Consider the following 121896-nt stretch of genomic DNA (forward strand, 5'->3'; position numbering starts at 1 on the left):
TGCACTCCCACAAATCCTCCTACCTCATCAAGATACAGGATAATTTCATTATCGGGATGTTCCCCTGCCCCCCACCCCCCCACCCTGTGCCCTTTCTCAGCCAATCTCCTCCCGCCCCGGCAACACTTTTTATTTCTCTCCCCATTGGTTAACTTTGCCTTAAAATTCCATATAAATGGACTCATGTAAGAGACACTCTTGTGCCTGGCTGCTTTCCCTCAGCATTGTATTTCTGAGACCCATCCATGTGTTGGTAGGTTCTCATCAGTGAGTCCTATTCAGTTTTATGAATGTACCAACTGTTCATTCTTTCTCCTGTTGTTGGACACATGGGCTGTTTCCACTTGTTAACTTTTATGAATTAAGCTGCTATTTACATTCTTGTGTAAAGCTTTTGTAACATATATATATATATATATATATATATATATATATATTTTTTTTTTTTTTTTAATTTGTCTTTATTGTTAAAAGTATTACAGATGTCTCCCTTTTTTCCCCATTGACCCCCCCACCCCATACCCATCCCCCAAAGAACTTATATGCATATATGCATAACTCATGGACATAGAGAGTAGTTCAGTGAAGGCCTGGGGGTCGGGTATAGCATATATTTTGATTTCTCTTGGGTAAATTCTTAGGATTGAAATTGCTAGGTCATAGGATAACTATATAACTAAGTTATAACTATAACTCAGTATAGTTATATGTGTAAAACTATATATAGTTTTATCTATATGTTACATATATATAACTTTTTCAGAAACTGCCCGTTTGTAAAGAGGCTGGACCATTTCACACTCTCCCTAGCACTGCAAAACGGTCTGCTCGCTCCATCTCGTCACCAGTACAAGCGCCTTTTCCATCTCAGCCGTGTGGGGGTGGAGTGGGTGGGGCAGCTTCACACTGTGATTTAATTTGCATTTCCCTCATGACTACAGGCGGTCCTGGACTCACGATGGCCCGAAGTACAGTGGTTCAACTTACGGTTTTTCAACTTTACCATGGTGCAAAAGTGATACAAATTCAGTAGAAACTGTATTTCAAATTTTAAATTTTGAGTTTCCAAAGCTAGCGATTAGCATTATGATGCTCCTTTGGGATGCAGGGCAATGACAGTGAGCCTCAGCTCCCACTCAGCCATGGGATCACGGGGGTCAACAACTAATACTCTAGAGTGTACTGTGCTGTCAGTGTCTTTTGGATATTTTGTCTTATGTTTTTGCATCCTGTAATGTCCACAAAATGCCCATCTGTGTCTCCTGCTTCTTGTGGGATGAAACTCAAGATAATTCACTGTAGGCTAACATGAATGTCCTGAGCACTGTCAAGGTAGGCTAGGCTAAGCTGTGATGTTTGGTCGGTTAGGTGTAGCAAATGCATTTTAGACTTGCAATATTTACAATCTACCATGGGCCTAGCAGGATGTAACCCCATTGCAAGTCAAGGAACATCTATAATGATAATGACCTTGTTTTAATTTGCTAATTGGCCATAGTATATTCCTCTATAATTTTCTAAGATTGTTTATCTTTTACTTTTTTTATTATTGAATACAAGTCTTTTGTCGGTTATATGCATTATGAATATTTTCTTCAAGTCTGTGGTTTGTTCATTTTCTTCATGGTGTCTTTGGTAAGAAAGTTTTAAATATTGAGGACATCTGATTTATCAGTTTTTCCTTTCATAGTTAAGTGCTCTCTGTGTCCCATGTAGGAAATATTTGCTCACCCACAGGTCACAGAGATATCCTACTTTCTTTATAGTGTTAACTTTAGATCCTTAGTTTTTATACTTATGACTGTGATCCATCTCAAAATAGTTTTCGAGTATAGTGTGAAATGGGGATTGAGGTTTATTTTTCAAGGCAGATGTGCAGTGTTCCAGCACCATTTGCTGAGATACTTTTCTTCTCCCCTTGACTTGTTAAACGCCCTGCCTCAGAGCTCACTTAGGCATGTTCTTCGCCTTAAAGAGTTTTAGTTTGCAGAAAAACTGTTGTACAGGAATTTATTGCTGACTTTTCACAAAAAATTAGCCCATTTAATCCTACTACTAAGATGCATGGAAAACATTACCCTTTTAGAAAAACGATAAGGCAAAGTCCACTTGGCCCTCACCAAGAATAGCCAAGTAAAATAAATTAATTAATGCAAATAACTGTGACTGTGGTTGGTATGTTGCTTTGAAGGAATGCAGTACAAGTAACACTTTAACTTTGGAGGGTTCTTGTACCTTTGTCCCCAGAAGAAAAAACACTCGATGAATATGTTCAGCACTTAGATTGCTGTTATTCAGGTTTTAAAAGTTGTACCTTTGACCTCAGATATTTCAAAGCTGGAATAAATACATACTTTGTTCTTCAGGGATTTAAAATTTTTTTCCTGGTTTATATAACTTTTAGATATAACAAGATGGATTAATTTTTAAAAGAATGTTGTTTCATTGTTAACACATTTTATAACAGTTTCAAAGCATGAATGAAACTGCTAACGTTATAGCTCTTTGATCTTTCCCCCATAGACGTTTGTGCTCCAGGTATCGCTTTGACATTTGCTATTTGTAAATAACAGGACTTATAACTGCCACCTGCGGCTCCAGCTGCTTTTAGGCGATGAGGGAATGAGTTACCCTAGAAGGAGTATTAGATTAGGAGGCTTCAACATGTGGGACTCAGGACTACTTACAAAGTCAAGAAAGTGATCTCTTTGTGCTTTCCTGTCCTTTGGTGTGAAATTGGAAAAATCACACTGGCTCCCCGAGGTCAACGTAGGACAAAAACGTGGTGGTAGAAAATGAGAACTTTAAGATCAGGATAGGTAGGTTCAAATCCTGACGGCATCCAGCTGGCAGACCCCTGAACCTCCCGGAGCACTGGGTTTCTCTTCTTTAAAGTGAGGATGATGCTAATATCACCCATCCATCCTGTGGTCAGGATTGAGGTAGACAGATCCCTTAGCATGCATGGCACTGTTGGGAGACAATTTTCCGTGGTCTCTCACATCTCTGCGTGTTTTCTGAGCAGAGGCAGGCACTGCCTTTTGTCCTGAACTGTCTTTTCATGGATGTCTGTGTAGAGAGCCGCTTGCTTTGGAAGGGAGAGGTATGTCTCCCTCCAGAGCAAAGAGCAGCATGCTTACTGCCCAGTTAATAAAGATAATGTCTCTCTCCAGAGCTGTGAGTAATGAACTGTCCTTCATCCCTGACCAGGTGTCTTGTGTCTTCTGCCAACATCTATGAAATCGGTGAACTGGGATGAGTTGGTCACCTTAGAGTAGGATAAAACTCAGTCCTTTTACAATTCTTGACAAGTGCAGTCTTTGCAACATAGGAGGCAATTGATAACTGTAAACTTGTATTGTTATTATCTTATAAAGAAAAAATCTGGAAGAACAAGTGTTTTGAAAGCATAAAGTATTCTGCACATATTAGTTATTATATGACAGAATGAATTTGATATCTGTTGGCAGACTGAGTAGAATTCAAATTAATATCAGGGAACTGGTCATAGATTCACAGGACTAAATGTAAGAGGAAGAAGCCTAAGGTACTTCACCAGGGAAGAAAAGGAATCTCTAAGATAGAAGATTAAAAAACACCCCAGTAAACTTTCACCGATACTGGCAGAAGAATATGAACAAGTCATGAAGTGCTGTTATAATAAAAGAGGCATAAATTGAAATCTAGAATTTATGATGAACAGTTAAATCTTCCACCATGATTGGAATTTTTAAAAATTGCAAATCTGTCTTTTCTCCTTAGGAGTCATTGTATAATCTACTCCATTCATAAGAAGCCATAACCAGAAATCTTTCTGAGGTAAATCCTTTCAACCTTGGGCTTTATGGGAGGCTGCTATGGGCCATCACCCGTAAGATCACTACAGAGACTTTTGTCTGACTACAGGCTCTGAAGCACCATCTGAGATCCTTCTGAGATCTTAGCAAATGCTTTTACAGTCTTGCCCATTCTGGATATGATTGTCATTCTGAAGCTCTTTCTTAATTTGAGAATTTTGGAGAGGCTCAGAGTAAAAAATAGTTTTATTATTTTTTTAATTTTTCAATTACAGTTTACATTCAAGATTATTTTATATTGGTTTCAGGTGTACAGCATAGTGGTTAGACAATCATATACTTTACAAAGTGGTCCCCCCAATATCTCAAGTACCCACCTGGCACTATATAGTTATTACAATATTATTAACTGTATTCTCTAGGCTGTTCTTTACATCTTCATGACAATTCTGTAACTACCAATTTGTACTTTTTTTTTTTTTAAACATATCTTTATTGATTTCAGACAAAGGAAAGGAGGGGAAGAGAGAGAGATAGAAACATCAATGATGAGAGTCATTGATTGGCTTCCTAGCCCGCAACCCGGGCATGTGCCCTGACAGGGAATCGAACCCCGATCTCCTGGATCCTAGGTCGATGCTCAACCGCTGAGCCACGCCTGGCTGGGCCAATTTGTACTTCTTAATCCCTTCACTTTTATCACCCAGTTCCCCAGCCCCACCTCTTCTCTGGCAACCATCAGTCTGATCTCTGTATATATGAGTCTGTTTCTGTTTTGTTTGTTTATTTTGCTCTTTAGATTCCACTTATAAGTGAAATCATATGGTATTTGTTTTTCTCTGTCTGGCTTATTTCACTTAGCATAATACCCTCTAGATCTGTCCATGCTGTTGCAAATATTAGGTAGCATTATTTTTTATGGCCAAGTAATATTCCATCGTGTGTGTGTGTGTGTGTGTGTGTGTGTACACACTCCACAGCTTTTTTATCTACTGGTCTATTGATAGGCACTTGTGTTGCTTTATCTCGGCTATTGTAAATAATGATGCAATGAACACAGAGGTGCATATATTCTTTTCTTTTTTTTTAAAGTTTTTAATTTTTGTTCAAAATATTACAGATGTCCCTTTTTCTCCCCAATTACCTATTCCACCCCGTCCCACCCCCCTCCCCAGTCCCTCTCCACACCATTGTTCATGTCCTTAGGTTGTGCATATACGCATATAAGTTCTTTGGTTAATCTCTCCCCCTCCACCCATCCCTCTGAGATTTGTCAGTCTGATCCATGCTTCCATGTCATTGAACCATTTCTGTTTAATCAGTGTTTTGGGTTTCTTCAGATATATACCCAGAAGTGGAACCGCTGGGTCATAAGGCAGTTCCATTTTTAATTTTTTGAGGAAACTCCATACTGAAACAGTTTTATTATTGAACCCAACACGTTTTGTTTCTTTATATTTATATTAGCTTTTTCACATAGAAAAATATTCTATATTTATATTTCATATTTTCCTTTAGGTGATATCTTTTCTTTACATCTTATTATGAGCAGCAAGAAGACACCAGGCAGCAGTTCAACAGTCTGTGTGGAAACATCCTTAGCTAGAACATTTATTTATTGAATATGTTTTCTACTTTCCATATTAACCACAGGTGACAGCGTTGCTAAACTTTCTGCCACTCCATAACAAGGGTCCCTTTTCCTCTCGTTTCCAGTAGCCTTTTCCTCACTTTCCTTTAAGCTCACTCTGACAGCCTCCTGGAAGGCCAAAACATTTCAGCTAATAACTCTGAGAGCAGAGGCAGATCCTGAAGGCACTTGCAACTAGAGGCTGTCAGCCAACTGTGTTCCTGGCTGCTGATTGTCTCTTGAAGGGAGATTTGGACACTGCACTTCCATGGCTACCACATATGACAGTTATGCCAAGCCATGTTCTAACCTCTACCAATCTTCCAGTCTTATCTCCTGACATTGCCTGCATCTCACCCAGTGCTTTTGCTACATAGAAGTTGTACTACCTCAATATACCTTCAGATCACCCACACCATGACCTAGTGCAGGCTGAGTTAGGTGCCTCTCGGCACCCTTTAATACTTATAATATAGGATCTTTCACAGCACCCTAGGAATATCTCTATCATGGTGTTTATGGCATTCTGTGCTACTAGGATTCAAATCTTGGCTCTGACATAGTTAGCTATGTGACCTTGGTCAAATTATTTGATTTCTCTGTGTTTTAGCTTCTTCATCTTTCAAAGGGGGATAATAATACTCTCCTCCTCATAGGGTTGTTGGGATTAAGTGAGATAATACTGGTAAGTACTTAGAACAAAGGACAGAGTAGGTGCTCAATGACTGTTAGCTACGACCATTAATGATCTGGACTGACAGGATTTGTTCATTCTGGTGGCTGGATTGCAGGGCAAAACTGATAGAGGTGACTTGATTTCATCCCTCATAGTACTTCTGTTTTTAGGGAGACAGTGCAGACACCTGCTTCTCCAAAAGGCTGTGATGTAAACTGAAGCCATCAGAATAACCTTTATCAGCCTTTTCCTCCCTCTGGTTTAGGTCTGCAGGACAACCCGTGGTTCTGCGACTGTCACATTTCCAAAATGATCGAGGTGTCCAAAGTTGCTGACCCTGCCATAGTACTTCTTGATCCACTGATGGTCTGCAGTGAGCCTGAGCGCCTGACGGGGATTTCATTTCAGCGGGCTGAGTTGGATCAGTGTCTGAGGCCATCGGTGATGACCTCGGCCACCCAAATCACGTCTGCTCTGGGGAGTAATGTCCTGCTGCGGTGTGATGCCACTGGCTACCCCACCCCACAACTCACATGGACCAGATCTGACAGCTCACCGGTTAATTATACAGGTATTTTCCTAATTCAGGCCTATGTTGAGACAAAGAATTTTCAAAGATCTGTATTTAATCTCATGTTTTGGGAAGATTTGCAATTGGCTGGTTAATTCTAATAAAATATGCCAAGATTATTAGGTAAAAGGGATTTGAAAGGTTCATTTTATTGGTTAATGTTTTCCTCAGTTTATCTGACTAGCTACATAGATGAAATTAGAGCATCTGATTTTTTTCTTAGAAAACAACATGATCCAGTGCATGAATGACTGTAGAGAAGGCCTTTGTCTTGTTGTGTCCTCCTGGATACTGCTCACTTTAAAATACATAACCAGCCCTAGCTGGTTTGGTCAATGGTTAGAACATTGGCCAAAAAACTGAAGGGTCCCGGGTTTGATTCTGGCCAAGGGTATGTATGTCAGTTGCAGGCTTGATCCCCTGGCCCCAGTCGGGGCCTGTGCCAGAGGCAACCACTCCATGTGTCTCTTTCACATCAATGTATCTCTCTGTCTCTTGCTCTACCCTCTACTCTTTCTGAAAAAGAATGGAAAAATATCCTCAGGTGAGAATTAAAAAAAAGTAAAAGAAATAAAAACAAAAATAAAAATGTATAACCATTACAATTTCCTCAGAAGGGATTTTCATACCAGTTTCTCATTTTTAATGATTTTTAATTTTTAAAAAAATATATCTTTATTGATTTCAGAGAGAGGAAAGGAGAGGGAGAGAGAGAGATAGAAATATCAATGATGAGAGAGTCATTGATCAAGCCCACAACCTGGGCATGTGCCCTGACCAGGAATTGAACCCCCATTGCCTGGATCCTAGGTCAATGCTCAACTGCTGAGCTACACCCAGCCGGGCTTAATGATTTTTTAAATAATTACATGCTAACATTATTATGAATCAAAAGGCATAATTTTAGAAATATTGGTTTCATAGACTTTTCAGATCCTATTATGACCAAGTCAGTGCTTTGGCCTTAGTTTCAATAGTGGTATTCTGATAATTAAAGCAATATATCCTTAAAACTTTTAAAAATTAAATTAAATCAAGGTTCAAATAATGAAACCTGATGAAATAATAAAAAAAATCAAACCTAATATCTCTACAACTAGATGGTAAATGGACCATACCTTGAGGTAGTGAGTTAAATTTGGGGCTCCTCGAATACTACTTAGTTTATGATTAGTCTTCAGAAAGCTTCAGAAGTGAAGACAGAATGGAAATATGTTATATTTAAGTGTTTAGGAAAGTAAAATTCCAATTTTTAAAAAACTATATATTATTCTGCAAGTAAAAGAATCCATGGTTTATTAGTTTATATAAACTAAATATAAAATGAAAGCTTGAGAACTGAAAATATGACCCCTCCATGCCAGAAAATGATCTGCTGTACCCTCTGTAGATAGATAGCATTTCATTAAAATGAATAAGTACTTGGGGAAATATTTAATTAAAGTCTTATGATAAACATTTTATAAAACTTCAGTGAATTAAAATTGGAAGGGATCTTTGGGATCACTTTCTTATCCCCTAATATTTTTCTTTTTAAACATTGGCTGTAGCTGTGTTCCAACAGAATTTTATTTTGAACACTGAAATTTGAATTTCATATCATTTTCTTCTTCTTAAATTTATCTTTCTTGTTAAAAGTATTACAGATGTCCCCTTTTCCCCTCATTGACCCTCTCTACCCTGCTTTTGCCCCCCCCCCCCCAGTTAGAAGTACAGAAACTGAGGCCTAAAGACACGAATTGACTTGTCTGAAATTAAATATTACTTAGTGGACAAAAGTTTACTAAAATCAAGTCTCCCAATTCACAGTACCGTGTCTTTTAAAAATACAACTCCCCATATACTCAGGGCACCTGGCATGACCTAGACCTTCATGTAGGCATTTTACGGAACCATCACCCGCCATCAGGGACTTGCTGTGTGCCCTTTCCCTCTTGGCTTATGGGAAAGGGGTGCATGTAGAACCAAATAGTTGCTTCTTTCTCAGTTGGCACGTTGCTTTTTTCCTTTATCCCCCCCTCACAGAGTTATATACTTTTTTATTCCAGTAATTCAGGAATCTCCAAGGGAAGGAGTCAGATGGTCCATAATAAGCCTGACAGGCATTTCGTACAAGGATGCTGGGGATTACAAATGTAAGGCCAAAAATTTGGCTGGGATGTCAGAAGCCGTGGTTACTGTGACAGTGGTTGGTGTTGTCACAACCACGGTAGCATCAGACACCTCTGAAAGAAGAGCCAGAGATCACCCTGAGCGAGCGGTCCAGCCAGGATCTAGAAGGTCGCCATCCATACGCGGGTCATTGTCACCTCCCTGGCTTCCCTCCTCCTCTTCTTTCTCTGCCTCTTCTTCCACTTTTCTTTCTATTTCTGCTTCCTCTCCTCCTTCTGCTGTTTCCTTCTCCTCACATCCTTTCTTCTTCTCCACTGTTTCTTCAACCACAGCTCTAAGCCCTAAAATTTCAACAAGCACCACCACGGCCAGCCGGCAGCCACTCCAGCTCCATCCAGATGGGAAAAGAAATTTAAAGGAGGTGGAGATGGGGGGAAGTAAGCTTCCCCCAGCTGGTGCAAGTAAAAAAGAGGAGCTGGCACTATTGGATCGAACAGCGCCTATGGAGACGAACACCACAATAGAAAATCTCAGGGCGGTCAGTGAGACCAAAGAGAGTGTGACCTTGAGGTGGAACACCGTCAACCCCTCGCATGACTCTGAGGTGACCGTGTTGTATTCCAAGCACGGCGAAAAGGACCTGCTGCTGCTGAACGCGGACTCCAGCAAGAACCAAGTAACCATAGATGGCTTGGAGCCTGGGAGGCAATACATAGCATGTGTCTGTCCCAAAGGAGTGCCTCCCCAGGAAGACCAGTGCGTCACCTTTTCTACCGACAGAGCTGAAGAAGGTCCTTCTCAAGAGCCCTTGCTGATTGCGGTGAGCGGCACTGCCTGTGTTGTTTCCTTGCCACTGATTTTTTTCCTGTTGTACAAAGTTTGCAAGCTGCAATGGAAGTCAGAATCCTTCTGGGAAGGTGATTTGGCAGAAGAGACTTATATCCAATTTGAAACCCTGTCCCCAAGGTCTCAAAGTATAGGGGACCTTTGGACCGGAAGGCACAGTGATGATTCAGAAAAATTGCTGCTTTGTTCTGGGTCACGTGTGGAGTCTCAGGTGACTTTTAGAAGTGAGGGCTCTGGACCAGAGTATTATAGCTAAGGTTTTATAGCTCAGGCACACAAGAGCCCACACAATTTCTTCCAAAAAATGAAGAATCTGAGGGTGTATTTGATTCTTTGTTTGGGTGACTTTTAGACAGACTTTCGCATCCTCCATAAAAATCACAAATGGAGTGATTTTAATTGTGTTTAATAAAACTACCATCAGGCCTCTGAACTGGACAGATAATCTTGACTTTTGTTGTGTGGAAGATGTACATAGAAATAAATGTTAAAGCAGTGCTTTGCAAATTAGAAGTATATTTTAGGGTAATGTTTTAGTTCTTAAAAATAAATTCATGTGAAAAATAGTTGTAAAAAAGTAAAGTCTGAATTTTTAAAAGCTAGATTTGGGGCAGGGAAGAAAGATTAGTATAACCAGCTAAGCCTTGATGTTCATTCATGTCTGAAGTGCTTTATGGCATTTGCTGTGGATATTTGCTGCCATTGCCTAGTGGGCGAGAGTGGAATAGTACAGAATTTTGCATTGACTAAGGTTAAATCCAACCCAGTGGAGACAGAGGGCTCTAGCCTCTTGGTACTATTATGCATTATTATATTATATAGTTGTATCCATACTGCAAGTAAGTAAAATTTTCTTGTCTTTAGAAATGTGGATATTAACAAAAATAAGTTTAAAAAGAGGACATGATAAATAGTAAGTCCATTTAAAAAATATTAATTGTTTCATTCTAATACATTTGCTAACAGACTGTGTAGGCCCTTCGAAGTGCTCATTTAAAAACCATTTCTTTAATATTTTGATATTTATTCTTCTTTCTTCCCTCCCTCTTTTCTTCTCTCTGCTCATTCCTTCTTTCCCCCCTTTTGCTTTGTCAGAAGACACTCAGATAGTCAAAGGACCACATCTAAACTGTTTATATTCTGACATGTTATATTTTGACTTTCTGGATAAAGAAAAGAACATTGAAAGTCTTTTTTTAGATTCAATAAAGGATATGTGAGGATTCTGAAAGAGCAGCTTCGGTGGATTCATTTGGTGAAATTTTCTAGGTTAAAAACAGCAGGGAAATTGAATTGGAGTGAGTCACATGACTAGAAAGGAAAGGGGCTTTAAAAGTAAAATTTAGTGGCTTTTTAAAAAAAAGTGTTCACCACCTTTACTAAAGATTATATTCCTTTGAAAGCTTTTGGAGTATAGAACAGATTTATGAAGGTGTGTCAGGAGTCCTTAAATATTCAAAAGCAAGGTCTAGGCAAAAACTATATTTTGTGTAAGAAACAGATTGGCTTTAATGTAACACATTATGGAAATTATAAAACAAGCAGCTGGAGAATGAAAAAATATTGTTCATTTAAAATGACTCCTCATTAAAAAGAAAAAAAGAATTATAGTTTAGCCATAATCTGCATACAGATGGGTGGCCTGCTTGGAACTCCTAAATTTCTACTTTTTGTATAATCTCCTCCCCTCCCCTCCCCTCCCCTCCCCTCCCCTCCCCTCCCCTCCCCTCCCCTCCCCTCCCCTCCCCTCCCCTCCCCTCCCCTCCCCTCCCCTCCCCTCCCCTCCCCTCCCCTCCCCTCCCCTCCCCTCCCCTCCCTTTCCCTTCCTTTCCTGCCTGTTTGTCCTTGGTGCTTTCATTACTGAGTGCATTGTTTAATAATCAAATAGTTTTAAATTCATATTTATTCTTAGGATTTCTTAGAAAAATACCTTGTGCAGACAATTTTTTATTTAGCTTCAACTTATGCTCAATCAACTTATTTTAAATTAAAGATTGCAAAAACTTGCATTTCTTTATTCTAAAGGCATCATGAAATCTCACTGCCACATTTAAAAGGCTCATATAAAGAGCCTGCCAAAATATTAGCACATTAGAAATAATATATATGACTTTGGGAGAATGTTATAGACTACTGAGCCAAACGCACCCGAATTCTACAAAGGCCGGTTGTTTGAAGAGAAAGACAACTTGGACCATCCTGAGGAGATAAATTACCGACTGCCCTCATAATCATAATCAAGTAAGGCTTGACTTAGTTTTTTTTGACCAACGAGGAAAAATTAGTTGGTAGTATGGAAGGGAGAAAACACCTTGGTCATCTTCAACTTGGTCTTGGCACAAGAGGTGAGTTTCAAGCAATTTGTTACTAACAGTAAAAGAAGTAAAATTGTAAATCATCTACTTCTAAAAATACATACATTTGAGTGGAGTCAAGGTAATCCTGATATCACCGCTGTTATGCTCTTAGAAGAAGCGGCATGAAATTCTACATAATCAGCAGTTTGTTTATCAATGTCACCATATCATTGTGAAGAGCAATCGTTACTGACATGTAGCCAATATAGGTGACAAGATATTCTTGAGGTTTGTAAAACTTGGGGTACATGTGAGAGTGTGTCACATGGGAGACCATCATCAGTGAAGTGCTGTGATGTAAAAAATTGTTGAGAACCCCAAGCTAATAGTTTAGGATGGCCAGAGGAGCGAACCCCGGGCTTTAGAGTCAGACAAGTGCCTTCGACTTTGGGAAACTTTTATAAAAACTTCAAAGAAAAAAATTCTTGACCCATGGACTTGAGTTTCAAAAAGGGATCATGGCTAACAAAGGGAGGTTAAAAAACAACATCAACAAAACTTCTAGTTGAATAATTGAGAAATAATTCAAATAAAATGGGAGACAGCTCAGGAAAGCTGAATGGCTGTCTAGTAATCTAAAATTTCAAATGTGTGTACAGAAGATAGAAAGAAGGGAGCGTGACCAAGGACGAATGTAGAAACCTAGCAAATGTATTGTAAAAGTGTCCTAAATTAAGTCTCCCAATAAAGTGAGGATTAAAAAAAAGGTAAAGCTGATGAAGGAACTGTAAGGCATTTTTTTTTTTTTTTAGTCAAAAAGAAGAGGAAATAATAAGTGTACTGCTTAGAGATGGTAACAGAAAGCATATTAGAGAAGTAGCAGAATCATTCAACTCCTGTTTTTCCCCCTTCTCTTTTCTAAAAGTGTTTTTAAAGTGAATATAGAGGAAAAAAACTATAAAAAGTGGAAATTTTCAGCCCCAAATAAATGAGAGATTAGTAAACTAACACCGAGAGGTTTAAGATGAGACCAAATGGATTAGGCACCACGGTGGTAACAGAGAAGAGCTATTGTTTGGTAGTCCTTGAAAAGTCATGGCAGATGGGAGGGAAACCACAAGACCAGAGTTGGGTAACTTTTATCTTTAGTTTTGAAGAGGATTCCAGAAATTACAGACACCTTGATTCAGGTTTTCAGGTTTGACAATACATTGTTAAGAGGCTGGTTTTTGAACATGCAGGAATGAATGTTATGGTCATTAGCCGCCAACAAATGACAACTAAGGAGAAGGTTTGATAAACTAATCTGCCTTATTTTTTTATGAGGTTACTAGGCAGATAGATTAAAGGATTGCTTGAAACTCAAACAGCAGCTAGCAATTGTTATTTGTCTTGACTTGATGGAATAATATAGATTGCCTCCTCTCAATAACCTCTTGTAATGGCTTTAAATAACATGAGAAAGTGTCTAGTAGGATGCCGTTACCCTGTTCTTTTTATCAATTTTGTAAATGACTGGGTGAACATATACTTCTCAACTCTGAGGGTGACATAAAAATGGACAGGGCATCTCATATCTGCTTCTCACACTTTCCCCCAGAGTATTCCTAATGGAAGGGGAAAGTAAATGTGTACATCTGGAGAAACCAGGGCAACTGTCCTAAGTGGCTGCCAGAAGAGAGACATATCTCTGAATTACTTTCTCTTAATTAAAAACCATATGAATTCATTCAACACCATAATTTTTTAAAATATAAAATAAACCTCTCTCTAATCAATCTCATTTCTTTATGTAAAATTGACATTTCTGTACCTTTGACTATCTTGGCAAACATTCTCCCAAGGGTGTTCTATTTATCTTCACCCAAATCAATTATAAAAACCTCAAGTAGAATAAAGGACAGAGACCTGTGGCTCTCGACCAGAGGCTATTTCATGCTACATAAAACCAACAATAGACACATTTATATGATAGGTGAAGAAACCAAATTTTGAAAATTATCTTAATAAGATAGCATATTAACAGAATTGAATCTAACAGGGATAACTATAAATTTTGGTTTTGGATTAGCACAAATATGGATGTTCAAGTGAAAAAAAATCTGTGACTTTACAATCACTTTATGAATTAACAAAGTCAGGTAATTGCTAAAAATGCTAGCATTAAGTTACTTTAACATAGATAGTAGTTAGATCAAGAAAGGTATGGGTCCCTCTATGCTCTGCATTAATAAATCATTTCTATAGGGACAGGTTTAATTTTGGATGCCAAATTTAAATAAGGATCTTGATTAACTGCAGAGTATCCATATGAAGCAACTAAGATTAGCTAGCTTCTAGAAACTTGATCATGCAAGAAAGGGTTAAGAAGCTCAAGCACAGGCTCTGGAGGAGCCAGACTAGCTCTGTGCAGTGATTGCATGGCACTAGCTGTTGCCCTCAAACACTGTGCTTAGGAACATCCGCTTTGGTTGTTAAAGACTTCTGGGTTCTACAGGTAGAAATTTGGATTCCGCAGCCTGGGGCCTTTGAAACTGCGTTTTGACACTCAACCTGGGAGAATGATGCAGGTGAAGTAAAGACTTTGAGAAACACTGTTTTATGTAATGTATGTAAAAGCAATATTGGTGTTACAAAGAAGCAGAATGGCTCCACATTTTAAAAAATTGACAACTTTTTTGGGTAACAAGCAGAGTTAGAAAATAGTGGAGTAATCCAAGTTGTAATACTATTACTCAGGATATGTAGACTAAAACTTCTCTTGGGTATCATTGGATTATAGAAGGAAGAAAGGAAAATTAATAAAAGTATATGAATTGATTTCAGTGGAAAGAGAATACTAATATTTGTATTGGTAAATAGCCTCTTTTTGTTTAATTTATAATAAAATTGGTTTTGTATACAAACACTTGACTTTTAAAAAAATTTATCTTTATTGTTGAAAGTATTACAGGTGTCCCCTTTTTTCTCTATTAACCCCTTCCACCCTGCACCCACTCCCCACCCCAGGCCTTCACCACACTATTGTCTGTGTCCATGGCTTATGCATATATGCATATAAATTCTTTGGTTAATCTCTCCCCACTCACTCACCCACCCCCACCTTCCCTCTGAGATTCATCAGTCTGTTCCATGCTTCTGTGTCACTGAATCTATTATGTTCATCAGTTTATTACATTCTTTAGATTTTACATATAAGTGAGATTATGTGATATTTGTCTTTCTTTGCCTGGCTTATTTCACTTAGCATAATGTTCTCCAGGTCCATCCATGCTGTCTCAAAGGGTAAGAGAACCTTCTTTTTTATAGCTGCATAGTATTCCACTAAGAATCCTGAAACACTAATCAGAAAGAATATATGTTCATAGCAGCACAATTTACAATAACTAAGATCTGGAAACAGCCCAAGTGCCCATCAGTAGATGAATGGATAAAAAGCTGTGGGGCATTTACATCATGGAATAACACTGGACTCTTCATTTGTTTAAATAGCCAAAAATTTAAGCTATGCTAATAAATATGTTTGTGTTATTCTCTAATTTTAAAAAGAATTTTTATTTTTCAATTACATTTGATATTAGTTTAGATGTAATTACATTAATTTCAGGTGATTAGACATATATATAACTTACGAAGTGATCACCTGATAAATCTAGTCATCTGACACTATGCATAGTTATTACAATATTATTGACTATATTCTCTATGCTGTACTTTACGTCCACATGACTGTTTTTATAACTGGCAATTTGCACATCTTAATCCCTTCCTCTTTTTCACCCATAACTCTAACTTCCCTCCCATCTGGCAAACATCAAAATATTCTCTGTATCTATGAGTTTGTATCAGTTTTGTTTGTTTGTTTATTCTGTTTTTTAGATTCCACATATAAGTGAAATCATGTGGCATTTGTCTTTCTCTGTGTGACCTATTTCACTCAGCACATCTTCTAGGTCCTTCCATGTTGTTGCAGATGGCAAGATTTCATTCTTTTTTATTATGGCTGAGTTGTATTTTATCATATAGATGCACCACTTCTTTATCCATTCATCTAGTGATAGACACATAGGTTGTTTCCATATCTTGGCTATTGTAAATAATGCTGCAATAGACATATGGATACATATATCTTTTCATATTATTGTTTTGGGTTTCTTTACGTAAATACTGAGAAATGGAATTGCTGGGTTCTTCTTTGTCTCTAAGCTTTTGTTTTAAAGTCTGTTTTTGTCTGGTATAAATATTGCTACCTTAGCTTTTTTTTTTCCTCCATTTTCATTTTCATGAAATATCTTTTTCCAACCCTTTACTTTCAGTCTGTGTGTGTCTTTCAATTTGAAGTGAGTTTCTTTTAGGCAGCATATGTAAGGGTCTTGTTTTCTTATCCATTCAGCCACCTTATGTCTTTTAATTGGAGCATTTAATCCATTTACATTTAAAGTAATTGTTTATAGGTATGTAGTTATTGCCATTTTTTATTTATAATCTTGATCTTTCTTCTTCTTCTTCTTAAAGAAGACCCTTTAACATTTCTTGTAGTATTGGTTTGGTGGCAATGAACTCCTTTAGCTTTTTCTTGTCTGGGGAGATCTTTATCTGTCCTTTGATTCTAAATGATAGCTTTGCTGGGAAGAGTAATTTTGGTCATAGGTCCTTGCTTTTCACCATTTTGAATATTTTGTGCCAACCACTCTGGCCTGCAAAGTTTCTGTTGAGAAATCAACTGACAGTCTCATGGGAGCTCCCTTGTAGGTAACTAAATGCTTTTCTCTTGCTGCTTTTAAGATCGTCTCTTTGTCTTTAACTTTTGGCATTTTAATTATGATATGTCTTGGTGTGGGCCTCTTTGGGTTCTTTGGTTTGGAACTCTTTATGCTTCCTGGGCTTGTAAGTCTATTTTCTTCTCCAAGTTATGGAAATTTTCTGTCATTATTTCTTCAAATAGGTTTTTAATTTTACTCTTCTCCTTCTGGTACCTCTATGATGCAAATGTTGGTACTTTTGATGTTGGTACTTTTGTTGTTATTCTGATTGGTTGTTTTCTGCTTCTCTATCTTCCAAATTGCCAATTCTGTCCTCTGCTTCATCTAATTTACTTTTGATTTCCTTTAACATATTCTTCATTTTAGTTATTGCATTTTTATTTTTTACACATAAAAGTTCTTAGTTTATTAATCCTCTCATGAAAATTCTGCACAATCACCACAGATAAAGTCACTGAGTTTCTTTACTCCTTCTGTTGTTCAATCTCCAGCTCACTTTTTGCCAGCACCAATGTTGGCCTTTGTAGTCCTTGACTTTCTTCATTCTGTTTTTGTTTTCCTTTCACTGTTTTCTTGAAGTCTTTTTCTTCTCATAAAGGCCATGTCCTGCAAGTTCACTTTTGGGTTCATTTTTCTTTGCATAATACAAAGAATCATGAATCATGCCATAGCCAGTTGCCACCACCAAAATGGGTTCTGAATCCAAATATAAAGATGACATCTGGTGTGGTCTAATATATTTTGGCTAGTTTTCCCCAAATTTCTGTCTTAGGTGCTGTTGTCTTCCCAGGGTGAAGGACATAAATGATCATTTGTTTCTACTGAAAAAAATGTTAGTCATGAAATTCCTGGTCGGAATAGTTACTGTGTCATTCATGATGGTGGCTGATCGTCAAGCAACCAGGGAAGAAAATAGTATATTCTTCATTTCTGACAGGCTCTTTTTTATGTTTTCTGTCTCCATTTTTATGTTTCCTATTGCTTTGTTGAAGTTCTCACTGAGATCATTGAGCACCCTTATAATTAGTGTTTTGAACTCTGCATCTGCTAGATTGCCTGTTTTGTTTAGTCATTTTTCTGGAGTTTTGTTTGTTCTTTCATTTGGGACATGCTTCTTTGTCTCCTCATTTTGGCTGCCTTCCTGTGTTTGTTTCTATGTATTAGGTAGAGCTGCTGTATCTCCTGGTCTTTGTAGAGTGGCCTTATGTAGTAGGTGTCTTGTGGGGTCCAGTGGCACAGTCTTCCTGGTCACCTGAGCTGGGTGCTCCAGGTGTGTCCCTCCTGGGTGTTGTGTGTGCCCTTCTGCCATAGTTGGGCCTTGATTGCTGTTGGCATGTCAATGGGAAGGATTGCCCCTCTGGCTGATTGCTTGTGAGGATTGGCTGAGACCACAGTGGAGGAGCTGTAGTGCAGGGACTGACCCTATAAAGAAGGATTTGCTTTACTGTGGCTCTGGTGCCTGCTGAATCTGCCTTTTGAGGGTATGTTTGTGGAATAAATGATGCAGAAAGGAGAGTTGACTTTGGGTGATGAACAATACAATATACAGATGATGTATTATAGAATTGCACACCTGAAACCTGTATAATTTTATTAACCAATATCACGCCAACAAATTTAACAAAAAATATAAAAAAATATAAGTATGACATTAAAGATAAAGGATGAAGAATTATTACAGATTAAAGAAGACTAAAGACTAAATTATGGCTAATGCAATGTTATCCTTGACTGGATCCTGGACACTTTGAAGAGAGAAAAAGTATAAATGACATTATTGAGATAATTGATAAAATTGGCATAAGGATGATTGATTAGGTAAAAGTATTATATCAATATTTAATTTCTTGAGTTGAATAACTGTACTGAGTTTATGTTAGAAAATAAATTTAATATTTGTGTTCTTAGGAGTTGTACATGTAATACTGAGGAGTGAAAGAATGTGATGTATGCAACTTATACTTCAATATATATTTGAAGAGAACAGGAAACTATAATGAAAATGTGGCAAAATGTTAGCAACTGGTAAGCTGGATAAAGGATATTTTGGAGTTTACTTGCAACTTTTTTGTGGGTTTGAAATTGTTTCCAAGTAAAAAAAAACCAGGCAAGTTAATAGATCAAAAATTAGGATGAAGGCATGAAATAGAAACCCTGTAAAAGCCTAATCTATGATTTATAGCTAGAAATCTGTAATGAAACTATTTTTGTTCTGGTTGGCAGAGCTTATAATAATTTTTCATATGTTCAACATGCAGTGGAAGAAACACCAGAACTTTAATGAACATAAGTGATGAGACCAGGTTCCTCAGCTTCTGAAAATTAAAAAATTAAAATTTGACTTTGATGTTAATGCAATTAAGGTGTATCTTTAGAAAAATTCAATGGTGCATATGTATTATTAGAATATGACTGCTTTAGGCAGGTCTTTTTGGTATTCGTTTAAACATGATTTATGTTGTATGTCCAAACACACCACATATGTATATATATGTATATGTGTATATATGCACATATATATGTATGTGTGTGTGTGTGTGTGTGTGTGTGTGTGTGTGTGTATGGCCAATACCCAAACACTGCAGCTGATTCTCTTTCTTCGGGACAAATAGAGTAGTTTCCTTAGCTCAAGGAAATACTTACAAACTGAACATTCAGTACATTCTCTTTCCTTAGGACTCCATCTCCACCCCCTACCCCACCCCTGCCACCTCCCTGCACATTCGTACTGATCCTGATATCCTTTTACCTTTAGCAGAATCTTTTTCCACTTAAGCAATTTGCACATTTGTAAAATTGGACGCCTAGGGTTTTAATTTTCAAAGCATTAGCATTACTTGAGGGGTGTGTCCTAGTTTCTTGGCTTCTTGAAATATGCACGTGCATCTGTGTGTGTGTATTTATGGGCACGCACAGCAGTCTGCTCCTTGATAAACGGGTCCTCTAGTACTCTCTTGGAATTCCAATAGAGTTCTTAATGTATGGCTACAAGTTCATCGGCTGTGGTCATGTTTTAGAGACCAAACTCTCAGAAGAAAGGGACCGTGTCTGTCAATTTGCCAGATGTCACATATGGTGATTTAATAAGTGCTATCATGATGACCAAGGAAATTCTTTTGGAGAATAGTTTTATGGCTCCAATATTCACTAATATAATTAACAAGCCTGAGCTAAATTATTAACTTTTTACTTGATGGCAGAAAACAAAATTATTACAAAGGATAATAAAAGATTAAAATGGAGATGCACGTATAATACTGAGGAGTATAGAGATATGATGTATTATGATGTATGCAACCTAGTCTTATATATTTGGAAAGAGTAAGAGATTGATGATGCAAATGTGGCAAAATATTAACAGCTGGTAAATTGGGGCCATGGATATTTTGGAGTTATTTTTCCACCAAGAGAGTCAAGTCCTCCTTATGGTCTCATAAGTGGCCAAATGTTTCTTTACTACTTCAGTTTTCTTCTTGCTAAGACTGAACCTCTGCCTACATATTTTTGTTGGTTGTGCTTCTTTTGTGAATAGCTTAGCTTTGGATTTTTCCCATTGTGTTGGTGGTCTTTGTCTTTTTCATTTGTAAGAATATTTAAATATGAAGTATAGTAACTGTATATCTGCTATATATACTGCAAACATTCCTTCCTTGCTTTTTATAGGTCTCTTAGCTTTATTTATGGTCTTGTGCAAGGAAAACTTTTACAGTTTAACCATATTGTTGTGTAGTTAAATCAGTTCACATTCACACTTACAGTTTCTGGCCTTATTACTGTACTTACGAGGGCCTCCCATCCCAAAATCGCATATATATTCTCCAAATATTCTGTGCTTTTTATCACTGTATTTTACTTTGAAGTTTTTAATTTACATGCAATTTTAATTTATGTACGATTTAGAGAGCAGATGTAGTACAAATTTCAGTGAATTAAAATTAACTTAGTAATGTAAAGTTAAAAATATTTCTTGCAACTTTACAATGGAAGGTCCAGACTATGTTTGAAAACTAACACATTTATAATAAAATTAGGAAAACATAATATCATTGGAAATCAAAAAGCACACTTTGTCTCTGGTTATCTCTAATCTATGTTGTGGGACAAGGGTATGATGGATGTTTGGCCTTGAGGTGAAGGGCATTTTATACATGCTAAGCATTATTGGGGGTGGGAGTGCAATTTTTTTCCCTTGAGTAAGGTTTCCAACTTGAATGTACATTTGAATCACCTGCTTTTAAAAATGTTGATGCCAGCCCGGCTGAGCATGGCTTAGCAGTTGAGCGTTGACCTAGGATCCAGGCGATCGGGGTTCGATTCCCGGTCAGGGCACATGCCCGGGTTGAGGGCTCGATCAATGACTCTCTCATCATTGATGTTTCTGTCTGTCTGTCTCTCTCCTTTCCTCTCTGTGAAATCAATAAAGATATTTAAAAAAAATAATAATAAAATAAAATAAAATAAAATAAAATAAAATAAAAAAATAAAAATGTTGATGCCAGACCTCAAGGGTTCTGATTACATTGATCTGGGCCTAACTGTCTAGGGTTGTCAAAGCTCCCCAGGTGATTATATAATACACAGCTGAGATAGAGGCCACTGCCTTAGGGCTTCTTAATAATGCCTAACTGATATTTGCTAAAAGCTTAGCCATGATTCAAGTAAAGGCATGTCTCTAAATTTTAGGTCTAAAGCCCTCCATCTCTGATCTATAACCAATTAAGAGTAAAATCAATTAAGATTATAACCCAGACAAACTGCTATGACTTTGTCATTGGGTTGGATATAACCTTCACCTCCTTCTAGGTGCACTGTGTAGACAATGGATTTGATTTGAAGACTGGTCCCTGGCAGTAGCCTCACAAACCTGAACTCTCCCCCTACTACCTTCCAGCCCCCACTGTTGCCTCCTGGATTGGTTGGGACCAGGTGTCTTCTGTGGTGTATGGTCTTGTGTGATGCACAAGCAAACTGGGACAGGGGATAAGCTTACTTGTCTGCGCTGTGGGTGCCTGGGAGGCTGCTCAGACAGCTTGTGGTCCTTCCTATGCTTAGTCTCTTTGTTGACTCCTTTTTGTCCTGGTGGCTTCGAAGGCTTAAGCCTCATTTCGGCCTGATTCCAAACCATATTTGCTAATCCACCCTCACCAGGGTGTGTGTCCTGTGTGCTGAGATTTACTGCACCTCCAGTAATAGGCTGTGCCTGTGATATCCATGTAGGTACCATGGTTTGTGTTTATGTGCTGTTGGAGCAAAATCTGGAAGGGGAATAGAACATGGAGCAGAGAAGGAGTCAGTTGTTGGCTTACCCCCACCTCATACGTTCTCCTAGAAGTACTGCATGTGGTGACATCCTGCAAACATTTATGGGGTGTCTACATGTGTAAAACACTTTGCAGTGGACGAAGTGCTCAAAGAGTTCACAATCTAAAGTGTGTGTGAGTGCCTGTGGGGGTGAGCATGTGTGCGTGTCTGTGCATGTGTGTTGTTTAAATCTGCACCCAACTAATTGCAAGGCAATGTGGTAAGTGCTGGAAGGGATATTAGCAAAGAGCAAGGAGAGCAGAGAGAAGGGAGCACTTGACCCCTCTACTCTTTGGCTGATCGTCAGACTTCCATTTTCAGCAGGAGATCTGACAGCTGTGCTTTGGAGCATGTTATAGCACAGAAAAAGTACCCAACAACAGGTCAAGAGATTTGGGTCTCAACCTGTTCTGCCACTAACTAGCAGGGACACCTTTTCTTTTTCTGTGGGCCTCATGTCCCTTTGTTCCGTAACAGAGGGTGTTGAAATCAGCTCTCGTGGTTCCATATGAAATGCTGTGATTTCTTCCCTCCAGTAGATGGGTGATAAACTGTAACTGGCAGTCCCTTGTGTTACCAATCACAGCACATACTATATTTAAGCCAAAAGACATCTTAGAAGTCATCTGGTGCAACCCTTTTAATTTACAGAGAAGGAAACCAGCATCCAGAAGGATAACTGTCTTATCCAAGGTCAGGGCCATTATTGGCACCTAGGTTTCCACACTTTTATGCAGGTGAAGTACTTGAAGCCAGGTGTTGGACCAGGAGGACAGAATTTGGTTCAGAGTTGCTGGGTTAAATGCCCAATAGAATTTGACTCAACATAATCAGCATAAAACAAATGCTGGCAATCCAAGGGGATCTCAGGTGAGATATATTCCCTTGGGCAATCAACTGGACATTCTTGGCGCCAGGTTGGAAATGTGATTGGGGAAATAGCTGTGAATACCATTCTTTCTGAGCTCCAGAAATGTCACCTTTCTCAGGAATGCAATTAACCAGGTGTTCAGAAACATTTAAAATGACATGAAATAGACTGCTAAAATGTTCCTTTATTTATTTCAGAATAAAGAGCTTGTTTACAGCATGCTATTATTACTATTTGAGCTTGATGTTCTCTAACTCTTGACTGGTTTCTTGATTTTATCAGTAACTTGCAGGTGAAAGTTAAGCACAGGGTAAGTGTGAATTGTTCCAAGCCATGTGGCATGCTGGAAAAAACAGCAGAGCCATCCAATGAAGTTCTAATTTAAATGGATTGATTCTAGCAAAGAACAATCTGTTCAAATATTAAGCGAGTCCAGGCACCAAATTCACTCTTGTGCCCTCCGACTTTGTTCTCAGTTGGCCTCCTCCTTGGCCCCATCCGAGAACAGCATGGACAGCTGGTAGTAAACAGGGTGTGACTCTGGCTATGGGGCTCAGATGCCACGCACTGGATTCCCTCTCTCATCATGGCATTTGAGGTTGAGATTCACATGTTGGCTTTGCTCCTGGGCAGCTGGGAGGTTGTGTGGGGTCACAGGGCTTCTTGAATGGGTGCCTTGCTGCTCCTTCCCAGTGGTCTCATTTCCTTTTAGAGTAGAAGTGATGCATCTCCCTCCCCCCGGGGATTTCTTAGAATTTTCCAAATGACCAGGTGGGGTTTTCCCTTGGATTGATGCTGCATTTTAGGGATGATTCCTATGAGGGAAAGTCCATCAGCTTCATGGAAGATTCTTCTGTTATTGGGTTTTTGGAAACTCTTTGCCTGTGGGTAGATTTTGGAGTCTCTATATTTGTGTATGTCTAAACACACACACACACACACACACACACACACACACACACACACGTGCGCACACTCTCTCTCTCTCGCTTTCTCTTTCTCTGCAAGATGGTTTCCTCTGTTTCTTTTTACTTTTAACCTGCTAGTCACTCATTTCTTCATTTCACAAAGATGCTTAGTGCCTGCTCTGTGACAGGCACTATCTCTGTATTGACAAGATGTGTGGTTGGTCATGTGACTTAGGAATCTGGTAGCAGCACCTTGGAGTAGCTCCCTCTGAGATAATTAACTTTAAATAAAAATAATCCAGTAATCAGCAGTCCTAATTTTAGAGAGTCATGAAAGGAGATGAGAAATTTATAATATCCAGGTACTATTCCTAGCACAAGCTTTCTTAGTTATGTGATCATGAGTTAATTAATGTGGTTGAGCTTTTCCTCAGAGGAGAGGAATTCCTTGATTTAAGAAGAACCTGATTCCTGTAGTGCTGCAAGAACAATTCCAACTACACCAATCCCTTCAGATAAATGCCAGACTTGTTATGAATATTTTTCAAATCCAGAAGATCCTATAACTTTTATTTATTTTATTTTTTTAAGATTTTTTTATTGATTTTTAGAGAGAGAGAAAGGGAGAGAGAGAAAGAGAGAGAGAGAAAGAGAGAGAAAAATTGATGTGAGAGCAAAACGTTGATCGGCTGCCTCCTGCACGCCCCCTGCCAGGAACCAGGGATGAAACCCGCAACCCAGGCACGCGCCCCTGACCAGGAACCAAACCAGCAGCCTTTCTGGTGCACTGCGGATGCTCAGCCAACTGACCCACACTGGCCAGGGCAGAGGATCCTATAATTTTTATACATGAATGATCATAGATAGATTAAAAAATAATTTGATTCTATGCTTTTGGTACTCCTCCCAGTAAACGTGGGAGATAAAAAATTACGTTTTCCCACATAGATGCAAAAGTCTTCCATTTGCGGCCCAAAGCCCTGCCTTTGTCTTTCAATGCCTAGGCCAGCACAGTCCCGATTCGATTACCCTCCTGGAAGCTGTGTTTTCTACTCTAGGTTCTCACTTCTCCCCCAAAGAATGGTGGCTCACGAGACCCGCTCTTCTCCGGGAAGGTTCAGACGTGGATCAGGACTATCACATGTCGAATGCTTGCTATACACGAAACACGGCACATGGAAATTTATTTTAAAAAGTCATGATCACATTACATGATTAGTTTAACACTTACTTGAAGAAAAGAGAAACATTTAATACTATTAAACAGACAAGCTTGATAGAAAGGCCTTCTTGAAGAGACACAGTGGTGGGCCAACTCCAAATAGTCTCCAAAGGAGTTCTGAAGAAAATGCCGTGGTACATCTGTACATACACACCAAAAATAGACGGAAGGGGAACCAGTTAAGTAAGGTATAAATATAAAATTACATAAAACCGAACTGGTTAAACACGTTTTCACTCTCACGTGCCTATTATTAATAATTATGCCCAGTAAACATCTACTTTCTTAGTAACTGTCAGAAAAATAAACTGCCCTTTTGAGACTGTGCTTCTCTTCTTATGCTGGAAATATGTAATATGTTGCATGGAAATTAATTTACTAACAATGGGCAAGACAGAGATTTGAAATTTTAAACCAGAAGACTTTGGAAAATGATTTCCTCTCAATATTATTTATTTATTTATTTATTTATTTATTTATTTATTTATTTATTTAATTTATTTATCCTCACCTGAGGATATTTTTTCCATTGGTTCTTAGAGAGAATGGAAGGGAGAAAGGAGGGGAGAGAGAGAAAAAGAGAAAAACATTGATATGAGAGACACATTGGTTGGTTAGCTCCCGCCCACTGGTGGCACCAGGATCAAACCTGCAACCAAGGTACCCACCCTTGACCAGAACTCGAACCTACGACCCTTTGGTGTGTGGGCTGATGCTCCAAACACTGAGCCACACCAGCCAGGGCTTGTCTCAATTTTTAAACCGAGTGTTCTTGACATGAACTACTGAGACTAGGATATAGAACCCTTACCTATGAGGTCTTGAATTTCAAGTGGAATTTTGAATAATTTAAGTGTGGCTCTGCTGAAGGCAGGGAAACATTCTAAAGGAATTACATTCTAAAAGTAATTTTTCTTTAATGGAGGAAGCAATCAGAAGGAGAATGCTATCAGAGGCAGCAGACAGGAGAGCAGGGTTTTTAGCTTATAAGAGAATCGAACATAATGCTCTTCATCTGAAGGTCAGTGGATATCTTACTAAGTCTTCTATAATATTACAACTTTAAAAAACAAAATTTTAAATTGAAAAGGAAGTAAAACCCATAATCTCACTGCCTATTCAAATAAACTATTTTCAATGTTCTGGGTTCATCTGTTACACAAAATAATAAATATAATCATAGGATAGATAAGAGTTTGTATTTTTTCATTAATGCTGTGATAAACACTTCCTTTTTAATGATTATATTATAGTCTCATAATTTCTTAACTATTCCTGTTACTGGAAATGAAAACTGTTTCTAATTTTTGCCACCATGAATAACATTACAATACCTATTCGTATGATCGTAGATTCTTTTTTTAGTGGAGAGATTATTCCTTTAGGGAGAAATTGCCAGGAGTGAGATTAAATGGTCAACGCCTATGGATATTTTTATGGCTCTGATATGTGTTGCCAAATTGCTTGCTAAAAGGGTTGTACCAAATAGAACTTGGCTCTTAATTAAAGGTCAGATTTATTTTGATACAAGATCAACATACGTGTTACATTAACCCAACCACTTATCAACTGGTGAGAAATAAAACCTGTCATTTCTTAACATATAAAATAAGAATATAACCCAGGAATCATGCCCAAGTCTGTCATACTGTGAATGGACCTGCCAGTCACAAATCTCACTTCTGTTTATTTTGGTCATAATTGCAAAGTAGCTCCCTTCTTCTGGAAGTTACACTTTGGACAAGCTGTGGCCTAAGACCCAGATATGAAAATTTCAATTATTTTTGTCCCAGTACACATGGAAGGATTGAGGCCATATATATATATTTGGTATATACACATAGTGAGCTTGATTTTATTTTGTAATATCTTTTGTTTGAGGGGATTAAGGATGAAGTTTACAGCTGGTTTCCAAACTCCCTGGAAACAATGTAATTTTCCTTTTGATAAATAAGGCAGTTAGATTTTGATGTACGGTTTTAAAATACTGCACACAAGGGGTTTCTTCTGCAAAATGCCAGAGTTACATAATTTTGTTATTCTTGGTTTAGCAGATTCATTTCATGAAAGGGCTAAAGTGAATCCATGAAAGCACCCAGGGAAATTGGAGCCGCAGGTGACCTATGAGAGAATGGATCCTTTCCGTGACATAGATTTAATTCAGCTGAGCTATCACAGGATCTGAGATTCGATGTTTTAAAAATTGCTCCAGGATGTCTTGGTCTCAGCAAAAGGGACTAATCTCTTCCTCTCTTCTTTCTCCAATATACTTAAAGTCTTTGTGTAGAATTTGGAATAACACCATTTATTAGTTATTCCACAAACAAAACACTCATTTGCATTCATTCTTGGGGTTGTTTTCTTATACTAGACTTCCCTGTTTTGAGTACTGATTTAAACTTCCTTGAAGATCAGGACGTCTATTTTTCTAATGTAATGGCTGTCTCTTTTTCTTATAATCCCCAGGCACATCTTTATGGATCATTAAAAAAGATTACTTCATGCCCTGGTTGGTGTGGGTCACTGGTTAGAGTGTTGGCCCGCGCACCGAAGGGTCTCGGGTTTGATTCCCAATCAAGGGCACATATTCTGGGCATGTGCTGGAGGCAACCAGTTGCTATGTCTCCCTCACATCGATGTTTCTCTCTCTCTCTCTCCCCTTTCTTCCACTCTCTCTAAAAAAAAAAAAAAATCAATGGAAACAACAACAAAAAAGCTTACTTCATTTTTCAAATGACACAAACTATGGCATTCACCAGTAACCACAGAGGCCTTATCAGGTGGAATTTTAAATGCTGAGGAGATACCAAAGAAGTTGGCAAAAGAGAACAGGAGGATGGTGGTAATCTATATTTTCCTAGTTAATGCCTACTTTATTTATTTGTTATTATTTTTTAAATTCTCATCCAAGGATAATTTTTCCATTGCTTTTCAGAGTGAAAGGGAGAGAGAGAGAAATACTGATGCAAGAGAGACACAGCGATTGGCTGCTCCCTGCACGGTCGGAGATTACATAAGAGGCCCATGCCCTTGACCAGAATCAAGGCCCAAACCCTTCCGTCCGAGGGCCAACGCTCTAACCACTGAGCCAAACCAGCTAGGGCATTAACACCTACTTTTCATAGGAACTGGATGAAAGCTTTTCTTTTCATCTTTCTCCTGGTGGTGGCTCCTGACTGGTGGCAAACAAAGGTAGCTGATGTTTGAGAGAAAAGATGACTTTGTATTATCTTTCCATTTTGCCTCTAGTACTGTGGACTCAATGAAAATAACTCCCTATATAATGTAATATTTAGCAAGTTTGCAGTATACAAATTCCAAAGAGAAAACTCAATTTTATTTCTATAAAAGAGCAACGAACAACTAGAAAATAAAATTGAAGAACTATTCATTTATAAGAGCATTTAAAAATCAAAATATAAATAAATGTAACAAAAGATGTGTAAAGCTCTAACTGGAAAGTTAAAAACATTGTTGAGATAAATTAAAGAAGACCTACATATATGGAAAAATATATGTTCATAGATTGAGAGACTTGTTATTGTGAAGATGTCAGTTTTTCCCAAATTGAACTATAGGTTTAGTGAATATATATGTGCAGAAAAATAAACTTCAACTTCAATCTCACATAATATACAAACATTAATAGAGATGAATCACAAGCCCCAACATAAAAGCTGAAACTCTAAAAGTGCCTAAAAAACTGGAGAATATATTGAGAGATTGGAGTTGGCAACAATTTATTAGAGAGAACACAAAACGTAACCGTAAAGGAAAAAAACAGAGAAGTTGGATTTCATCAAAATTATAATCTGCTCATTAAAAGACACTCAACAAAATAAATAGATAAGCCATGGACAGGGAGGAAATATTTGTAATAAATAGACCTGACATACATATTTACATATTTGTGATATATAGATCTAGATTTGTATCTGGAATATATATAAGGAACCTCTACAAATCAATAAAAAAATAAGAAATCCAGTAAAGAAACAGGCAAAAGATTTGAACAGACGTCTTACAAAAGAAGATAAGTGAATGATCAATTAACACATGAAGGATGGTCGAGCACCATTATTCATCAGGGGAAGGCAAATTAAAACTGCAATGTGATATTAGGACACACCTACTAAAATTTTTTAAATTAAAAAGACTGACAATACCAAATGTGGGTGAAGGTGTGAAACAACTGGAACTCACATGCCCTGCTGGTGAGTATTAAAACACAGCAAACACTTTGGAAAAATGTTTTGAGCTTTTTATGAAGTTAAACATATACCTACCCAATGAACCAGCAGTTAGGCATTAACTGGAGAGAACTGAAAACATTCAGGGAACCAAACCTTGAAACAATCCAAATGCCCATCAACAGACGAATGGATAAACAAATTGTGACATATTCACACAAAAGAATACTGCCCAATAATAAAAAGAATGACGTACTGATACAGACAACAATATGGATAACTATCGAAAACATTATGTCGAACAAAAGTCAGACACAAAAATGAATCTACTGTATGATTGCATTTATATAAAGTTTAAGAACACACAAAGCTTAGTGAATGATGATAGAAATCAAAACAATGGTTGCCCGTGGATGTAGAGGGATTGGCTGGAGGGAGCACCAGGGAAATTTCAGTGGTAATGGAAATATTTTATATCTTGGTTGAGATATTGGCTTAATGTGAATATACATTTACCCAAACTCATCAGATTTTATACTTAAGATCTGTTCACGTTATAAAAATTTTACTTTAATAGATATAAATGAATGCATCTGAGTTTGAAGTCAGGCTGGGAAAACTAAATGAAAGCAACTTAATTTATTTTATTTCTCTGGTATTTGAAATTTAAAAAACACATAATTGACTCAAAAAAAAATTTTTTTTTTTTAATCTTCACCTGAGGATCTTTTTTCTATTGACTTTTAAAAAAGAGAGTGGAAAGGAAAGAGGGAGAGAGAGAGAAAGAAACATCGATGTGAGAGAGACACACTGATTGGCTGCCTCCCACACTCACCCTGACCGGCGCCTGGGATGGGACCTGCGCCCCAGGTACGTGCCCTTGACCAGCAGTAGAACCTGGGACCCTTCGCTGCGCAGGCTGACGCTCTAACCACTGAGGAGCTCTGGCAAATATTTCCTCTCCACCATCTACATTGTACCTCTTTGCCGTTTCAAGTGGTAGACCATGATTATTTTTACTCAAATAATTTCAGTCCTTGAGGTTTAGAAAAGGGAAAGAAGATACTATTTCACAGTTCTATAAATATAAGAAGAGCAAAAGAAGAGCAGCAGACTACGGTTTGCGTTTTCACTAATTTCCAGAAGGTAGTTTTAATCACACGAAGCTTATAGCATCTCTAGTACTCTTGTCAGGCCTTCAAATGCTCTATACTTAATGGAACTGTGCTTCTTATAGACTTGGCAGAACTGAAGGACAGGGGAAAGGTTGTATTGCGGGTGAGAGAAAAGCAAGAGTTCTTTCCCTAAACCTTGACATTTTTAGAAGTTAAAATATCTGAGTGGACGATGAATGAGGAACTTTTAGGGGACCACCAGTTGACCTGTGAGCTGGACCCCTGCAATCAGAGGCTCTTCGCCCTCTCCCCGTCCTTGAAATGTACATTCCACCCACCATTTCCACACTAAGGGCTGTTGTGAGGACACAGCCTTGAGGAAGAATGTGTTGTTGGGACCATCTGAACAGTAAAAGTGACTGAACCCCATTAAGGCCTCTATACAAACTTTTAACATTCTGGCTGGTGAGTGCCGAGACCAACTCCTCTTGCAACGCCCAAGCTTTCTATGTAAGTTCCCTTGATTATTAAGCCTGCCACCTACCTCGCTTTTCCTAAAATGTTTGTAGAAAGCAGGTATTCTATGATAAAACTGTTGTGTACTGCATGCTTTACGTGGAATTCAGAGGCCAGCCCACATTTAGTGATTAACAATGCCCCAAAATGCAAGTAACCAGCCATTGTTCAAATCAGAGGAGTGATTTTCCTCTTTTGTAGCTTTTTAGGCTTCTGTTGTCCTAAAATTTCATTGTATTGAGAACCCATTTTCTACCTGGTCTTTCTTGACAGGATTTTTTTCCCTACTTTACACAGTTTCTAAATAAAATTCTGTATTTCATGAGTGAAAAACAAAAACAAAACTGCCACCTGCCATTCTGGGCTGGTCTGCCTCTTTCTTTGGTCTCTCCCTGGCCGTGGAGGACAAGAGATGGGGGCAGTTTCAGATTTCACCTAGTGGGAACTCCCAAGGTTGCAAACCAACAGGCATGCTGAGATGATGTAAATAAATGCAATGTAGTCTAAAATGAGCTTTAAAAAAAAAGATTTAGATTTTGTTGCTGCTTCATAGAAAAGTAGAAATTATATATTATAAATTATGCCTTCTTTTTTATATATCCAGTTTCTGAAGGCTTGTGTTTTCTTCTTGGTCAGAGAAAACTTTCTAGGTACTGGGGATAGGCTGAGCTGAAAAATGGAGCAGGGCTGATTCTTCTTTTATGTCTTGTTTATCAAGTGCTTTTTTTTTTAAAAAAAAAATATCCTTATTGATTTCAGAAAGAGGAAAGGAGAGGGAGAGAGAGAGATAGAAACATCAATGATGAGAGTCATTGATCGAGCCCGCAACCCGGGCATGTGCCCTGGCCGGGAATCGAACCCCGATCGCCTGGACCCTAGGTGGACGCTCAACTGCTGAGCCACGCCCGGCCGGGCTATCAAATGCTTTTAAAAATGTGATTTCATTTGGTAGAAGTGTGGCATTATTTAGTCTGTGCATTACTTAAATTAGATAGTAACTCTCCTTTTAAAAAAGTAACAAACTATTTCTTGTAAAAGCAGTTTTAGGTTTACAGGAAAATTTTGTAGAAAGTACAAAGTCCCCAACTACTGCCTCCCCTACTCCCCCCAGCCTTCCCTGCTATCAATACCTTGCATTAGTGTAGTACATTTGCTACAATTGATGAGGCAATATTGATGCATTATTATAAAAGTCCGTATTTACATTAGGATTCACTCGTACATTCTGTGGGTTTGATAAATTTAAAATGGAGTGTATCACACAGGATAGTTCCATTAAAAAGTCCTTTGTGCTCTGCCTGTTCATCTCTCCCCCACCCCAACTCCTGACAACCACTGACCTTTTTACTGTCTCCACAGTTTTGTCTTTTTCAGAATGTCAATAGTTGGAATCATACAGTAAGTGGCCTTTCAAATTGGCTTCTTTTCCTTAACAATATGCATTTATGAGTCTCTCACGTCCTTAGTGTCTTGGTGGTTCATTAAATTTTATTCCTGAATGATATGCCATTGTATAGATGTACCACCATTTGTTTACGCATTCATCTAGTGAAAGACATCTTGGTTGCTTCCAGTTTTTGCAATTATGGATAAAGCTGCTATAAATATTCTTGTGTAGGTTCTTTGTAGGCATAAGTTTTCAACTCATTTGGGCAAATACCAAGGGGAAAACAGTCCTTTTTAAATAAAACTTTCACTTATGGTATTCACATCTTGACAAATTATGATTTGCCTTTGTTGCTAACTCCTATGCTCTCCCAGTTTCTTTCCCTTAGCACCATTGCAGTTTCTGCCACATATGAGTCACAGGAATGCCAGACACATGTCAACAACCTTGTCTCTAAAAAACAAGAAAATGTTTTAAAATCTTACAGGAACTGTCCCGGTACATGTGATATTCATTAATAGATGTGGCCTATGAAATAGCCTGTGTATTGTTTCTGTAGGTAGATGTCAATGCTATGCCTGAAAAAATGTACTTGCCTTGTCACCTCTGGTTCCTGCAGTCATAGCCATGTGTATAGTATAAGTTCTGCTTTTCTATTGATAATGTCAATGCCTATTTATTCTGATCAAAATCAGTCTAAAGAGAAAAGAATACTGACTTCAGAGTTCATATTCTCCGTAAATATGTTTGATACTGGGAAATTTTCTTAGCCTTCCTGATCCTCTGGGTCCTATGAAATGGGCACTAATACCCACCTTGCAAGGCGGTGTTGAGGATCGGAAGTGATGTAGATAAAGCCTGGCACATTGGAGGCAATCTATTAATGGTGTGGTGGTGGTGATGTTTGTAGAGCAAACATATTGGCCAGGAAAAGAGGATCCTTTGTGCTCCAATGGGGAAATTTTATTTGAACAATAAGAACAGTGACCAGGATACATGAACATGTCTCCCAATAGCCTCCTTTCTATTGATGTCCACTCACACTTAAAAGCTTTCAGAGCTGTTTCCTTATTATTAATGTCTAACTCTTATTGACCCACCAGCAGGGTTGCCTCCCATCCAGCTGTGCCCCCTCAGGGTTGAAGGATCTAATAAATAAGCATTTCATTTCTCTGTCCTTTCCCGTTCCACATCCTATTGTCAGCATGGCCCTCCTCCATCTCCACGCCGATGCAAGGCTTCCTAATTATACACGAGGCTCTGCTGCATGCTCCAGTCCACAGAGTTTGTTTCAATTCCCCCTCCTTTTCTGACACCCCCAGAATCCTTGCTGACTGGCCACTTTTTAGCTGGTACTATTTAGCAAGTCATAAACTATTTTTGTTGTTGTTAGTCAACTTGAGCAAGCTCTTGAACTTAGGGGACCATGACTTCTATTTCTTGTACTCCATACAGTGTCCTATCACATATAGCTGTTTAGTAAATCAATCCGTTAATTTGATTCAATTCCAGAAACTAAAAGGTATTTGGCAGCTCAGCCCTGTAAAGCTATAATAGATTTCTAAGCAACTTTAAAATAAGAAGGACATTCATTCTCCCAGAACAGGTTCAGCTTTATCTGGAAGTAAGAATGTGGACTTATTAGATGTCTCTGGAAGTCCATTCTAAGTGGGTGGCTCTGTCCTGTGATTTGCTAGGTGAGCAATCCTGAATTATCTGTGGGTTAGCTGGCATTGATCACATCAGTCACCAGTCTCAGCTTCTACCACAGCCGTGCTGAATTCATCATCTCTTAAGGGGCATGTATGACTACATTAGCCCAGGTGACATGTCATTAGGAAAGGGTGTCTCTTTACAATCCAAAATAATGAGTGCTTCCAGATCCAAACAGAACATAGCTGTGGATTATTTCATATTTATGTTTCTGTCATTCTCTCCCATCTCCACTAATACAGCTTGATGCTTGACTGCCCTCTAAGCCACTTCCACTGGCAATGCATTTTGCTGAAGGGGAAGGTTATTAGCAAGGTTATAACTTAGTGCAGGTTATTTGTAGGACACTCCTTCTGAGTCTTGAGTCTGAGTCCAGAAAGCAATGGAATATTCCATGTGTTGCCCCCCCCATGCCTTCTGCTGCCCCCGGGGCCTGTTTCTCCGGTAAGCGTTGGGAAGCTGCCTGGCAGAGGCTGGCTGAAATCAGAGAAATCCTGACTTTAGCTGTTTCAGAAAAGTCACCCCAGTATTTGAGGTATGATGAGGACAGAATTAAACAGGAGTGAAAGGCTTGGAGTGGTTCCCGTTTTCCTCCATAGTGGATGTTCACTGGTGTGACTGTTATTTTTGTGACTATCACTTTATCTACACTTTGACCAGCCCTTGGAACACCACCTCTGGGTAACTTAAATGAAAGCTTGTTTTCCAGGATGAAGTAAACTGGCAGAAATTTCCATTGTTCATCAAATCTGGTGCGAACGGTTTGCCTGAGCTAACCATTTGGGGCGCTGGGGGTGCCCTTCTGTAGAAATAAGTGCTGTTGCTCCAAATAGAAAGTGGTCAAGGAGACAGTGAATCGATACCTCAAGATTTTATTTTCTGTCCCTTTGTGAAAAAGTCGCCTACATTGTTCGGGCAGGAGCAGCAGGAGGCTCGGCTGGATTTCCAGCGCTTCCTAGCTTTTGCACTATTAGCTTATTTTTTCCAGCACGGCCCTATCATAACAACCCGCTCCTGGCCCTGCACTCCTGGCCCCTCACGATATTTTGTCCTGCTCCTGCTGAAAGAAAAGGTGTCTGTGCACACTGTGTCTCTTCGTTTGGCTCCAGGGATTTCCCTTTGATTTGGAAAGAATAATCTTCCAAATTCCGCTATAAAATATACGGGAGAGAGAGAAAAGGTTAAGCACCAGGAACGAGCACCAGTGTTGACACTTTGTTTAAAGAATGAAGTGCAGGTCAATTTTCTTTGGTGTTGCTCAGGGAGTGATCAATTACTGTAGGCCGGAATTATCAGCAGCGTTGCTCGGGCCTGATTTATACCTCACGGCTTGACTTTGTCTGCACCCTTCAAGATATTAAAGCATAGCTAATATTCAGCAGGTACCTCCGAGACACCGGGAGCAGCCCCACGGCTCCCTAATTGCTCTCTGCCCGGGTCTAACCAGAATATTTATGGTGAGTAGCCAGTTATCTCTTCTTTGGCAGCCGGCCCTGCCTTCCTGTCCTGTGGAATTGCCTGCATTCGCATTTGCAAACAGAGGCTCACTCAAGTGTCACTAAAGGAAGCGGAGGTGGAGCCAAAAGGGCTTTAAAAAGGAAAGAGGAGTCATTCTACTTTTCAAAAAGAGAAACGGTGTGGCGTTTGGGGAGGAATCGGATCTGAATATTCTTCACCAAGGGTCGTGGTTGGAACTTTCCATCAATTCTTTCCTTTGTTTTCTTTTTTTTTTCTCTCTCTCTCTCCCTGTAGCCTTTGCCCGCTGCCCTCTCTGCCTGTCACAGTGAAGTCAGCTGCAGGCCTCCAGAGTGTGGCTGAGAAATTGTGAAATGTGTCATAAGGGTGTCAGGTATTTCTTACTGGCTTCCCAAAAACTTAGATAAAGAAATCTCTCCCAGAGTGTCCCTTTCAGGCTGCTTTCGGACACTGTCTTGAGTTGAAGCAAGAGTTGGAGGGTGACAGAGAAAGAGCCCAGGAAAAGATGCCCCAGGGCTGCAGGCTGAGCGGGGTGAGCACGCCTGGGGGCAGACCGACCCACCTTGCTATGTGCAACCAAAGTCAAGTTGTTTTCTATTGAAAGCTCAAGCCCCTCGAGATCATGAGGCTCTTCCTTGTCATTCTGTTGCTGGTAGTTTTTAGATTTGGCTTTAGTCTCTCAGCACTCCAGCGCTGGAACTGTCCTGAAGCCTCCCCCTCGGGAAATGGGAATTCTACTTGCGTGGGTAAGTAACTCCATTCAAAGGAATTCACGTCTTCTTGGAAACTGACCTCCGCTACCTGTTCATTCTGTCTTGTAAAGTTGGGCATTTTTTTTCTGATTTTTCTCTGTGTGTGTATATTTGCTTAATTTTTGTTTTCTGATGCTTGTATAGTTTCTTACTGGCTGTTAGAGCTAATCTGCTACCGGAGGTACAAATTCTTGGTTCTCAAACTGTTCTTCCACGTGTGGGTTTCATTTTAAACTAGCTGAACACTTCTTTTCATGCCTTTATTCTGACGTGAGGAGTAACTAAACACGTAGTTGATCAGCTTTTCATTGGAAACTGGGAAAACAGATGGTGCTTTTTTTGAGAAACTGTCTCTATTTAAAGCATAAATTCTCTAATAACTTTGTGTAAGAACTCAGAAGTTGCCAAAAAATCAGTGAAAAAATGGGTGAGAATTGGGAAAAAACGTGATTCTATTATGAAGCCAAGGGAAGTTTCACCTGACACCTCCTCCCTCCTTCCTCCCCACTCCTTCTGTTTCTGAAGCTCTGACCAGGCTCCAGGATTTTAGCAACAGGTGCATTGTAATGTTGAGAACTGCTAAGAAATGACAACATGCCACATGCCCCTCCCATATTAAACGGGTTTTTAATCTAGGAGAAGGGAATTTTATTGAATGCAAATGACAATCTTGCTTAAGGAAGTTGCCTGAAAAAACTCTCTCTCACTGTTGATTCATTTCATTTAGCTCTTGGCTAGGTCTCCAATCTGCTGCTCAAACAAGGCAATCATTTCCAACCATTACAGGGCATGCACTACTCTGACATTCCTTTCTTGTCATTTTTCCCCTTTGAGAAGGAATCTGGCTTTCAAAAAGAGAGAAATTGAGGAAAACATTATAAAGATTCCAGGAGCGAACTCTCTGGAAGACAGCACAAAGTAGTGGGAATGGAGAGAACAGTTCTGAGACAAACTACTGACATTGGGCTCCTGCCCTGGCTCTCTCATGAAGGAAGTTTCAGTGAGGAGGTGGCCTAGCTCTGCATCTCAGGACTCTGTCTCCAGGCCATGCTCATTGTAACAGGTGAGCAGAACCCCAGGGTACTGGAAGAAAGGACTAATTCTCATGATCTCCATGACCCCAGTACCCGGAACATTTCCGCTTTCATGTTATGTACTCAGTAAAGTCTTGCTGAATGAATGAGGAGTCTTTCCTTCACCTGCTGATAGCAGAACTCCAGAGACTAGCAACCAAAGGGGGTGACTAAAGACAATAATGACCTCACAAGCCTGTTGATCAGCTGTTAGAGGCATAAGTGCAAGCTTTTGGACACAGTTGTGTTGAATGGACTGGAGCCTCTTTGGGGTGGGTGAATTGTCCCTAGAGTAGTTGGCAAGTGATCAGGATCAGGCACTGCCATTTGCATGGGACGTGAGAGGAGATGGTGGGAGCCAATAAAGAAGCAGAACTTGAGAGACGGGAAACAATCCCACAGAAATGAACTTTCACACATAGCTTTAGTCTCAGGGAGCCACCCCATTTCTGCTAGCAAGTGACTTGCACTCCTTGCCACCCCTGCCAGTGGCTCAGAAGTGTACCAAATAAACTTGAAGACCAGGACAGAAACAAGGAGTTCAGGGAACTGTGTCAGAGTGGAAGGAACACAGGTTTTAGAAGCAAATACACCCCATTTCAAAGCCATGCTACCTACTTGATACTTGAGTTATATCGGAATGTTGCAGGAAATACCCCTCTCCCCGTTTCAGGATTGTTGTGGGGATCACACCAGATACCAAGTGAAATGCCCTGGCACAGAGGCTAGCAGGCTGTGCTCAGTAAATGTCCTCTTGGCTCCAAGTCTTGGCTAAATCTCTTTGATCAGATCACGCCCTGAGATGCCTTATTTGAACAGTGCAGTGTCGTGGCACGGACCTCACATGACGTGGAACGTCTGTATGCCACTCTGTGACTCTGCCTCTTTGCTCCCTTGGTCCTTGCATGTCACTGGTTTAAACCCCCTGCTTTACACTCCACATCTCATGTTAGCTGATAACTGCCTGGGTCACACCCCATGCCCCCTGCATTTCAGAGGATAGTATTTCTCCTTTCTAAATAGATATGGTGCCATCATCTAGCCACAACCCTCCTCACAATTAAATTCTACTTGCCTTATTTCTTGCCCTTGGCATTGAGACAGAGCACCTCTGGCCAGCCTGACCCAGCAGAAAGAATGCTTTGTGGTTTGACAAGATTCAGGTAACTTTAGGCAAAGTTGTCACTCATGTGACTGCCAGCCACAGAAACCAAGTGATAACACAGAACTGGATTTTCTTTTCATTCCTCCCCTCCCGCGCTCTTTCTGCTTTTTTTTTAAATTGACTGAGGATTCTGTTAGCTTCTTTATGAGCTACAGTAGGTGAGGCCAGCAATAAAGAAAGCTGGCAAGTGGCTTCTGAACTTTCAAGCTTATTTGCCCTGGAGGAGAAATACCAGTTGAAAAAAGGAACTGTTCCTGTTTGCTGTCTGTAGCTACAGTATTTATATGAACTTTATTGGTAAAATGAAGGGTGAAGAAGAGGTATAGGCCAAGCCTCAGAGGACTGGCTGCAGGAAGGATCCTGGGGCACTCAGCAGACTGGGAGATCTTTTAGCAGTAAACAGTGAAACTGCTGATTTCAGCACTGGCTAAGGCTTGGTCAGCTTCCCAGTTATGTGCAAACCTGAGTAATTTCATGATTAGAATCTTTGTTTTTTCAGCCAGGGTTATGCAAAAGTTTTTGTGTGTTTTTTCAATATATTTTTATTGATTTCAGAAAGAGTATAAGAGAGGGAGAGAGAGAGAGAGAGAAACATCAATGATGAGAGAGTCGTTGATCGGCCGCCTCCTGCATGCCCCCAACTGGGGATCAAGTCTGCAACCCGGGCATGTGGCCTGACTGGGAATCAAACTGCCATCTCCTGGATCACAGGCCGATGCTCAACTGCTGAGCCAGGCCGGCCAGGCAAGTTTTTGTTTTTTTAACCTAAGTGCAAAGAAATTATAGAAATGATTGTTTTATGCATACCATGTAAATGAAACAGTCCACCAAGTACCCAGTGGCTTATGGTCTTTGAGGGGTAGTGGTGTTTAGTGGTAAACAGCTTAAATTTTAGATACAGACCTGGGTTCAAATCCCAGTTTTGCTATTTGTGAACCGTGTGTGTCATTTTCCTCACTGTGAAATGAAGATAATGAACCCCTCCTCCTAAGATTGTTGTCAGGATTGCATTAATATATTTGTTGTCAGTGTTGGCCCCACATTAGAATCACCATTGTCCAGGTTACCACCCTGGGTCCCAGTCCATCTGGGTCAGAGTCTCTTCTGGGGGTGGAATCCAGGCATCATTTTTCTTTGAATCTCTCCCTTGATGATTCTAATGGGCTTAATAGGCTGCCTGGATTTAAGACCACTGAGTTAATACATGTAGAGTGCATAAAATAGAGCCTGGCATGTAATAGGCACTCGGCAAGTCTTAGCTGCTATTAGTATGTTTATCATTGCTAAAATTATTTTTATTCATGGTAATAGTACAAGTATTTTCTAAATATGGCTTGGTTCCTTCTATAATAATTGAACATTTTTTATCATGGAAAATGCCACATTGAAAAAATCTGAGATAGTTTTGTAACTAAAATTAACTTTTATTAAAAATACAAAAACATATCAAACTGATTTGAGCAAGTGTCCTTGTGGAACTGCAGCTCCAATGTTTGTCTTTCTGTGACATCAACTGATAAAAAGTTCCACTGACTGCAAATTAAATATACTTGTTAGATTTCTTACCAGTAACAAGTTTATTTTAACAACAACAGCAAAAACAAGGCACTTGAAAGTGATAATTTAGATTTCATATATATTTTTCTTTGTATTTGGAACCAATTTCTCTAAGATTTTTTAAAAGCTGTTGAAGGCATATAAAGGAATGATAAAATAATTCTTTAAATGAATTTATATTTTGGGGCTAGATGGGAGCTGTTCAAATACATGACATTCAGTTTAGTGGTTGGAAGGTGAGAATTATTTGTTTGTGTTCATGATAAAGCAAATGATTGTTTCCCATAAAAAGTAAATGAACTAGTAATTCGGTTTGAAATTTGCCTTCATGAAAATCCTTTTGAAATAATTTCTTTAGTATGAATGTTTTCTTTCTTTATATCAGTAGTCTCCAAACTCCATTCTATCTATTAAAAAATTAAAATGTGGGCATATGCTCTCAATATGTGTGTTATCTGTTACTTACATGTTATATATACTACTATTACAAACATTATACTACACATAATATTTTTAATATTTTCTTCCCACACAATAGTGAACCTTCTTACAGTCTGTAAATGGTACACATTCTACTTGGACGAGACTGTTTCAGAGAAGTAATAAATAATGGAATACATACTTTGTCTTTCTTAGCTCTTAGTCAGCTCCTTTCACTTAGGCATGAAGAGATAAGTAAAAGGATTACCTTCTCTTTTTTTTTCAATTAAAGGGGAGTTCTTCATAGTCAATGACTTCTCTCAGAGTGTAAAATGGAAGAAATAAAAATGATTTTTCTGAGTGTATAATGGAAGACATAAAAATGCACTGAGATTCTTCCATAAGGACCAGAAGGAGAAACCACATTCTTAATGATGAGCTGGAGTTTCAGAAATTCCAAAGCTCCATGGCCTGCTGGGGTCACTATATCTTAGGATTAAAAAAAAAAATGTTTTCATTGATTTTAGAGAGAAAGGAAGGGGGAGGGAGAGAGAGATAGAAACATCAATGATGAGAGAGAAACATCCAATGACTGTCTCCTGCATACCCCCTACTGGGGATCCAGCCCACAACCCCAGGCATGTGCTCTGACCAGTCATCAAACTGGTGACCTCTTAGTGCATGGGACGACACTCAGCCTACTGAGCCATAGCGGCCAAGGCTTAGGATTTTTAAATAAAAATGGCCTGTGCCTTCCTCCTATGTTCTGGGGAAACCTTGTGTGCCTCCCCTAAGACAGAGGGTTTCTGGGCATGGGAATAGTGATGTGGAAGGGAAGGCTCCTGTGTTCCTGCTGGCCCTTCCACTGAATTATTGATCTGCTGTGTGTCTTGCTTTCCTCACGTGCTGTCCCTTTCCCACACTTCATAACCTCATGTCTGGCACCACCCTGTTTTACTTCTAGACACCTGGTGCCATGAATCATGAGGGGGACAGACTTTAACTGAAATCTTTGCGGGGGGGAAAGAAAATCCTGGCCACATCCTGATCCAGCACATCAAACAACTAAAACTATTTTTCATTCTTGTTCTTAAAATGTAAGTAATTGTTCTTTGTGGGAAAGCTCACCAGCCATCTCTCTCCAGTGCCAGCCTTCTGCCACCTTGGTGGCCTCGGGGAGGCTGACCTCTTTTCGGGGCTTCCTTGGTCTGTTTCAGACGACCTGCATTCTCATGCAGAGCATTTTAGATTCACCCCTCCTCCTCCAATTCTGTTTTCCTCAGATCCTGGGCCTCCTTTTTTAAATTAAAAAACTAAAATATTACTAAATGGCATACTGAAGTGTTTTAATACACAAAACAGTTATTTCTCAGAAGAAAAATTCTGACCACAGGTTTTAAACCAAATTTTTCTTTTTTTCTCTCCACAATGGGAGACTTAATTTTGAAACAGAAGCGAAGCTTTCGAAGGTAGGTTCCAGGTGGTGGGAATGCTACCCGGAGAGAAGACTTTTCCTGTAGCTCAGGCTAGGAGGGGATTCCATGGTTGCGGGGTGGCTTTCTTTGGCCCCGTGGACGCAAGTCAGAAAGGAGGCAGGACACTGATATCAAAATAGAGCATCATAGCCCAGCCGGGCGTGGCTCAGAGGTTGAGCATCGACCTAGGATCCAGGAGATCAAGGTTCCATTCCTGGTCAGGACACATGCCCGGGTTGAGGGCTCGATCTCCAGTCAGGGGCGTGCAGGAGGCAGCCGATCAATGACTCTCTCATCATTGATGTTTCAACTCTCTCTCTCCCTGTCCTTTCCTCTCTCTGAAATCAATAAAGATATATTTAAAAAAAAAAAAATAGACCATCATACGCCTGGCGTTGGCCAGTGATTGTAAGGTATTCCATGGGTTGTTCTTTCCTGTTATACCCATTCCTTAAAGAGGGTCTTATTAAAAGTTAGACGTTGATCTTACTTCTGCTGAGGAAAATGAGGAGGCCAGTCCCACGTTTCAGGTGAAATGGGACAATGAGTGGCAGGTAGGAGGGACCATCTTCCAGAAACACTGTGGTCTCCCAGAGGTACGGCCAGAGGTGGAGGAGGTCAGATGAGAGGCACCAACGGGCAAGGATGGGGGAGCAGAATATTCCCCCTTCAGTGGTCAACTATTAGGAGCATCAGATAGCTTGGACTGTGAATCACTTACTGTATCTCCTCTCTTATTTTTGTCATTGACTTGTAGATTTCATTGTACTAATTTATTTAGCTTGATTTTTATGTTGTCTCTTAATCCAGATAATGAAAAAAAATCAAACATTAGCCTTCAGACAAAAGGTAACAAAAATTTCTTACCTAGAAAATAAACCTTCTAAAATCTGTTCAACATTCTTAACCTTTTATCACTTTGATTATAATGGAGAAAGCTAGGAGAAGAAACTAGTAACTTCCCAATATGCTTACGTTGCCTGACCTAAGATATTTCAGCAATTATTTTAATGAGGTAGTTTTTGTAAACTTGTTATGAACAACAACAAAAAATTAAAGACTCAATACCTAACCTTAACAGTTGGAAACTACTGCATTGGAGAGTTTTTTCAGAGTGTTCAGGTCAGTTTTAAAGAATGTACTTTCTCTTGAGAAATATCTAAATACTTTTCAAGCAATTCTCAAATTGTATGAAGCAGCTTAATGCTGAGTTTAGTTTTAGTTATTACTCTGGATTTGAGAAATCCTAGAGCTAAGGAACAAAATGTGAGTTTTATTATGTTATAGTTTCTAATGTTAGAATTAACTTTAAGAAGGAACCAAGAACAACAACAAAAACCTTGACCTTTGGAATTTCATTGCCTGCATTATCTATTTCTTTCTTGCACTCAGGTTAATACTTTTATCCAGAATGATAATACTACTCACCATGAAGGAAATATTACCTGGATATTAGGTGAACCAAGAATGCAGATTCATTTTGTAGAGATTCTTTACTAACAATAATGTTAATAAATAATAGCTTTGCACATGACCATTCCCATCCCATCCCCAGCTGTTGCATTTGCTGGGGCCCACAATAAGACCATGACTGAGATCTGGGCCTTGAAGGATTAGTAATGTTTTTGTCAGTTGTAGAAAAAAAATTATATTAAATAGAAGGGATCTTTACATTTCTTGAAAGATCTCACTATATCTGAATATACATTTCTATCTTATTTTATATGGTCAACGTTACTAAACTTTGAAAGCAATTCTGGAATAATGCATGTAAATGTCTTTCTCTAGGAGTTTTGTTCCTTAACATCATCATTCAAAGCTTGCCTTGGAGGCTGGAAATTAGTAAATGTATAGAAACTTCAGTCGTTTTAGCCAAATCCAAGACAGACTCTTCTGCTCTCATCACCTCTTGACCTTCTAAGACTGGAGTTTGAATTGGTGTGCAAGCCTGTTTTCACTTATGACCTTGATTTTCTGATTCTCCCAAACTTGGCCAACCGTACTAATGTCTCTCAGTGTCTGGGTTTTCCAAGTATTTCCCAAGATCCTTAGTACACTGAAATTTGTGGGAGTGTGAAGGCATTTGAGAACCAGCAGACTCCTGTGACAGTGATTCATGGTACGCACTGATTTATTTGCAAAGCCCGTCAGTGGCAGGATAGAAAAGGCCTTCAGAGGAAAGGCCTACCCTCTTCTTCCGTTCAGAGCAGCCTGTCGTGGTGCAGCTTGGTGTGTAGGAAGTGGATTTCCTCACGAGGTGGTTCTTTTGGTGGTAGGTGGTTGCTAGGGTACAGCCAGTTCTAGCAACGTCAGGGCAGCTGCCTTGTCCTTCAGCACGTGGTGTGTCAGTGGGGAAGCTGCTTTATTTCATTCCCTTCAACACTCTCCTGGTTAACATTTCTAAAGCTTGAAGAAGGGTCTTTCTTCTTTCATAGACCTCCCATCCTTGTATAAACGGATCAAAGATGGAAGATCAATCGAACTCAACACTGTCATAATATATGGCTGCTGACACCAATCCTGTGTATTTTGGGCCCTTCCCTTGTGAGATTTAAAAACAGCCCAGAGACAGAAGCTACCAGGGATTTTCTGGTGTTTTTCTGACTCCCTCTGAAGCATACAATTATTCTAATTATTATAGAATTTTCAGTACAAAGGAATTTAAACTCTGTGTTGTGCAGGGAAATTGGAAGGGTTATTGTCATTAATGTTAATTTACCCAGTATGTGGAAATGTATATCTCTTAGATTTAAGTAACATTGTTGGGAATTTTTAAAACTCCAAGTGGGTCACAAGCCTTAGGTTTGAAAACAGATCTGAAAAATCGATTGAAACTTTTATATTTCTTGGTTATTCTAATGAATCATGGTAAAGATTACATGTAAGAGGGGGAAAAAAGATACATGACAAAAATTTCCATCTAGAATCTCAATGAATTTTAAAAACACTCAACAATGTCCAAGAGAGATTGATAGGTGACTATCTTTCAATATTGATATACAGGGGTGGGCAAAAGCAGATTAATAATAATAATAAATAATACAACAATTAATACATAAATAATAATAGAAGAATAAACTGTTTTGTGTACTCACAACTGTAAACCTACTTTTGCCAACCCCCATATTATCTTCTGGCACTGAAAGCTAAACAGAAGCTCCCTGTGAGTGGATGTCCCTCTTTAACATAACTATATTGATGCATATAAAATGACCAGGCTTTATAACTTCCAGCAGACAGATGAAATGCCATTTTTGAAACAAAGGATAAATTTTAAACAGAATAAATTGTGGTTTATGCTTTACATGAGTTGATTGATCTTGTCACAGGAAAAAGTGGAGCAATTTTAGACAAGCAGTTCTAGTGTCACACTTACTTGTCACCTTAACTTCGCATGAAAGAGTTTCTCACCCTTAGTCGATGCACTATACCTGCCAGCCTGTGCTAGGCCTCGGCTTTTGAAATTAATAAGGTCCATATATAGCTCATATGAGCTGTTAGTACTTACCTCATAGGATTGTTATGAAGACTAAATAAATTAATTCATATAAGGTGCTTAGAAACTTACCTTAGTGAGTTCCCAGTAAATATTAGCTGTTCCTCTCTACCAAAATCCATAAGCTGAGACATTAGTGACACCTTTGCTTTGTGTAATTTTTCTAATCCTGTTTTTCAAATTTTCAATGCTGGTTAGAGAAATTTACAGGTGGTCTCTTGGGATAAGCTAAGTCCCAGCTATTGCCTTACCCAGGGTGTTCTCTGTGACTTGTTCTTATCCTTGATGACCAGCCATGGCACGAAATCTTCAATTAATTATTTTTTCTAAGTAGTTATTCTTACTACTTGTCACATTTGCTCTCAAAATTTCAAGAAAATTACATAAAGTAGTTTTTCTCTATATTTATATAGTAATGTATACAGCTGGGGCACAGAATTCAATGCTGTTCAGGGTGAGAGTAATGAGAACAATGGGAAAGGACTCACAAAACATCTAGATGCCAACAACTTTTGTTTTTTGTTTTTGTTTTTATCGGTTTGTCTAGGAGCACTCAGAATGTGGCATTTATAGGCAAATATTCATATGTTTAGCCTTTCAATTTGAGCAACATTATTGTCAAGTTAGTAAAAGAAGATAATTATGTTGATTACAAATGAGATTCACACCAAATTTTGAACCTCTAAGAAAGTTTTTACAGATTTAATCAATGTATTAATTTTTTAGACTTCCTTCAGAGAGTTGAGCTTTTACTGTCACTTGGAGGGGATTGTTTGTTTTATGTTATTATTTTATTTCCTTTAGCAGAGCTCATAGCCACTCTATTGATTTGGTATTTGAAATTTAGAGAAGCAGACAGAAGGAAACAGTTCACAGAAAACAGGAGTTAGGATGAGTAACATCTACTTATGAATTTACCATAAGCTTAGGCTTCTTTACCAAATGCCCCAAACCAGGAAGCTATTGAATTTGTAAGACAGGCAGGATAGGAACTGAATTGATAAATGTTAGATTAGAAAGTACCTTCAAGATCATCTAACCCAATGGTCTCATGTTACAGATGACAGGTTGAGATCCAGGGAGATGAAGTAAGTCATCAGGATCCTATGAGACCTAGAACTCAAGATCTGGACTCTTATTTTACAAAACTTACCACACACTTGCCACCTCCCATGACTGATTATTGAAAGCCCACCAATGTAATGATAAGTCCTTTCTACCAAAAAGTATTAATGTTAAGTTGGGAGAGTCTCTTACTATATCTAGTTCTTTATATTGACAGTATCTTGTAAGTAGGATTAAGATTTCCTTTTCTAGAAATTACAGTAATAAATTCAAATCAATTAAACAAATTTTATTCCACATCAATTATGTGTTTGGACGGACAGTAGTGATATTCCTGACCCAGATGCCCATGGTATCCTGAGGACATAGGGAGGTTTCCAGCTCAGAGGCCCAGGTGCGGGGTGTGCTGCAGTTTACCTGATGACTTATGAACTGTGCTAGTTGGATTTATTAAAATGAACTCTTTCAAAATCCAAAAAGTGGCTTAAAAACCTTCTTGCAAAGGGATTAAAAATTGCAGCTAATAGTGCAAGCCCAAGAGGATCATGAGGGAAGGAAGCACTGATCCCGCATAAGAGGTAAAAGCAATATCAGTCCCTTTAGAGTTGACAGAAAATAAGAAAAAGAGAAATTAACCAGAAGAGAGCCTTAAAAATGGACTTACATTTATTACTAGTAGTAATGAACCTCACAGCAAGCATAAAAGTTGCCTCAAACTGTTAGTTAATGGTAATATAAAGCCATCAGGACAAGCAAGCTATTTAAAAATAAGTATCCAGAATGTGGAAACAACTGTTAGGATTTTTACAGTTGTGTTCAAAGTTATGACATTTAAGACTACGTCTGCTATGATAAAAAGTTAGAATGTTCTCTTGTGGTTTCTACTTTATAGAAAAAATGGAAAAGCCTTATACTGTTAGCAAAATATGTGTTCCTTCTGCTTCCTGCTGTGGTAAAACATAGCTAAAAGAATATATGGAAAACCACGAGACAACAGATTAAATGTGTTCTTTTGTCAGCAAATACTATTGAAAAAGTCACAGAAAGTGCTACCGAAATTTTGAAGAAATTATTATCAGAAAAATTACATAGCTGAGTGAAAGTACAGGTGTTTCTAATATATCTCAGTCTATGGCATTCTCTAGAAATTAATAGTTAACATTAACGAGAGGTCACTATATGTGGGGGAAAATTCTAAGCACTTGGAATGAATTAATTTATTTAGTTTTCAAAATAATCCTATGAGGTAAGTACTATATCATCTCCATTTTAAAGATGAAGAAACTGATGCCCAGGGAGGTTAAGTAATGAGCTGAAGGTCTGTAGGGAAAGGGAAAAATCCCCCCTTCTCTCCTCTGGTTCTTTTGGCTGGTTGAATAATCCAACTGATGTGAGGCAGATTTACAAGAGAAAATAAAATTTAATTGCATGTGCATGGGAACTCCGAGTACATGAGAGGCTTAGAGACAAAAGTTAAAATGAGGCCTATATGAGGTTCTGAGCTAGGGATGAGGCAAGCCACCTGGAGGCTTCAGAGGGTAACTGCGGGAAGATAAGAAGTCTCTTCAGTAATTAGTAGTTTGCTCGGCCACATAGAGAGGTCAAAAAAAGGTTACTTAGGATCATCTCTTATACGGGCAAGGCTCCTAATTCAAGTTCTTCTAGGAAGTTAAGAGGAGGCAGAGTTTCCCTTGAGCCTCAGGATTTCAGTTGCCTTTAGCTCAAAAATCATCCGCACACCACAGAGGCACATCTGGGGGTGACTCGTTCTGAACCCCTCCAGTCACTCAGCTAATAAGCAGTAAAGCCAGTAAAGAGTCCACGTGGGTAGTCTGTGTCCAGTGCCGGTGATCTTAGCCACTCATATTTCCCTGTGATACTTTTTCATTAGCCAACAAACAAAAAAATGCATCAGAGAAGACATTTTGTCAGAGGTCAGTGACTTCTTCACTTACTAACAAATGTATTTTGAAGGAAAACAGTACCAGAGGTGATGAAGCCACTGAATTGACATCAACAGAACCGGTTCTTGGGTGAGATCGCAGTGGGCCCTAGACCAGCTCACCGCAGTCTCTCAGGGAAGCGTGCAGGAAGGAAGCTGAAACAGGCACCAAACACCCGGTGCAGTGGACGTGTCGATGTCACTACTCCTATAAAAACAAGAACAGGCTGGGTTCTTGATAATACCTTGTACTGGATGGGGAAGAACCATGAAAATATTTGCCCCACGTGCCTCCCACGCAGCACCCCCAATCAAACCTAAGAGAGCAATCAGATGTTACAAAGTTTTCTTTTTTAAACAGAAGAAGAATTTCGATTCTTTGGACCTTTTCTGTGATAACAAATAGGCGTCACTAGTAGGCTAGTCAAAAAACAACTAGAGCAACAGGACTTTCTCCAGGTTAAAGGCGACATTCCAGCAATGAGTGAGAAAGTGCCTGATTGTAAGACACTTGTGTGTGAAGAGAACAGTTGGATAACAGATGTTGGAAATGTTGCCATTGTTATGAGATTAGGGTGTTTAACAAAGTCAACATGTCACCTATTAAAAACTTTCATGTCTGCAGTTTAAAAAAAAAAAAAAATCTGTAAATAGAATTTTCCAAACTATTTTTTAAAAGAAATTCCAAATAAAGAATTTTTGTCCCTTTTAATCTATTCTAAAAAATATATAAAATACAACACCTTCTGGCTAGTTTGCATTTACCCATTAAAATCTAGGAAGATAGAAATTTGCTAGTCTAATTCAATGAAATTTGTGAATAATTGATGGATGCAATTAAAAAGTATATTTTGTGATTTTTGTACACAGCCAGTGAAGCACTTCTTTCATTTGATGCAGATGTAGTTGTGAAATATCTTTTTTTGTCTATGACATCTATCAAAGACTAAATATTAAAACATATGGAACTTTCAACCAAATTTTTAAATTTCTGTGTCAGCTTCAATCTTTTTAACAAATGGAAACTAATCAGAAGGTAGTGCATAATCTCAATTTTTGAGATGCAGAGGGACTTTCGGGGCTGTGGGACATGTCCAACTGGACACATCCAGCAGAGAGTAGAAAATACAGTGGCAAAACTCAGAAGACAGATTTCTGAGTCTTGCCGTGTGTATGCGTGTGTGTGTAAGATCTGGAAAAAGTTTTCTAATACTTTAAGGTTTGAAAAGTACTTCAGTCTCGTAGTCTTTATGTAAAATTGAGCATATTTATACTGACAAGGTGAGGGATATTTAAATGTGTTTACTTAAGATGAAAAATTATCTATAGCATAAGATCCTACCTTAAAACATGCATCACTGTTTGCAAACGCATTATTATTTAAAAAGTTATACTGAACTGTGGTATTAGCCAAGAAATAAATTAATAGAATGGACTAGAATGTCCAGAAACGGACTTATACAAATATGGTCATTTGATCTTTGATGAAGGTGTGACTGCAATTCAATGGAGGAAGGATAGTCTTTTCAATAGATGATGTTGGATCAGACACCCATCAGCGAAATAATGAACCTCAACCTCAACTGCACACCTTATACAAAGATTCACTCAAAACAGATCGTAGATCTAAATTGAAGATGTAAAACAGTAAAACTTTTAGAAGAAAACATGAGAGAAATCTTTGTGTCTTGGAGTTAAGTAAAGAGTTCTTAGGAATGACACCAAAAGCATAATCTACAGAAAAATTGATAAACTCTACCTCATCAACGTGAAAACTTTTGCTCTGTCAAAGGCAATATCAAGAGGGTGAAAAGACATACTGCGCGTTGGAAGAAAACGTTTGCAAATGACCTAGCTCACGAGGGACGTGTTTCCAAAATATATTTTTAAAAATCCTTTCACATGCAACAAGGAAATAATTAACCTAGCTGAAGGTGGGCAAAGGATTTAAACGTATACATCACCAGAGAGGATAGAAGGATCATCAATAAGTCTTTGAAAAGATGCCGAATATCATTAACTGTTGGAGGCTGAATATGGCCCTAAATATGTTTACTTCTTAGTTTCTAGAACCTATCAGCGTTAGCTTACATGACAAAAGGGACTTCCCAAATGCGATCTGGGAGGGGATGACTGTCCTGGATTCTCTAGGTGGGTGCTAAATGTCCTTGCAAGAGGAAGGCAATAACGTCAAAGGAAGCGGAAGGCGAGGGGAGCAGAGAGATTTGAAGATGATCCCCCGCTGCCTTTGGAGATGGAGAAAGGGGCCAACAGTCAAGGAATGCAAGGAATATATTATATTTGAAATTCAATATATCATGGAATTAGATATAACATTATCTAGGTGATGTAATTATAGGACCCCATTTAAAGGGACCCACTTTCTAATCAGTTTCTGGAATGTGGGTGCAGAGAATCGGCCTTGTGGTGAACATCCCCAGAACTGTGTTTCCTGAAGTGGGGTCCTTCACACAGTTGAACTACAAGACACTAAACAGTAAGGGCTCCAGGTGAATTCAGTTTGTGACAAGCAGCATGGTGTTTAAAAGCTAGAATCCGTGATCAGAAAGACATGACTTTAAACCCCCACTTTGTTATTTATTGGCCATGTGACTGTGGCAATGAACTGCCCTAAACTTCAGCTGCTGCTTCTGTAACATGAAGATGCTGAGAGCCCCTACCTCCTGTAGTGTTACCCGAGGAAGTGAAATAATGCTTTGGAAGTGCGACAGTCAAGGAATGCAAGGAATATATTCCTTGAAGATAACACATAGATGTTGGCTATTACTCTTCTGGTGCTATTCACCACACACCTTCTTGGAGAATCAAAATGTGCAACAGCGCCTTAAAGCCTCCGAGAAGTCCTGTTGAAAAACACAATTGTGCAGAACCTGCCCGTGTCAGGTACCATGCTGACAGCCTGGGAGCAGGCCTCTTCTTGGGCTTGGTAACGAGAATGCGGTTGATAACGAGGGGCAGGTAGGGGCTATTTGTGCTTTGGTTGGCACATTTCTACCACTCAGGGACTAGGGTGGCAATCTTCATGAGCAATTTTCAGGTAGCAAAATTGAGCCCCAGAGCTTGCCTTACAGAGTTAAGATTTAAATTTACATTTCCTGGCTCCCCATTCTGAATGGGTTATTTTCGAGTCACCTGGCTTCTGTCTCACCTGCCCTGAATTTTACACTCAGGGATAAGCTGAGAGGAAAGGTATGATTGCTCAAGAAGTAAATGTGTGCCCCTTTAAGTATCATAATTGAAAAAAGAAAAGAAATGGGAATAGTCTTTTAGAGTGAAAGAAAACTTTCTGCACTTCATAAAATCCAAGACATCATTCAGGTCAGCCCCTTGGGAGGCAGTAATACGTGACTCCCATTAGGGCCTCGGGAGGAGCTGTGTAGGAGGCCTCAGGCTTTCCTCCATCAGGCCCACTGGTTTAACTCCACATCTTTTTTTCATGGGGTCATTGACTCCTGAAGGTCCAGAGCTCCCTTTTCACCGTATTCGTCCTGTAAGCCTTCATTCTGGGTCCAGATTTAGAGCAGGAACCTGTGCAGGGAGGGCAGATGGCAGTGTTGGCCCGAGAGGAGACTAGGCTTTCTTGTTGCTCTGGTTGCCAGCATCATTTATGTGTTCAGTACATCTGATTAGCATTTGCCCCAAGGTCTGCAGAAGACAGTTCATTTCCTTTCTCTCTTACCTATGTGGAGCCGCACCCACAGACTCAGAGCAGATGAAAACATGCCTGTTGTGAAATGTCCCGTGTCCACCACCCACTTCAATCAGAGCCTGCCTTTTCGTCACCGACCTCCGAGCCCCGAAGGCCCCTGTTCTTGGGAGTCACTAATAACACTCCTCACTACGCTCCAAACCTTCTGGGCTCCTTTGTAATTCCTGGAGATCCCCTCCTAATCCCCAGGTTGAGAAATCAGAGGTTCCAGTTGGTTTCCTGTGACCTGTTTGCTGTCCTTGGGGTTGTCATCCTTAGAAATGATGTTTGATTTTCTATGCACTTTCCTCCTGCTGAACTGTACCCAGAATAAATGCTGTAGGTTTTGACATGGGAACGTTTAGCTGTTCAAACATGCACACCCTGCTGACATTCAAATCCCTGCACGTACCACAGCGATGTTTATAGCCTTTGACAGGTCTGAAAGAACACCAACTTATTTACCAGAATAAGTTAGTGGTAGTACAGAATCATGACCGTTTCACCAAGCCTAATTCACAATCTTTCATTTTCTTTTAGATCGTATTACATTTGTAAGCAGTTCCTGTCTACAAATACTCAGCCCAGGCCCCGGTTTACATAAAGTGATGCTGATAGTGTAGGAAAAATGAATGGTGTTTTGACAGAAGTGGAATTAAAACCAGTTACATAATACAATGAAGATAGCAACATCTTGACATATGACAACCCTGACCAAGGCAGGAGAGTACTGGATCGGGAGGGTGGTTTCTGGGTTCTAATTCCAACTCCACCATTATTAAACATTATTAAATGTTCTCCTCTGAACTAGATCTAGGATTTCCAAATGCACCAAGATATAAGATTCACCTGGAGCATTTATTAAGAAATAGATTCTCAGCCCTCAGCCCAGCCACACTGAATTAGACTCTCAAGAGAAGGGATCTGCAAAAGTCTCTCTTTCTCTTTTCCCCTCTCTCTCTCTCTCTCTCTCTCTCTCTCTCTCTCTCTCTCTCACACACACACACACACACACACACACACACACACTACCCTGTGGGACTTCTCTGAAGAAACAATTTGGGGGCAACACTGGATTAGGTAATAACTAGGATCTTCTGGTTCTAAGAGGCTATGATAAAGCCTGGATGCTGTAATTCACAGTGAGTAGGGAAAAATTCCTACTTAGTATTTTATAAGTATTCTTTATTTATTTTTTTGAAAATTTACTGAAGTTAATGCTATGGTTTGTGTTTTATGGATCTAAGTATCCTTCAGATTTCTCTTTTTTCTTTTACTTATGGCAGTCAAATCTGGCCCATCTAGCTCATGGTGTTATATTAAAGATAAATGAGGTCAGGAGGTGAAAGTCTGTGGTGGTAGTTATTATTATTATTATTATTATTATTATTATTATTGCTGTTAGTAACATAACTACCGTAGGATAGACTCTGCTTTTATGAATTTGATAGATATGCTAGTACCTTTGGCTTTATTCCTATTGGTAAAAGCCCAGACAAATAAACAAAATACAATTATTAATTAATTAATTAATTTTTAAAAATTTAATTATGTGCCTATTATGTACAAAGCATTATGCTATGTTCTGACTAAAATGTTTAGAGTAACTTTCCTTTCTCCTTTTTTTAAAACCTGAACTCTCCTATTTAATTATACTTTTAAATGGCTATAGTGTTTTCTTGATCTCATCAATGTAACAACGCATTAGGAAATGAATGATATGTGTTGGGAACCTTTATTTAGTTTATAGAGAATGCATGATGCACATTTCAAAGAGAGGACTCCACAGCAATCGGTGGCCCACAAGTTAGCTCTTGGTTTGGGTGCCTTGCCTGCCTTCCCTTCCCCGTGACACACTGCTCCAGGCGAGGTGAGCTATGCCAGCATTCCAGCCCCTGGGTTCAAACCTGAACCCTGGCACCAGCTTATATAGTGAGACCTTGACTGTGAGAACAAGCAATGATGAATCACATTTGTGTAGCGCTCCACAATTAGTGAAATATTTTCATATCTATAATTTCATTTATTTCCCCAGTAACCCTCTGCTACAGGCAGGGAGGTCCTGCGGTGTCCAGAGAGCTAATGGAGCCAGGACTGGAAACCAGGCCTGCGGGCTCTTCCCATTCCTTCTATGGTTCCTGAGATTCTACACCTGGAGTGTCGATGAGGACTGGGCTTTCCTACACATCTGTGTGTGTGTGTGTGGGGGGGGGGTGTGGAAAAGATATGGGAAGAGTGATTGGAGCTAATTCTCTTCAACACTTACACTGGCACCGATTTCAAACTCTAACGATCTTATACTTCTTATGCTCTATTTTGACATATCCTTTAAAGTAGAGTTAATGTTTCTGAGTAAAATGTCATTAATTCATCATCTTGTTTAATCCTTGGAACAATAAATACATATAGTATGTTGTTAATTCATCATCTTGTTTAATCCTTGGAATAATAAATACACGTATTAAGTGACATAAAGGTATTAAAGTGTAATGTGAAAACAGAGTGGAGTGAGCCCAGCAGGGAAGCAAGACTATGTTAGAATTGTGTCCAATCCCCACTCATCCCAGTAGTTGTTTAGTAATCCAAAGGCAGAGTGGCAAGACACCCCTCACCCTCAGGCAGAAGAAACCAAAGAAACCAACCTGGCTACAGGGGAGGAAACTTTCCCTTGGCAGCATCTTGGAACATCAAAGGCAAGCTTTCCATGGAATCAGCTAGTAATTTATGCTGAGGTTTCCAAAGAGAGGTATCAGGTTCTCAAACAGGTGTTAAGTGCTTGGGAGTCCGAGTGGGTAGGTGGCCATCACCTGAAACAGGACGGCACCCCAGGGATAGGGTTAGGGAACATGGCAAGGCCCTGCAGGAATCAGGAGATCCGGCGGGGTGCGCCACTCAGATTTAGCAAATCAAAATATAGGGCACCGAGTTAAATTTGAATTTCAGGTTAACAGTGAATGATTTTTAGTGTATGTCCCACGTAATGTCTATGCAATTCAAATTTGACTGAGCATCCTGTATTTTATATGGTGATGCTAACAGGGACAAAATATTTCAGAGCTTCACAGGACAGCATTTCAGTTTTTCCTGCTTGCACTTAAGACCTCTAGTTTTCACCATCTTCTTCCAGGTCATTACCCTGAAGGCTCTGTTCATAAGTAAGACTGGGGGGCGGAGGGGTCCATTTAGAAAATGATCATATCTGTAATATTATCTCCAATTTACATAATTAAAATTTACACTCACATAGACCCTTTCTGCAGTAGAATACAGTAGGTTGTTTTTCTTTCAACATAAAATGTCACTTTATAGATAAGGGAAGAAAGTGCTTTTCTCTTCAAATAGTTCTTTTTTTCATAATTTGGTAATGTTCATTGTTTACAATCAATTTGTGGAGAAGATAATTTACAAAATTAATTGTGAACATGTATAGAAACTCGTTATTCTCTTAATAATAGTCTTTATTTAAAATATAAAACAAGGAATTAAAAATTCATGCTGTGTTAGTTGTCAAATGCACAGTTTGGTTTCTTTCTTCCCACTCAGGTCCTGCACCCTTCTTAATTTTCTCGCATGGAAATAGTATCTTTAGGATTGACCTGGAAGGAACCAATCATGAGAAATTGGTGGCAGATGCTGGCATATCGGTGATCATGGATTTTCATTACAATAATGAAAGAATCTATTGGGTAGATCTAGAAAGACAACTTTTGCAAAGAGTTTTTCTGAATGGGACAAGACAAGAGGTAAAGTACCAATTTCTAAGGTATTGGGGGAATTTTGTATAGGCTGGCAAACATGATATGGTTAATTGACAACATATAGATAAATGAAAATGACATCACAATTCAAATGTGTGCCTGACATTTGTAGGTATTTATTTAATCTGCATTTGTGGCATTTATTGAACAGGTCCATGAATATGGCATTGATATTCAGAAGCTCCCCAAAGTAGAAAGTGGGGATGTCAATGTAATTTTGAAAACGTGTCAGTTTACTAAGTCAGGTCACCATTTTATGGTTAAAACAGGTTATTTACATGACTATTTTTTACTCCAGTGCTTCTCAGCTGGGGACAACTTTACCCCTCGGTGGACATTTGGCAATGTCTGGAGACATTTCTGGGTGTCACAACTGGGTTGGGGAGGGCGGTGGGTGTGCTACTGGCATCTGGTGGGCAGAGGCAGGAATGCTGACATCCTACAATACGCAGGACAGTCCCCACAACAAAGAATTGCTCAGCCCCAAAGGTTGATGGTGCTGAGGTTGAGAAACCCTGTTTCATCTAAAATGTCTGTTGTGGGTTTTGGCACCTGCTATTTAGGAAGAAAAACTTCTTTCTTTGTATTCTCAAGGAGTCTGCACTCTGACCAAAAAAATAAATAAAAATAAAACAGATAGATATAAAGTATTTTGTTTCAAGTGCATACAAAGGATCTTTAATTTTTCTTTTCAACTAGAACCCTTAAATGAGTCCCAGGAGGAATGTTCTCTCCGTTCCTGGGGGAGATTACAGCCAGCGCGTGACCAGAGAAACCTTAAGCATCTATCCCCTGCACAAAGTGCCCACTGTTGTGATGTGGGTGTTTTTTTTTAAACCAAACCTTCTCTCTCCAATTATTCTTAAAAGCTTCAATTAGGTGCTAATCTGTTTTATCACATCGTTAATACTTGCTAATCTCACTTTTAACAAGGATGGCTACTCATTATTCTCCAGCCACCTGCAGAATTGTTTCAAAATCTTAAGTCTAAGAATCTGGAGGGTTTCCTGTCACAGAATCAGAAAAAAAATTGAACAGTTGTGAATTTATGTGAAGTCATTAGGAAAGGATTTGTCTGATGCCTATAATCCACTATTATATTCCCTCTTTTGGATTAAAACATTCTTTATAAAGGACAACCATTAAAATGTAAACAATTTACCTGGGTGAGCTATATATTAATATATTAGTAATTGGTTAAGTGGTTTGACCAGATTACTCTGTTTATGAAGTATAACTAATACAGGCTCATGAGCATGTTAGATCTCTGCCCAAACGCATTCAGTGAGGTCAGGGCAGTAGCAGCAATGGTGGGACTATTTGCACCATGGAAATCTGCAACTTTCCAATTGAGGCTTCTCCCCACCTCCCACCCTCCACCCCCCAAGAAGACCAGTTCACCTGCACGCACTGGAATTAGGAGATAACAGAGGTTTTGGTTGGGTTGTTTTTAAATGACAGAGCAGGAAACACTGCCCAAGAGACATAGAGAGAAGGCTTGCTCTTTGGGTCATAAGGTCATAGTGCAAGGGCACTGGGGGTTGTCAAAAGGGGGTGGACTGATGGAGGAGGAGGGGCCAGAAGAAAAGTGGGGCCCTAATGAGAAATTCATCTACTCCAGAGCTCTGTGCACAGACTCCAAGGGAATCTTGTCAGAATTTGATAAAGCTTGGAATTGGGTTCAGGTGAGAATCTGGAAAATTCCATTAGCAAGTGGAATTGAATAAACTATCTTTAAGGTGGCATTGAAATTCCACTGTTACTATAGCTGAAATTATAACTACATTATGGTTGATTGCCTAATTTTCATAAGTATAGAATAACTTTCCATTTCAAAGCTATGCTCTAAATACTATGCCCAGAAGTATTCACATGGGGGGTTAACACTGGCACATCAAAACAATGGCACTGAAGCTGTGATTATTTTATTATTAAAGTAATTTTGGGAATGCACAAAAATGACAAGTACTTTAAAAAGTAGGTTTTTATACATAGAAATAAAAATAATTTTGTTGTGAATGGAGAAATATTAACAACAATTTTGAAATCTGATTCTTACAGAAAGTATGCAATATAGAGAAAAATGTTTCAGGAATGGCAATCAATTGGATAAATGAAGAACTTATTTGGTCAAATGAACAGGAAGGAATCATTACCATAACAGATATGAAAGGAAACAATTCCCGTGTTCTCTTAAGCACCTTAAAATATCCTGCAAATGTAGCAGTTGATCCAGTAGAAAGGTAAATTCTGCTGTTTTCGGACACAGATGTACTTCAAAATCTGATGAAAATTCATGGAATCACATTTTGACTCACAGGGACCTTCTCATTGAGACCATTGCCCTCTTCATAGTACAGAAACACCATTACCAATAGGCCGCTTGCCTGGATTTGAACCAGGGCAGGCTCCCTCTACAAACTGCACTCCTGACTACCTTGGCTTCATGCTGTTAGAAGCATAATTCTCCTCTAACTTGAAATCACATGGAAAATCCACAATAGGGCAATAAATATTTGTTGAAATGAATTTTCATTCAAAATAGTCAAGCTTGTCCTATGCAGACACCTGAGGACTGAAAAAGTTGGCCATTTAAGTGACTTCACATTCAATTATGTGTCTAATTAATGTGTTTGCCCTCAGGTTTATGTTTTGGTCTTCGGAGGGGCCCAGCAGCCTCCACAGAGCAGATCTCGAGGGTATGGAAGTGAAGGTTCTGTTAGAGACATCAGAGAAAATAACAGCTGTGTCCCTGGATGTGCTTGAGAAACAGCTCTTTTGGATTCAGTACAACAGAGAAGGAAGCAATTCTTATATTTGTTCCTGTGATTATAACGGAGGTTCTGTCCACATCAGCAAACATCTTGCACAGTAAGTTTTGCTTTTGGTGTGAAATGAAACAATTGCGATTTGAAGTCTGTGAGATAAATTAATTTGACTTTTGCCAGTTAAACCATTATAGTGGTTTAGAACAGATTTGGGAGTCTTGAGTTCAAGTCCCAGATTTACTGATTATTAGACAAGTCACTTTGGGCAGGTTACATGACTTCTCTTATCCTCAGTTTCCTTTAATACGGGGATAAAAATAACCCCATTTCTTGGGGTTATTGTGAAAGTTAGGCAAAGAGACATGAATAAAAAAATTAACAGAGTATTTGGCATATGACAAGTTTTCACATGTTGGTTATAGTTATTCTCTCTGGAAGTGTTAGGTCACGCACTTGTGAAGCCATACAGTTCGATTTCTCATCTTGCCAGTAACCAGCTCTCCAGCATCTGGCAAGAGGCAGAAATTAGTCATGTGAGAAATGGACAAAACCAGAAGTCTGCTCTTACCCTCTTCCTATTTTCTTCTTTATTTTATTTCCATCACACTTACATGCTGATTTGCAAAAGAATGAGACAATAAATCTGGAGCTAGAAATTATACCTCATTAATTCAGATTATGGCTACCTAAATAAAATTTTAAACTTAATATCTGTTTCTAAACCTAAAAGAAAAATCATTGAAAAGGCAGGTGATTAAAATTCAGACAATAAATTGAAACAAAGTGAAACTTTAATAAGCCCAGAAAGAAATGTTCTGCCATCCTTTATGTGGTTTCTTTGTTTTTCCTGTTGTCTTTTAGGCACAATTTGTTTGCAATGTCCTCTTTTGGTGACCGTATCTTCTACTCAACATGGAGAAAGAAGACAATTTGGATAGCTAACAAACACACCGGGAGGGATATGGTTAGAATTAACCTCAACTCATCATCTGCGCCGCCTGGTGGAATTAAAGTGGTGCACCCGCTGGTGCAGCCCAATGCCGAACACGACACGTGGGAGTCCGGTGAGTCATCTTCGATCTTGAACAAGGTCTGGCATGGTGGTCGCCTCCTGTCCACTTGCTCAAGCCAGACACTTAAGGGCTATCCTTGATTTCTCCCACTGCCTCACCCCAATTTCCCATTTACCTCCAAGTCCTTCCTGCTGCTTCCCTCCTCCACTGCCACCATCATAGTCCAGACGACCAGCATTTCTGGCCTATTGTAGGAGCCACTCAGCTCATCTTTCTATTTTCCTCTCTTGCCTTTAAATAGTTAATCTGATCCTTTAGCTTTTCTACTTGAAAGCCTTCATAAGCTTCCCTTTGCGTTTGGGTTGACATGTAACATTCTGCCCTGCCGTCAATGTTTGGCCACCCTGACCCAGCAGCTCTCCCCTCCCCGGCTGGAAGCCAACCCAGGCCCTTCCGTAGTTCCCCAGAATGCCCGGCCCCTTCGTGCCTTGGCCCTTTCACGCACTCTTTTCTCTGCCTAAACTTCTCTTCAGTTCTGAGCTTAAATGTCGCGTCAGATAGACCTTCTCTGGGCATCCCATCAAAGTGGCCCCGCCTCCTACTTTTCTCTCAGTTTAGCCTTCACTGAACTCATTGCAAGGTATCATTACATATTACTCTGCTTTCTTTTCATTTTCCTCCCATTTGACGATAAGTGCCGTGCAGGCAGGGATCATGTTTGTTATTTATTTGTTTAAACCACCCTATATTCACTGGTTATTTATTTATTTATAAATAAAGAATTTTAGATAATGTGAGTTAAAACGAATGGGTTGACTGAATCTAGTCCCAGTCCCCAATTTCTGCTTTTAAATGTAGTCTTTTCCATTTGAATTCTTTAGCATGGGCTTTTTTTTTTTTAAAGGTAGGTTCCTCGGTATAGCTTATATACCACAAAACTGATGTTACATTAGCATTTGCTTTAGGTAAAAGTTTTATTTTAAGAAGGTTTTCAGATATATTTAATTTTATCCCCAAGTAGCCTTGTGAGGTTTTGAAGCGGAGATGGAATTCTCTTCTCTTCCTCCTAACTGCTGGATGGCACTGGGGTTTGGCAATAGTGTGGGAGACGGTAGGGCCTCTGAGTCCCTGACACAGTGAGTATGTAAATGTGTTTGTACCTGCCCCAGACATGGGTCCTGAAGAGAGCTGTGGAGACTGAACAGGACAGGCATGGGGTTTCTGAAGGAAGGCTGGACTGGGGCAAACTGACATTATTATTTCTTATATCCTCAGGAAGGCAACGAATAGTGTGAATGCTTCTTATCTGATTTTTTAAAAACTTAGAGCCCGACTGGGCGTGGCTCAGCGGTTGAGTATCACCCTAGGATCCAGGAGACAGAGGTTCAATTCCCGGTCAGGGCACGTGCCTGGGTTGCGGGCTCGATCCCCAGTCGGGGGCATGCAGGAGGCAGCTGACCAATGACGACTCTTTCATCATTGATGTTTCTACCTCTCTCTCCCTCTCCCTTCCTCTCTCTGAAATCAATAAAGACATACAAAAACAAAAAAACAACAACCAAAAAACCCCAACAACTTAGAAACTGTCATTTAACTTTTGTGATGGCTATGCTTTCAATGCAAGTTTACTTACTCATCTATCTGTTGTCGAACACTTGGGTTGCTTCTATGTTTAGCTGTTGTGAATAACATTCCTATGAACACAGGCATGTAGTGGCTGATTCTTGTTCTGTTCGTAATGTTCAAGATTCATCAGCAGTTCGGGTGTGGGCAACCTGGTCCATCCATTTGAGACCCTGCTTTCAATTCTTTTCATCCAATGAATTTCTGGACCATCTGATCCAGAATTCAAACACCCCAAGTTCTTTTCTTTTTCATAGCTATATTAGCAAAATACAGATTGCTGTAGCTTTCAAACATAGTTATTGACATTTTCTTAATGACCAGGGTCACTTTTGCAAAGATGCCTGTCCCTGGAGCAAGCATACGACTGGGCTGAGGCAAAGCTGGGTTTGTAATACAGCTTTGCCCTGACACCACATGGCTGCCACTTGAAATGCCTTTTCAGCGGTCAGAATGGCTTTTCATCATTTTTCTGTCTTCTTTCTTGCTGTTGGCTCTCACTGCTTGCTGGTTGGTTTTCATATGCCTGGCTGTAACCTCACTTTATCTTCTAATCCAGGACTTTTTCTTGCCATTTGTTTATTGAGGAAACGAGATCATTTGTTTTGTAGAATTTTTCGCATTCTGGATTTTGCAGATTATATCCCCATGGTGTCATTTAATGTGATCATGTATTCCCTTGAACAGGTGGTTTAGGCCTTGAAGCCTGATCAGATTCAGGTTTTTTGCCAGAATACTTAATAGATGGCACCGCAGGCAGCATTGTATGGTTCCTACTGAGCAAACCCGGGCGCATGCAGTGGCTGGTTCTTGTTCTGTGATGTTTAAGATTCATCAGCAGTTCGGGGGTTGCCAACCTGGTCCATCCATGATAAAGCTTCCCAACAGCCTTTTGCACAATCAGGCTTTAGACACTATTATTTATCACTGCCCAGAGTCATGTTTTGGTTAGTGGTTCAAAGTAAGGACATTCAAGTCTATCATCACTTATGCTTTTATTAGCTGAAGAAATTTTTCACATCAGCTATATGGTTTCCCTGAGGAGGATCTTTTATATGAAAGGTAAATTAAATGCTTGATGCTCTTCCTAATTTATCTGTTTTCAGAATAAGAGTTAGTATAGCCTCAAAAGGTGATCATTTTTTTAAAAAAAGCATCTATATAAAGTCATGGATTTTAAAAACATTTGACATGTTTTTATTTATTGCAGTTATTATCATTTGGGTACTCAAACGGTACAATCTTTCCCTAGGAGGAGCCCTGATTTGAGGCTTCTAGTCTTTATGGGAGAGATGACCAATAGGGTCCCCTTACCTGCTCTCTCCCAGTAACTGCACAGGGAGATCTGGAAGCTGGGCTGAGGCTATGTGTGGGCTCAGCGAGAAAGATCACTGGAACCATGCAGCCACTTCTGCTGTCAGGAAATGTAGTGGTTGTTGGGGGGGGTAACAGTGAGAGTGAAGGATACACACCTTGCATTTTTATTTCCATGCTAAGATCAAACTTGTCAGAAATGGGTATAAAATATAAATGACTGAGTGGGCCTGAGGGACTCTTCTGAGAGTAAATAGCATTTATCTTTAACTGATTGGAGGCTGTTGATTTTTTTACTTTCTGATTTTTAGAGGGGTTTAAATGATGAAGGATACCAAGTAGATGAATTCTGGCTGAGTGATTTTTTAAAAAAACTGTAATTAAGATTTCCAATAGCACAAAATGATTATTCTTGTATTTTCTTCCTTGTTATTTTCTATTAACAAAAATAAATAAACTTCTCTATTATACAGTTTGGGAATTTTTTAAGGGAGTTTATGAAGTTGTTTATTCAGGAACTCACTAATGAGAAAGATAATAAATAAAACAAAAATTTAACTCTGGGGTTCATAGAAAAATATATTATTTATATATAATTTTTATATTTATATATTATATATAATACATTGTGTGTGTGTGTATATATATATATATATATATATATATATATATATATATATAATGTTATATATGTTATACAAATATATACTGGGCATACCTCAGAGATATTGCGCTTTAAGTTCCAGACCACTGCAATAAAGCAAATATCACAATAAAGCAAGTCATGCAAACTTTTTAGTTTCCCAGTGCATATAAAAGTTTGTTTACAACCATACTGTGGTCTATAAAGTGTGCAATAGCATTATGTCTAAAGAAACAATGTTTGTAACTTAATTTAAAACACTTTATTATTAAAAAATGTTAACCACCATCTGAGCCTTTAGAGTAGTAATCTTTTTGCTGGTGGAGGGTCTTGCCTCGATGATGTTGGCTGTTAACTGAATAGGATGGTGGCTGCTGAAGGCTGGAGTGGCTGTGGAAGTTTCTTTAAATAAATACAATGAAGTTTGCCACATGGGTTGACTCTGTCACAAATGATTTCTCTGTATCATGTGGTGCTATTGGATAGTATTTACAGTAGAACTTCTTTCAAAATTGGAGTCAGTTCTCTCAAATCCTGCTTCTGCTTCATCAACTAAGTTTATGTACTTTTCTAAATCTTTTGTTGTCATTTAAACAATCTTCACAACATCTTCACCAGTAGTAGATGCCATCTTAAGAAAGCATTCTCTTTGCTCATCCATAAGAAGGAACTCCTCTTCTATTCAAGTTGTATCATGAGATTGCCCCAATTTAGTAACATCTTCAAGCTCCACTTCTAATTCTAGTTCTCAAGCTAATTCCACTGCATCTGTAGTTACTTCCTCCACTGAAGGCTGAACTCCTCAAAGTCATTTGTTAGGGTTGGAAACAACTTCTTCCAAACTCCTGTTAGTGTTGCTATTTTGACATCTTCCCATGAATCATGAATGTTCTTAATGACATCTAGAGTGGTGAATCCTTTCCAGAAGGCTTTCAGTTTACTTTGCCCAGGTTCATCAGAGAAATCATTACCTATGGCAACTATAGTCTTATGAAATTTCTTGAACAGTAAGTAAGACTTGAAAGTAAAAATTATTCCTTGATACAGGAGTAATGGATATTGTGTTAACAAGCATAAAAACAACATTAATCTCATTGTACACCTACATCAGAGCTATTGGTTGACCAGATGCATTGTCAATGAGCATTAGTATTTTGAAAGAAATCTTTTTGTTTTTTTAGTAGAAGATCTCAACAGAGGGCTTAAAATATTTAGTAAACCATGTTGTAAACAGATGTGCTGTCATCAAGGCTTTATTGTTCTGTTTATAGAGCACAGGCAGAGTAGATTTAACATAATTCTTAAGGGCCCTAGGATATTCAGAATGGTAAATGAGTATTAGCTGCAAGAGTCACCAGCTACATTAGCCCCTAACAAGAGAGTCAGCCTGTCCTTTGAAGCTCTGAAGCCTGGCATTGACTTCTCTCTAGCTGTGAGAGTCCTACATGGTATCTTCTTTTAATCTAAGTCTGTTTGGTCTGCACTGAAAATCTGTTGATTAGTATAGTTACCTTCATAAATTGTCTTAGCTAGATTTTCTAGATAACTTGCTGAAGCTTCTACATCAGCACTTGTTGCTTCAGACCTTGCACTTTTATGTTATGGAGATGGCTTCTTTCCTTAAACCTCATGAACAAGCCCTCTGCTAGCTTCAAACTTTCCTTCTGCATCTTCCTCATGTCTCTCAGCCTTCCTAAAATTGAAGAGAGTTAGAACTTTGCTCTGAATTAGGTTTTGGCTAAAGGGAATGTTGTGTCTGGTTTGATCTTCTATCCAGGTCACTGAAACTTTCTTTGATCAGCAATAAGGCTGTTAAACTTTCTTATTGTTCATGTGCTCATTGGAGTAGCAATTCTAATTTCCTTCAAGAACTTTTCTTTTAAATTCACAACCTGGCTAACTGTTTGGCACAGGAAGTCTAGCTTTTGACCTATCCCAGCTTTTGACATACCTTCCTCACTAAGCTTAATCATTGCTAGCTTTTGATTTAAAGTGAGAGATACGAGATTCTTCCTTTCACTTGAACACTTAGCAGCTATTGTAGGGTTATTAATTAGTCTGATGTCAATATTGTTGTGTTTCAGGGAATAGGAAGTTCCCAAGGAAAGGGAGGGAGATGAAGAACGTCTGGTCAGCAAGGCAGTCAGAACACACACAACATCAGTAAATTAAGTTCGCTGTCTTATTGGAAACAATTACAATAGTAACATCAAAAATACTGATCACAAATAATATACAAATATAATAATAATGAAAAAGTTTTAAATATTGTGAGAAGTATCAACATGTGACACAGAGACAGGAAGTGAGCAAATGTTGAAAAAAGAACCCTGCTAGACGTGCTCTACCCAGGGTTGCCACAAACCTTCAACTCATAAAAAACCCAATAACTGCAAAACACAATAAAGTGACCACAATAAAAGGAGGTATATATGGTAAAGAGATGGGTTCTACAATTGGAAGGCTTGAGCCTTAGTCCAAGTCCTACTCCTTATTACCTGTACATGATCCTTAAGATTCTTTTTTCTGATTTGTCAAATGAAAGGTAATGCTTGCTCTGCATAGCTCAAGGGCTTGTTATGAGAATTAATTGTGACAATGTAAGTGCTTTATAAATGTTCAAATTTTTATTATATCCGCTACTTATTGGGAGTGTTAAATATTTAGTTACAAGAATGATTAAAGTGAATGGGTTCAAATTGAAGAGACTAGTAAGGCTTTGTCGATGAGGCAAGTTTTACACTGAGTTCGAGGTAGAATAAAGGTGTGGTTAGTGGAGGAAAAAAACAAGATAAGGAACCCATGCCCATTGTTTCTGAACTGGGCCAGGGTGAAATCTATAGACTTACTTGGCTGTAGTAAAGCTCCTGAGAGCCTGTGTGTTAGCCAGGTAGTTATTGAAGGAACAGTTGGTGGTGGACATTAAACTCCATGATTAGGAGCTTTAACTTGATCTTAAAGGTAATTAAGCCCCACTTCTGGGCTCTGGGAAGGGGTATTATCTGAGGTCAGCAACAGCATTCTGAGTGCTAGCTTCGGCCTAATTTGAAGCTAAAGAACAGCAGAAGATTAAGGAGATTAAACAAAAATATAGCCCTCAATCCTCTATGTTTCGCCACTTCCTAAAATGACCTTTTAAAGTGTTTAGTGTCTGAATTCAGGTCACATCATTAGCACATTCAGAGGAAAACAGTGACTGCTTTCCTGCCTATGCTCATCTTTGAGGAGTGATATATATTATTAACAAGGTTATTAAAACCATCAGCAGCATGGCATGGTGGAAAGGGTAGTGGGCTAGCATGGTCTGACCATCTGAGTTCTAACAATAAGATTGACTGGAAATTAGAGGAGAAATCAAAGAAAGGAATTCAGTTGCAGATGACACAATCACAGGTTTGTGGGCATGGGTTCCAGGTGTCCATAGTACACCTATGTTGTAAAAGACACCCTAACCCTAACCCTAACCCTAACCCTAACCCTAACCCTAACCCTAACCCTAACCCTAACCCTAACCCTAACCCAGTACTAAGTGGGACTATAAATGTGAATGGAATATACATGTGCGTCATCCTCAGAAGTTTATTGATTAATGGAAAAAAGACCGAAATACATAATTGTGATGATGATGATAAGAACACACATAAGGGAACGTGAGAGGTGGTATAAAAGTACCAAAAATAAAAAATTGAATATAGATGAAAGAAAGAGCATTTCCTATACCTTAGACACTAATTATTTTCTTCATCAGTCAGTTTGAATCTCCATTAAGACACTATTAGCAGTAATTGAGGTTTGAGAATCTTTCGAGGTATAATTAGAGGAATGTACCACAAACATCTGACTCTGTATAGAACAATAAAAAAATTTTTTAAGTGGGAAATCTCAGAGAATATCTACCACAACTCTTCAATTTCATGGATTAGGGAACTGAGGTTAAAAAAAAAGTGATTCAATATAAAAGGCAGAACCGAGACAGAACTGTTTTTCTAATTCTTAATCCAGTGGTCATGTACCATTTTGGGTTTGGAAAGATTTTTATAAGGGATATTTACAAGAAGTATAATAGTTCAATTTTTTGTTACCTCAAGAAAGCAGTAGCACTTTGGTGCCATTAAAAGATTAAATCAGACCTTCCTGGATTTTTGTTGTTCACTTGAAAACTTTATAAATTAAGTTAAAAAAATTACATTTAAAAAAATTTGCAGCTGGGCATATTTTGTCTCCAGTAAAGTTATGTTTCTAATTTTAGTCATTTTCTTTAAATTTGGGGGTCATTTTATTTTTAATTTTGCTTAATTTAATTTTGATATGTGAAGCATGTAGGAACTTGAAAAACAATTTAGCTATACATTCTCAATCGGCACAAAAGACATGAACAAAAAACAAAATTTTTGAATTAATACCTTCAAAAAACTAATCAACATAAATCTTAACTGACTTAGTGGGTCTTATTCCAACAGTATTGAATAATTGGCAAAATTGTGCATTTAATTTGGTAAAGAGATCGGAACAAACAAGTTTAAAATAAGTAGGGAACTAACATTATTAGGCTGGTGTTTCTCAGAGTGCGGTGTGAAGATTCCCAGCTTCAGCATCACTCTAATCCTGTGAAAAATACTCACGCTTATCTTAGTATTTTCTACAGCATTTTACTGTGGTCTTGCCGTTGTTAAAATTGGCAAAGTACGAAGGAGCCCAGTTTGAGCAGAGATATCCGTGTTCTTTGTTTGGCCCTTGACTCTGGCTCTCATAACCAAAGGTGCCACCTTGGCCATTTGTTGTTTATTATATTGGGCTAATTCAACCCAAGCACCTACCTCGCTGAGCAGGTTTTACTATTTACCCTGGGTTACTTTGTAAAACATGGACCGCTGGAAGCAATAAACTCAGAAAACTGGGGAGAAGACATATGACAATGGTATTTATTAAACTTGAAAGATGTCATTCTTGAAACAGTGATCCTAAAAACAACTAATTATATAGATGGACCCATAAATATTATACTTAAGAACAGATGTTCTTAGGTTTGAAGCTCTTTTGTTTTGTAAAGAGATATTTCATTTACAGGATTTTTGTTTATGTACTTTATTATTATTTTTTTAACAAAATAGTTTTATAAAACTAAATCCGAATAAAAAAAAGCCAAGCTGTGTTTAGTGTTTGTAACCCAATCAACGACAGCTCGGGCTAATTAGGATGCCCTATCCTGAGGGCTTCTGCAGGAGTAACACAATTAGCAAAACAGAACGCGGGCAGGGCGTGGCTCAGCGGTTGAGCGTCGACCTGGGATCCAGGCGATGGGGGTTCGATTCCCGGTCAGGGCACATGCCCGGGTTGCGGGCTCGATCAATGACTCTCTCATCATTGATGTTTCTGTCTCTCTCTCCCTCTCCTTTCCTCTCTCTGAAGTCAATAAAGATATATTTAAAAAAAATAAATCTAAAAAAAGAAAAAGAAAAACAGACGGGCCTTGGGATGCTGCGGGTCGGGCTAAAGCGGCGTGACCCGGAGCAAGGAAGTCCTGCTGATGTCACCGGGAGATTATGCGTCCTAAGAACCGTGAAGGAGTGGGGCATTGTCCCTGTCAAAACCCACCGCTACTGCAAACCAACCATCTTGTCTTCCAGGTCCGAGGCTCTGCAAACCGGGCGAAGGTCACTGCAGAGGAGGCCTGTGCGGGCAGGAGCCCGGGTCCCGCGTGTGCTCGTGCGCGGAGGGCTTCGCTCTGAGCCCCGACGGGAAGCGCTGCGAAGGTACCGCGCCCCCCCTCCCCCCCGCCTCCCGCGCCCGCGCCCCCCCCCCCCCCCCCCCCCCCCGCCCGGCGGCTCCACCAGAAGCCGATCTCCCCGCCCCCTGCATTCCCCAGGGAAACAATTCTATTTCCCCGGGTTCTCGAGCCTTTGGCACACTCCCAGGCTTCTTTCTGTGCTGTGTTCCCGGATCAAACGCTTTCAGCGGCTGCTGCGGGCTGACCCTAGGCAGGGGCGCTCTGACTGGGCCCCATGGACCCCGCGGGTTTGTGCAAAATGCCAGAGGTTTCACATAGTTTAGGGCAGTAGTTGCACTGCGGCCATAAGGTCCTCAGAGAGTGTGTGTGACTCCAGGTCTCACGCCCTGAAGGCCAGTGGGGATCCGCAGGACCTGTGCAGGCGGCTGGCCGCCTAGGGCGCCTCCTACTGGGAGCTCTGGGCCAGGTTTAGTGAACTTCGGAGAAATAGTTCTTTCTCCAGGGAGCTGCTGACCAAGCCTCCAGGGCTGCAGCATTTACTCAGTGGAGGCAGTTGGGGTGAGACGTTAGGTTAAGGAGACAGCCACTTGTTAAGAATAGTAGGAGGGGGCATCTCCTAGAACAGGGGCCTGGCGGCTGGGCGTCAGCTGAGGGACGCTGCTGGGACGGTGCCCACCTTCGGGTGAGGGCCCCTGTCAGCTTCCAGAGGCTGGAAGGCACAGCAGGGATGTCCTGTCCTTAAGAACTGCCATCAGTCCTGCCTGAAGTGGCTTTCAGATACTCTGTCTTTTCAGGGGAAACAGTACAATTTTTTCCCAGGGTAATTCTATGAAAATCTGTATTTGAAAGTATAAACTATGACAGAGTAACAGTGACTTTCACGATCATTGAACTGGCTTCTTTCATCCTTTGCTAGAGTAGCAAAAACAGTCTTTCCACGGTCAACTGTGAGATACGCTATTTTGGGCTCATTAGGGATACTAGAATTTATTTTCAAAAATAACCATCTGTGTTTTGCTGTTCTCTTTGTATAGATGTCAATGAATGTGCCTTTTGGAATCACGGCTGTACTCTTGGGTGTGAAAACATCCCCGGATCCTATTATTGTACGTGCCCAGTAGGATTTGTTCTGCTTCCTGATGGGAAACGGTGTCACCGTAAGTCACAGCAAGTACTTGCTGCGTTATTTCCTTCATGTTCACTGACGTTTCTGAGGTGGCTGTGGTCTGGGCTGATGATCCTGGATCAGCAGCAAGCTTCAGAATTACTTTGGAGTTTTGTTTTGTTTTTAAACATGAATGACTGGACTCTACCCCAGACTTGTTAAACCAAAATCTCCAAGGTTGGGAAACAAATACATATATTCCTGTTTCTTTATCCAGATTTTATGAGATTTCATTATATATCACTAAAAGATAAGCATATTAAAAACATAATCATAATATATTATTATATCTGAAAAACTAGCTTTAAGTTCCTAATGTCATCTAATATCCAGTCAGTTTTCAGGTATAACCACAATACCATTATCACACCTAAAAATTAATAATTCCTTAATAATACCAAATCTCTAGTCAGTTTTCAAATTATCTTAAAAAAAATTTTTTTTACACAGTTGCTTGGTTTGAAGTATCCAGACAAGCTCCGTGTGTTGTGCTAGGTTAATACACCTCTTTTATTCTACAGATTCTCTCTCCTCTTTTTTTGCCCTTGCAAGTATTTGTTAAAGAACCATTTTTCCCCCCTGCAGTTTCTCACATTTTGGATTTTACTGATGGCACTTCTGTGCTGTCCCTTTTCTTTTACAAACTTGTAGTTAGATCTAAAGGCCTGATCAGACTCGGCTTTGACATTTTTGGCACGAATACATCATAGGTGTGGTTATATTTCCCTCAGGAGACACATTATAAACATCCCCAATAGTCTTTTCTTTTTCTTGGTCTTTCTTTCATTCTCTTTTAGAAACAAGCTCTGGCCTGTTTTACTAAAGAAAAAAGGTGCATGATTGACTTCACTAAAAGCCCTGGCATGCTTTTAATGATATAGAATCACCTGATCAATGGTCGCCAGTGTACATGTTCTGCGGAATTTTCCACATGCTGTGCCCAATTCAGTATATTTGTTTTCTCTTTTTTTAAATTAGAATCATTGGAGTGACATTGGTTAATAAAATTATATAAGACTCGTGTGCAGTTCTCTAACTCAATATTATTGTCACTGCCGTGATGGACACCGTTTGGCAACACGGCGCAGTGCCCCCCTCAGGTCGCCACCACGCTGCCAGTTGTTGGCAAGGAGGACGTTTCCTCTTGCCCTGCCTGGTAACTTTCAGAGCCTGCTTGGCCCCACAGCACGCACTTTCCACTTTCTACAAGGAGTAGGAGCCTAGAGTTGCCTCCAGGGACTTTCTTGTCATCTTTTCAGCCACCATCTTTTTTCCTTCCTTGCAGGACCCCACCAACCAAATACACCTTGAAGCTGCCAAGATGCCTGGGGGGGGAGAGGGGGCAAGAAAGAGCCCAGCGATCTCCCAGGGAATGCTTGTAGCAGCCGTTACCTATCACTCCCCAGATTCATCATTTCATCAAGGGTTTCAAGTGGTGATATCTAGTTCTAGTATTTCCTTTTAATTATTAATTGGGATACCTTTCTAAAGAAAACTTTCATTAACTATTTGGTTACTTCAAGATACAATTCATACAGTTAAGACAGGACAAATGCTGGATTTGTAACATTTTTTATGTGTTTCCATGCATTGTGGTTGTTATCCTTACTGCTGAGCAAACCTTGTCTCCTCTTTAGCCAGTGGGAGCCTCTGCGACAGGCTTCCTGACCCCAGTGATCTTTGATAGTTTCCTTGTTGCCTGTAGCACATATTTTCCAGGTTTGTCTTGTACAGTCCATGTTCTAGACCTGAAATTAGCAATCTCTCAAGGCATACTACTTTCTTTTGATGAGAAATTATATTTAGAGAACATAATCTGCTACTAATTAGTCACTGTTTTTAAGCCTTTTGGGTCATTAGAGCTAGGAATACACTGTTTTTAAAAAAGTACATTATGAGTTTAAATGGATATTTTCAACTCAAATTTAGGATTACATACTCAGATACCTTCTTATAGAATTCTTATAGAATCTGCTAGTATAGCTAAGTAGAAAGGGAAAAGCCAAGTAAAAATATAAAATAATGTATATTTTCTAGCCCTGCTTCAGAGATGATGGAGAATAGGTCAATTTAAATGTTATATATGCTTATGAAATTGGGCACATAAAAATGGATGAATGGTAATGAATTTCTTGGAAATTACCTATTACCTCTGTGCCTGTCTATGGAACTTGCCCTTCTTCCGAAACCATGTGGTTTACCCCTTGACAAATATTCAAGTGCGTGCTGTTATGTGTTATAGAGTATAGTATGTTCCAAGCACAGCACACACAATCTCACCTGATTGTCACAACTTCGAGAATTCTATAGTATATATTTCACATTTTAATATTTTATTTACATGGAATTTATTTCGATGTATAGTGTAGGGTAGGAATTTAACTTTTGCCCCAGATCATCACTCAGTTATTTCTCTACCATTGATTAGAACATCTTTCACATGCTCAATGATTTTAAATACCTTTATAACATGCTATATTCTTACGTGTACTGGAGTCTTTCCATCTGGTTCTACTATCCTTTCTATCTATTCCCATACTCCTTACGCACTGTTTTAATTATTGTTCCTTCGTGATACATTTTGATATTTGTTAAGAGCCTCTCATTCTCTTCTTACACCTAACTACAGTCATACAATGTCCTTAGTTTTCCTACACATACAATTTGTTTTCTAGATGAACTTGAGAATTATTCACCCAAATTCCATTTAAATATTTTGGGATTTTGATGACTAATAACTATAAAAATATTATTTGACATAAAAGAAACGTAGAGAAAACTAGAGTTATTTTCCAGAATCAGAGGTCTATATTTTTCTTTAGATTTGAAATTTTCTTCTTTCTTTTTATATCTTCATTACCACAGTAATTCATAAATGTTTACTTTTCATGTAACTTACTCTTTTCAGGATAGCATTTTTTATTAGCAACGGATTTTACTGACCTTCCACAAACCTGACTTAACACTAATCTTGACTGTCTTCTTCATTCATTAGAATTAATTTCCTGCCCAAGCAATGGGTCTGAATGCAGCCATGACTGTGTTCTGACCTCAGATGGTCCCATGTGTTTCTGTCCTGAAGGCTCAGTGCTTGAGACAGATGGAAAAACGTGTAGTGGTAAGTTTATTTACTTTTTGTTCGTTTGAAAATACTCATTTTCTAAGTGACACCTAAAATTTGCATCTTATTGGCAAAGAAGAATAGATTTTTCCAACATTACACATTGAAAGATATTTTTGCAATGGATTAGCATAGATTTGAATAATATAAGTTTTTGTATTTTGTTTTTAGATAGCATAGTGTAGTTGTTATGAGCAAAGGCTTTGAAATTAAACAGCCCCGAGGTAGCATTACCAGTTACTAGCAGTGTTATTTCGGACTGGTTACTGTTCTCCCTTGCTCTCAGTTCCCTCATCTGTAGAGTTAGCAATACCTACCTCCTGGATTTGTAGCCAGGATTAAGCAGATGGTGGATGCAAAGTGCTTAGCCTGTTCCTTGTGCCTGTAAATACCTCTCTACTTTTATCTTCATAGACTTAAGCAAATAGAGGGATGGGTGTAACTCAAAATTAGCAGGAGACTTGTGTGTGGCCTTTTTTTTTTTTAAATAGAGAAAGCAAAAGCAGTCAAGAGGCCCAAAGCAGTCAAAAGTGAGAGAGAGAAAAATTAATTACTCACTAGGAAGAATTAGACCAGTTGCCAAACTCATCAAAACGTATTTCGTATTCCAGCCAGCTGCCAATGCACATGGTCGTGAATTCAGTAGTAGGGCAAGAGGACAAGGGCCATTGGTATGGGAAGGGTTAACATTCAAGATGCTAGGTTGTAGGGACGTGGAGTACGGTGACATTTTGTTTCTAATCTCTGAAAAATGAACTTGATTGCAGCAGTATGAATGACTGTGGAAATGGTTTTAAAAATCAACTTACACTTGGCTCACCTCAATATTTTGATGGAAAATTGTTATATTTTTGAGTGACATGGGATCATTACCAAGCAACTGTTTTTTGCAGGCTGCTCATCGCCTGATAACGGTGGATGTAGCCAGCTCTGCCTTGCTCTCAGCCCAGTATCCTGGGAGTGTGGCTGCCTTCCTGGGTACGACCTTCAACTGGACAAAAAAACCTGTGTAGCTTCAGGTTAGTGCTGTGGGTATTTGAAAGTGTGTCTCTGCGAAAGTACGTGAAAACAGCATTTCATTTAGAAAGACAGCATCAAATTGCTTTTGGCTTCTGGGTAAAAAGTCTGATTTTTTTATTTTTGGAAATGGAAAACAAATTACATTATAAATAATATAAATAATATAAATAGGAATATTTAGAAGTTAACTAGTATTCACCAAACATTTACTATAGCATCAAGTGGTATTCCAGTACATATGAAAGTCATCACCAGAATAGATTTAAACACTTGGTAGTTATGAAGAATTAAAAAAATATGTGTTGGTTTGATTTTCAACTCTCCAGTGAATGTAATAGTAATAATAATACTTTGACAAATTCTGTTTTTTTATGTCAAAATTTAATATGAAGTTGTATGCTTCAACTATTATTTTTTTTTTGTCTACTGATGTTACATCTCTTGTGCTCTTCAACAGCATTAGAAATCCCAGATTTATACCAAATTGATTTCATCTCTCCTGAGGTTCATCATACTTGGAATCTGGGATTGCTTTAGTCAGAGCCCAACAGTCTTAACTTCCCAGAGCCTTAGTTAATGTAGCATAATCTGAGCTCTGAAAATTAACAAGGATCTTGTTATTAACTCAAATAATCATGCTTCTGTTTTATAAGTGCTCGGGCCAGAGAAGGGTATCTCTTTGGACCTGAATTAATACAATCTGCTAATATTAATATGTTTCAGTTATGTGTGAATCAGGGAGATTACAGCACTAAAATTTGTACCATTTAGTTATTGAATGCTGGCTCTTTCTCTAAATCATTTGCACTTGAAAAGCAGGCCCCTAGACAGGGAGGATTCCAGTGATGAAATCCTGGCAATATGTCACCTCATGGAAGAGAACTCTTCTTGCCTGTCTTACCCTACGCACACTGGTGGGAAGTTGAGAAAACAAGTACTGCAGAAATTAAGGAAGGGGAGAGTCAGATGTGCCTATTGGCTTTCGAGGTGTATTTTAAATGGGGCCATATTTGAATTTGGTTATCAGGACCACAGCCGTTTCTGCTGTTTGCCAATTCTCAAGATATCCGCCACATGCATTTTGATGGGACAGAGTACAGAAGCCTGCTCAGCCAGCAGATGGGAGCGGTTTTCGCCCTAGATCATGACCCTGTGGAAAACAAGGTAATGTTTTGTCTCTCGAACAGATGTGCCTGTGCTTTAAGGACAGAGTAGGGAAAGATCCTCACAGATGACCTGGGCTACTTGAAAATCCTCTGAGAAGCTCAGAGCCATTAGGCACAGAAAAATTTAAATACAGACATTGAAACATCATTTGAGAAATTCGAAGGGTTTTCTGTTATCAGAACCCTGGTTCTTGATGTGATTCAGCCATTTTTTTGGAGATGAGCGAGCAGGATCTTAAGTTTAGTTTTGTTTCTGGGCATGATGATGGGAGCCTAGCACTGTGCCGTCCATACACATAGGAGAAGCCCATAAATAGGTTTTTGATCATTTGCTGGTAGTAGGAGAAGTGGAGGGTTGGGGTGGGGCTTAGGAAAAATGGGTTAGTAATTTTCATTTAATATGTCATTGAGGGAGGGAACTCAATGACCTCTTAACCATGAAAACCAGGAAACGGAAATTTTATGGCTCATGTGGGAATGGCAATCTAACTCATGAAATTATTTACATAATAATCAACTTGTACATGAAGTTTTTGTATATAATTTAGAGTTTTTATATTATCAACCCAATCAGTTGACCATTTTATCTTTGTTAGTTGTATTTGTGCTAAGTTAGAATGTGCTTGAGATAATATGTTGCAGTATCTTTTGGGGATTAATCACCCATATTTATACATTTACACAGTTATTAATCTCCCTTTATAATTATTTAGTAATGACTAGATTAATTCCTAGAGTTTTAAACTTTGCGTTTTTGTTTTTTCCTGATTTGAAGCAGTCTGGTAAATGGCCAAAAGGTGAGTGAAGCAAATTGATTCTGTGTTTAATTAGTATGGATTGGTGGCCGAATGTAACTTCTTTTGGAAAAAGAAGTTTAGCAATTGAACACCAGTGAACAATTCTTCTTTCTTTTTCCTGAGCTGAATCTATATGACTCCATGGAAGAATTACATTAACGGGGAAAATATTAATAGAAAAAAATCAATTCAAGATTCATTTATTACCAAACTAGTCCGTTTCCTACACAATCAGTATTTTTACAACTAGGTGAATAAGGGAGACCTAGAATGAACTTTAAGCCATGTGACTGTTTTTTATTTTCCTGGTCAATGTTCTCATTGTCTTCTCAAACCGTGGTCCTTGGACCAGCAGCACTGACATCACCTGCAGCTTGTTAGAACTGCAGACTCTCAGGCTCCACCCCTGGCCACCGAATCAGAGTCTGCAGTTAAACAGGGTCCCCAGGTAATGTGTGAGTCCATTTGAATTTGAGAAGCAGAGTTCTAGCAGAGAGTTTTTGACTAGGAGAAGTACCTGTTTTGTATTATGGAATAGAACCTTTTCTATTTTATCTGCAAAGATAATCCATTATTTAATGAATTACCATTTTGTGAATACTCTCATCGATTATAGATTTATCTACCTATGTGTACTCACAGTTAAAATCCCACAAATGCTATCATTAAATTGTAAGCTGACCCATAGCAGTTTTTAAGATTCTCATGAAATACTTGTACCTGTTTGATAGTGTGCATACTGGACTGAAAAAGAGCTTAGTGCCCGCAAGGTAACAATATCCAATATGGATTAATTAAAATGCAATTGCATAAGGTAAGAGATGAAAAAAACTTCGGAAAATGGTTAGTCTAACTTCAGCATTTTTACAGTTGAGAAAACTGAGGTTCAGTGACTTGGCCAAGGTAATCAAACAAATAAGTGGCAAAACTGGGAGAAACCTGTGTCTCCTGATTTGCAGTGAAGTGAAATGCTGTGGACTGCGCAGTAGAAGACGCAGCCCAGTGTGTAGTCCCCATTAAACTGAAAATCATTGCTCCCTTTCAGGCTGCAGAAGCCTAGGGTTCAAGTACTCTCTTATTGACCAATGGGTTCAATGGCTTTGTTACTGACCAATGATCAAAGATTAATAAATTACCAGTCTCAACAGAACTATGTGCCAGGCACAGGGCTAAGGAGTTTTATCTATATAACTAATGTACTTGGTATTATTATCCCCATTTTACCAACGAGGAGACTGAGACTCTGCGACATTGACTAACTTACTTAAGTTTGCAAGTATCTGGAAGCAGCTTAGTTGAAGTTCATTTGCAGGTGCGTCTATGTCCAAAGCCAAGTCCTTAACAATTCTACTATATCATACTCAACCCATTTGTATCTATTCCATATTCATTTTAAAAAACAGATCAGTTAGAAATGCCTATGTTCTCTTTCGTAGGTATACTTTGCCCATACAGCCCTGAAGTGGATAGAGAGAGCCAATATGGATGGTTCCCAGCGAGAAACGCTTATCGAGGAAGCAGTAGATGTTCCAGAAGGCCTTGCCATAGACTGGATTGACCGTAAACTCTATTGGACAGACAGAGGGTATGTTTCCTTTTAACCATGTGGGATAGGGGCGATGGGATAGGTAATACCGCTGGCTTCAGCTTCCACTTTGAACATGGGAAAATACTCCTGGGGACCTGGCTGGGACTGGAGGAAAGATGCCCCCAATGCTGTCCACACTCCCCTGTAGGAAATTTTGAGGACCGAGAAAGTAGCGTGTGCTTTTGCATTTCAGGCTGGAAATGTAAAACCTGTGTGAATACAGTCAGCAAGCATTCTTTGAGCATCTAATGTGGATGGGGCTCTCTCCCAGTCAACATGGGAGACACAGAGCAGCATGAGGAGTGTTTCATCTTTTCAGTCAGCTCACAGTTTAGCCAGGAGATGAGGCACATACACACAGGAAAAACTAATACACACGCTTCGCTAAATTTTAGTACAGGAAATGTCACAAGGCCATGCATAAACAATTTCCAAATGAGGGGTGTACACTCCTAGAGGGGGTGCTGTAAGGGGCTTCAGGGATCAACAGGCCAAACCCCCTCATTTTACAGGTCCCGAAACTAAGGCTCAGAGGGCTGAGTGTTTTATTCAAGGTTACGCAGCACTCAAGTGGCAAACCTTAGACTGCAATCCACATGCTGGTTCTCTAAGTGACATGAAGGAGGGAGAGAGCTTCATGCTGAAGTTGTGAGGAAAGTCCTCGTGAGATCAGAGAAATGGTCTGCTTTCCCTTTGGTGGAAAACAGCAGAACCAGAGAGGAGCTATGGTGTTTCTGTCTCTGGCGCACTGCTCTTGGGGCTGCAGGAAGGACTGCTGCATTGGGGTGTGTGTGTGTGTGTGTGTGTGTGTGTGTGTGTGTGTGTGGCCTGTGGGCCTGTGTGGCCCCAGGAATGGTGGGGTAGGAGGAGGGTGAGGGAGGAAGTGCCTGCATCCCTCGTGAGTGCGCTTCCCTGCTTCCCTGCTTCGGAGGGAGAGGAAACTGACTGTGGAGCACCTCACAGGATGGTGCCAGAGATGCTTCGTGCTAGAATAATTTTTGCTCAGAGTCACGTAAAGCCATAACGTGAAATGGTGGCCAACCTGAACATCTGGTACCTATGCAATCATGTTAAATGAAGAAAAAGGAGAATTAATTAGGGTTTTATATCTGTGAAGTCAGCTGTCCCAACATAGAGGGAGGAGTCCCAGGGAACAGGTTTATATGCCTGGGGGTCCGCTTTCCACGTCCCAGAGAATCTCTTGTGGTCTGGATAACCCATGGGAAACAAATGCATTTCTAAAAATGAGCCAGGTGTATGCTGTGATGTACAGTGATCAATAATATGCCACATCTATATCCAGAGTGAAGATATTTTCATTCATTCGTTCGTTCATTTAAATGTACCTTCATTCTCTTATTCTCCGGGCATTTATTTATTTATTGAAATGCTCCAGACACTGCACTAAGAACTTTATGTCCATGATATCATTGAATCCCCAAAAGATAAGTTTTCTTATCCCCAACTTAAAGATGAAAAAATTGAGAATCAAAGAGGTAAAATAACTTTACCAAAGTCAGACAGCCCACAAGCAGTGGATGTGGAATTTGAACTCAAGGACAACCACTCCCAAAGCGTGTGCTCCTAATAATCATAGCTATGCACTGCCTCCCCCAATCAGAGTTGATTAAAATGTGCTCGACCCAGAGTCATATAACAAATGAAAGTCAACGTCAGTTGTAATGGTGATAAAAGTCATAATAATGGCCTCCTTTGTGTTGAACTTACTTAAAAGGACATTTAAAATGTCAGCTGTGCGTAATGACAGGGCTTGTACACGACTGTTCTCAGAAGGGTAAACGCTGATCAGGACAGCAGATGTCAGCGCTGCCGACCCCTCTGCGGATGCCAGGCCTCCTCGTATTTCCCGCACTTGCCTGGCACCTCTAATTTGAACAGTGTCTGATTAATAGCACCCCGGGACTGCTGCCGAGGCGATGCCTTCAGGATATAGGCAGGCACCGTATCCCGGAGAAACAGGCCTGGGGTTCCCTAGTTCCCTGACTTCAGTAATAACAAGCCCCTGGTAAGTCTTCTTTCCTCTAAAGGCAGCTGCGAAAAGAAAACCTTTAATTTGTCTGGAAATGAAAGGTTTATAGTTTGAAAACCTTGATATTAGCTAGAAATTGGATTTAAATAACTGAGATTCCAAGCTTGTGGTATTAGATTACATGGTAACTCTTAACCAATAAAGAACCAGAGTGGGTGCTTCTAGTTTATATTGGCGTAGGAAAAGACAGATTCAAATTAACATCTAACAGTAGGAAGGAAGCTAATTGATAATTTCACCGGCGATGCTATTATTTAGTACTAAGGAATCCTGATTCCTAAAGTCAATTGTCCAGTAAAAAAGAACCAAGAGAGTGAAAATATATATCTCTTTGCTCATTCTTTTGAGATAAAAACTACCATGAGGTAAAATTAAAAAAAAAATTAAAAAATCACTTTTCTAGGGTTCTGGCTGAACAACTTTTGCCCTGGAAGGAGTGTGGGTCCTAGAGGAACCCAGTGACAATAGGACTGGTTGGGTACTGGATATAAAGAGAAAGATGTTCCATAGAGTAATGGTTATGCTTGAACTCAGCTGAGCCCAGTGTCCACGCTCGTCTCAGCTTTCTCATTACTGACACTGGAGTTGGAGATTTGCTTTCGGTGGATTCAAAGAGAAGCATATTATCAAGTTAACCCCTCAGGGAGCTTTGAGAGTAAATTCCAGCAATCCTGCCCGAGACAGCTCCAGAACAAGAGTTTATGTTGCTCTCAATCTCATCACCTCTCTCCTGTTCAAAACAGTACGAATCTAGAGATGATGCAACAGTGAGAGCAGAACTGACAGTCACCAGCAAGTGTCTTTAGGATTCCTTCCCTCCTGGTCAGGGAACAGGCACAGTGGCAGTGTGGCTGAATGACTTGAACACATTGAGTTCAAAAATACCTTCCACCCAGCAGTACCCTTCTGACGACCACTTCATCTGGGAATAGAATTATGTTTTGAAAGTGGCACTGGAGTATATATGGTTTAAAATTATCCATTGCCCTGAGTTGGAAGTTTGTAAAGCATATTTGACCCAGCACAGGCCCTGAGCCAATTTGACCTTTACCTCCCTCCTGCATATAGCCTGTGAGGAGGGATTTATAAAGCCCCTTTTCCACCCAGCGGCTTGAAAGAGCACTCTAACAAACCACCTGCAGAAGATCTCCTGAGCGTTCTGTGGAATCAGGAGGAGAGAATGGTCCTGCCTTGTGTTTCTGGGCAGGCCTGTCTCATGGAGACACTGCCTACAAGAACAAGGGGGTAAACCCTTCCCAGATGTTTGCTGAATGAATTCAAGATCATTATACTTTCTAATTTGCATCAAGGGAAACGGGGCCAGCAGGCAGCACACAAGAACAAGGCGGTAGGCCCTTACCAGATGCTTGTTGAAGGTGTTAAGGATAGTTACACTCCCTAGTTTCAGTTGGAGACAGGGAGGACAGGCGGCCCATGGTGGGAAGGGGTGCTCCTCTCCCCCCTCTGCCTGTGGTCCTGTCCACTCCAGAAGCTGCTCAGAAGCCCAGGTTACCTCACAGGCCAGTGATGGCGTGGGGCTTTTCAGAATCGATTTTAGCATTTGATTCCATCTAGTTTCCTCCACCCTACAGCCCCGGCCGTAACTCAGTCCCCGTCATCGCTTGCCCGCCTTGACCTCTCCACAGCATTGTGCTAGAGCCACAGCGTTATGACTGTTGCGCACTCGTTAGGCCTCCCAGACGTGGCACTCGCGGATGTCTCTGCCTAGGGGGCTCTTTCCCTGTCCTCTCACCTTCCCTCTCCCTCTCTGTCCTGGCTCCCCTGCAGAGCTATAAGGTCCATAAGGACAGAGACAGGCGATCGTGTCTCCAATGCCTAGGCCAATTCCTGACATATACAGTAGGTGCTTGCTCAGTAAATACAGCATTTGTTTGGTAGCAAAGGTGTGTTTGACAAATAAACGGAAACATTAAGAAACAAAAGTTTTCTCTTCTGCCAGAGGGCTATTTTTTTAAATGTAAACTTTAGCAAATAATAATAGTTCAGTACTCTCGTTTGTCTAAGTATCATGTGGAAGAAAATGAAAGCATAAATCTCCCTTACTGTCTTGGTGCTGGCTGTCTCTGGGCCCTGTGAGGTCTCCTCTCCCTCCTTCCCAGGATCTGTGACCACAAGGCTGACCCCCCCTCACCGGTGGCTTCCACTGGTTCCAGAGGCGATGAGCGGTTATGAAGAGAAAGGGATGGTGGGATTTACACTCCTGGCTTTGTCTCTGCCAGGCCACTGACACAATTCCCTGCTACCTTACCCTTTCACTGTGTATTTTAATTGCTTGGGGTAAATATTGTCATGCTAATGAAAAGACTATTTGTAAAAAATTTGAATTCATGGGCACTTGGTCCTGATTTGTGTGTGAGTGTGTGCATGCACACACACAAGGGGGGTAGTTTATTTTATTTATTATTATAATATTTTAATCGTCACCCAAGGGTATTTTTTTCCCCACTGTTTTCAGATAAGATGGGAGGGAGGGAGAAAGAGAGGGAAATGTCGATGTGAAAGAGACACATCGATTGGTTGCCTCCCACATGAGTCCTGACCAGGGCCGGGGATGGAGCCTGCAACCGAGGTACGTGCTCTTGGCCGGACTTGAACTCCGGACCCTTCAGTCCTCTGGCCTACGCTCTAACCACTGAGAAACTCCGCCAGGGCCAATGGGGGTAGTTTAGAATGCTTGTCTGTGCATTCAGTAAGCAACAGGAAAAGGAGTATTTTTGTTTAAAAAGTAAAGTTAATGTAACAAGCCCCTTTATGTGACATACTTTTTTAGGAAATCTGTTATTGAAGTCAGTGACTTAAGTGGAAAACATCGTGAAATAATCATTAAGGAGGACATCTCTCAGCCACGAGGAATTGCTGTTCATCCAATGGCCAAGTAGGTACTTGTGAAATTCAGGTGCCTTTCTGCAGAGTCATGTTTGAAATGCTAATGTCCAGAATCTGCCTTCAAGCCTCAGGGGGTTAGTGGGATCGGAAACCAAGAAAATCCACTAGGTTTGTCCAGTCTTCAGAAATGACGTGGGTACTATGATAGCCTCATTTTAAAATCTCTTTTCATTCTCTATTTATATATAAACATTTTATTGTTTAGATACCCCTTAATTTTAATCAAATTGTAATCAAATTCAATTTCTTTCTGAAAAGAAATGGGCTATAATTCATTAATCAGTTAGACATAAGCCCATTAAACTGCCTCCTTTAAAAAGTTACATTATTGCTTTCTTGAGCAGAGGATGATATTTAGAATGAATGACTTATTAACTTTATTTAGAAAAATCATAAGATGAGTTCAAATGATAGGTCATTTCTAGGTTTAGACAAGAGGAAATAGAAATCATGAAAGGTTAGAAGATTCTATGTTGATAATTATGAATTAGTGACAAATGTTCTTTTAGGTTCAGAGAGAATCACCAATTCCTTCCTGGATTTTAAAAACAAGGATACCTGTGAGACCATCCAGACCAGGGCTTTTGTTTGCTGGGAGGTTTTTTTATTACTGCTTTGATTTCATTGGTTGTTATTGGCCTATTCAGGCTTTCTGATTCTTCCTGATTCAGTTTTACATGATCTCACTCATATGTGGAATCTAATACACAAAATAGGCTGAGTAACAAAATAGATCCAGAGACATAGAAGCATGGAACAGACTGAGGATCTCAGGGGGAAGGTGAGGGCAGGGGGCAGAAGGTGGGTGGGGAGATATTAATCAAAGAACTTATAGGCACATATACATAACCCATGGACACACACAATAGTGTGGCGTAGGGGAGGCAGGGCAGATGTGGGGTGGAGGGTACCAATGGGGGGGGGAAGGAGGAGATCTGTAATACTTTCGACAATAAAAATAAATTTAAAAAAAAAACTTAAAAAACCAAAACCAACAACAACAAAAAAAGGATAAAAAGGAGCTTTTATTTATGATGATCTATGGGGAATAGAATATTGGTAGGAACAGATCATTGATTTGGAGCCAGTCACATGATTAAAAGAGTGAGACTGTAATCATCTCTAAACAGGCCGGAGAAAAGATACTGACCTGAAGAAATGTCCCTCAGCACAGTTATAGAATGTGATATACAGAACTTCAAATTAACCGGGTTAACTGAGTACACTGTATAAAACTAGATCATTGATAAATATGCTCCTGTCTTCACGCTGTAATTTTACATATACGGCGAGTTTACATATGCATAGCAGAAGGGCAAGCTGGCAAGATTTCATTGCCTTTTGTAGCGTGAAATGCTAATTTAAGAATATGCACTTGAACACACTTTCAATTAGTAATATTCTGCAATTTTTTAAACTAATAATTCCTTTTTTTACCTAATGACCTGAGCCTTAATTCAGCATTTCCTGTCCAACATGCCCTACATAGAAAAGATAAGTTTTTGCTTTTGAAAATTTATTCATTCAACATAGTGCTATACTTCCTTCATCTACATTCCTTAGTTTATCCTAAAGTGATTTACATTGATGTTCCCAGTGATGAAGGAATGAGAGAATATTTTGTGCACATTTTACTTGTTGTATGCTTTCTTGATTAAAGGAGATTATTCTGGACCGATATGGGGATTAACCCACGAATTGAAAGTTCTTCCCTTCAAGGAGCTGGCCGGCTGCTTATCGCCAGCTCCGAGCTGGTCTGGCCCAGTGGAATAACGATTGATTTCTTAACTGACAAGTTGTACTGGTGCGATGCCAAGCAGTCTGTGATTGAAATGGCCAATCTGGATGGTTCAGAACGCCAAAGACTTGCCCAGAACGATGTAGGTGAGGCTTTGGGATGGGTGATTTCTTCATCTTGACTGAGAGTTGATGAGTGTTAAATACAAAATATGTTTACACACACATGTGAGTGCGCACACACATTCTTAAACATATGATGAGACAGGAATAGACAGACTGACAGACTTCTCAGGGAATTTATGAGCTCCAAGGATTATCTGAACATTGGAAAATTGGATAAAAAATAGTGATGTGTAATCATTTCTCTTTACTAAGATCTTGAAAAATCAGAATGGAAATATTAAAAAATTTAAAACTTCTTACTTGCTCAGCTGTTATCAATTCTTATATTTTAGAAAATGTCATTTTTACAAGTGATAATATTACTTCCGGAGTTAATGAATATCTATTGATAACATGTGCAAAGATTAATATCATTCCCCCCCTATTATGGTTTCAGATTTTACATGGGTTAGCATGTATTTTCTTAAATACCTTTAAAACACTATAGTTATGGTAACTGTTAAAGGAGACGTACAAATGGCTATGAGATTCATTTTGACTCAGGGAATCTGCAAAGACAGCACTTGAAGCAGGCCATGCGGCAAATACATGGTGATAAAACTTTATCATTTGAAATAAGGCTGCAAAAATTGATATTTGTATGTCAGTATTGCCAAGATATGTTGATTAACTTAATTCTGAATGTACTAGGGAGCCATTGCATGTTCTTTTTTTTTTTTTTTTTTTCCTTAAGAGAGAGGAAGGGAGAGGGAGAGAGAAAAACATTGACTGGCTGCCTTCTGCATGCCCCCTACCAGGGATCGCGCCCACTGGGAATGGAACTGGCAACCTTTCTGTGCACAGGACAGTGCCCAACCAACTGAACCACATTGGCCAGGGCCATTGCATGTTCTTGAGCAGGAAATATATATAAGATTGGTATTTCAGGATAACCACTTAGGTAACAGTGTAAGGGTTGGATTGAAAATTTGGAGGAAGAAAATCAGTCAAGAAACTAAAAAGTTGCCCTGCCAACAGCTAATGAAGGCCTAAGCTAGAATATTGCCATTTAACAGTAAAACGGAGGAGTAGAGTAGTAAAAAAATCACTGTGAGATGATAAAGATGCTTTGGAGATTTACAAACTGGTTGGCTGGGAAGATGAAAATGCATGGTTTCTTTTTTTAGGAAGAAACTAACAAACTAATAATCTGTAAAGGATATTTATTTTGCCCATTCTCTTTGGTTTTAGAGGTAATGAATTTCTGGACTTCTATTAAATAGATCAAGATACATACAACCGAAAATTTTACATACTTCTAAGTTTTTTTTAAAAATAAAGAGAGGCTTCACAATAAATGATAAGCTGGTGTACAATTATAGATTATTCATCCGTGCACTTAATAGATTTTTATTGAATCATTATAAGAAGCAGATAAACAGTGGAGAGTTAAACAAATATTGTTCCTGTGAAGTCATGGGGTCTAGTGGCAGAGAAATATATTATTTTAAAAAAAATCTCTCAAATGAATGTTAAATTATAGCTTTGATATATGAAGGTACTAAGGGATTTGAAAATTTTGAACCAAACTATAAAGACACAGCATTCTAAACCAAAAATCATAGCAGGTATTTTTAAAAATAATTTGCATTGTTACTCTAATCTGTGACTAATGCAACTTCCTATTAAAAGCTATTTTCAAAAAATTGGAAATTAAAATGTCTAAATAACTATTCCCATCACTACAGTGCCATCTACAGGTATGTAATTCATGGCTTCTCAACTGCCAGTTTAAGATTTTTTTTAAAAATTGAATTTAATGGGGTGACATTGGGTGGCAAAACCATACAGGTTTCAAGTGTACAACTCAACAAAACATCATCTGCACACTGCGCCGTGTGTCCATCGCCACAAGCAAAGTCTCTTCCCATCGCCATTCCTCCCCTTTGCCCACCTCCAACTACCCACACCTTCCCTCTGGCTAACACCACACTGAATTTTTAATGTAAAGATTGAAGGAATTTATTCTTAATTTTAAATGCAATCTTGGGTCTTCCATAACCAAAAATTAAAAAGTATTATGTCTGGTATAGGGTATTTGTTGAAAAATTGTAGCTAATTCTGACACATAGTACTACAGCATGGATGAACCCAAAGGATATTATGCTAAGTGCAATAAGCCAGTCTCAAAAGATAAATATTGTATGATTCCACTTATTTGAGATATCTAGACTAGTCAAGTTCATAGAAACAGAAAGTAGAATGCTCTTTGTCAGGGACTAGTGGGAGGGAGAAACGAGAAGTTGTTGTTTAATAGGTATAGAGTTTTAGTTTTACAAGGTAGAAAGCTTCTGGAATTTGGTTGCCCAACAATGTGAATGTACTTCACTTAACACTACTGAACTATACACTGGTTAAGATGATAAATATTGTGTCACGGGTTGTTGTTGTTTTAACACAAATAAAAAACCCAACAGCTATATAAAAAACTCCCTTACTGCATTTTTGGCTTTAATTTGGGACAGTGGGCTAGAGAGTAAAATGAATCTTAATGACCCTGGTCAGTAATGCTGGGTGGAGACTCATTGCCACCAGGACAAGTCATTTGCATTTGCTGCCAGGAGAGGGAGGCATTCATTCTAATCCACCAAATCCATCACTCATCTGCAAGGACCCGCCTGGGGAGTGTGACTGGATGTGATTAAAGCTTCCAAACTTGGGCCTCCTTAGCTTTAGTCTCTAATTACTTGGGGTGGTCTATTACAACATTTCCCTGCTTACTAAATACTGGAAAATCTTATCAGAGCAATTTCGATGGCAGGGAGAGCTGGGTTTAGCTGAGGTCAAAAGGGCCCACCTAGGGGTTGATAGCCATGAAAATGGAGGCAGCAGGTAATAAGTGACTTCCAAAAAACTTGGCTAAAAATGGAAGGAAAGAGACAAAAAGAAGCTAGGCGGGCAGAGCAAGGGGATGGGGAGAGACCTGAAGATATTCATCAGTTACCAGAAAGAAGCTAGTAGACTGAAGGGAATGAAAACGTAAACAAGAGGGGTAATGGACTGAACAAGGGCCTAGGAAGGCTGGACAGAGGGCACCAGGAGCGCAGGTCAGTGGGCTAATATCGGACAGAAGTGAGGCAAGAAGGGAGGTGGGTGTCTAATGCAGGGGAGTGCGTTGATGGAGATGGAAATTTGAGGAGACTGTTACTCAGTTACCTTAAAATTTTAAATACCCTTACAACAACCTGTGAATTAGTGTACTACTTACTACTGCCATTCAAAAGACAAGAAATTAAAAGCAAAGAGGGCTAAGATGACTTACTCAAGTTTAGTCTATAAATAGTGGCAGAATCACCAAAAAACAAATGTTCCCACCTGGCCTCCTGCCTCTGGGTGCTATTATAGGGTGGGACAAAAGTAGGTTTACAGTGGTTCATAAGAAAATTAGTAAACAATAATTAATAAATAATAATACAGGAATGATTCTGGGTTTCACATATTTACAACTGCAAACCTACTTTTGCCCCACCCCGTATGTCAATGAGCCCACATTCTCCAGTTCTCCAAATGCTGGGTGACGATGGGCTTTGTTAGGACTTCGTACCACAAGGCCCCCCTTTCTAAGACGAGGTTGTCCCTTCTCGAGGGTTCTTCTTGATGCAGGTGGCGACTCGTCCCTTGCTTAGCAGTTCTATTAAAGAATTGATTTAATGTAGGGATTGTGTGTATGTTTCAAGCCTTGCCCTTCAAAAAATATTCATGGCAAAGACAAGACATATGTAATGGATTGGAACTGCTTCCAGGTCACCCATTTGCTGTGGCTGTGTTTGAGGATCATGTGTGGTTTTCTGACTGGACTGTGCCCTCGGTAATAAGGGTGAACAAGAGGACTGGCAAAAATAGGGTACGTCTCCGAGGCAGCATGCTGAAGCCCTCATCACTGGTTGTAGTTCATCCATTGGCAAAACCAGGTACACTGGACATGTTACACAGTCTTTCTTTGGCTGGAATCTGCAACTATTTTAATTGATGGCAGGGGAGGAGGGGGGATGTTCCATGTCCCATTAATCTAGGTAGATTTCCTGAGATTTGGACTTTGTTTAAACTAAGTCTGGTAGTGAATTTGGGTTTTATTCTTCCAATCTCATTTTCCCCCCTCTTGGATAGCTTTTACTTATCTGTCCTTTTAAATGATTCTTGGGTTAAAGGCACTAAGGATGGGATCGGGGAAGGGACAATTTAGACACCTGCAGTGGAAGCTTCTATCTACCCGGGGGCCTTTCTCCATCCCCTGAGAGTGCCAGGGAGCGAGCAAATAGAAAAGGCAGCCAGTGTCTTACAGAAATTCTTCTTTCCAAGTTGCCCTTTTTCAGTTTGACTAGATCATGTGTTAGAAAATAGGAATCTCATCGGCCTAAAGAGCTTCTTGGAAAAAAGTACTTGCTCTACTCAATCAATAACTCATAAGGTAATAACATTCTGAGCTAATCTTAGTGGCTCCTTACAGGAACTCTTCTGAAATACTCTTGATTTAGGCTCCATGTAGACACACTGAGTTTCTTTTCCCCGCAAGCTGGACACTGTGATTTGTATCAATGAGCCCTTTGATCTCCGAGCCCATCTGCGAATGCATCTCTTTTCCCCTCTAGGAGCAGATCCCTGCTTATATCAAAATGGAGGCTGTGAACATATTTGCAAAGCGAAGTTTGGAACTGCTCAGTGTTCATGTCGTGAAGGTTTTGTGAAAGCCCCAGATGGGAAAATGTGTCTGGCTCTAAATGGTCATCAGACTTCAGCAGGTAATATAATAAATTATATGGCTAAATTCTCTTACCTTGGCTCAGGAATATAGCTCTGTTCTACATTGAACCCTATGCTCTTGCTGATTTTAAATATTTTGTGTAATGAAAAGCACCTCTGCTTTTAGGGATGTAAAGTGTTGGATTTTTTTCTTCCTCTGATGAGCTTGGGCTTCTTATAAAGACTAAATTCAGTTGACCTCCTCTCATTGTAAAATTAGTGAACAAAAGATAATATTCAAAGTCCAATCCTCTAGCCCCCTATTTACAGTGGAGTAGCCCAGCCTTAGAAATAAATGTAGTATTTTACCATCTCAGGTCATGTTCACAGACATTTTGTTTAGAAGCTTTATGGCCTCAATGTTGGAGGTGGACATATACAGCGCCCTCGCCGTGTGACTGGTCTTAGTTTAGAAGGCAAAGTCCTTTCTAATAAGTAACTTCAGGATATCAAACAGGTATGAGGAACCCAACCTGGGAAGGCTGTGATCATGTTTTTAAAAACTAACTCTGACTGAAGAGGAAGGAAGAGTGGGTCCAATGTGATGTAAGCCGGTAGCCCTGACTTGCTTCTCTTGAATGTGCATCTAAACAATATGGCATATTTGGATTCGTCTTTTGATATCTTTGTACCAAAGAAAATTTAAATTTTATTTAAAATGTTTTTTTAAATTTATATTCATCTGATAGGCATCATGTAAGTTAGGTGATGGATTGATAGCAAGTAGATGGATCAGTCAGTCTATCCATGGACCGAAATTAGATATTTTGGATTTTCAGAACTTTCTGTGCATTGTTGCCTTAGGACAAACGCTCTCAGCCTTTTTGGTTTCAGGTTCCCTTTACACTCTTAAAAATGATTAAGAACCTCAAAGAGTTCTAGTTTATGTAAGCTATATCTATCAATATTTATATTAGAAATAAAACTAAAAAATTCTAAAAATACCTATTAAAATTATACTTCATTATATATGAACATAACATATTTTTATGGAAATAAATGGAATAATTATATTTTCCCAAATAAAAATATATAGTAAGAAGAATGACATTGATTTTCCTTTATATCTTTAATGTCTGGCTTAGTAGAGGACAGCTGGATTCTTGTATCTGCTTGTAGGTTAACTCTATTGCTGTGTTATTTTGGTTGAAGCCTATGAAGAAAATTTGGCAGCACAGAGACACAGAGTTAGAAAAGGGAGGAATAGTTAATAGCTTTTTTAGATGCCCTTTTTTGTATTTTTTATTTGCTACTATGTCAGATCTATACAGTTGGTAGTTTCTGAGAGCTTAGTTGCAATGTGGAACCTGAAGCCATATCAATAAACTATTTTGTCTTCTGCCACATCCAGTGATCTACTTTGTCCTTTGAGTGGCTCTTTTATCTTGCATGATTTGTTAGCATCATGTTTTGGTTGTTTGAAAATTCAGTTAAATTATGCAGATCTTCCGACTGTCACATTAATACACAAAAATCACATTGATTAATATTATCATCAAACTCATCAGAAAAGTCTTCGAGTATTAGGATTTTGTCAAGCTCGTGGTAGTAGAAGACATTTTCCAGAATTCTACTTTTCACTTGAAAGCTCAAATTTTATTATTGGCAACAAATACTGTGAGTTGTTTTCCTTGAAGTGACAGGCTCACTTCATTCATTTTTAAAAATATGCTTGCCAAATCCCTAAGTGTTAATAACATAGTGTTTCAGTCATTCTTTCAAGTAAAGATCATGTTCAGTGAAAAAAAGAGGCTAGTTTCAACTTGCAACTCAAAGAGCATACAAGTGATTTTCCTTCAGACAGCCATCATAATTCAGTACTTTCACAGATAACAGTGTTTTATGTGTATTTCCTATTTTATTATACAGAATATTAAAGAGCCAAATGTTACATAATTGAGATTTTAAAAAATAATTCTTACTCTTCATCACTGATCTTCTTAAGTGAAAGTGGAGTGTGCGTGTGTGTGTGCATTTGTGTGTATGTATGTATGTGCGTGTGAGTGTATGAGTGTGTGTGTGTGAGTGTGAATGTGTGAGTGTGTGTGTGTGTCAGTGAGGATGTGTGTGAGAGTGTGTGTGTGTGTGAGTATATGTGAGTGAAGAACATGACTACTAGTAGAGTTTATAGGTGCCATGGCCTTGATTCATGCTCAGGCACTGCAGTTCCACCCATCATTGCTTTTGCCCATTAGTATCAACGTAGACGCAGTGAGAAAAGATAGATAACGTAGGAGTTATTTGCCTTTTATAAAAATAGTTTGAACTTATGGACTCCAGGCAATGGAACCCTAGGGACCCATGCACCATACTCAGAGAACGCATTTGGTGTTTTAGGGGATCCATTTCTTCCATGTCTGGGAGGTTACATAGGTCCCACACTTATATTAAATTATGGCGTGTTTATGGCCCTCTACATTTCTAAATACAAGTAAATCAGGCTAAAATAAGTGTTGAATACAGCCTAAAGGAGGAGTGTGCATGGAAATCTGGTTGAGATCATCTCACTAATTTTCCCTCGCAATGGCAGCCTGTGGTTATGAGCTGAGTATATTTGTAAGGATTGTGGTATTTCACTCTTATTGTTTTTTTGCCAGTACCTAAAAATGTCCTGCCTTTCTTCCTCACTGGCTCCCTTCCCCCAACCATCAGTTGCACGGAGGACAGCTGGGATGGTGGGGTGTCGTGGGTGAGGTTTTCTAAGTCACCAAGACCCTGACAGTTTCCTTGAATGCTCTTACTGTAAGAATGAGTCTGAATTCACAGCAAACAAAGAGCCATAAACATAAATTACATAAAACTTTTCTTGAATCATAAAAGAGAAATTAATCACATCTGTTGCCCTTCAATAGGTAGCGAAGCAGATCTAAGTAATGAAGTGATGCCTTCGGACGCCGCCCCCAGCAGCCAGGGGTTTGGAGATGACATCACAGAATCTCAGCCTGTGCTCGTGGCCGAGATCATGGCCTCAGGTATGAATGATGGCTGTCCAGCACAGCTTTGGTCCCAGCACTTTCCATCTTCCCAGTTAGAAATTCTGAATTACCTCTCCAACTTAATGGTGGCTAAACCTGCATATAGCCAGGGAAGCCAAACTTTGGACCCCAACTCCGGTCCTTTTCTTCTGAACCGTGCACCTGAGGAAGATGCCCTCACATTAGATGGACGAGAACTTTACTCACTGAGACTCTTTGGACTGAACCTTTTGAGAAGAAATTTAACTTTGGAGCAAAGGTGAAAAATGAGACAGAACAGATTTGAGTGTACTTCCATTAATGTGAAAGTAGATTGTGATTGGTAAGAAAATATAGATTGTTTGCTAAGTTATCTGTTCAGTATTAACAACTTTAGAGAACCTAATTCTTTTATATTCTATATTCACTCATGAGGCCAGTGGTTTTCCAATTGGCTTTAGCTTGGCCTTAGGTCTTCTGCAAACCCCACCCCATCTCACTCTAGGTCTCTGCCCTTCAATCAGTACAGCTGAGTAAGATTTTAACAAAGTGTCTGTGACTAAAAATAAATTGGAAACTCCACAGTAGGACATTACATACCCTTAACTAAGTGCTCCTCCAACTTCTGTGATCTGCAGACTACTTTGTCAATGTACGTGTCCCTGGGACCTCTTACCCCTCCTCATAAGAACTTACCAGTGTGATTTTTGATAAAATACAAAGAGGTGGATATTCTTAGTAGCAATAACTTATATGGAGCTTTTGAGTTTACCAGGACTTTGATTCTTAACACAGCACATCATTTTACAGATTTGAAAACAGACTAAAATATATGAAGTTAGTGACTTGACCGAAGAGTTTTAAAAATTATAACCAAGTAATTAATTCACGTCAACAAAAGAAGTGCAGGTAAACACTGTTACATTAGGAATATCGTTCATTTAACAACTGTTTATTTGCCACACACCATGCTAAGTGCTGGGGATGCCATCATGAGCTAAACATAGTCCCAGTCTCCAAGGTCATGGTCTGAGGTGGAGACAAACAATATGATGAAATAAAACAATATAAATATTAGCAGTATAGAGAAACTTTCAAAGTCACTAGGAATCCCTGGAGGTTCACAAAGCATACTTTGGAAGATTAATGTTTGGGGGACTCGAAGACCAAGGTGAGTGACAGATAGTAAATTAGGCACATGGGTGGCAAATGGCCAGAGATTTGGCATGCTTCTGTCGGAGGCTCCATACCTGGAGATTATGCTCTGCTTCATGAAGAATAGATGGAATTGATTGTCCTGGTGAAAATGGCCTAATCTTTTCATACCTGGGTTGTGTTCTACCTGTGTGAAGCTAAGGGGTCTTATTTATGAGTGAGATCTCATTTCAACAAAATGTCTATACTAAAAAGAGTTTGAAAACTCTATATTGGATTTTAGGTCAATATATTCTTATTCCCCAATGACACACAGACTGATATGTCGTGAGTAGATCTGCGGACACCATGTCTAAGAGATTCGATCATAAAAAGTTTCATTGTCAAATATACTAAAATCAAGAATTATTCTAAATTCATGAATAAAGTGTGAAATTCTTAATGTGGCCTGCTGGGCCCTAGATGAGCTAACCCTGACACGCTTCATCAACCAAAATGTGTGCCCTCTGTCTTCAGTTTTCTGTGGCCTGCTTCGGTTACCCTGGCCTTACCTGTACCATGCAGGTGCCGTGTTCTTGGCCCACAGTGCTCTTTCGAACCCCTCCAAGTCCTGCAGATCCTTCAGCTCTATATGCTCTTGCTCAGAAAGCCTTTTCTAGTCTCCTGATCTGGTGAGGTGAGAGCCACTTCAGTTCTCTTAGAACTGGGCACTGTTTCATGAGTAGTGCTTACCATACCTGCACTTCAATCATTAATTACACAAGAAAGCAGAGCCCTCGTCTGTATTCTCAACCACTGTATTTTTGACCCTCGTTAGGATCTGGCACATATGAGGTACTTTTAAATGTTACTGTTAATTTTAGCAACAGACCCCAGAATCTTCTCTTGTATGATAAGACACATTCTGACTCAGGCTGTCACAGCATTCTTGCTTATCATCTTTATTTAGATATGCATAATATTCCCTAATTTTCAAAGGAGTTTTAAAAATCACTTTTTAATTCAAGTTCTTACAACAGTTGTGTGAAGCAGACTGAACAGAAACTGTCGCCTGTGTTTTAGAGGAGCGTGAAGCCCAGGCATTCCTTCTTTCCAGGGCTAGCCTATGGCAGAAAGAACTTTGGCGATAGCCCATTCCTCCAAACAACTGCATATCGGTTGCAAAGCAGCCTTAGGGTTTGCAAGTTACCAAAGAAACCCTGAATCAGATTCTAATTTAAGATAATGGGTGCAAGGGATTTAAAATGTCTTGAGTAATTGGATACTGTCCACCACACTGAACAGCCTTGTGATTTGGAAGCTAGTTCTCCAATAAATGCCGAATCAAATGGGTAATTGACTGAGTCTGAAGTGATCCATCTTTAAGAGTCACGAGTGACACATTACCAACAGGCCTGAAAGGCATGTTTTCCCACAGGAGAAATCTTACTCAAATAACTAAGCAAATCAAACGCAATTACCCAACATCTGCGTTCACATGGCATCAGATCCTACTTTGATCATTTAACTTTCTTTAAATTTATGGGCAAGTTTGACCTCTTCTATACTCAGATGAGCAAACTTACTAGTGAATAGACAGATGACAGCTTATATCCTACTGTGGTATGTCAGATCCCCCTCCAACCCCAAAAGGGAGGATGATTATATACATAAGTGAAGGGGGAGGGGGGAAACTTGCTCATGTTTATGGCTCAGCCTGCAACTCTGTCCCCTGGGGCATCTGCATTTCAATGGAGTATGAAATGAAATGATCCATTTACAGCATTTCGTTTATATGGTTCATGACTTTGTAAAAGTGCCTTGAGGTTTGCAAGTCACTGCATAAATCTTGATAATAAACATACATTGTGACATACATATTCTATTATATATGAAACACCAATTTTAGTAAATTGACAGTAAATCTTTACGATTGAATCTTTGCCATGTTAGTACACATAGCTACTTGCTATATATTACTCCGGGTGTCTTTGAGGAATAAGAACATATTGACCCTTTGCGTGTGTCATAATGGCTGGGAATTCTCAAATAAGCAATAAACCGTTTGCAATTTGAGTCCATTCACTCCTAGCAATTTAATAATTCAGATTTTAAATGCTTTTAAAAATTGTAAATAAGTTCACGCAGGGCTGTTTGAACACCAGTTCTTTAAGACTAAAGATTTGTTGAGAGCATGTAAATGGAAACAGATGGCTTGTGGGCCCTTTACTATGGATATAGCTTCCAGGTCAACAGTGTTTCTATTTGGAGGTTAACCTGTCCCAGAACTTGAAAAAGGATTCTCTGGAATATTTTGTAGAACCCAGAACATTAAAGCCCATTTTTTTCCTCTGAGGTCTGGAGTTAATCTGATGGGGTTCTTGCTGTTTGCAGATGAAGACGACTGTGGTCCCGTGGGATGTGGACCACACTCCCAATGCATTTCAGAGGGAGAGGTTGCCACGTGCCAGTGTTTGAGAGGATTTGCTGGGGATGGAAAAGTATGTTCTGGTAAGAGTGAAGGCCAATGCACATAATTGTGGAAAGTAATGAACCAGAAACATTCTCTCAGATCATATGGTTCAAAATCTCCAGAAGGGCTCATGAAATCAGCAAGATTAAATAAATTATTAGGTATCAGCTACAAAGATAATGGGTGGCATGTATAGAAAATGTGAAACATATAATATGTTGTTATATTACGTTGAGTATATGTTAAAATGACATGATACATGGAGTTGACATTAAGGAAAAGAATTTGTAATTAGCTTCAGAAGTATTAATTTGAGTTCAAGTCAAATTTATAAAATCAATAATTTCAATAAAAACACAGCCTTTTTTCCTCCAAAAGCTTAGGTCATAAGTTTTGGTTTCATAAATAGACTGTGATGAATAGGCTCCTATTTTATATTGCTAGCCTCAAAATTATGTTAGTGATTACTGTAAAAATCTCAGTCCTTATGGTCTGAAACTCTGATTTATTTACACATACTTCACTAATTAGGCAGGTGAGAAATCTGTAAAAATTGATTAAGACACGAACTTGCGGGTTCGCATTGCATTTGCAAGCGGTCTCTGTAAACAGCTGGATGATCGTCTATAAGATTACACTTTTCCTTCCCAGTTTCCTCATTTATACCAGGATTGCCTATATGCTTCATTAGCTCATTTGCCCACAGACATAGATGAATGTGAGATGGGAAGCGCAGCGTGCCAGCACCCCTCCTCCACGTGCGTCAACACCGAAGGCGGCTATGTTTGCCGGTGCTCCGAAGGCCACCGGGGAAACGGGACACACTGCCTTGGTAAGAGCATGCGCGGGGGGGGGAGAATCATGAAATGCTCTGGGTGTGGTGGGCCAAGAAAAGACAGGATATAACTGGGTCGCATACATGTTAAGACTGACATATTTCAGTTCTCGGTACACAGTCAAGTTTGTGCCCATGTGCTATTTTCGCACTAGTCAGCGACAACACCCTGCAAGGGTAATTTATCCCTCTGCCTTTCAGTTCCTTTCTCTGGGTTTGAGTGACACCAGTGACTCACCAATACTCCATACCATGCTCCCTGGCTGGCGTGGCTCAGTTGGTTGGGCGTCATCCCATGCACGGAGGGGTTGCTGGTTCCATTCCCCACCGGGGCACATGCACGAGTTGGGGGCTTGATCCCTGGTGGGGGGCATGCAAGAGGCAGCTGATTGATGTTTATCTTTCTCTCTCCCTCTCCTTCCCCCCCTAAAAATATCAATAAAAATATTATAAAAAAATAACAATAAACCTCCATACCTTGAGCCATCATGGGGGCAGTTGAACAACATTCTCTTTGTCACCGAATTTAGCAAGTGAACGGTGGTGAACTGCAGAGCTGATCCATGTTTTACTCTGTGTGTGTGTGTGTGCGTGTGTGTAAAGGAAAGGAGGTGTGGTTCTGTGAAAGGGCACTTAGGGTGGCTCTTCATAAGTTCAATAGATGAAAGACTAAAGCCACTGACATCTAGATACAAATAATGAATGATTAAGGCCTCTTTCATAATCACCACCCTCTGCCAAGGTCTGGGTGTGGCTTGTTGGGCAGGAGCTCTCTTAGTGAATGCCTGGTCCCATTCCAGGTGTCAGTAGCGTAGCATCCCCGTACAAGTGAAGACCTGACTGAAGCCATTGTCGCCCAGCGAAGTGGTTACCTGAAGTTGTACAGGGCTTTAAAATGTCTCCGAGTACAGTATTTTCTTTTCCTTCTGTAAACATAAAGATCTTTTCAAAGTGAGGGGTAGATACCCTGATAAGCAACTAAAATGGTATTGCTTTCTCCTATAAGTTGAGGTTAAAGATGAAACATCAGTCAGTTTTCTGGATCTGGTTGATTTAAATCAGACCTTTATCAGATGAGTTTTGTGGAGTCCACAGACATCTGTAAATGCTATTTTAAGCATGTTTTTGGCTGTCAGTCAGGAAAACGCCACTGCTCTAATTAAACAGACTCTTAGATAATTTAGACAAACAGGCTTTATATGTAATTTACTTTGAAGGGAAAGGAAGGCGTACTTTCTTGGATGTTTAACCTCATTAGACTCTGGATTTTCACTCTGTTGCTAACCCACCTCCTTCCAGTAGCAAATATGCCATGGGGTGTCATGGCCCAGCCTGCCCCATAGAAGCTGTGAGCTGGTTCCTGTCCTTGCCCCCGCCTCTCCCCCTCCCTCTTTCTTTCCCTCTCTCTCCTTCCCTCCCAGCCTCTCTCTCTCTCTCCATATATATACAATAGATATAGATATAGTGCTATATAAATTGGCCTCTATTAGTGCAAAGGCACAGCACTGGGAACGGTGAGGAATACCAAGAAGATGAAGGCGGTCCTTGCTTGCCAGGACAATGTGATCTGAAAGAAATACAGCTGTGATAAGTGTGAAAAAGGTATGCATCATAAGAGAAGTAAAAGCTACAGTGGAAGTTCAGGACTGGAAGAAATATGTTTGCAGTTTTGGGAAAGTCTTCATGGAGGAAGTATTATTTTGGATGGGCCCGGGACATGAGTAAATTTTTATTAGGCAGAAATGTGAAGAGGTAGAAAATAGCCTAATTGAGCACTACGTGTCCATTGTATGTGAGGGGAATCAGAAACGGAGGCTGGTAAGGTGGTCTAAACAAGACATTTTCTCACAGTTCTGGAGGTTAGATGAGATGGTTTATTCAGTTCCCGGTGAGGACTCTCCCTGGTTTACAGACGGCTGCCTTCTTGCTGTACAGACACAGAGCCTTTTCTCTGTGGCTCATGGAGAGAGAGAGAGAGAGAGCTGGTGTCTCTTCTTATAATGACACCAATCGTATTGGACCAGAGCCCCATTCTTATCACCTCATTTAACCTTCCTTCCTTATAGGCCCTTCCTCCAAATATAGTCACATCAGAGTTTAGGTTTTCAACATATGAATTTGGGGGGATACAATTCAGTATATAACAGGTGGGTCAGGTTCCATTTGTAGAAGACTAGAATCTGAGGGTTAGTCATTGGGGTTTCACTTCTCTAGACCAGCGCTGTCAATAGAAATATAATGTCAGTCATATATATAATTTAAAATTTTCCAGTAGCCACATTAGAAAAAGTAAAAAGAAACAGGTGAAATTAATTTTAAGTATATTTCATTTATTCCAATATATCAAAAATCGTAACATTTCACTATATAGTCAATATAAAAATTATTAAGATAATTTTACACTCTTAAATTTTGATACTAAGTCTTCAAAACCTGCCATGTGTCTTGCAGCGCCGCGTGGACTAGCTGTGGCTCAGGGGCTCAGTCCTTGCACGTGGCAATGGCTACCACAGTGGGAGCACAGCTCTAGGCAGCAGAGAGCATTGGCAGCATTTGAACCAAGTGGCGCAGTGATGGGAGACATGGTTCAGGACGATTAATATGTCACTGGTGTTGGGAGTGAGGCAGAGGAGAGTGGGGTGCTGGGAATGTAGTAAGACTGTTTTTGTAGTAATGTAAAATAGAGGAGAGGAGGGACCGAAATGTTAGGGTGGCGGTAACTGAGAAAGGAAAAGATGGGTAGCTGGGAAAGAAAGTGATGGCCTGGTTTATATTTATGTTCAAAAGGCACCAATGTTTTATTTGGTGTGGTCTGAACTTCTAAATGTTTGCCTACAGATCCCTTACCAATCTCCAACTTTCCCACTGAGCTGCTTGTGTTGGGACGTTTCCTTTCCTTCCCAGCAGTAGGAAAGCTCATAGCCTCATGCCAGGAGTTTACCTGAATGGGAAGCAGCCGAGCGACCCTGTTCATCTGTCTCACCAACGTTCATGATAAAATGTTTGAACCTAAAAACGTGTAGCGCTCTGAGAACGTGAGCACGAGAGAAGTCCAAGAGGCTTCTCTTCTAGAATGTTGGGTTTTCCAATTGTACAACCCTCTTTCCTCCTCCACACCCCACTTTTCTCTTACCTACTCCCCTTTTTTTTCCTGGCAGATATTGATGAGTGCCAGCTGGGCGTGCACGCCTGTGGGGAAAATGCTACCTGCATAAATACGGAGGGAAACTACACCTGCCTGTGTGCCGGCAGCCTGTCTGAGCCCGGACTGATCTGCCCTGGTACGCTGGTGGGTGATGTAGATCCAAGGGGAGGAATTGATTCTGGAAAATTCTGTACCCTTGTGTATTTGAGATTCTAGAAATCATTTGGTTCCATCAGGCTGTCGGGTTTGTTTTCCTGAGTAGGTTGATGCTGGGCTTGAGAATGTGAAATGGTCTGTTTTTTTAATTTGATAGCATCTGGAATAAATCTGTTTTTATTACTCACAATTCAATAAAGGTGGCAACGCAGGTGGTTCTCTGTAACTATGCAGCGAATGTCCTGGTTTGTAATGTCGATTTCCTGGGATGCCGGAGAGACTCTGCAGGGCTGGGCAGGTTGGGGAGGATGTCTGGATTTTAAAATATTACTTTAAAAAGTTAGTATTTCTTGATCTGAGTTAGAACTCCAGCTCTTTTTTCTTTCTTTTTAAAATGTTCATAATGCGCAACTCCTGCTTCCTGAACCCTCTCCCCATTACCCAACATCTTCTCACCATCAGCACCCCAGCAGGGGGCTGGCTTCAGAGGCCCTGGACAGCAGGATGGGGCTTGTTCCCTTTACTATTTATCCCACCAGCTATTTAACAGGCTCAGCTCTGCAAGCAGAACACATCCTAATAAAGGAAAGTTCTGCCCTTCCTCAGGTCTCCATTTTTTTCTAACAAACTGTTTTCTCAAGTAATTTGCTCTTCTTAAAGGTATTGGAAGACCACTAATATTTACATAGCTACACACCCTAATGTTTTCCTTTTAAAGAGCAGTGAACCATCCAGCGAAAGGGCTTTACCACTTTGGCATTTCCTATGTATTGTAACATTTCATTTCTCTCAACGGGACTAGTCTTGTTTTTGAGGTTTCACCTGAAAGTTAAATAGTTTTTAGAAGAAATCACTGTGTGGGAAAAAATTTTGAGACTCTCAGGATAGCGGCAGTAATAGACTGTGTATTGGTGGGTGGTTTATAAGCCATAAAGAGATACTGTGGTTCGGTGAGACCCTCTTAAAGCTAGCTGTCATTTCCCACCGTGTGTGTTTGCGGATGACAGATGTGCGTTTATAATGAGATCAGTGACTCTGCATTCATTCGGCGTCTTAGGACTGACCATTCTCTTATTTGCCTCCAATATGCTTTATGTCAAAAAGTACTGAACCTAAAGAAAGAATAGATCTCTTCATGGTGAGTAACACAAAGTGTGGTTAGGAAAGTGAAACTATTGTTGCTCTGATAGTTCTACTGTCACCAAAAGACACTATATCACAAATTATTCACAGAAACTAGGCCCTGATACTGATATGGGTTTCCCCTGCTAGCCACAAGCTGAGACGAAGTCAAGTGAAAGAGCAATCACTACCATTAATTTGTATGGAAAACATTTTGAGCATTCCCAGATCCAAAAAATAACCTACCAGACCATACCAAATACACTTCATTAGGCCCAGTTACACCCTCAGGGGCGCTTAGGCTTTTCTGATGCCTTAGAACACGTCTTGCTAATGGGTGCACAGAACCAATGGAGATGGAGCGCCGATGGTCACAGGCACTGTTCAAAGCCGTGGCCCCTTGGTGCTGAGATGCTCGGTGTGGTTCCCCGGGGAGGGGCTTGGCCATTCTCGCTGCTGGGGGGCGGCTGCCTCTCTGAGGGCTCGTGCAAAACAAACCCTGAATGCTAGTTTCACTTTTTGCCTCTTTGTAAAAGCGAAAATCCTCTTTAGGTTTCTTTGGGTTGGCGAAATCGGGCACTGAGGCAGGTCTCCCCTAATGTGAGGCGGGCGCCTGTACCCGAGGGAGGCTGATGGCCTCCGAAAATACAAGGAGTGTCTTTGCTTCTTCTAGACTCGACTCCGCCGCCTGCCCTCAGGGAGGATGGGCGCTCCTCCGTGAGGAACGGCTACTTGGAGTGCCCCCCGTCCCACGCGGGGTACTGCCTCCACGGCGGGATGTGCATGTTCATCGAGGCCGTGGACCACTACGCCTGCAAGTAAGTCCGCCGACCCCTGGCGCTGCCACCCGAAGCTTCCAGCCAATCTGTCAGAGTGAAATTAAGGAACATTTTCTAGAATTTGGTTTTGCCTTAGGGAAACGTGAATATGCATAAATCAATTGTGTGTGTGTGTGTGTGTGTGTGTGTGTGTGTGTGTGTGTGTTGCAGTCTCCCCACATGTCACGTATCACCCCTCCACCCAGTGCTAAATATAAATGTAAGGAATGGGCGATCTTCCCTTTTACTTAAATAACGTGATGTTGCTACTGGCACCGTCTGGGAACCGAGCTTCTCATTCTGGTTGAAAAACTCAGGTTTGTGAGAGAATTCTTTAAAACTTTGATTCATTTCCTGCAAAATATATGGAGAGCATCCATGATATGTTTCTGAATTTACAAAAGTGTTGCATATATTCACACTGGACTTCTTGCCTTCACCTCTCAAAACTCAGACAGGGCATCCCCCAAAAAGGTATACACATTTTAACAGCTAATAGTTCAATTTTGAAAATTAAATTAAATAACCACTGCCTTGATAATTATTTAAAGTATGTGTATACATTTCTTGAGACACCCTAAGTATATATATTCTTTTCTTAATTTCCTAATAGTTTCCTAATAGTACACTTTTGTCGTTTCATGACACCTGCTGGGCATAGCCACCACTGCTTTTTGCCCCTCCTTTGTCCCCGTGATGACTTCACAGTGGGCAGTGTCAACCTGAAGCCCTGTAACCACGGCCCCCGGCCCTACTCACTCAGAGCACCTTCCCCGGGAGCCTTTCTTAAAGCCCCACTCACATTGCCTGGTTCTACTTTCGTGTTTTGAAGACAATATGAGGGAATTCATAGGTTCTGAAAAATAAATAGGCCTCCTAACCCTAGACTCCTGACTCACTGATCATTTCCTCTGTGCCTGAGGAAGAAGTGATAAAATATTCTGAGTCTCACGAATAGATGCTATACATTTAAAGGCTTTTATTATTTTATCAGTGGTAATCAGCAGAAGCATAGTCTAAATTATTAGAATAATTAAGTTATATTCTGTGACAAAGTGCATGGCCTTGCATTATAAATCATGTCAGCCTGACAAAAACAATGGAAAATGCTCATGAATATGAGCAAAAATGACTCAGCTCTAATAAAAATCTGCTTTCCTATCCACATTTGTGTGCTATAATTTTCTAACCTGAGGTAAATCTGGTGCTAGTTATTCTTGATTTTAATAATAAGAACCAAGTTGTTTTACCTGTTTGTGGTTTTTTATTATCCTAAATAATGAAATTATGGAAACAAATGTCTTAGTTTATTAGGTCATCATTTGTTGTTATAAAAGACTATGATAATATGAAGAGTACTGAATGAAGGGTTAGGTATTGAGATTAGTGCGTTGTGTTCATTTGGACCTGGTAGTGTCAATTAATTCAATGGTTTATAAACTCTAGCACACCGCTTTTCTTTGTCATTAAATCCTGATGAAAATATCATATTTCTCTGATAATGTTTTAAACACGAGTTGTTACAACATGACCAACTGGAGATAACACTCAAATTTGAGGGCCTTTCATCAAGATCAATATTGAAACTGTAATGAGAGTTCCCATTCATTTGGATCATAACTTTGCTTTTTAATTCTACATTTAATAAAACCTTAGTTTAATCATACATTCAACCCTTCCCTCTTCCTGCCTGATGACCTCACTTTGTATTTTTTAAATTCCATAACAACACATCTCCAGGGGGCTCACCAGTCCAGCTTTTATTAGAAACACTCCATAGGCGGCATTCCACGCAGAGTGTTCCCAATGCTGCGAGCAGGCTTATAAAGGGTGCTCTTTCCTTCCTTGGAAGACAGGGACCCCCAGCTACCTGGGGATGCAGGGATGTGAGGAACTGGAGTCTCCATGCCAAGGGGCTTCCTCAGGGGTTCCCTGGACTGGAGAGCCTCAGAAGACTCCACACCTCCTGAGCTCAGAAGCGATCCTCACTTATTCTGGGTCAGCTTTGAACCAACGCACACCCTTCCGGGCAGGTCTTCTTCGGACCAAGATCCCCCCGCACTGGTGCTGTGAAATGTTTCATGGAAAAAAAGGGTCATGTGGTCAGATCCTTTTGAAAAATGCTGCATACTTCAGCCCTCAATTCTTGATTCATGGCACACCACAATGTGGGAAAAAGTCTTGCTAACCTTTACTTAGTCTAGAATTTCTTGAAATTATTTGTCCATAGAAACTGAAACTTGTTTGGCCAGGGAATCTTTTGTTTGGTTTAAGAGAATTCAATAACCCAAAGAACCAGTTGTGTGCAGTTGTGTGCGGTCCACCCTGTGAACTTGTAAGATGCTGACTGACTGTTCTGGGCCCTATTAGGCTCACAGAGCCTTGACAGTGCAGCCTGCCTTGGCCTCCAGGACTCTCACCATGGGACTGGTATATTCTCCAAGATCCTAAAATCTCTGAGAGGATTTGAGGTGTGGCCCATTAATATCCAACAGTTTAAAAGTATGTGCTAGGCATTGATAGTAACTGCCTATAACCAAGATAACCAGAATTTAAAAAGGTTCCAAGAAAGCTTGGAATCACTTGAGGGTCCTTTATGCTTCCTGCACTCAGATCCTGCCATCTCTTGCTTGGTCAGTTCTAGAAGAATAGCCTTCAGAGGTGCATGTTGCTTAAGACCCTTTTGGGAAACAGCCCAGTGTAGTAGGAAGAACACAGGCTTTGAAATCAGAGAACCACTTGAATGGAACCTTCCATTCACTAGCTGAGTGACTGGGCCCAAATTATTTAACCCCATTTGAGCCTCACTCTCCTCATCTGTAAAATGGGAATATGTCATCAAAAGTAAGTGCAAGTGGCCAGCACACTGTCAAACATGCAAGGTGCTTAACAAATGCTAGATCCTTCCCCTCCTATCTCTCTGAAAGTGACTTGCCAAAGCTCCTATGGCCAACTCCAGGTAGAACCAGGGCAGAATCTAGATCCCCTGGGGCTTTGTCTAATGCTTTTTCCATGCTGCCCCTTCCCACCATGGGGTCTGGAATCAGTTCTCTATGTTTTCATTCCTTCATGTCCTTTTGGTATTAGGTGGCGGCATGAATAGATAGATAGTTGGTCCAGAGCCAAAGGGAAGAAATTCCTAACAAGAGAACATCAGAAAACATTTAACGGGATATTTTTTAAGTTTACACTCTCATGAAGAATAATAAACTACAGTTCCGTGCCAAGATCCCGACGGTGTCTAGAAGCCCCCTTTCCCAGTAGATGGCAGCATTGTTTCATTTACTTCTGAAGGCTCATCGTGTGCATTGGTCGCTGCTGCTGATTCTAGGAACAATTTCACTGATGAAATAGCAGGATGTTTGCCAGTGACGCCTCTTTTCCCCTCCATTTAGTTTCTCCCCCTTGAAGAAAGGAAGGCAAACGCTTGTGTGTCGCCACCGAGAGCTTTTCTCTTGGGCCCGTGGTGATTGAAAAAGAGAGTGTTTCCTCCACAGCCTAGGCTGTGCTTCCTCGCTGACAGCGTTTTGCAGCCTAGCCTCCGCTGGAGGGCTTTGCTCTCGAATCCTTCCTGCCTCAGAATTTAGATTTCATTGCAATCTGCCCAAACATTTGTTCGAAAACTCTCTTGGCTCTTAGGGCAGAGTTGCTTTGTGTTGGTCTTAAAGGTAGCTCCTCAGGATTCCGGCCCGAGAGTAATTGATCCCTAATCAATGTTCTGCGATGCCTCGCAGAGGCAGTAAGCCAAATCCCCCGACAATCCCAGGGCAAACAGACGGGGCGGGGGGGCCGTGCAGCATCGACTCGCAAAGCAGAGAGCTTGCGGCTCACCCCTGATGGATTTTCCACGTGCTTCCAAAAAGCTGAGTGTGGAAACGCGGAGGCTGAGACGGCTGGATGTCGAGACTGAAAGATACACGCGTTTTTGCCGGGGCCTAACAGCTCACCTGTTTGTGTGTTGTCACAGCTGTGTTGTTGGCTACGTCGGGGAGCGATGTCAGCACCGAGACTTGAAATGGTGGGAGCTGCGCCACGCGGGCCACGGGCGGCAGCGGAACGTCACCGTGGTGGCCGTCTGCGTGGTGGTGCTCGTCCTGCTGCTGCTCCTGGGGCTGTGGGGCGCTCACTACTACAGGTGACTCTTTCCACGGCACTTCCAGCCTCTCGCGACCCCCTCCCACGTGCCCCTCGGGAGGACGGCCTGCACCCTGACTGCCCTCCGAAAGCACAGTCCCCCGAAGGACCACACGTGGTGCGGGTTTCCCTGCTCTGGGGCGGCCGTGGCTTCACCTTCCTTCCTCCAAGCCGGCGGCTGTCCACGCACCCCTGTGCTTCACGGGGCTGTCACGGAATGGCGCGTTTTGTATCCCACTTGTTTCTTGCACCTGCTTTCCCCGCACAGCCTGCACAACTGTAATTTTTTCCTGCCTGCCTTCCTTTGAGTTGATTTCCCACAAACTATTAACTTTTGTTCCAGCGAATAATCAGGATCTTCGGCAACTTGGAAGGAAGTTTCTGGTTCTTGGAATAATTTTCAATAATTTCAAGTTTAAAACTGTGAAACAATGTTTGTACATTTAACTTAAAAAAATCGACACTACATTAGGGTGAGGGGATCGGCATCACGCTGCTGGTTTTCCATTTTCTTTCTTTCTTTTTTTTTTTTTAAAATATATCTTTATTGATTTCAGAGAGAGGAAAGGAGAGGGAGAGAGAGAGAGAGACATCAATGATGAGAGAGTCATCGATCGAGCCCGCAACCCGGGCATGTGCCCTGACCGGGAATCGAACCCCGATCGCCTGGATCCCAGGTCGGCGCTCAACCGCTGAGCCACGCCCGGCCGGGCTCCGTTTTCTTAAAAAGTAGGGCAGCATCCTCCACGACCCTCGATATTGAGAAACATTTTATGTCGTTGCAGTTTGTGCTGTACAAAATCAGCAAGTCGTAACGTTTGGGGGCTGACGGGAACTTTATTGAGTTATCGAATTCAGTCTCATCATTTTATGGCTGGAAAACCAGAGACCCACTTAAGGAATAGGCCCCAGCCTCTGGGGATGTGCGGCTGGGCTACCACCACCAGCCGATAAAAATCCAGCCACGCTCACTGGTGCTACTCAACCACTCGGGTATCAACTATCTTGTATTGGGGAGAATCCAACACACCATTCAAGATGTGCTTGGCTGAGATCCTGCTGCATCATAGCGTAGTGCTTAAGATCATGGGCTCTACACTCAGACTGCGCAGGTTCAATTCCCAGTTCATGTTTAAATAATACTAGGAGCCCTGGCCCGTGTGGCTCAGTTGGTTGGCATCGTCCCATCCGGTTTGATGCCCGGTTGGGACACATTCCCAGGTTGCGGGCTCGATCCCCAGTAGGGGGCGGGCAGGAGGCAGCTGATCAATGACTCTCTCTCATCATCGATGTTTCTATCTCTCTCTCTCCCTCTCCCTTCCTCTCTCTGAAATCAATAGAGATATATATCTTTAAAATAATAATAATAATAACCCCACATCATTTCCTGGAAATATCCGTCACATTCACAGCTCCTGAGAGGTGGCTTTCACAGAAGCTCCGACCTTCCTGTTGCCCTAGCTCAGATGTCCAGGCAGGCCCATTGGAGACAGAGATGCCCTCCTCGAGGGCATTAGGCTGCTGTGGACCCAAGAGAGCAGGGCTATTGTGGACTCTTGAGGCTGGCTGGTGGTCTTCACCACCACATTTCCTTTGTTGCCTTCGCTCTACAGCTGCTCGATACATTATATGTTTCTCCCCTTCTAGAGGCCATTGCTTTGAGGACAGGGATCTCACCTTAACGCTAGATCTCTCTGCCTTTCTCTGCTCCCCCTAGTGCATGACTTAGTGCTTAATGTTTATCAATGAAATAAGTATTTATAAAACTGAATTTAGAGGCAAGAGACCTAGTCTATTTCCTGGCTTGGCAACTATGAGTCAATATGCTCTTGGGCCTTCCCCTTCTCGTGTTCTTGCTGTAACACTGGTGAGCAGGGGATCACAGCAAGCCAGTGGGAGGATCCTAGGCGTTGTGTCACTATGACCCAGCTCCTGAGCTGCCCTCCTCAGCTGAATGCCTGGGTGAGTCCCTGTTATCTTCCAGCTCCTCTGGCTTCACTTGTAAAATGGAGCTAATATAGTGTGTGTCACATGATTGCTATGACACTGTTTCCATAGACGGCCAAATTGTAAATCCATTAAGGTAGAGAACTTTCTTGTTGTTTTTTGGTTGCTATATCCCTAGTACTAGGACAGTGCCTGGGATATAGTTAGTACTCAATAGATATGTCCATGAATAAATGCATGGCTCCCTCCTCACCCCCACTCTGACTCCCACCCTCATCTCACAAAACCTTGGAACATCATCTGGAAAGTTCTGCAGAAAATGCCTTAAAAACCCAAAGTTGTGTTTCTAGTTTTCTTAATATTTATTCTCTACCATGCATTTTAAATACCTAAATTTCAGTAGCAAAGGTAGTTGTCCCTGACCATCACTGAGTGGGCTATTGTTCTGTTTTGCTTTGAGATGGTCTCACGTTTTTGTTTTTTTGCAGGACTCAGAAGCTGCTAGCGAAAAATCCAAGAAACCCTTATGAAGAGTCGAATAGAGATGTGAGCACTAGCAGGCCTTCAGATGGAGAGGCTGGGATGTCCTCTGGTCCTCAACCTTGGGTAATGTGACCAAAGTACAAGAAACAAGAAATTGGCTTTATATTAATCCCAGTTAGTTTTTTTTTTTTTTTTTTTTTTCCATTCTTCTGAGCTCAAAAGGACTGGAAGCTGCTCTAGCTTCCAGCAGGTATTAATGTTAGCCAACACTACAATAACTGGGGTGGGCCTGGGTGGGCCTGGGGGTGGGGAACTCTGCCCGAAATTAAAGTAACCTTATAGGCTACAATAGTGCCATAATTTAATGGCACAAGAAGCTTATGGAATATTTTTTTCTATCATGTAGTTTCTTCCTGTAATGTAGATTTTGATGTGTATGTGAAAAGTCTTTTCCAATTTTTAGGTGATCCTCTTCAGGTAGATGTCTTAAAAACCCAAGGATAGTCTCCTTAATTGTATGCATATTTCTTTTCTCACAAACATTTTAAATCCCTGAACTTCAGCAGCAAAATAGTTGCCAGGTTTAGCAAAGAAAAAATACAGGACACTTAGTTCAATTTATACGAATACTGAAAGTTGAGATTTACATTCAAATGTAACCAGGTGTCCTGTATTTTATCTGGCATCCTTATGCATTCAAGTTCAAAATGCTTCACGGATCACCCACTTCAGTATTGACCTTAGGACACTAGAGGGCAGACGTGAGACGGGTTGAACACTTGAAACTTGGAATTTTGTTTCCAGAAACCTGTCAGAGTTGACGACTGGTTCACTGAGTGCTGTTGGTATTACTCGTGGGATAGATTGTGGAAGAGGCTGGAATAGAGGAAAAAAACTGGGGAAAGGTTATTAGGAGGGGTTATGGAGGGGCAAAGGCACCTTTTGGGGTCCTTCCCATATTATTTTGCCCATTTCCCAGCCTCCACTTCATGTGCATTCCCAGAGAATAGCTTTTCTATAGCTGTGCTTTTGACCTGTTATAGGTATTCGGCGTGTACTTATTTTCTGGTTGAACTTGAGTATGGAAATACAATAAGAAATATGAATTCTAGCCTCGCCCTCCCACCAGCTGGCTGTCTAATTTTCAGCAGGTCATTTCACCTCTGCCTGCTCTTCAGGCCACCAATGGATTGGGATTAGATGAGATTGAAGATTCTTGTCTCTAGAGATTCCCTAAGTGTGTGATTCTGGGTGGACTTAGCTACAGAGTGTCCTCAGCTCTTTGAGGCTTCATGACTTTGTGGAACTTCCTAATTATCTCTAGATTGTTCTTGTCGGTCTATATGGTATTTTATTCAGGTTTTGGGTAGCAAGTTTAATTCATCTGACTTAAATCATGGGAAAGGAGACACACAATTTGTGTGTATCTTGCTTTTGTTTTGTTTTTTAAGAAATCAAGAACACTTGCCCTTGTCATGAGCAGCTTGCAGACTCAGAGCTGTGGTTGGTGGACTGGGGCTCCCGAGCTCAGTGCCTGTCACCATCATAACTGTCCCCGATGCCAGCTGCTGCTGCAGATATCAATGAGAGTGGGACAGAGCTGAGCACCCGAAGGAGGAGAAGCCGCAGGAGCAAATCTAGTCTGTCAGCTGCCGCCCACATCTCAGCCCTGGGTTCAGGGACCTATGTTCTCACAGAGACACGTGGCTGGAAAATTTGCCGTGCAGGGGGCTGCGTTTTGTCTACAGCCAGAAATAATGGGCATGTGCCCATAAACAGCGGGTCATGTATTGATTTTGCAAAATGTTGCTGGAGACGATTCATGAAGAGGAAGGTGATTAGTGTTGTGGGAAATAAGAAAATGAAAACAGGTGTTCAGGGAATCCACTCTTCCATGACCAACACTTCTCTCCCTAACCAGCTCCACCCATCATTCCTTTCTACACTTTTCTCAAAGAGAAACATGAACAAGGTTTTTCTATTCCCTTTTGCTCATTGTATTTCTGAGTTATGGGCTCCTTCCTATGGAGGGCCCATTTCTGAACCAATGGAGCTTGATTGGCCAAAATCTTGGGCAACCCCTCCTCTGAGTCACTGATGGGCAAGGAAGGACATCCTTCATCCTGGGGCCTGGGGTTACTTCTTTCCTTTCCTTTTATCATTGATCTGTTTTAATATCCAGGTTATCTGGTGTGAATGTGAGTCAGGGAACTCTGGTCAGCCCCCATTGCAAGTGCCACATCAATTGTGGATAACACAAAAATAACAAAAATAATCATTTTGTTGCCCAAAGAGAAATGTTATTTTCCGGTTGTGCCCTTTAGAATTCTGGTTCCCACACTGTTGAACCATGGAAAAGCATTTGGTGGATCCCTGCAAATAGTAATTGCACGATTAGTTACTACTACCCATCTATGACCCTAATTACTCAGAACTTGGCAGCCTGTTTAAATGAATTTTATTAACTGAACACACATTTGAAAAGTTGGAGCACATCATATATAAGATATTATTTTTCGTGCTTATTGGCAATGATTAGACCGCTTATGAATTCTTGCATTGCTTAAAGTAAAACAGTAGACACCATGGATCCAAGACCCAAAAGTTGGGATTCTAGAATTAGGATAGATTGGTCAGTAAAGGTATTGGTAGGGCCTAGTTGATTTAAGAGAGAGTAACATAAAGTTCTGAATTGAAACTAAGTTTTTCATTGACCAGGGAAATAAATTCGGCAGGGCCTTTCTTTCAGCTTTCTCCTTCCATAGGATGAACATGAGGAAGCCATAAACTCTGATTTCACGTACCTTGAGATAATTTATGTGTTGCAACAATGTTCTCTCTCTCTCCCTCTCTTTTGTCCTCTGCAGTTTGTGGTTTTAAAGCAACACCAGAATCTCAGGAATGGGAATCAACCTGAGGCCCCTCAAGACAGCCAGGCAGCAGATGTTGGCCAGTTTCCCTCCTCGCAGCCTGGTGAATGGTTATCTTTACCTTCATCCTGAATGTTTCTCTGAATGTTAAAAGTCTCATTAAGCACAGAAGCAACAGTTAAATTGGATAAGCTCTGTGAGCAGCTGGGCTGTATTGGAATGTCATTGAGCTTCAGGGAAAGATACTTGGACTGGACCCCTGTCCTATGTGAGGTTACCGTGCTCACTCAAAACTCTGGTCGCACGGCAGTCTGAAGATCACTTTGAGCAAGCACACAATGAGTCAACTCCTTGCTTTTGAGTTAGGTTGGGTTTTGAGGTCATTCTTGGGGTTTGGGTTTATATCAGTAGCTGTAGGTATAGTTCCAGTGAAAAATTGTCAATGGCTCCAAGGAAACATGTTCCATGTTTTAGTAGGAAAGGTTCTTGTAAATTTAAGCTAATCAGGGGATTCTCCTAGGGTTCATATTCAAGCCTTATCAGGGCTAGCCCTCAGCTAGAAGCCTGGACATTGATGAAGTCCAGCCAAGCCACTGGGAGAGGGGCCACAAAATCAATCCAGGTCCTTGGGCTGCTCTGGAACTCAATCTGCCTCAGGTAGAAATGGAGTTAGATACACTTTGACATAATACCTTTGATTAGAGTTGTGTTATGATAAACTTCTTGGGCTTCCGTCTCAGATATGAAAATTCTGTTTCATAACTTAGAGAACAAGGTTGAGTATGTTTTGTATCATAAGCCTTGAGAAAGGTTCAGAGAAACTTTGAGCCAACAACAACAGTTCCTCTGCTAGTGTTTCATCTGCACTTTTATTTTCTGATATTTGCCCTTCACAAATATACTTACTACCATACTCTCCTCCTCAGACTTCCTCGTAGAGAGAACATAGTCCAGCCAAGCCACTGGTTTATGTTCTTATTTTAAAAACTTCCTCTAAATTTACCTCTCCTATATATGTTGCCATGGAACCCAATTCAGTAGAACTTTACTTCCTAATCTGAGGAAAACCCTGGATATTAAGGTGTTCCTTAAGAATTGACTATTAAAATTACAGTAAATATTATAGTGTTATATGTACTGTTGCTACCTGGCTAATGAAAACAGTCAACATTTTCAAAAGTTGCTTGGATTCTGTTGTTATTAGTAGCGTTATTAGAAAGTAATAGAATGTCTTGTAGCTACATCCTACTTTTTCTTGAAGAGCTAAAACCACATAATTCTTTGTTATAAAGTTAATCCCCTCTGGAGGGACATATAATATAATTTTGCAAGTTAACCAATAGTACAGTGATTTGACCAGAACATGATTAAACTTGGAAAAGAGCTAAGGACCCAGCTGAGTATTCAGGAATAGATGAGACTGTTTCTCTTTTTGCTCACTCTACTGCAAACAGTTTGATCTGTCCTCTGTGAGCCACTCACGTAACTGTCTCCTAATATGAGTGACCACATCCCCAGTCATGTCCAGCTGTCTCCTAACTGCCTGTGGTGAAAGTGCACATAGAGATCGGAGGTGGGTAGATGGAGTGGAGATAAAGATCGAGATTGGTTCTTTGCCGATTCCTTCTCCGGTCCTGGAGAACCTCTTAAAACACACAGGCTGTGCCAGTGGTGGACCCACAGAACCACATGCACTGACCTCAGCCAACATCAGCTGGTGCAGGTTAAGTGGGCAGCCCCACGAGAGGGGCCGAGCGCCGTGCTAAGGGATAGGATGCAAGTGCGTCCAAGGCCTGAGCTCTGTTCTCAAGTCACTTACGGTCCAGCTGGAGAGAGAGGAAATACACAGGGAAAATGGAAGAGCGATGTCAGATAGCATAGCCCTTTGGATCATCTCAACCAATCAAAACTATTTTAATTTTTTTTAAAATTGGGTCTAGAATGGTTTGGGAATGGGTTCACTTTGTGCTGCATATTTCAGGCCCATTCTCCAATCACTACGATTAGGGTGTCTTTTTTTGGAGATGTGAATTCTAAAATTTCTTTTTTTTTTAATTTGTGTAGGGTCAATGCAACCGACACCTTGGAGGAAAGAGCCCCAGATGTGTCCGGGAACAGACCAGGGCAGCTGCATCCCGCCACCCCGTGATCACGGCTCTGGTCCCCAGAGAACGAAGGGTAGCTTTCCTCTCCCCTCCTGTGGGGCACAGCCCATTGCTGTGGGGGATGAGAGGCCCCATTCTCTCTGGTCGGCTAACCCATCATGGCCACAGAGGGCCCCGGATCCACCACACCAGATGGAGCTGACTCAGTGAAAACTGGAAGTTGAAGAAGAAAAAACTGTAATACTTTGTTTCAAAAAGTAGGGGGAAAATACAAATTTTGACTCCCCAGTCTCTACAACTCATCACCTGCTCAGCATCCTGGAAACAAATATTGTTTTCCCTTCTTCTTTCAAGTACTCCCACTACGGATTTTCAAGTCAGAGTAACTGGGAGAACCACTAGATAACTCATTAGAAACCAAACGGGCACAGTTTTGCTTTATAAATTGTGTCGTCTTCAATAATCAATACAGGTAGATTCTTTTTTTCCCTGCAGCTCCAGAAGAAATCTGGGGTTAATGCAGTAATCCTACTGGTTTGGCCAGTTATAAGGTAATTTCTTTCATCTGGACAGAACATTTAGCTCAATCTCATGAAATGGTTAGAATATTAAAATTATTGTTGTGATAGATACATTGCAGGCATTTAATTTATCACTTATCATTTAACTTATCCATGCTGGTAATTTTGAAAAATGAATTATGATAAATTAATGAAAGATGTACTCATTTAGAATCTGATTTCTTCAGAACTAGATGACTTATTTATCTATTTTAAAATATTCAAATGAAAACATTGTAAAAACATTACCCAAGAGACTTTGGTGTTTTTCAGTCATTACTATCCTCTCCTGCTTAGAAGTTTTTTCTAATGAAAATGGTAAATTTATCCTTTATGTGTTTGCACAGAATTTCTTATTTTCAAATATGAGATTGTAAGTAAATTGCCAGATTTATTTTAATTATGAACAGCAGTTGATTTTCTCTAATTACTTAAATAAAGTCACCATAAAAAGATAAACATTTTATTGTACACCTGGTTAAATAGTAAATTATAGTCTGTGGGTATGTTAGAGTTGAATCAAAGTGATTCGCCAAGATCGGTATTGTTATTCCTCTTAAAAAAATAAAATTTCTTTAACTTTACAAAGTAAATTTTCACAAGGCGTTCTAAATAAGCATCATTTTGCAGGCTGGGCATTGTTTTACACAACCTAACACAGGAACTGGGGGCTTGTTCAGGGCTTTGGGTTGTTTAGTTCCTGCATTAACTAGGCCTTGTTTATCTTTTCTTTCATTTTTCGTCAATTCCTCAGCCTTTGTTCACACCAGAAGTCAGCATAATAAGGAACTGAATCCAAACATTTTAACCTATTATTTTTATTACGTTTCTCGTGGCCGGTCCAGCTGTCAGCTCTCACGCCCCTGTCAGTTACCTTCCATAGAAGTTCATCAGTCACCTTCCTTTTTGCTTCTGTTCTGTAAACTTGGTGTTCAGATAACCAAGCAAATTAGCATTGTAAATAAAATGAGAGTAAATCTATATTGCAAGAAGACCTTAAAAACATTTCCTGAGTCAACTACATAAGTTTTAGGCCTAAAACTTTTGGCATGCAGCATCTTTTTTTATTCTTAGCCGCATTCTGGAGGGATTCCAGCATCACGTAGCGAGTGGTTAAGAAGATGGTCTCTGAAGTCAACAGAACTGGATTTCAGTCCCATTATGTAACTTACTAGTTTTGTTACTTTGTTCAAACGACTTAATCTTTCTAAGTGTCAGTTTCCTCATCTGTAAAATGGGGACAGTAACACTAATGTTGTTGTAGGATCGCTGTGACTTTTCAGTGAAATAATAGCGTGCTTAGCATGATGCTTATCATAAAACCAAATGGTATTATTGTTATTATTTTGCCCCTTCTAGAGATCAATGTTTTAATAGTATTAGTTTGCAGTCTGATGAGGTTTTTTGCGCTACTTCTAATCCATGCAAGTAGCATAAGATGGGCGAAGAGCAGAGCCCTAAACCCCTGGATCAGAATTTTAAAAGACACTATACATAAATATATAAAATGATTAAATACTCAATTTGATTTTTACATTAAAATGACAATCATAGACATATGTTTTGGGACATGTGGTCATTTATTTATCAACTTTTATACATTGGATAATGAAAATGAGAACATTAATTAATGACTATATTAGCATGAGGCAATACTGTGCAGTTTATCTATGTCTACATGGAACTTAAAAAAGTATTTTTTTTCTTTTTTGTAAATCAGGGTGCTTATATAAGCAAAAGAGGTCCTTGAGAAACCATCATAAGGTTTTTACTGAGAATCTCAGTTCACTTTCATAATTCAAATAGTAATTAAATACCCCATATGTTACCAGAATAACCCCTTTGTCTATATACTTGAAGCTGTTAAGCCAAGTAGAAATACACCGTGGAATGTGGACATTAGTTTTAAATACTTATTAATTTGTTAGAGCTGGAGACAATAGCACAGAAGACATAGCCAGTGGCTTCTAATGGGAGGTAAGAAAATATATAATTAGAGTTCTAGAATCACTTGACTTCTGTTAACAGCAACTGTCCAAAATTTTTCACTATTATCACCTGCTTTCAATAGTATTTCCACTGTTGCCTCAATAGTAAGGAAACACCACCTAAAGAACTGTGGTAGAGAACCCAGAAATGAACCCACGCCATTATGGTCAATTAATATTTGACAAAGGAGGCAAGAACATACAATGGAGTAGAAACAATCTCTTCAACAAATTGTGTTGGGGAAACTGGACAGGTACATGCAAAAAAATGAAACTGGACCACCAACTTAAACCATACACAAAAATAAACTCAAAATGGATAAAAGACTTAAATGTAAGATGTGAAATCATAAAAATCCTAGAAGAAAACGTAGGCAGCAAAATCTCAGACATCTCTCGTAGCAATATGTTTGCTGATATATTTCCTAAGGCAAGAGAAACAAAGGAGAAAATAAACAAATAAATGAGACTGCATCAAAATAAAAAGCTTCTGCACAGCAGAAGAAACCATCAATAAAAGCAAAAGGGAGCCCACTGTATGGGAGAACATATTTGCCAATGACACATCTGATAAAAGGTTAATATCCAAAATCTATAAGAAATTTGTACAACTTAACAAAAGGAAGACAAACAATCCAATAAAAAATGGGCAAAGGACCTAAATAGACACTTCTCCAAAGAGGACATACAAATGGCTAAGAGACATATGAAAAAATGCTCAACATTGCTAATCATCAGAGAGATGCAAATTAAAACCACAATGAAGTATCACTTCACACCTATCAGAATGGCTCCATCAACAAGTCAACTAATGACAAGTGATGGTGAGGGTGTGGAGAAAAGGGCACCCTAGTACATTGCTGGTGGGAATGCAGACTGGTGCAGCCACTATGGAAAGCAGTATGGAGTTTCCTCAAAAAATTAAAAATTGAACTGCCATTTGACCCAGTAATCCCACTTCTAGGAACATATCCTAAGAAACCTGAAACACTAATCAGAAAGAACTTATGCACCCCTATGTTCATAGCAGCACAATTCACAATAGCTAAGATCTGGAAACAGCCCAAGTGCCCATCAGCAGATGAGTGGATAAAAAGCTGTGGGACGTTTACACCATGGAATACTACACAGCTATAAAAAAGAAGGATCTCTTACCCTTTGGGACAGCATGGAGGGAACTGGAGAGTATTATGCTAAGTGAAATAAGCCAGCCAGGGAAAGACAAGCACTACATAATTTCACTCATATGTGGAATATAATAAACAAAATAAACTGATGAACAAAATAGATCCAGAGACATAAAAGCATGAACAGACTGAGGGAATCTCAGAGGGAAGGTGGGAGGGGGGTATGGGTGGGGAGAAAACTTATATGTTTATAAGCATAACCCGTGGACACAGACATTGGTATGGGGAAGCCTTGGGGGTGGAGGGGATCAATGGGGGGAAAAAGGGGATATCTATAATACTTTCAACAATAAAGATTAAAAGAAAAAGAACTATGGTAATGACTGGGCTGCAGTTGCGCTTTTCAACCTTTATATCTAAATCTCATTTAAGCTACTTTGTTCTATAGATGTGAGTATATACGATAGTGTGTATTGGGGTCAAAAAGTCTTTGTAAAATATTTTTCTCTAGAGGTCCATCTTACATTTACATAGTGCCCTTTGGTTTACAAGGGATTTTTATATTCATTATCTTATTTGACCTCATTAATTCTAATACCCAAACTATGAAGTTAGTGGGGCAGATATTCTTCCCATTTTACTTGCTCTGAAAAATTATACCCAAAGCTGAAGGAAAGTGAAGATAAATAATAAAATACATTTCTAGAGATAAAAAATTGCTTCATAATGATAAAAAGTTCAATTGGTAGAAATATATTAAAATTCTAAAATCATATAAACTTAATACCTAGCCCCAAATATATAAAGCAAAAAATTGAAAACTTGTAAGAAGTATTGAAGAAAACACTATCACAACGGATTATTCCATGTTCCTCTTGGTAATTAGCAAACCTAGGAGACAAAAATTCAGCAAGGTTATAGAAGACTTTAAAGTGGAATTATTAGAATTAGATATATATATAGTACACATAGAAATTCATGAAAATTAATGTGCTATTCCATAATGTAACTTCAGTAAGTTTCACAAGACCACATAAATGTGGTAATAGAGGCCATTTTCTCTGACCATAATGAAATTGAGTTAGAGTTAAATAATAAAGCAATAATTAGAATGCTTGGAAATTACAAAACACTTCTAAATGGATCAAAGAACAAGTCATAATAGAAATTAGAAAACACATAGAACTGAAGAGTTTTGTGAAAATTCTATATGCCACAACTAATGGTATATCTAAAGTGACATTGGGAGGGAATTTTGTAGCTTTATATTCTTATATTATAAAGGAAAAAAAAAAGATTGAAAATTGATGAGTTAAGAAACACTCAACTAAAGTTAAAAAAGAAAAGCAGACTAAATCTAAAGAAAGTATAAGCAAAGATATCATAAAGATAAAAAGAGAAATTAATAAAATAGGAAAAAATATAAGAAGATCAAGACAGCCAAAAGTTAGTTGTTTGAGTTTAATAAATATTTGACAAGATTAATCAGGAAAAAAAGAACGAACAACTATATAATGTTATGTACTAGAGGGCATAAAACTATAGGCAATTAAAAAAATAGGAGAATAGTACAAATAACTTTTTGAAAGTAAATTGGACAGTTGCCTTTTAAAAAAGCTTACTAACACTGACAGAGAAAGAAATAGAAAACTCAAACAGTCCTAACCCATTAAAGAAATGAAAAAATTTAAAAATCTTCCCACAAGGAAAATACCAAGTTTTACATATCTGATAGCTTTGTGCTGCGTCAACTTGGTAAACTGGAACTTTACCACAGAATTTCATCCCTGTATGCATTTGTGATACAGTTGATCGTCATGGTTAGATACAGTGAAATACAGATGCGCAGGAGCCAGTAGGTCCTCACTCTTTCCTTAGTGATTGCTGTCAGGTTGCAGATTCTTCTTCTCTCTTACTTGGTGCTCATCTCTTTTTCCTGTTGTTGGCATTGATGTACACCAGGCCCACCATGAATCGTGGATGCAAAGGTCTTCCATTGACCTCCCTACCAGCTCTGCTTTGTGCTCCCACTTAAGGAGGTGGGGGTTCCTGGTTTTGCAGATTTCTCTGTAAATTTCAATTTGTCCATGCATCCCACTGCATTAGGAGTGCTGATCTGCTACTTTTCTCTGATTCTCCAAATCCCCTTACTCTCCCAGCTCCTCCTGCAATTATGTGAGATCTAATTTCTATAATAAATTCTTCATTCCATAATACCCACTGATTTGCTTCCTTGATTAAACCCTGATGACACAACAGGCAAATTCAACCAAATATTCAAGGTACTACTAATTCTCATATTACATAAATTCTTCCATAGAATAAAAAAGGAAAACAAGAAGATATACACATGGCAAATAAGCATATAAAAAGATGCTTCACACCATCTTTAACTTGCATTTGAAAATAACAATGAGGTACACTACACACCTATTAAAATGGCCAAAATCTGGAACACTGACAACAGCAAATGCTGGCAAGGATGTGGAGCAATAGGAGCTCTTATTCATTGCTCTTGGGATTGCAAAATGGTACAACCACTTTGGAGGACTTCAGTTGGTGGTTTTTTTACAAGATTAAACATACTCTTACCATGTCATTCAGCAATCAACTTCTTAGTATTTATCCAAAGGAACTGAAAACTTATGTCCACACAAAAATCTGCACATAGATGGTTATAGCAGTTTTATTCATAATTTCCAAAAGCTGGAAGCAAACAAGAAGTCCTTTAGTAGGTGAATGAATAAATAAATGGTGGTACAAACATTACAATATTATTTAGAAATTTTTAAAAAATGAGCCATCAAGTCATAAGAAGACATGTAGGAACCTTAAATGCACATTCGTAAGTGAAATAAGCCAGTCTGAAAAGGCTAAATACTGTATAATTCTAACTATATGACATTTTAGAAAAGACAAAACGATGGAAACAATAAAAAGATCAGTAGTTGACAGGGGTTAAAGAGGAGGAATAAGTAAGTGGAGAACAGGAATTTTATGGCAATGAAAATAACCTGTATGATACTATAATAATGGGTACATGTCATACATTCGTCCAAACTCATAGAATGTGCAACACCAAGAGTGAACCCTAAGGTAAACTATGCCCTTCGGGTGATTATCCTGTGTCAATGTAGGTTTATCAATTGTAACAAATAAACCACTCTGGTGGGTAATGTCTATAATGAGGGAGGCTATGCATGTGTGAAGGCATGAGATATATGGGAAATCTCTCTACCTTTTTCTTAATTTTGCTGTGAACCTAAAACTGCTCTAAAAAATCAGCTCTTTTTAAAGGAAACCACTTCCTACCTCATTTTAGGGAGTTACTATAACCGTTATTTTTAGAGTAGACAAGTATAGTGCAAGAAAGGAAGATTACAGACCAAACTCAATTATGAATAATGACGTAAAAAGTATGAACAAAATGAGTTCAGTAATATATTTTTAAAAAATAACAAATCATGAGCTGTGGCAATTATATAATAAATGCAAAATTATTAAATAATTACAAGCAGGGGAAGGGGATGGGGGTGAAAAAAGTACTTAAAACCAATAACTATAACTCACACAGTAAGAAATTGAAAGAAAAAAAACCATTTTCATAGATGCTGAAAAAGTTTTCAATAAAATTCAACATCTGTTCTTGACCGAATCTTAGCAAAATAAGAAGAAAAGGAAAATTTCTTAACTTGATGAAGAAAAATCTACCAGAAAACCTATAACAAACATTATATTTAATGATGAAATGTTGAAGATCAGGATCAAGAAAAGGATGCCCTACCATCATCCCTTCCATTCAACATTGCACTAGATGTTGTGGACAGTAACCTGAGAGCACAATAATATTTCAAAAACAATAAGATAAAAATTTTAAAAATATGTAAAGATTGCAAACAAGAAAATTAAACTCTCATTATTTCTAAATGATAGAGTTGTTTATAGAAAACACAAACGAATCTACAATTAAAATACCAGAAGGAACACAAAATCATTATATCTCAGTAACACTAACTAGAAAACATAGTTAAAATTATGAATTCCAACAGTATTATAAATATGATGTAACCATGAGTAAATCTAACAAGGCCCAGGCCCATTATGAAAAAAGTTAAAAACTTAAAAGACATGAGAGATGGCCTAAAAGAAGATACACCATATTCATGCATAGGAATTTTAAATACTATAAAGTTGTCAATTCTCTTTCAAGATATATCTAGATTCAATAAAATTTTAATAAAATTCTCATGTTTTAAAAGTAAAACTTGACAAGCTGACTCTAAAATTTAATTAGAAAACTGTATAAAATAGAAACAACAATGTATTAGAAGGCATCAAAGAGCTACCCGGCCAGTAAGAATTTGAAAGGTTAAAATCCTGGAGAGAAGAAATGGAAAATGCAGAGGTGAAACTGACATTCAGTGTCACTTTTCTTCTTGAAGCATATGACAATTTATAAACCACAGACTGAAAAATTAAGATGAGAATAGTAGTAAAATGGAAGAAAAGTTGAACAGAGATTTTGACAGTTTTAGGAGTTGTAGGAGATAAAAAACAGAAATATGGCCAGGGCAAAGAGGAGTGGACCTGATAAGCAATTCAAGCTTAATTACTGAACAGCTACATCCTAGGCAAAAGATCAAACTAGAAACAGGCTAGCTCTCACAAAGGCACAGAAATTTAAATGAGCTCTTTCC

General features: G+C 39.7%; 2 protein-coding genes across 2 annotated transcripts in view; both read left to right on the forward strand.

Annotated features, from left to right (window-relative positions):
• LRIT3 (leucine rich repeat, Ig-like and transmembrane domains 3) overlaps positions 1-9888 on the forward strand; it is a gene marked incomplete at both ends in the record, with an annotated part of 17460 nt that extends 7572 nt beyond the window's left edge. The window contains 2 exons of the mRNA XM_081155560.1: positions 6369-6674; positions 8723-9888. Of these exons, the coding sequence (XP_081011686.1) occupies positions 6369-6674; positions 8723-9888 (1472 nt within the window). The remainder of the gene's footprint in view (positions 1-6368; positions 6675-8722) is intronic.
• A 25549-nt stretch (positions 9889-35437) lies between these two features.
• EGF (epidermal growth factor) lies at positions 35438-115642 on the forward strand. Its single transcript, XM_081137420.1, has 24 exons — positions 35438-36137; positions 55589-55788; positions 57865-58046; positions 58447-58674; positions 59433-59635; positions 68792-68917; positions 69927-70049; positions 73053-73175; positions 74072-74197; positions 75226-75362; positions 77598-77746; positions 82591-82695; positions 84367-84590; positions 88352-88519; positions 89198-89347; positions 92201-92320; positions 95831-95947; positions 96616-96741; positions 99903-100025; positions 101841-101985; positions 105953-106120; positions 108555-108672; positions 111417-111522; positions 113484-115642. Exons 1-24 carry the CDS (start codon positions 36014-36016, stop codon positions 113732-113734), a joined length of 3642 nt encoding a protein of 1213 aa, XP_080993546.1. The 5' UTR covers positions 35438-36013; the 3' UTR covers positions 113735-115642.
• Positions 115643-121896: the final 6254 nt, after the last annotated feature.

This window comes from Miniopterus schreibersii, assembly GCF_964146895.1.
Source record: "Miniopterus schreibersii genome assembly, chromosome: 1".
NCBI lineage: Eukaryota > Metazoa > Chordata > Mammalia > Chiroptera > Miniopteridae > Miniopterus > Miniopterus schreibersii.

What these genes read in the sequence shown, in the direction of transcription:
- EGF (XM_081137420.1), top strand. Translation starts at nt 36,014, where the DNA reads ATGAGGCTCTTCCTTGTCATTCTGTTGCTGGTAGTTTTTAGATTTGGC. An exon ending in TGAATGGGACAAGACAAGAG is followed by an intron (nt 55,789 to 57,864) that starts GTAAAGTACCAA and finishes TGATTCTTACAG; the next exon opens with AAAGTATGCAATATAGAGAA. An exon ending in AAAAACCTGTGTAGCTTCAG is followed by an intron (nt 74,198 to 75,225) that starts GTTAGTGCTGTG and finishes TTTGGTTATCAG; the next exon opens with GACCACAGCCGTTTCTGCTG.